The sequence below is a fragment of the Apodemus sylvaticus genome, chromosome 7, assembly GCF_947179515.1.
Source record: "Apodemus sylvaticus chromosome 7, mApoSyl1.1, whole genome shotgun sequence".
NCBI classification, from domain to species: domain Eukaryota; kingdom Metazoa; phylum Chordata; class Mammalia; order Rodentia; family Muridae; genus Apodemus; species Apodemus sylvaticus.
This window is the reverse complement of record NC_067478.1, coordinates 120,383,888-120,528,066: the sequence shown is the minus strand read 5'-3', so window position 1 is coordinate 120,528,066 and position 144,179 is coordinate 120,383,888. Positions and strand designations below refer to the sequence as shown.

The 144,179-nt window shown below is 47.2% G+C and overlaps 2 protein-coding genes across 2 annotated transcripts; both read right to left on the bottom strand.

Moving 5' to 3' along the window:
• Positions 1-9,204: 9,204 nt before the first annotated feature.
• Panx1 (pannexin 1) lies at positions 9,205-47,166 on the bottom strand. The gene is made up of 5 exons (XM_052189094.1): positions 46,513-47,166; positions 27,097-27,236; positions 14,604-14,824; positions 11,945-12,603; positions 9,205-10,811 (listed from the first exon to the last, which is right to left on the bottom strand). The coding sequence occupies exons 1-5, from the start codon at positions 46,691-46,693 to the stop codon at positions 10,732-10,734; spliced, it is 1,281 nt and encodes a 426-aa protein (XP_052045054.1). The 5' UTR covers positions 46,694-47,166; the 3' UTR covers positions 9,205-10,731.
• A 6,970-nt stretch (positions 47,167-54,136) lies between these two features.
• On the bottom strand, positions 54,137-116,512 carry Hephl1 (hephaestin like 1). Its single transcript, XM_052189730.1, has 20 exons — positions 116,346-116,512; positions 103,822-104,066; positions 94,157-94,369; positions 93,683-93,862; positions 92,592-92,846; positions 89,028-89,196; positions 87,540-87,679; positions 86,299-86,430; positions 84,083-84,294; positions 82,339-82,489; positions 77,741-77,953; positions 73,652-73,865; positions 69,671-69,810; positions 66,723-66,863; positions 61,627-61,733; positions 60,313-60,535; positions 58,958-59,097; positions 54,950-55,112; positions 54,430-54,501; positions 54,137-54,339 (listed from the first exon to the last, which is right to left on the bottom strand). The coding sequence occupies exons 1-20, from the start codon at positions 116,510-116,512 to the stop codon at positions 54,137-54,139; spliced, it is 3,480 nt and encodes a 1,159-aa protein (XP_052045690.1).
• Between the last annotated feature and the right edge of the window lie 27,667 nt (positions 116,513-144,179).

Here is a 144,179-nt window from a genome sequence, read left to right as displayed (position 1 = left end):
GCGTGTGTAGAAGGTCTGGTATAAAGCTGAATAGAGAGAGAGCAGACTTTCACTCAAATCATGGTGTAAGTAGGAGTCTGCTGAGAGTGGTGAGTCTGAGGAAGCTTATGGGACATGAAGCCTCATTTCCCTCTGCCCTTGACCATTAAAGATGGTTTAGTCACACAGCGCCGTTACTTTCCACAGTCTTTGTCATCAGCTCTTACAAAGCCGGGACAGAACTGAGTGTCCTGCGACAAATGCTGAATGTAGCATGGTCACAGCTAAAGCGTCCAGATGAAACTGTAGGATAAGCATTAGGCAGCTCTGAAGAGGCTGTGACAAGTCTCAGCAGGAAAGGCAGGGCCCTGCTTTGCCCCTGCTGCTGACCGCATGGGTGTTTGGCCACTTCCTGTGGTCATACCAGCCATAGAGGCAGCTCTTGTGCCATTAGTTTTAGAGTACACGGCCCTCGCTAGTGGTTCTATAAAGGCCCGGCACATGCTGGGGATTAAATATCCCCCAGCCTCCTCACCCATCAGAAGTACATGCAAAATGGTGAAACATGCTTTTTCCAGGGCTCACGACAGAGGAGTCCTTCCGGAATTGGAGGATGAGCCTGAGACCTTTACTTCCCAACGCTTTGGGCAAGCCGGGCAGGGATTCTCAGCAGGGCCAGTGAGCCTTTGTGTCATTTGCACTTCGCTTCCATCCTCTCCATGGAAAGTGGGGACAGGACACCGTCATGGGCAGGCGGAGGCCACCCAAGAACCGCGACTCACCGTGGTGGAGTGGGACTCACACTTGACCCTCATGGCTCCTCGCAAAGCTTCCCTGGAGCCTTCAGTGTGACCCCTTCCTAGGTCTCTAGATGCCACAGGCTGTCGGGGGCCATAGGCATCTGGCCTTCCCAGGATCGGAAGGGCGTCCTCAGTGGCACCGTTTGTGGGGCCTGTTCCCTGCGCTGGGGGGCCTTCTGTGTGAGTCTGGTGGGAGACCCTTAGGTCACTTGGGTGCTGCCCTCTAGAGGGACCAGCTACACTCGAGGGGCCTCTGTGTTGATTCTCACAAGAGTGAATTATCAGATTACAATCTGGCTTCCTGACCCGTCACGTCATCTTTTCCTTTTCCTCCCTTCCCCTTTTATTTTTTCCTTCACACCTCTTTCTTCTTCAGTCTTTGCCTTTTCCCTCCCTCCTTTCTGCCCTCTTTTATCTCCTCTCATATCACCTCAGTCCACTGGAAGAAAATGTCCTTTCATATGAATAAAGAATCCTGGCAGTCTCTCCCTTCCTAAGCAGTTCAGACTTAAGTCATTCAGAGGCAAGCAAGGCAGGTGTCTGGAGTACCCACTTAGGTCGGAGTACAGAAAACCAGGTGATCAGGAAGAGGGCGGTCACATCTTCTCTGTGCCTGAGCAGAGCAGAAGCAGCCAAGGACAGAGAGGGCTTCAGAGCTCCATTTATTTTGGTATTTTCAGAATTTCCTTTCACCTTTAAAAAAAATTTAGCTTTGCAGTGAATATGTCCTCTTTGCCTCATCCTTCTAAATTAAAAATAAAGTAAGATTATCTGGGCAGCCACCACTTGGCAAAGCCACCAGGCAGGGAAGGATGCCGGGGGCCTAGGCCTGGGTCCAGCATCATAAAGGCCAGGCACAGGGTCTCTGCATTCCGGCCAGGCAGCCCTGGGGAAGGCCTGGAGGGTGGGCGTTCCCATCCCCCCAGTCCCTCACCCTCCCATTGCAGGCTGGGGGAGGTTCATGCCCATCTGGTTTATTCTCTGGGGTTCTCTGAGTCAAGATATTCCTGGGTCGCTTTGACAATACCCACACCACCCTCACCCATCTGCCCAATCTTTGCTTGCACCTGTGCATGGCTGGGAGCTAGAGCCCTGAGTACCGCAGGACTGTAGTAAAGGTCTCTCTTAGCAACAGTCCCTTCCATGTTTTGTCCTGAAGACAGACTTCTCGCCCTTCGGATGACTTTCTTTGCATTTGCAGTTATTTCCGAGGCCAACAGGAAGCTCCTTTCTGAGGAGGCAGCTCAATATGGTTACTTGTCTAGCACGCACAATACCCTAAATCTGCTGCCGCTTAGTGTTGCATAAACCCAGAACGGTGTTCCGTGCCAGTAACCCCAGTGTAGTCCAAGGTCATTTAGCTGCACAGTAAGTTTGAAACCAGTCTGGCTGAAACCAGCCCTTTCCCTAAACAAACAAACAAACAAACAAACATGCACGCACCTTCTGTCTGATCAGCTCCCACTGAGCGTCAGCTGTAGATCTCACAGATGGAGTGATTACCAGGGCAGCTCGGTGTTAGAGAAGACCCCAAGCCAGATTTTCTAGTGTCAAAACCCAAACTGAACCATTTTCTGCCAGTTAGAAATTCTCCATTGTGTGCCCATAAGTTTGGATCTTCCAGTTGTCAAAACAAATATTTTCTACAACAGCTCCCGCGTGCTCGGTGAATGCTGGCTCTGGGCTTAATGTCTCTGTTTAATCTACTTGAATCATCAACCATACCCTTGATGCTTGTAAGATTCAGGAAGAAACTGGAGCCTGCCATAGTCAGGAGCTAAGGTCACCCAGGCAGCTACCGTGACAACACATTCCGAGGGTGCTTCACCTCGAAACAAAGGGAACATGCTTACTGCATAGCAGACTGGGAGACCTCGTATGTGGTTAAATGCCCGCACATCCGCACTCGGGAAAGGCCGCTTCCTGTCTCCCCTCTGTCCAAGGAGAAACAGGAGAGCCGTGAGCACAGACTAGTGCAGTACAGAGATTTTGTTCAAGCAGCTCACTGGGGGAAGTACTACTCGGTGTAATCACAGATGACAGCCAGGCCCCCCCCCCCCCCTTGGCCTTCTTCTTACTATGTGTGCGTGCACGTGAACGCACCACAGTTCTCAGATGTTTCGGAAGTCAGTTCTTGCCTTCCATCTTGAGGTGGGCTCTCTCCTGTTCTGTGTCTGTGCTGTCTGCTCCCAGCTGGGTGGCCAGTTCTGTCTCTCATCTTGCCCTGGGAGTACCGGGGTCACATATTCCTGCCACCAGATCTAGCTTTTCACGCAGATTCCAGGCAGTGGACTCTGGGGCCAGGCTTCCGTAGCTGAGCCACCTCCCCAGCATCCTTAACTTTCTCTGCCATTGCTCCTAGGAGACACTCCTCTACCAGAGGCTTGGTGGAAAAGAGATTTGAAAAATCTGTAAAGTGAATGTTAATCTCATCCTTGTACAGAGTTTAAAGTACTGAAGGCTTTTCCTCCCTGGGCTCTTCCGTGTCTAGGAGACACCAAGCACCCTACCTCTTCACGCCGACTCAGTCTCAGCCCCTGGGTAACTCACTGAATGACTCAGGAGCCCAGCGGAGTGCTCTGCAGATGAGCTGGGGCCGTGTAGGACATTCTCCAGCTGGCACCAACTACAGGCCCCGCAGCAGGCCGGGGGTACTACAAAGACCTAGGAGGCAATGTACGTGGGACTTCAAAAAACTTAGTATAATATAAAAGATGTAGAACTCCTCGGCATTTTTATACTGAAATGTCGTGCTGAGCTAATCTGGGTTATTAAGATGGTCAGGCTAACATTCATTTTGCCCATTTCAAGTCTGGATAAACAATTTTGGAAAATCACATACACATCTTCCATTGTATCCCCCCCCCCCCCCCGGACAAGTTGTCCAAACCTGAGTTTTGCTTGTGGCTTACTCTTTCTCTTTCTGTCTCTTTCCCCTGATTCCTCTTGCAGCAGTCAGAGTTTTGGGCAATTTCTTTTTTTCTAAAATGAAACTTCTTCTCTCAAGGAGTGGTGGTATTATAAAGTGCTCAGCCGACAGTGAGGCGCCTTGAGGGCCTCTGTACTTAGCAATATTTCCTTTGTAACAGGCACTTCTCATATTCAGAAAGAACAAATGAGATGAATGCTAAAATGTGAGGTTTCTTACCTCTGAAATTACCATCAGAATTTCCTTTTATGTTCCTCAGTTTCCATGGGAGCTTGGGCTCTGTAAGACCATCTTCACTTAGAGGTGACGCAGATTTCATTTCTGGGGCTTGGGAGTGATTTTTGACAGCACTTTAGTTCCTCTTGTTTCTCATTTCTTTTGTGTGTGTCTGAGAAAAGACACACGGAAACTTTAGAAATTGGCTCTTGAAAGGGATGCTTTGCTCGCCTTTCCGCATTTCCCTGGGTGGCCTGCCTGTCCCGTCTCTGCAATGACACAGAGGAGCACCGGATACCCTTCCTCGGCTTCACTTTCACCAAGAGCCCGCCAGAACACGGGAGCTAACGGAGGGCATGTGAAACAGAATGGGAACAATGTTTCATCCTACAGATTAGCTACTATAACGCAGTTTCATCTGGAAAACCCCAGAGCTGTGGATCCAGGTCAGCCAACTCCTTCTTTCCCTGCTAGAGGAGCATCATAATAAACCTTTCTTAGATGGGAGAACAGGTGTGCCCTTCCTTATTTGAACAGCCAGCGCTCTGCAGTGGTTGGAGGAGAGCTGGCCCCGCCCCTCAACGCTCTGCAGTGGTTGGTAGAGAGCTGTCCCCGCCCCCCCCAGCGCTCTGCAGTGGTTGGAAGAGAGCTGTCCCCGCCCCCCAGCACTATGCTGTGGTTGGAAGAGAGCTGTCCCCACCCCTCAGCGCTCTGCTGTGGTTGGAAGAGAGCTGTCCCCCCAGCGCTCTGCTGTGGTTGGAAGAGAGCTGTCCCCGCCCCCCATAGGTTTCCCACTTGTTTCCGGTCAGTGGTGGAGTTTGGGAAGAGGAGCTCTAGGGTTGCTTTGAGGCTGTACAGTCCAGCCCCATTCCCGAGATTCTGTCTCGCCCCCTGCAGAAGAACTGTAATCAGTTGGATCCCCTCTCCAGCCAGGGCACCTTCCCTGCCTGTTGCCATGACTTCACAATGGACTCCCTCCCTCTGCAAGGGTAAACCCAAGTAAACCCTTTCTTCCCATGGTGTGTTTTGTCAGGGAGTTTTTATCAGACACAGAAGACACTCGAACACTCAGCTTCACCCAACAATGTGCAATATGAAAACCTTAGACGAGAGTGAGCCTGACTGCTCGGGTCAGCAAGCACGAGTGTGAGCGGGAGACTCTGCGGCCAGGGAGAGGTACCGCGGAAAGGCTCTGGGTCAGGCTCTCCATCCCTAATGTAGGACGATAGAGGAGGGAGGGGTGGACTTGGCTGCTGGCCTAGGAAAGGCCATGTCTGACCCGTTCTCCTCTGAGCACCCGGCAAGCTCAGGATTCGCAGTAGTCAGGAAGTAACCCTTGCACTGGACTAGATGCTGGAGTACAGGGACCAGGAGCGAACCTGCTTCCTCGGCTTACCTGGATGGTGAGGGGGACAGGCGTCAGCAGAGGTTAGGGGGAAAGTGGGGGGACTTCCCGCAGGGAAGTATTAGTTAGAGACGATTGTTGAAAGGAGAAGGCAGCTCAATATCCAAGACTGGAAGGCCACCTAGGAATGGAGCACCAGGCTACTTCAGATAGGAGGGCGGGCCAGGCCGTAGGCCTGAACATGAGCAGGGGTAGAGCTGGCTGAGGCCTACTCAGCCATTTCTCCAGCTCAACCTCTTACCTGTCGCCCTCACAGACTGCACACTGTGAGATCCTGAGCAGAGAGAAGGGCTGACTAAGCCCTGTCCAAACTCCTGATACATTTAAAGCTGAGAGAAGCAATGGGCACTTTGGGCTTTTGTGTATGGTCATTTATTGTGGAGCGGTTGAAGATGAGGGCAGCACCCAGATCCCTGGGCAACAGCTGGGGGCCTGGAAGCATTTGGGGTGCTCGGTGCACGCTAGGAACGCTGCTAAGCCTTTGCATGCTATGGTTTATTAAACCCGTGAAATGCATTCGTTCTATTGTCGAAGTGTTCTCCCCTTAAGCGGAGGTGAGCAGGCTAGCTCATGCCCATCAGCACATTGTCTAGACAGACACATGGCTCCCCACCAGACAGTACACTTTACAAACACCAGCCTGTGGGCCTCTCATCAAAGCCTTCCTTCACTCACTGCCAGCTAGATATCAATTAGCAAGTCTCGTGGGAGCTCCTGAAGGTCGCCCATCTCCAGACAGGGAAGAGCCTGAAGGTCGCCATCTCCACACGGAGGAGCCTCAGGGATTTCAAGTCTCATCCTCAGGCTCCGCCGCTGTCGGTGAAGTAACTCCTGAAGACAGCAAGAAAGACAACTCTCTTTGTTACTTAGAAAACTTTTATTTAGGGAAACATCATAGCACAGAACTAAAGCACCCTTTGCTGTTGTTTGCAGACACAACAGACTCTTTAGAGGAATGTCTGTGTTTGTGGCCAAGCACCTCCATGGAAGCACCGAGTTCCAAGCACCTCCTTGGAAGCACCGAGTTCCAAGCACCTCCCATGGAAGCAATACAATAAGCTCTCATACATGTTCTTGACACCATCTTGACGTCTCTTCTGGACTTTGTGGAATGAAACTAAAGATGAACTTAAGTGTTTAAAGCTGATCTTCATTGGCTCAGTATTTTTACCAAATGATACAGCAAAAAATAAAAATGAAAAAATAAAAATAAATAAACATTAGTAATCACTAGAAATTTAACTCAGCCAAACAAATGGCACATGCCTTTAGCCCCAGCACCTAGGGATGTAGAGACAAGAAGATCTCGGAGTCTGAGGCCAGTCTGGTCTGCAGGGTGAGTTCCAGAATAGCCAGGGCTACAGAGAAACCCTGTCCCAAAACAGTAACATCAAAAACAACAGAAGAATTCTGTAGCCAGGGCTACACAAGAGAAACCCTGTCTCAAACACCACCACCACCCCATCATATATATATATGAGAGAGAGTTAATTTAACTTATATACTGAATGCTAACAAACTACAATTATGGTGTTTTTAAAAGGCCACCTTGTTAAAAAGTGGATCTGATTGTGTCCATTTTTCCAGGGAATACTTGACACACTGCAGAATCCCACAGTTTGCTCCTGTGGTTGAGCAAGGAAAAAAGTACCTCAAGACACAGGAAACTTTGTAGTTTCAGGAACCTAAGAACAATTACTGATTAAAATCTGCATGCTTCATTGACAACCAACGTCACAGCTAAAAAGAGACCCAGAAACACAATACATCTAATTTAATGCAGGCAGGAAAACCAACCCCGAATTAGCACCTATTATACTCCCCATCTGACACAATAGCATCTCTGTCACTCTTCTAGGAGAGCTTCACTGTTCTTGCAGGAAATAAGGCTAAAATGCCAATGATTGCCCCAAAGGAGCCGTTCATCTCCAGTGGCCGCAGACAAAACATTAATTGGTAATTGCACATTTTAGCCCATGGCTCCTTTAAGAGGTTTATTCTGTATTGCTGAGACCAGGACCTTACGACACCCACTTCCCTAGTCACCGCAAGAGAGCCTTGAACTTATGCTGCACTTGGAAAGTGGTCGTGACTCATCCCTCAACAAAAGCTGAGAATCGCCAGTGTTCACAGACAGGCTGTGAACCAACTCCCTTCTGCAGTCGGAGGAATGAGCCCTCCCACTGCGGAAGACCACGCACCTTTTAAATCAGATCCTAAATGCCAGCACACAGGACTCCCTGCTGGTTCTCCTGCTTGCTCACTGGACACGTGTTTACAGAGTGCCTGGGGTGTCTCGGCGCTGATTAAAGAGTTGGTGATACAGCAGCAAATCAAAGCTCTGACCTTTGTAGATCTATTTGTGCTGCTCTGACACAAACAGATTAAACCAAGCAGGTGTGTATCCTGAGAGGTGTAGTCATCCGTCCTTCACGGGAACAAAGTCACAGGGTCACGGGCTTGGGTGGGAAAGGGTATGTCATAACAGGCCTTTCCATGTGTTAAAATTTACACGCAAACCAGGTGCCCGAGTGTCTGGCCCTGACGATGGCACTGGGAAGAACAGGGATGTCCTATATGCTGTCCCCCTCCTCCCTACACTCCAGAGATGCAGAACAGGAAAGCAGACAGAGAGAGAGAAAACAGGCTCCAGAGAAAACAAGGCCAATGCTGGCTGCCTAGTCTCTGCAGGCCAGGGGCTGCCCACCTCCCTCGGACCGACTCTGCTGAGTCTGACTCTAGAAAAGATGAATAACAAGAAGGCAGCATTGTCTCAAGAAGTATGCAAACATGACCAATTAAACCAAGTCTCAGGCGGAAGGCAGGAACTTCCTCAAGGACAAAGTACACTCCGTTCAGTGTGGGGCTCACATTTCGGCAAGCACAAACTACAACAAAATATGTGTTTGTAGCTTTAAAAGTAGCCCCCACCCAGAGCTGGAGGGTCTCTATGTGTCCCTTGGTAAGCTGCAAATGTGCCAGAACCCTGCTTCCAGAATGATCTGTGCTGCTTCTGCTGCCACACCACCGAGTGGATCTGGTTTGCAAGCCTCAGTAGTCCACTAAGGAATGAAGTGAATCGCTAAGGCTGGACACAGGGTCAGTGACCCCAGGGTGGTCATTTAGGGCCTGCGTGTGTCTGTAAGAAAAGGGGGAGTGCTTACAAAGAAATCCAGTCATCACTGGAGAAGTGCTCCGAGCCACCAGGTCACCAGACGGAAGGGCTGACCTCCAGGCCAAACGCACATCAGCTTGGGCATCAGTATGCCAGCCCCACCCGCCCCACGGCTTCTCCCTACGTCCCGGAAGGGAAGCAGAGAAACCAGCTAAGCCCAGCTGCTCAAATCCATGAGCACTTTATCTAAACTTCACCTTAGAGGGCCTTTATAGCAGAAGCCGTCACTGACCTCCAGGAAAATACCAGACCCCGTAAGTCACCATCTGTGGAACTCACAGCAGGGGACCAGACAATCTGGCTCCTCCCAACACCACAGAGGGATTTCTACTTTCTGTGGTGCTCTGTCGTCGCTGAGTGCTCACCTATGTCTTTACTGCCGCTGCTACGCTCTGATGCCCGCAGAATGTGTCCTATATGCCACAGCCAGTACCAAGTGTGATGTCTGGGATGCTGTGGGTCCTCTGGGAGCTCAGGGTAAGAATGGGAGGGGCCAAATGAAACAGAGGTTGAGGACCCCGAGCGCATTCTGACCAAAGGTTGCACATGATTAGCTCAGACCGTTCCTGGTCTTCTAAAATAAAACATCATTTTTTACTGCCTCCAAGTACTGCTATAGGTATGCTACCAAAAAGACGAAGCTTTTTGAAAAGAAAAATCTATATCCTAAGAAAAAAATATTTTAAAGGTCATTTCCAAGTTAAAAAAAAAAAAAGATAAAACCACAAACACACTGTAGAGATTTGTAACGGAATGTCTCGGACATGGCAATATAAAAATACACAAAATCGGTTTCTTAGTTACCACTTCCCAGCTACGCCCTAACTCAACAGAGAGAAGCATCATGGGACAAGCCACTCGAAGTACCCAGTACACTCATGAGATCAGCTTTCCAACTTAGAAAGCATAAGCCAAACCCGCTTTTCTGTACACTCCCAGAGGCAGACAACCACTGACAGGACTTCGGACGTCACCAGAACGCAGTTAGATTAGGTAAACAATTGTCCCTAGGACTGGCCCAGAGTGAACTGGGCGGTTCCTGAGGACTTCCATTTAAACATGATAAAATGTGAACATAGAACACATTCACGCGGTCACAATGGACTCAGGCTTTAGCGAGTTCTAAGTCAGCATAGGTGTTTCTAAGGCTGGGCCCGGGGCCCACACCTGAAGCCCCGACACATGGGAGCCTGAGGGGAGAAGACGGATGAGATCCTGACAGAGGCCGGCTGAGCTATGACAGGGAGAGAACCGCGTTACAAAACAAAACTGTTCATAAAGCAATGCGCGGATCTGTTCTAACCTCCCATACGTAGAATTTATTCCAAAATGTTTATCAGTGCTGGAATGTTCTTCTCAAAAGACTTCAATTATACAAATCAATGTGCAATTTTAAAAGTTGGGCTTAAGTCTAATCAATCTGACTCTAAACAAATGGCCGAGGCCACTGTTGTATCAGTTCCATTCTCTGCTCTCGCTGGGCAGTGCCCCTTGCTGTGGTCTCCTCGTGTGCTTCAGGAAAATCTGTTCTGTCTCACACGCCTTGACACCTCTCGATAACCTCTAAACTCAGGCTTCCCATTGGGTCACACCACGGTGTGACTGTCTCCGTCACTGGGTTCAGTCAGCACTGCCTCAGCCTGTTGTCCCTGCAGAGGTCAAAGGGCAGTAAGCAATGTCAGAGGATAACAATTAGCTGAGGCTGGTAACAGAACAGCTTGCTGTACAGGAGCTGAGACTCAGGTCACAGCCAACTTAGGACACTGCCTCATGCAGGTCGCCTTCCCTGGCAGGCCAGGGAACGGTTTTCTTGTCCAACAGTCAGTAAGGGCACACAGAGGGTTTATTTATTTATTAAATTACATCCTGACAGGTTTATTATTATCTTACAAAACAAAGCATCCTCCAAAGTGCTTGCTCTCTCGAAGCTCCAGTCTGGCAGCACTGCCGGTGCACAACGGTGCTTCTCTGAGACTAGAAGGCTCTGTGCTCTGAACGGCCCTTCAGTGAGGACTTTACACAAAGCACACTTACGCATTTCCGTATTTTGTCTTGTGGGACGTTCCTAATCTATTCTTCCATGACGCTGTTGGCCATTATATCTAGTAGAGACCGGTAGGACACACACTACGTCAATACCAAAAACATCTACTGCAAACAAACTATGGATCCACCAGGGGTGCGTGAGCCACGGAAGTCACAGGCTTGAAATTCAAGAACGAAACCATTAGCAGGATAAGTTCAGAAGCCTCTGGCGAGAGTTCTTCTCCCCATTGCTTGCTGCAGCCTCGCTGCTCAGGTCCAAATCTGTCAAAATTAAAACCATTATGTATGAGGGGGACAGTAGGAAGCACTGGTATTAACCCACTCTGAGGGACTGCTCATATACATCCTTCACGCCATGGCTGCTTCTCAGGCTAAAGTCTTAAAGTCGGGTGGAGATGCCAGCCACCCCCTCTTATAATAAGAAGTCAGAGCATGACTCTAGGGGTAACCAGCCACTCTCTTGGCTATATATGAGGCCTGCTCCATAGGAGAAAATTCACACCTGTACAGTAAACATGGCCCAAAGCCCATAGGTCAAGAGATCCTATGTGCTAGAGGAGAACCTGCTACTGTTATTTTGCTAAACGGGTATGTGGTCGAATTCCCTTCTAAATATGTCCGTCCTCAGAGATTGGTGCCGCCCTCAGCCAGAGAGCCCACCTACTGCAGCGGGCAGCCGTCAACGCAGACTCAGGACCCATTCAAGTGCCGACAGCAAGTGAAATGGCCGCTGAGTGCCCAGCCTTCCATGGGACCTCGATTCCAACCCCCGGCCCTACGTCAGGGCTCAGGGCACACCCATGAAGAGGAGATGATGTCAGTGCCAGGGGCAGGTGGTAAGAGTCTGGCTTCTGAACCGAACACGGCCTGGCTCACGGACTAAACAAGTCAGACAGAGCCAACACGATCAGCCAGTGTCCCTACCGGAAGCACTAACTGAACTCCGTGGGTCAGAAAGCATAAAGACTATATGAAGGTGGGAATGGGATATATGGGGTACACGTATGTGGGGGTACACACATATGGGGGAAGCTGGATATGATCAAGATATTCTGTAAACACGTATGAAATTGTCAAAGAATAAATACAGAGAAGGACAAAGAGACCAGAGCTACAGAGAGGAAGACAAGGCAAAGAAGAGGCGTGCTAGAAACAGAGGTGAGGCATGAGACAGCAGGCACGACCCAGACAGAGCAACCAGCAGGCTGACAGGAAGACAGAGAGAGGAAACAGAGTCATCCTTCTTTGGAAGCAGGATAACACCGATTTGTTCCTGTATCCTTGCAGCCTAGGGCTCCCCCAGGATAACACTGGGGCAAGGGTTCAAGTCACAGTCAGGGTAAAGACTCCCCAGACTGCTAAACAGGCGTGTCTGCCCAGAGAGCCTGCCCTACCTTTGAGATCCACTCTCTGGCTGCCCCGGTCCTCTCCCTTGGTCTGTTGGGACATGGGAACTTTTCCATCAATGATGTCCATCTTAATCATGCCCAGGTTTGTCAGGAGCAGCATGGGGTCAATGCCCTGCCCATTGCTTTTAATGTTCTCCAGCACCTTCAGACACTTGTACGATTTGAGCTCACTTATGTTCTCCTCAAGAAAAAGGTTGTAGAGGCTCAAGTCGTTGTAGCCTTCGGACTTGAAATGTAGAACGTCGAAGGTGGGCAGGATTTCGTACACTTTGAGAACGTCTGTCTTCTGCCGGAACGGGACAAAGAATGTGTAGATGACCACGGGAACCAGCAGAGCATACACCAGGAGGTTTATGAGGCTCAGCAGCTGGAAGATGCCAACGGCGATGAGCTTGCACTGGAAGCGATCGGGAATGGTGCTGTCGTTTTTCAGGACGCCTGATTTGATGCTGCAGAGAAACTCGTCCGAGAGTGAGGAGAGGCTGAAGTAATAGCTCAAGTAGATACAAGCCAGCAGGATAACCGCAAATGTCACCAGCCGGCAGCTAATGTATTTCGTGATTAAATGGCTAGAGTTCTTCTTTGTCTTCAAGTACTGCTCCACGATTGGGTACTTGAAGTGGCTTTCAGATATCTCCCACAGACTAGAAAACAAAGCAAATAAAAATAATTCAGACCCTGGCCAGTCTCATCAGCTGTGAAAGGCCTGGGCTTATTTAACACTGTCACACTGAAAACTTCAAACACATTAACAATAACTTCATCTGAGTGCTAGGGAATAAGACCATGCTTAAAACCTCTTCTCGGTAGGCAGTGGTAGCACAGGCCTTTAATCCGAGCACTTGGGAGGCAGAGGCAGGAGGATCTCCGAGTTTGAGACCAGCCTGGTCTACAGAGTGAATTCCAGGACTGCCACAGCTACACGGAGAAACCTTGTTTCAAAAAACCAAGACAGATAAACAAACAAATCCTTTTTTTCCCCTTTAAATGTTTTAAACATTTAAAACTTTGCCTGCATGTGTGCAGAGCCCCCGGGGAGCCAGGAGAGGACATCAGATCCCCCGAAACCAACACTCCGGCCTCTGAAGAGGGGCGAGGGCCCTTAGCTGCTAAGTCATCGCCCCAAGCCACTCCCCCTGCCTTTAATATTTTAAAGACAGCCTACTTGATTAAATGTGAGTTAATACTTAATAATATTTAGGGTATGGTATCCACTGCTCAGTGTTTGTTAAATAAATTTTTCAAATCCAGAATAGCAGCTGGTGGTCTATTATTGTTTTTAAATGACAATCTCCCACTAAGCATAAAAAAGAGTAAAGAACTTTCCAACCCATGTAGAACACACGCCTACTAGGGAGGGTGGAGGTCATTCAGGGACCCAAATGACCTAGTCCGGGGCCCTGTCTCTCTCATAAGAAACTATAGACCAGTGTTTCTCTATTATCTAGATATAAAAGGGTGAAAGAACAGAAGCAAATAAACTCATTTAGTTAATAATGTTGCACTCAAACCCAGTGTCTGGACTGTGACAGCTAGTTTTATGACACCTTGACACAAGCTAGAGTCACTTCACAACAGAGAACCTCGGTTGAGAGAAGGTTCCCACCAGGCTGGTCTGTGGATAGGCCTGTGGTGCATTTTCTGGATTGATGGTTGATGTGGGAGGCCCGGCTCACTGTGCTGACTGTGGGCAGTGCCATCCCTGGACTGGCCACCGTAGGTGCCGTAAGGAAGCAGGTGGAACCACCGTTTAAGTGGCACTTCCCCAGGGCCTGGGCATCAGATGCTGCCTCCAGGTTCCCGCCCTGCTTGTCCTGTCCTATTGCTGTGATAAAGCACTATGACCAAGAGCAGCTTGAAGGGGAAGGATTTAGCTTAGCTAACAGTTCAACCTTACTGAAAGAAAACGGGGCAAGCAGATGTTGGCTTATTATTGTTTTTTAAACGACAATCCCCCATTAACATGAAAAATAAAGAAATTTTTGGCCTAACCAACTAGACCACATATGCGTCTACCTGGTAGGGTAGAGAACACTTGGCAGAGCCAACTGGCAGATTAGTGTCTCTGGCTTTCATAGTTCTTGCCCTGGCTTCTTTCAATAATGGACTGTAGTACTGAACTGTTAGCTAAAATAAATCTTTCCCCTTCGAGGAGCTTTTGGTCACGGAGTTTTATCTTAGCAACAGAAATTCTATGATGGGAATATAGCAGGTATTTCTAGAAATAAGACAACTGTTGCTGTTGTTACTACTAGCCACGACAGAACCTGAGGAAGAATGTGAGAAAGAAGGCAGCGCCTCCACCCAGGGAGTCCATCTCTCATCCTTTCTACAGGCATGGCGGCCTTAGAATCCTCTGTGCCTTTCCATTATGGGAGATCAAAGCAAGCACGCTACAGGTGAGACTTTGACCTGTCACTTCTGTGAGAACTGCTTTTCAAAGGATGAGACCAGACTGGGAAAGGTCATTGACCTGGGGAGAGTGAGGTCTGAGGAGAACAGGCCGCACCCCCAGTAGATGGTTGACACCCTACCTACCCCCTTCCCACTCTCGCTAATCAGCAGCCTGGGCCAGCATAACAGGAAAAAGGGGTGTAGGGACCTGACCCTGGGGGGGGCCACGGACAGCCTCTGGAGCCATTACCTCTGCCCCAGATTCTCCGTCACTCCTGGGGGTCCAGGCCCGTCTCTCAGGTCCAAATCTCGAGCACTCTTTGCAGCCTTGATGGCGCGGTTGTAGACTTTGTCAAGTTCCTCCATAATGAACTTCAGGTCTGAGCAGAGGTGTGGAGCCGCGGCGAAGCGCCAGAACAGCGCGGGCAGGTACAGGAGTATGGCGAACAGCAGGAGGATGTAGGGGAAGAACTGAAAGGCAAGAGCCAGCCATGGTGAGCACCCCCCTCAGAGCAGCGAGCGCTGGTGAGCACCCCCCTCAGAGCAGTGAGCTCTCGTGAGCACCTCCCTCAGAGCAGTGAGCTCTGGTGAGCACCTCCCTCAGAGCAGTGAGCGCTGGTGAGCACCCCCCTCAGAGCAGTGAGCTCTCGTGAGCACCTCCCTCAGAGCAGTGAGCTCTGGTGAGCACCTCCCTCAGAGCAGTGAGCTCTGGTGAGCACCCCCCTCAGAGCAGTGAGCTCTGGTGAGCACCCCCCTCAGAGCAGTGAGCTCTGGTGAGCACCCCCCTCAGAGCAGTGAGCTCTGGTGAGCACCCCCCTCAGAGCAGTGAGCTCTGGTGAGTACCCCCCTCAGAGCAGTGAGCTCTGGTGAGCACCTCCCTCAGAGCAGTGAGCTCTGGTGAGCACCTCCCTCAGAGCAGTGAGCTCTGGTGAGCACCTCCCTCAGAGCAGTGAGCTCTGGTGAGCACCCCCCTCAGAGCAGTGAGCTCTGGTGAGCACCCCCCTCAGAGCAGTGAGCGCTGGTGAGCACCCCCCTCAGAGCAGTGAGCTCTGGTGAGCACCCCCCTCAGAGCATGGACAGCTGGTGAGCACCCCCCTCAGAGCAGCGAGAGCTGGTGAGCACCCCCCTCAGAGCAGTGAGCTCTGGTGAGCACCCCCCTCAGAGCAGTGAGCTCTGGTGAGCACCCCCCTCAGAGCAGTGAGCTCTGGTGAGCACCCCCCTCAGAGCATGGAGAGCTGGTGAGCACCCCCCTCAGAGCAGCGAGTGCTGGTGAGCACCCCCCTCAGAGTAGTGAGCTCTGGTGAGCACCCCCCTCAGAGCAGCGCGCTCTGGTGAGCACCCCCCTCAGAGCAGCGAGCGCTGGTGAGCACCCCCCTCAGAGCATGGAGAGCTGGTGAGCACCCCCCTCAGAGCAGTGAGCTCTGGTGAGCACCCCCCTCAGAGCATGGAGAGCTGGTGAGTACCCCCCTCAGAGCAGCGAGAGCTGGTGAGCACCCCCCTCAGAGCAGCGAGAGCTGGTGAGCACCCCCCTTCAGAGCAGCCAGCACAAGCCACCGACAGCCTCCTTGGAAACGCCCCGACTCTGCCTGGAGCTGCTCTTGTCCTCATTCTGGGGACAAATGAGCATTCCCACGGCCCTCAGCGACACCAGCTTGCTGTCTGCTGATTAATGCTTGCACAGATATCTGACCCCGAGTTGACCCATTCCCATTCAATAGACATTAACAGAAGGAAGTGGTGACTACGTGGAGACAAACAGTATCTCCTTCTAATCACAGAAAAAGAAAAATAAATACACTCTCCCGTCCTACAGAATGGTTCCTCATCAGAGCCCCAATTAAGGAACAGGTAGATGTCACAGTGGCCTTCGTTGGTTTTTTTTTTTTCCCTTTCATTTGTTCTGGTTTAAAGCTCTAGTTTTTTTGTTTTGCTTTTCTCTTCTTTGAGCACTGGGAAAATGCCAAAGAAACATCATGACAAATCCTGGCTTAGGTGGTCTGGTAATTACCCTGTAGAGCAGTTGGAATAAGCACCTAAAAGCTACAGGACGCAGGGGGAGGGAGCCTTACCGCGGACGTCACTCTGCAGTTGGGTAGTGTCCTGTGCAGAAGCCTCAGCACAGTAAGTCACAGTGAGGCACTTGGTGGACACCCAACAGTCCAGAGGGGTCAGGCGGTGAAGGGCAATCTGGAACTAGTCCAACTAGAAGCTTGGGAAAACGTGGAGCCTCTGACCCTCAGTTTCCCTCTCTGAAGTGGTCGTGTGATACAGGAATCATGCAGATGAAACTGGATCGCTCAGGAAAAGAAGCTGAACATGGCCGCTGCCTGTCCTGTCCAAAGCACTGGCCATCAGAGGGCAACACCAACAATAGGGCCTCCTACGTGTGGTCCTTCTCTCTACCCATAGGCCTCTGAGGGTCACTCCTGTCTGAACAGGGGAGGGGAAGCCGGGAGTGGCTTCTGGCTCCGGATCACCAAGCTGGCAAGTGACTCAGGGAGACTATGGCCCCCAAACTGCAACGCTACACAGCGTTTCATGACACCGTTCCAGTTTTACAGTCACTGTAGTGACACCAAGGTCATTCTGACTGGACACAATATCCTCTCCTTGGACACCCAGAGGAGTGGCAGGACCCGTGCCAGCCCTGAATTCCCTACAGTAGGAGACTGAGGCTGCAAAGGCCCCGTGGGCATTCCTGGGGACCCCGCCTGCTTTCCATGGGAACACCTTACACGTGCACAGTGTGTGTACACGTGACTGACGCACTACTATGGAGTATGAAATCTCAGGCTCTGGTGTGGATCTCACTGTTTTTCACGGCCACTCTCCTTCCTGCTCTAAGGCCCCGCCCCAGGTGCCTATCACCATGCAGTCGCTATGGCTTCATGGTCTCTTGGATTTGTCCCATGACTCCTTGGGTTATACTTGGTTTTCATGGAAATAATGTTTCTTGTTTTTGTCTTTAAATGCATGAAGCAACACACACAGGCTTACAAAGGAAGTGGGTGGTGCTGACACAGTTACCAAAATATGAAAAAGTCGACTTGCACATGCTTTGCCCCCAAGTTCTGCGGCACCTCCACTTGGCGGTACTTTGGGGTTCACGCAAGACAGAGTCTTTCAAAGTTAGCGTGATCTGCAACGAGCTGACATACAATGGGGCACAGTGCAGGCTGCACATGGCTGAACTGCACTAGGGGTGGGTGAGATTACAGCTGGCTGTGTTCACTCCACCTTTGTCTGGTCTAGTCGGTGACTATCATTATATAAATAAACTAAAGCCCAAGCCATTCCAACACTGAGGCAGCCAAGCACTGGGGACCACAGGGGGCAGACATCTCAATTTCTCTCTCTCTCTCTCTCTCTCTCTCTCTCTCTCTCTCTCTCTCTCTCTCTCTCTCTCTCTCAAAAGATTTGTTTATTATGTATACAGTATTCTGCCTGCATGTACGCCTGTAGGCCAGAATAGGACACCAGATCTCATAATAGATGGTTGTGAGCCACCTGTAGTTGCTGGGATTTGAACTCAGGACCTCTGGAAGAGCAGCCAGTGCTCTTAACCACTGAGCCATCTCTCCAGCCCCATGGCAGAAAAATTTCTAGCTTAGGCTTCTGAAATATTGTTAAGAGTCTTGTTTGTGTTGAGGCTATTTGAATAACAGGACTTGCCTCAAATTTTACCCCTAAAGTAACAAGTGTACAGTTTGTTTAACACACCCAAGAAGTGTGACATTTAGCCCAGTAGGCAATAGAGCACAGTTCACTGTAATTAGAAAATGAGTGTTTGAAGGTGTTACACAGGGAGTATTCCCGGTTTCCTAAATGTTCTTGCACTCTGGATAACTCTGCAGGAATGTGTAGGAAGGCCTGGCTTGCTAGTTTTCCCCAGACTTAAATTCTCCCACCCCCATCAACAATATAAAAACTGTTCTACATGCTCCAACAAGGCAGTCAATTCAATTCAACTGAAATACAAATCCAAGAAGCATTAAATCAGAGCCTTCGCAAGCCTTTTGCCAAATTAGGGATGTGGCGAATAGCCAAGGTGTCTACATGAGGGGCAAGCTTTGCCCCTGGTGCTGCCTTCTCTATGCTGGGTCTGAGGTGCACGTCACTCAAGGCTCTGACCGCACCCCTCGGTTCAATGTCCCAGACGGCCAGCAATGTGCTCTTCCCAGACAGTGAGACCCTTCACGGAAAGACAAGCAGCCATTCCATCTGCAGCCAGTAGCCTCCGAGCTTTGGAAGGGCTTTTGGTCACACAGCCCATGTTTGAAAGGAGACAGGGGCGGCCTAGAACAACCTCCCTCTGTGGTCCAACTCTTTCCTCATCTAAGACAAAGATGCAGGCAAGCAGCTAAACGCTCTCCAAGGGATATGGAAGAGCCTTACCAGATGTGGAAGGGGACGGTGGACTTAGAAATATTCCTGGGCATCTGCTCAGTGCCAGGCAGTGCACAGGATGCCCCTGACTGCCCCGCAACACACTGCTAAATCAAAGCACATGGCACACAGACATGTATGAAGGCAAAACACAGACAAATAAACTGAAAAAAAAAAAACCAACAAAAAAAACAAGAAACTCTGAGCCTGAAACTGTTTGAAATAGGGTCTCGGCAAATACAGTTAGCCCTAATGAGGTCACATAAGGTAGGGATAGCCCAGGAACTGAGGGAGGTAAAGACAGACCACAGGAGGAGTGAGACGAAGGCGGAGACTAGAGACCTCGGACGATGATCCCCACTTCCCCTTAGCGTGAGTCTAGGGGTCAAGGAGAGAATGCATCCCTGCTGTGGAGTTTGTTCTGATCTGTGTTAGCTTTTACAGGGGCTCTGGAGAAATGTTAGCCAGCAAGGAAACTATAAAGGACCCTGACTCTTTTACACAGCAGGAAACCACAACAGAGAGCTTGATCAAACACACCTTGGCAAAACCACAAAGCGGAACAGAGGACCAGAGGACCACAGTCAGAGGCAGCTCTAAAGTGAGAGGGAGGCTGATGCCTACGCAGTGACAGGTGAGAGGAACGTGGTTCGGGTCCTGAAAGCACACAGACAGCTGTAGCCAGGAGTACTACAGCAGAGATCACCAGGAGAATGGGAGGAGCCGGAGAGTGGGAGGAGCCAGCGGATGGGCGGAGCCAGAGAAGGGAGGAGCCGGAATAATGGGAGGAGCCGGAGAATGGGAGGAGCCAGAGAATGAGAGGAGCTGGAGAATGGGAGGAGCCTGGGGGAATTCTGGCAGGGAGGGACAGGAAGTGGAAGCAGACAAATCAAAAGCATCTTGTATTGAAAGACAAAGGTATGAAGGATGTCAGTCCTGCTGTGGAATGTTCGGATCAAAACCCACTTAAGAGTTAGTTTCCAAATACGGGAAAAGAATGGCGGCAACGAGCCCCGGGCAGCTTTCAGAATGCAGACAGGAAAGATGTCGAGAAGAGCTGCTGGCATCTGAGCGGCAGGAGGGTAGCGCCTCAGAGTCCTGGAGAAGACAGCAAGCAGGAAGGGAAGGGCAGAGCCAAAACTTCAGAGTGTCATGGGAGAGGCGAAGCTCCGCCTGGGTCCAGATGTCCCCGCCTCACTCTGCCCTGTCTGAGAGTGCTTCAGGACCGTAGGCTAGACAAGGGTTTCCTGTGAAGCCCCCAGACATCGGGAGCCACGTTGTTTCCTCTGCAGCCATTCCCTTTGACCTAGGAAGAGTCTCAATGTGAGACCACACACAGAGATCGACCCAAGGGTGTGGCTGTGGGAAACTGCCCTAAGACAATGGGTGTGAGAAGCACCATTCTCCAGGTGGGGCTGGGGCGTGGTCCCAAGCTGTCCAGAGTGGAGAAATCAAGCTGGCAAAGCAGGCAATGACCCCTCTCTGCCCTTGTCCGTGGATGTGATGTGGTGGGCTGGTTCTGTTGCCTTGACTTTCCCATAGTCAGATGCACAGAAGAATAGACAGACTAGAACCTGGAGCTATTACCTGCAGCTGACATAAGCCACTTCTCCTGTAAGCTGAATTTCTCAGGGTGTTTTATCACAGAGATGAACTAAAACAGACATGGAATTGCAGGTTTGAGTAGACATCTCCACAGTAACAATGGTAAACAGGCTCACACTATCTGAGGAACAGCAGTCTAAAGTGGTGGTGCCCACTCAGGGCTCCAAGCCAGGCCGGGATCTTGAAGGATTTTGAGTACACCGCATTCCTGGCTGTAACCCCAATGTTAAAAGTTCCACTCTAGAAAGTGTAGGTGGAGTTCAGACCCGTGTTTGTACATACTCCAGGTAATGCCAGAGGCTTCCAGTGAATCCTGAGTCTCTATGACTCTGCCTTAGAGAAATATTTTGCATGCTTTGTTAAGTATTTTCTATTCTTTCCCTTTGTCTTTTAATTGCTCTCTCTGTTTCAGAGAAACCTTTGCCAATGATATACAGACGGAGGATAGAGAACAGAGTTCAAGCAGTCTTAGAGCGCCCTCTGCTGTTCTCCTGAATGCACGCACACGCCCAGCAAAAAAACACCCGCTCTTAGCACCTGTGAATGAAGCAGGGGAGGAAGTCCAGAGGAAGGGTCGAGAGAAGGTAAGCCTAGTCAATGGGGAGAATTAGCCAATTAACCACTGACAATGCGGGGGCCAAAGTGACAGTCACTTACGCGTTACCCTGAAGAATGTCTCTGAGGGGGATTTAGGTCTCCCGGTTTTAACTGGCATTGAACTGAGACTCTCTGAACTGCTCACACACCCTGTACCCCTGGTCCCCTGAGAACCATGCCTAGTGGACCCACAAGCTAGATGGCTGCCAAGAACTGAGGAATGGGAGTTTAGTGGACCCAGAGCTTTGTCAGGGAGGTCAGAGCTCAGAGGATGGGTATGCAGAGGACTGTAAGCAGAACTATAGGAATTAAGCACGATTAGTCACTGGATGCACTTACGACAGTGACCCTCTTAGAGAAAGTGACTTAAAAAGACTATTCTGAGGAAAGGGGTTTTGCAATCTGAAAATTCTCCCATTTCTTCTTCTATTTAAAACTATATAAGATCATTCCATTGCACTATCATTTAGCGTGCAAACTAGTTTTAGATTAAATCTGTATTTTCCCCCTCTTGCTCCAACCCAGCTCACTCCAGCCCATAGGTTTATTTGTTTCTCATTACAGATGGTTGTGAGCCACTATGTGGTTGCTGGGATTTGAACTCAGGACCTCCAGAAGAGCAGTCAGTGCTCTTAACCGCTGAGCCATCTCACCAGCCCCCTATATTTTATTTTTAAAAGGTAAAAAACTGAAAAACATTCAGTGTGGGAACACAGCAGCTATGATTACCTATCTGTGCCCAACTCAAAAGCCACAGCTCTAATTCTGCATGGCATAGGCTACTTCCCTAGTCAGGGAACAAGCTTGGAAAAATATATATATTAAACTTACTTTATTTTTAATTATGTCTGTGTATGTGTGAGCATACCAGATATGTGTGGGTGCTATAAAGGTCAAAAGATGGGGTCAGATCCCCTAGAGCAGGAGGGACAGGCAGGTGCGAGCTGCCCTGTGTGGATGCTTAAACTAAGAGCCCCGAGACCAAGGCCCTCTGGAGAGCAGAGCACGCTCTTACACAGTGAGCCACCTTGACTGTACGCCCTGCTCACTCCCGGGACTGTCACACTCAAATCCCACACTCTGAAAGGCCTTGGACAATGAGTCTTTTCTCTGACTGTTCTGTAGGCCAAGATGCTCCCTCCGAAGGCCTGGGGAGACCGCCTCTCACAGGTCACCTTCCCCACAAGTATGCCCACTGTCCCCGCCTCTCACAGGCCACCTTCCCTACAAGTGTGCCCACTGTCCCTGCCTCTCACAGGCCACCTTTCCTACAAGTGTGCCCACTGTCCCCACCTCTCACAGGTCACCTTCCCTACAAGTGTGCCCACTGTCCCCACCTCTCACAGGTCACCTTCCCTACAAGTGTGCCCACTGTCCCCAACTCTCACAGGTCACCTTCCCTACAAGTGTGCCCACTGTCCCTGCCTCTCACAGGCCACCTTCCCCACAAGTGTGCCCACTGTCCCCATCTCTCACAGGTCACCTTCCCCACAAGTGTGCCCACGGTCCCCTCTGTGTGTGTCCCACATTTTCTCCCTGTAAGGACGATACTAACCAACTCCAGGACCGGCCCTCATAACTCACCCACTGTTTAAATGACCTGTTCAAATGAAGTCATATTCATCCTAACAGGGTTAAGATGGTAGCATAATCTTTTGGGTGACAAAATTCAAAGAGAGCACACCCACGTCCTTCACCGGGGTCTCTTGTGGCCAGCATAGCCCTGGAAGCATTAGGCTCTTGCTACTGTGCTGAGCAGATGATGCGCACAGGACAATGTGCTCTCTGCTCCCACAGAACGGCTTTCTGTTTGCCTCTCCACGGCAGCTCTGTCTTCTGCGGGATTCTCTTGTCCCACCAACTCTCCATGCCAGTGCCCCTCAGACTCTGTCCTAATTAGCTTTGAGCAGTCACCTGGCTGGGGAGCCTCCAAAAGAACTGCCTAGCTGAGTGGCCTGGGGTCGCGGGGGGGGGGGGGGGGGGATGTCACGATAGGGGGTGTCACGATAGGGGGTGTCACAGTTACTAACTGATGCAGGAGGGACCAATCTTTTTCTGGCAACACCATTCTCTGGGCAGCTGGTGCTAGGTTGTGTGAGAAAGTGAGTTAAGTGTGAGTGTGATTGTGAGGCAGAGGACAGGCCAGCAAGCGGCTCTCCTTCACAGCTGCGCCCCCGCCCTCACTTCCTTCAGTGGCAGATCATGACCTGAACATGAACCACATACACCCTTTCCTCTCCATGCTGCTTCTCCTCAGCATTTTATGACAGCACAGGCACAGAAAGGAACTAAAGAGACACCACACCTCCTACACCCTGGGTCTTACGGCTTCCGCACACACCCTGACAGGTGCCCTGAGTTGGCACCAGAGATCAGACTCACATGTTCCTCACATAGTGTGTGTCTACACACCAGTGTGCCACTGTGGAGACCTCTATGCCGGCCTGCAATTCCGTGTCTGTCTTAGTTTCGTTTCTGTTGCTGTAATAAAATACCTTGACAAATCCAGTTTATAGGAGAAGTGGCTTATGTCAGCGCCCCAGATAGCTGGAATGGGCCCCGTATCACCAGGCATGCTACCCCAGTGGTTGGTCAGCTGCTACCACAACACAGCTAAGCACCTGCGTCCGTCTGTCTGTCCATCCGTCCTCTTCCATCCTGACCAGAGCCTTCCCCGGGCCAGGCGAGTGGTCTCTGCGCCTCTCCTCTCTGACTCACTAGGCTCTCCCACATCCCCTCTCTCTCTCTTCCCAACATAAACTCTCTTTTGTGCCTGGCTGAGGCTTTCCCTGCTCCCCTCCTATGGATCAAATCCGCCTCTGTAACTGGCGAGCCTTCCCCTGCCTCTCCTCCCACCACTAACCAACCAACAAGAGTTGGCTCTAAGGACCGACTCTTAGAACCCAACACACTCTGCTGAGGACATGCAGCGGCTCCCGCTGGTTCAACGTTTTGCCATACGCCTGTCTGGCAGCCACAGATCCTATTCTCCGTAATCCTGCGTCCATTCCAGTCGGCCATGGCCACCCTGTTTCCCAACAGGACAGAGCATCTCCAGGGAAGCGCCTCACCCCACACTCCCCCTACGCTTCTCAACCTTCCTGAGGCTGCGACCCTTTAGAACAGTTCCTCATGCCATGGTGACCTCCAACCATAGAATTATTTTGTTGCTGCTTCATAACTGTGATTATTTGGCTACTGTTATGAATCATAACATAAATATCTGATATGCTAGACATCTGATATGCGAGTCCCCCAAGGAGGGCTCCCCCCCCTTGTCGGTTCAGCATCCTCACCATCTCGTCTGCAGCCTCTCATCCACCTCAGTCTCAGGACTTACTTCACACAATCTTCCTGGACCGACCTACCGTCAAGGAAGGCACGTTTTTCTGAGAAGAACCGAGCCAGGTTTTCTGGTTTTGTTTTACAAATCACTTCTTCTATAGCTCAGTCTCCACCCACAACCTCCTGGCTGTCACTTCTCCACTAAAGCCCCTGCCACAGGAGCACCAAGGAATAACAGATCCAGTAAGCTGGGCTCCTCCACCCAGAGACCAGCGGAGGGACAGGGGAGCTCACGGCTCAGTCTCGCTTTCTAATTATTTTCTCGCATGTTCATTTCACCACAGGGACCTCTGAGAATCTGCGACGCCATCTGTGGCCCACTGCGGCCAAGCTAGCATGAGGAGGTGGACATCAGGTAAAAGGAACTCCGTGCCGCTGTCTGCAGCTCGGAAGCCTCCTTGGATCCCTCTAGCTCCCTGAGACGCCTCTGTAACTCAGTTCCCGAGTCCACTGCTATGAGAGATAGGTCTGATCAAGACCTCCCACAGGCCTGTTTCTGCTTGTGAGTTTTCCCCGGGTCTTCCTCATTTGTGGTATGTCTGGTGGATCCCAAACGCCCTGCATAAAGAGACAAAGCACAGGTGACACTCTGGATGGTGTCCCCTTCCTCCCGGGAGGACTCAGCTTTACTTCTGGCAAGCATGTAACTTAGAGGCATCCTCAATGCCCAAGTGGTCTCATTCCCCGAGCACTGAAATGGCTCGGACCAGTTCTCTAACCCCTGGGAGGGAGCCCCTTCCTCCCAGCCAAGCCTGAGTGCTAACCAGGCAGGTTTCTTCAATTTCTGTCCCCAGTCCTTGGCCAGAGCTGGGACACTCAGAACCACCACAGGAAATGAGCTCAGCGCCAGAAGGAGCCTCAGTCGCTTGTCACAGCAGGTCACCTTCGATGGGCCACCCACACTACTCCTTTGACTTGAAACTTGGGAGTCTACAGACCCGGGTTCTGTTTGTACAGCCCAGACCACTCTATGACCCCAGGGCCTTGGCTCTCAAGGCTTCCCATAGTGTTTCCTGTGAGAACCACCTGGACAGAAATCTCAGGGTATTTCTTGCTCCGGAGTCTCACTGCAGCTCGTGTCCGTGCCAACCCTTACCTTCAGCAATCCCTGCTACAATCCGAGGCTCAGCCAATGCCAACTCGGACTGGCTACAACTTGGCATTTCCACAATGACATTTTAACATGGCCTTAAACTGCAGCAGCACAGAGCGGGATTTACAAAGCTTCCTATCTTCTGCAAGTGCCCACTTGTGCGAAGGTCCTTACAAGGCAATGTGCTAACCCACAAGAACCCACCCAGCACTTGGGCTGCACATCAAAGGGAAAAGGCCAAGCCAGGCATCACGTGGTACGTCCACGCCAGATGTGCATATGCAGGTGCCTGGGGAAGGCGGGGTCAGAGCCAGCACCAGTCAGAGCACAGGGGAAGGGGTCTCGTAAGAGAAGAGCTCCGACCGGGTGACCACACGCCGGTACAGTTGCAGAGGGTCTGCAGTCAGCTCTGGCACTGCAGAAGACACACGTCTGTAGACGAGAACATCAGGTGAGACAAATGCTCTTGTTGGTTTTTTTCAAAGGGCAAAAGAACCAGTGGCTGAAGGGCAGGCTAAAGCAGAGTCCTGCCTTTGTATGCACAGAGAAAACCCAAGGTCTCAGGGAAGACCCAGAGTGTGACATCACGGCTCACCACAGGAAGACTCAGAGTGTGACATCACAGCTCACCACAGGAAGACCTGGAGTGTTGACATCATAGCTCACAGGAAGACCCGGAGTGTGACATCACAGCTCACAGGAAGACCCAGAGTGTGACATCACAGCTCACAGGAAGACCCGGAGTGTGACATCACAGCTCACAGGAAGACCCAGAGTGTGACATCACAGCTCACCACAGGAAGACCCAGAGTGTGACATCACAGCTCACAGGAAGACCCAGAGTGTGACATCACAGCTCACAGGAAGACCCAGAGTGTTGTGATAACAGCTCACAGGAAGACCCGGAGTGTGACATCACAGCTCACAGGAAGACCGAGAGTGTGACATCATGGCTCGCAGGAAGACCCAGAGTGGCGTGCTCACTCACAGAGAAGACCAGAGATGTCACATCATTGCTCACAGATGTCACATCACTACTCCCTAGTCAGACTGCAGGTGTCCAGTCATCTCTTCAGTGTTCCTCTGTGCACACTCGCTAGCTCCGGCTGCAGTTTCTTACTCTGCAGTGTCTGTATCCCCCACACCCAACCCTCCCCCGACCTGCACCTCTTCTCTCTAACCTGGACAGCCTGGCTGCTGATGCCTGTTGTGTAGTATCTCTCCTTCCCTCCAGTGCACCCACCTACCAGAAACCCACCCACCTACCAGAAACCCACCCACCTACCAGAAACCCACCCATGATGTACAGCCAGGATTCGCAGCCGGGCTCCTAGTCCTCCAGTAACACAAAGGCCAGAAGCAACCCAACTATTGTCAGTCTTTACTTTTTCTACGAGAGCCGCATATCACAAAAGGCTCTAGCCAACCTTCTGCAGGGGAAGTAAGGACTCAAAGAAGGCGAAGACAGACAAGGTGCCTCTCGTTGAAGAGCTAGAGCTCACGAGAGCATCTATTCCCTATCTGGTCCACATAGATGTGGGACACAGTCACTGCTGAGGCCCCCTCTGCATGTTTGGCTGACCACACACTCTTGCATGGCCGTGGCTGGCACAGCGTTCCCAGACCTTCACCTCTCCATCTATACGGCACCAGCGAGCACGGCAGGCAGGCAGGCAGGCAGGCAGGCAGGCAGGCAGGCGTGACAGCATCTCATTACCTTGTGCAGCCACAGGGGGAGGTTTCCGGACTCACTCTGCAAAGAGCTCTTCTGCTGTACAGCGGCCCAGCAGTACGAATCCACAAAGGCGGCCTGTCGCCAGGAGAAGGAGCTCGGGGAGAAGCAGCTTATCTGGGTACCTGGGGAGCAAAGCAGACAGTTCCGAATGAATGAAACACGCAAAGGCCTGCGTTCCTCCCCCACACGGCCCCACGGCCTCGGGGGTTCAAGTGCTGTCCGGTGGTCAAAGCTCCCCGCACTGAATTTGGACATCACACACCAGCTGAATGCAGGCATTTTAAAAATACCTTGACAGTAAAAGGTTGCTGGATATGCAATGATCAAAAATTCAAACTCAAATGTGGAACGAATCCAAGGTTTGCTGGCAGCCCCGGGTCTGAGCACGCAGAACACGCTTGGTATCACGCAACACTCTGAATACTGCCCGAAGCAACCCCGCTCACAGCCAAGACTATGATATGTTTTCGTATTCGATAGATTTTGTCAACTTGACGCAGGCTGGAGTCATGCAGGAAGAGAAAAGTCAGAGGAGAATTAGTTCTCTCTGGCCTGTGAGCAGGTCTGTGGGGCATTTCCTTAATGATATTCCTCCACAGCACCGCTCCTGCCGCCAGGTCCCTGCCATGGAGTGAAGCGTAAACCAACACTTTCCTTCAAGTTGTTTAGGGTCCTTGGTGTTTATCACAGGCATACAAGGCAAACTGGGAGAGTTACGAGTGCAGTGGCTTAACTGTGCAAAGTTTTCTACACTCATGGAAGCATAATGGAGGAAAACAAATTCACTAAATAGTATCCTAATATCACAATAACATAAGGATCAAATCGGAATATCTTTCGGATCAATTACGGCAACAAGCACGCCCACCCCATCCGTGAGTAATTTTAATAAGTGGTAAAATTATATATACACAAGAATGGTGTTAAATAAATGCATAACTATGAATAAATGCTTGATTTATATACACATATACCTGAGTTCTCATAACGGCCACGAGTGGAGAAAGTTTAAGAAGCTTGATCTAGGTCGTGGAGCACCAGGGCTGAAGAGGGGATGACGGTGAGGAAGGAACTAAGATACACCCAGCACATACTGGAACTTAGTGGAGTAAGATACACCCAGGACATACCGGAGTTTAGCACTGTGGAGTCACACCTGCTGACACTGGCCCTGACAACAGCTTGGGCTCTGCTGGGAGAACATTCTAGAAATAAGTGAAATACCATAAAAACAACAGGGGGCGAGAAAAAAATGAACAGAAATGCTGAAATACTGAGTTCAGGAGGTCAACAAAGAAGGCACCCATGGGTAGGCGGGCTACATGGTCAACTCAACACAGGTTTGTGCAGGCAGCGTCCAGAAGGCAGCCTTGAATATTCCTCCTCACGTTTGTTCATCTTCCGCCTTCTTTCTTTTTTTTAACTCTTATTTATTTTTATTTTATATGCATTGGTGTTTTCTGTGTTAGGGTGTCAGATCCCCTGGAACTGGGGTACTGACCATTGTGACCCACCATGTGGATGCTGGGAACTGAACTCAGGACCTCTGGAAGAGCAGTCAGTGCTCTTAACCCCTGAGCCATCCCTCCAGGCCCTCTCCACCTTATTTCTTGATAGAAAGCGCTTCACTAGAGCCTGGCTTTCAGAGATTGGGCTAGGCCAGGCTAGCCAGTAAGCCCCAGGCTCTTCTGGTCACAGCATCCCCAACCAGCATGTACCACGCCCCACTTATGTGGATTCTGCAGCTCAAAGTCAGATTCTCATTCATATGCAGCACTGTACCCTGTGAGCTTTCTCCACAGCCCTCAGGGAAAAGGGCTTGGTTTTTGTCCTAAGAAAGAAAAGTCTGAAGGGACATTGACCGCAGATGTCTGCTGGACAAAGAGGTAATTTTCCATTTCCTCTAAAAGAAGAAAAAGGGGGCACAAACCAAATTGTTTCCTAAATGGCTTAGATTTAGAAGGCAAATACTGAAGACTGAGCCTCCCAACAGGAGATAGGGTTGTGCAGGGACGAGACAGAAGACCTGGGTCCCACTCAGGGGTCTGTCGTAATGTGTTCTTCTGGGAAGGGACTGTGGAATGTGACCTTCTTGTGATTGATGTGTTTATCAAAAGATAAAGAAGTGTAAGAATATGTTCTAGGGGAGTGTGTTGAGGTATGGGGGAAGGGGGGGGGGGTCTCATCGGCCTGAGTTTATTCAGGGCGTGGGGAGGGGAGTTAAGAGGGTAGTAGAAGCAGAGAAAGGCTGAGAGTGGGAGAGAGGGAGTAGGGAGCAGAGGTCGGCCATGACTGTATGGAGGGGGGGAGGAAATGTGGAGAGAGGGGGAGCAAGAGAGCCGAGAGGCAAGAGAGGGGGGGGCAAGCAGCCCCTTTTAGAGTGGGCCAGGCCTACCTGGCTGTTGCCAGGTAACCGTGGGGTGGAGCTTAGACAGACTGCTAACAGTGATGGTTTGTATATGCTCCGCCCAGGGAGTGGCACTATTAAAAGGTGTGTCATTGTGGACACGAGCATTAAGACCCTCATTCTAGCTGCCTGGAAGCCAGTATTCTGCTAGCAGCCTTCAGATGAAGATGTAGAACCCTCAGCTCCTCCTGCTCCACGCCTGCCTGGATGCTGCCTTGCTCCTGCCTTGATGATAATGGACTGAACCTCTGTTCCTGTAAGTAGTCCCAATTAAATGTCGTCCTTATAAGACTTGCCTTGGTCATGGTGTCTGTTCGCAGCAGCAAAACCGTAACTAAGACACTTCTCCATGGCAAAATGGGAACGGCTTCCTCTGCACACACAGGTGTTGTGGGAGTGGCAGTCACTCTACCCATGTGGCCTCAGGGTCCAGCAGAACTGCGCCCCTTCCTTGCCTTCATCAAGTGTTTACTGGGGAGGGGACGTGTCACAGGCAGTGAGCCAGCGGTGGCGGCTCAGTTCCCACTGCCTTGCCCTGGTCCCTCCAGTCCCCCTCAGATGAGGCACGCTCTCCTCCACAGCCTACGCTCTCCTCCACAGCCCACGCAGGGTGAGGGGCCTGGTCTCTGCGGCTGTATTTAAACCTCACTCTGTCACTCGGTTGGGTGACTCATTGCTGGTAAGTCACTTAACCTTCCAAAGCCTGGGTCTCTAATGGGGATGACGTTAATATCGACACTGCTGTTGTTGGGATGGGGAGGGCGGGAGGGAGGCAGCAAAGTGGTGCTGTGGTGCCCGGGCCTCACTGGGGGCTCTGTGGGTGCCTGGGAACCATGAGCTGACTTCCCCCCCGCATTGCTTCAACGACTGAAGCACACCGCCATTGTCCCTTCTACTCTACGGAGACAGCATGGTAGACTCCCTAAGCCCTAGAGTAGAATCGGCCTCCAAGGGTCACCCTTCCCATGGAAGAGAGATCCATGCACGTGTGTGGTCTGTGTTGTCAGGACGGTGGACTTCTGAGGCTTGGGAGAGATCATCCTGACGTCACCAGCCGTTGCAAAGCATCCTGGGAGAGGGACAGTTCTTGCCATTGAGTGAGGGGGTTAAGTGTGACCTGGAATGGGTAAGACATTTCTAGGTGCTCCTGGCTCCTTTGACCCATTAAACTCAAGATGTAGCATTTCATAAAAACAGGGTGCGTGGGTCTCCTCACGCTCAGGTCCCGGCTAACATCTCCTGCCAAGGTATAAGTGTGCGGTTGCAGGGGACAAGCGGGATGAGTGTCCCCGGGTAACTGCCTATAAGCTATGTGCTTGGGACATCTGGGCAAATCCTCCTGGAAATGGACCGTGCTGTCAGGAGTCCGCCGCAGCCTGCCTGGGTCAGAACAACTCTCCTGTGCAGCATTTATACAGTCTCCCTGAAGGAAAGTGCTTCAAGAGCCGGGCTCTGGGAGGCACCAAGAGCCCAGCACTTGGGAGGCAGAGGGAGGTGGATTTCTGAGTTCCAGGCAAGCCTGGTCTACTGAGTGAGTTCCAGGACAGCCAGGGCTACACAGAAATACCCTGTCTCGAAAAAAAAAAAAAAGAAAGAAAGAAAAAGAAAGTGCTTCAAGCTCTCTTTCGGGGTTCAGGGACCTTCCTTCTGCAGTAGCAGAAACTCTTGGCAAAGAAAAACATCTCAACTATCTGTAGCAAACATCTTTCAAAAGAAAATGGAGAAAGCAGAGAGCTGGAGACTGAGGACACGCCGAGGTCCTCAGCCTCCAGTGCAGGCATCCCTAGTCTGCAGAGACAGCAGGCGACCTCGCTGGACACCACCAGTTCCCTCCTCCACCACCTACTCAAGACTCGGTCGTATGGCGGAGAAAAGGCCCACTTCCTGTAGCCTAGAGGGAACTAAAGCTCAGCCCGAAGTGGTCCCGCCACGCTCCGCCCCCTCTCCACGTGCCTCTGGACTCAGGAGAAGTCCCCACTAGGGTCTGTTAGGACAGGATGCCGCAGCGGGTGGCTCCCCCAAGTGGCCCTGAGTGGACAGCTTTCTGGCAATGGCTGAGAACATTCCGGCAAATGAAACAGATGAATACTTGGTGTTTTCTGCCTAGGAACGGGAAACTCAAAGAAGCCAAAAGCCATGCTAGGGCAGACACAGAACTAGGAAAAGAGACAGAATAAAGAGGGGGCTACTGTGAGAGCAGCCCCGAGCAGGCGCCCAGCTATCCAGCCTCAAACACACACACACACACACACACACACACACACACACACACGACAGTCTGACATCAGGGTGCTCAGCCACTGCTGTGGGCTGAGACGCCTGGTGCCTCGACACTTGACAAAAGACCCTCCAGCAAGTGTCCCAGGGTCCATGCACTGTGTCAGTGGAAGGAGGGGACAGGACTCTCCAGTGTTCTGGCCACAACTATACACAATGTGCATGTCATGATCTGAATTTCAAAATGTCCCTACAGGCTCTCGTAGGGAACTTACTTAGTCTCCAGTTGGTGGTACTGTTTTGGGAAGTTCTGGAAACTTGCGTTTGTGCGGTCTTGTGGAAAAGTAGGTCACTGGGGTATGCCTTGTACGATGTAAGTGGTTTCCTGTCCCATCCAGTCTCATGCTGTTTGCCTGCCCCATGCTCCCACAGCCCAGAGGTCCTAGACAAGCAGCCAGGGGCCGTGCTTATGCAGCTATGAGCCCAGCCACACCCTGTTTGGGTCACTACTTCTTTTGTTCAACAAATAATCACTACAGCACACACATGTTCATGTTCACGCCAAGAAGAAGAAAGACACTCTTTCAGGCTGACTGAAACATGGAGGGAGCTGTGGGCTTCACACCCATGGGGCTGACAAAATACGGTGAGATCCTGAAGAGGAAAGGTGTTTGCTGGGGCTCCCAGAGGAAGGCTCGTCAGCTAAGCGGATGACCGGAGTCACCAAGGCCTCCCTTTGCCTCGCAGGCACCTCTGCCTCAGAAGAGCAGCCCCACGGCCTCTCCCACGGCCGAGATCACATCCACTGCAGCTGCCGCACACGCTTAGGAGAAAGCAAAGCAGTGCGGCCCCAGACCAGGGCAGGGGGACACCAGGGAGCCAACCATGGCTTCTCCAGGACACCAGGGTTGTCTTTATCCTCCAGCTGAAGGAGGGGCTCTGTTCTACTTCTGCGACTGCTCCCCCTTTCTTTAGCTCATACGTGATACCGACAGGACAGGCAGGGCAGGGGAGCGAAGGCAAGATGCGAGGGAGCTGGAGTGTGTCCCGCCTCTAACTGACACACTGCTCCTCCCGGCTCCCCGAGGGAGGGACGTTTGCTAGGCTGGTGGGAAGCCGGCATCCGAGGAGCTAACGAAAAGCCTCAAAACCTCAAATTTAACAAAAATAAAACCATCAACAGAGAAATCTAGTCAGGTGACAAGGAGAACTTCAGAACTTCAAACCATGTGTGGGATTCTGGAAAGTGTCCCACTGCAGACTACAGGGGGCAGCAGAGGGCCAGGGAGGGGCGTGGTCCTTGCTGTCAGTTTCCCCCACCCTCTGCCCTCCATTCACCCATGAGCAAAGGGAGGCACTCCTGACTAGGGAGAGGTGGGTGGGAACTCAGACTCCCCATTTTTAAAAAAGAAAGAGAAAAGAGAAGGGATAGTTACTGAGTAAAACTGGGTCTGAGATGGAAGACCTGGAAAGCCTTTGTTGAGGGGAAGACACATGCTGTGACTGCTGCTCTCAGAGGCGGAAAGGAAAACAACGTAATTGTGATTATAATGTTGACTGCTATTTTCTGCACAGCTTTAAAGTCAACAAAGTGTTTTCATTTCACAAAACAAAAAATATTTATAATTTGTTTACTGTAAATTACACACACACACACACACACACCTATCTCATATAAAGGACCCAAGCAGGCCATAAAACAACCTTCAAAGCACTACACTTGAAAAGAACCAGCTACATTTAAGGATGCTGGGAAAAAAATTTGAATTAAAGTCCTGGGGACTCCTCCCACGGCCCGGCTGTGAGCACACAGCTCTGTAATGGCTGCTCTTTGCTAAGCTCAAGCGTGCTCTACAGGAGCCTCCCACACACCCCAGACACCTGAGCACCAACTGAACAAAGAGCTTCAGAAAATAATGCTGTTCCTTCCAAGTCCCACACACTGGACAAGACTCCACCAGGACAGCTTTGCCTCTACAAGGAGAAACGCAATATCCTGTCCATGCCAGCCGCAGGAACTGGGATGTGTGGCCCGCAGCCAGAGAAACAAAAAGTTGGCAAGTATGGTCAGGGAAGAGGGTGTGACAACACACCCTCACACAGGCGACCAAGGCCAGGAGTACGTCCAGGGAAAACGACAGTAAGGAACTGGGTGGTGTGTGAGGTTTCATGCCTGTGCCAGAAGTCACTTCCAGAGAAAACTTGTACATGCCTAACAGAGGCCTGACAGCCGTCCCACGACTGTAAAAGGATGGCACACGAGGTGCTCAGTGGTGCCTCAAAGATGTAAGAGAACTGAATTCTTTAAATGCTGCAGTCACCTAAGACAAACTACCTCAGACACACGGACATTAGAGATTAGTTACCAATTTGTCCCGCGGGCACTCGGGACTTTAGAGTGAAAGGGTATATTGCTCTAATTACCTCAGCCTTTTTCAAGTCAATCCTTCATTGTGATTTTTTTCTCAGACTCACAGAAAAGTTTTAAGATCATGACAGTGACAGCCCATTCCATACTTAGATTAAGCAGACCTCAGATCCTGCGTCCTCAACCTGCATCTATGAGACCTAACAGGCTTCTGTGGCCGAGCCACTGACAGCCACAGATCTCCCTTCTGTCAGTTAAGTGCTGTGTATCCTCTAAGAACCAGGGCTTTTTCTTAACCCAGTGAAGTCACCAAGTTTAAGAATAGCAACAGGAACTTCATATAATATAATGAGTCTCCCTTATCAAAACAAAACAAAACAAAAAAAACAAAAACCCCCACTTCTATCGTGTTACCTTTTAACTATCAACTGTCACAGCCTAGAGTCACCTAAGTCTCCGCTGAGATGGCCCCATCAGCTTAGCCTGTGGGCATGTCCTGGGGCTTGGTTGTCTCATTCAATGACAGAGGAGGCCCAGGCCACTGTGGGTGGTTCCACTTCCTGCTACGTGTGGTCTGCAAGCGGACCCATGAGAGCTGTTCCCACAAGGTGTCCCCCTTCAAGACAGTATGAGTTCCTGCCCTGACTTCCCTCGGTGACAACGATGCCTCTCTGTCAATCACACTCCTAACACATGCACAGCACAGGCTCTCCACCAACGCATGGTGCCCCGTGATCTGTGCCTGCCTGGGTTCCCCATGTTTTTGACGTCTGCACCTGGGGTAGAACACAGGGAAGGCCTGGGCTCTTTCCTCAGGGTGCCAGTTTGAGAAGCATAAGATGTCAGCTTCCTGTTAACTGGGGATGTCAGTCACCTGTGTTATTCTACTGGGTGATACGTAGCCCTCAGGACTGCAGAAGTGACTTCTCTGTGAAACATTAAGGGATAGGGGACACCCAGGGAAACTGTAAACACTGCTTCATGTGCACACCATACTCCCATGGAAGCCATAAACACCGCATCAGTGCACACCATACTCCTCTTCAGCTTGCTTCATCCATTACTATGAGCTGGAAACACAGACCATCCACACTGGGAGGCAGGGTCTCCACAAACCGGTGGGACTCCACATCACACTGGTATCCCCACCCCTCTCCCAGTACAGCTGTGACGGCTCGAGCCTAAAATGCTCCCACAGATTCATTTTGAATGCTTACTCCCCAACTGCAGGTGCTGTTTGGGGTGGACAACGAGCAGAAACAAGTCATGAGGGCCGGGTTTTGGGGGTCACAGCCAAGGCCTCTATTACAGGCCAGGCCACCCTGTGTTTCCTTGTCAACCACAGTGTAAGCAGCCAGAGCCACAGGCTCCCACCAGCGAGGCTCTGACAGGCTGAGGACCCTCTGAAACCAGCAGCCAAAACAAATCTTTCATCCTTCCAGGCATTTCTGTTAGGGAATTTGGTTGCAGCAATCTAAAGGAACTGATCCACATTGCATTCAGTCAAAGAAACATGTGAATTCCTGCTATTATTTATGTCTTACAAATAGACTCGGAACATTTAAATAATAGTCCAATCAACACTTAGCTAGGTTATGAGTCAAGACTGGATAATATGAGTGTATGTGTGTGTGTATATATATATAATATATATATATATTATATATATATTATGTATATATATATATAATATGTGTATATATATAATGTGTATATATACATACACACACACATACATACACACACATACACACACATACACACACATACACACACACACACACACACACACACACCATGCCTCCCAATACCACAGTATCTTAAGACTAAATGACTGGAGAGGAAAAAACCCAGACAGACCTGCGGCTGGATCACCTCTGTATAATTAGACCCCATGAAATGCAAGGTTGGCCAGTTTACATAGAACACACGAGACAGCCACAATCAACCCCCGAGAGAGCCAATGCTGAGCTGAGATGCCAGTTCACAAAAAGGCACCATTTAAGCCACTCAGCTAGGCTGGGCAGGCGGCTGAGTGGCTCAGAGTGCTCGCTGAGCAAACCTGAGGAGCGGTGTTCAAACTTCCAACGCCCACATAAAAAGCTGGGCGTGGTCACGTGGACCCGCAACCCCAGTTCCATGGGGGACAGGAGGAGTGGGAGCAGGACAGCGCCAGGGAATAAGGGAAGGGTAATAGGGCTCGCCCCGTCTCGAGGGAATAGGAAATGATAGACTGAACAGTACACACCCTTCGTGTGTGCTCAGACATGTGCATAGACACACACACTACAGAGCCACCAAGATCTGACACACACCGACCTTACCCAAGCACCTAGGTCTCTGTGTAGCGTCAGAAAGGTGGTGGGCAGTCTGCATGGAGCCCACCTGGCTGTCTGGCTATCACAACTGAAACGTGCATATGAGAGCCAGGGGTAAATCCTTTCAGCAGCGCAGACTGGCCAAGCTTCCAGTAGGGGGTTGTGTTGGCGCTGGGTTAGAGGGTAGCAGGAGAGGCTGCCACAGACCCACAGTGGGCACGAGACACTGAGCCCGTGGAATTAACTCCAGAATAATGTAAAAGGAACAGATGGGGTAAGACTGGGGACATGCCTTTAAGAGCAGGTTGTCAGAGCATTCTGGAAATCCAGGAATGTGGCCAAGGGTAAGTTAGCATACAGGGGGAATCAGGTTAGACCTTCCCTGAGGAGAGCTTCTAGGACCTCTTTGCTGTTGCTTTTCCAAAACAAAACAAACAAAAACAATCATATCCAATCGGCACTTGGTTTTCTTTAACTTCTTATCAGATTACATAACAAACTTTTTTCATTTTAGGCATGAGATGAGTTACCCATCATCTGGCTAGTCACACAGCGAGCTCAATCAATCATGAAAGGGCTTGCCTCACAGGCACAAGGACCTGAGTTTGCCCCCAAGAACACAAAGGAAAAAAATCCCAGAGATGGTGTCAATGATTGTACGTACCCCAGTGCAGGGAAGACTGGAGGAGCCCTGGGGGCTCTCAAGTCAGCCGGCTTAGTCCACTTGGCAAGTTCTAGACCAGGGACAGACAGCCCCCTATACATATACACACCCCAATCGCGCTCTCTTTCTCTCTCTCTCTCTTTCTTTCTCTCCCTCTCCCTCTCCCTCTCTCTCTCTCTCTCTCTCTCTCTCTCTCTCACACACACACACACACACACACACACACTTCTCAGCCAGCAGGGGACAGGATATTGGTTTCTTGAGTCTCATGCTATATTTTTTTAGTGTATACATGATTCCTTTCCTACTTACCACTTTTATCTTCTAAAATCCTCCAACAAATCCACTGCGATAAAGGAAGCTATTGAGGAATACAGACTTTATACTTTAAAACGCCCCGAACTGAAGCAAGATCGCCATCATTCCTCCCTCAAAGATGCGATCTAAAAGCCAGCTTTCCTAATTCCTGGTACACAGAAACCGAAAGCGTCTGTGGATAAGCCCTTTCCTTGAGCATCTCCACTCCGTCCTGACAAGGAGATTATGACTACGGTGAGTGAAAGGAACCTATGGCGACTGCCTCCATTATGAGAACAGTGTCATGAGACTCCTGCAAAGCCAAGGACACGCTACACGGATCACATGGGTTTCACAGGACAGAGTCAGACACTCAAGTGGCAAGTGCTGTTCTCACGGAGCCCCGGTATAGGAGGGGCACTCAAAAACTTCTCATCTAACATCCAAATGAGGGGGGACCCATTCCCAAGATCCTGTGCCAACTCCTCACAAGCCAGGGCCTGGGGTCCGTGCCTTTGAGGGATGCACTCTTCCTGTGTCGTCATGAGACATTCTCATAGAGCAGTCCAGGAACATGGAACAGGTTCTACCTTCTGGTTTGAAAATGACTGCCTGGAGCACACAGAGGGGAGGCTTGCCGCCCGTGGCCAGCCCTGTGAGCTCTCAGTAACCCCAGGTTAGACCAAGTGTGAAGCAGATGGAACACTTGAAGGAAAACTTTCAAAGCCACTCTAACTTCCTGATAAAGTTCCCGTAAAACAACTGACTAAATGTAGACAAAAAAAGAGGGCTCAAAAGCGAAAGTCAGTCATCCCTGCCCCACCCCACTCCCCACCCCACCCCCCACCCCAAAACGGTTAGCTTTAAAATTAGAAGTTTGCTGGGCAGTGGTGGCACACGCCCTTAATCCTAGACTCAGGAGGTTGAAGCAGGCAGATCTCTGTGAGTCTGAAGCTAGCCTGGCCATCTACAGAGCAAGTTTCAGGACAGCCAGGGCTCTGTGGAGAAACCCTGATTCAAAAGAAAAAAAAACCCAAAACCAAACTAAAGCTGAGGCAGTAATTGTCTCCCACACCTGTAATCTCAGCCCCACAGTGGTGTGGGAAAGGAGCTAGGGAGTTTGAGGCTGACCTAGGGTACATGAGGCTGTGTCCCCAAAAAGGAAGGGGGTGGAGTGGGGGGCAGAGACAGACAGACAGACAGAAGTGGGGGATCACTGATTTCCAAAGGATGGGAAAGCATTTCACAAGGCAAGGATAACAAGCCAAGAGTCTTCTGTCTCTACAGGCCGAAAAGTAACACCAGAAGGGAAGGGGGAGTCCCCAGGTGACAGCCAAGCGTGACAGCCGGAGCTCAGAATATGTCAGTGTACCAGTGTAAACAGGAACTACAAACACGGCCACGGCACTTCAATTTTACGAGCAACAAACTAAAAATGGACAGCACTGAGCCAGCGGGAAGGCTCAGAGGGCAAAAGCATTTGCTACACACACCACAGGAGGAGAAATGGATCCCCAGATTCCGTGTGGAAGAAGAGACCTGACTCCCTGCAGTGTCCACTAGTATGAAGGAGAGACGTGTGCTCCCAGACACACAAGCATGCATGCATGCATGCATGCACGCTCGCACACACGCACGCTCACACACTTTCTTAATGAAAAGTTCTAAGTCTGAGATGAAAAGGCACAGAATCAAAGAGCCCTGAGCCCGCTGACGGGCGTGGGTTGCACAGGGCTCCAGAGCGGCCGCTCTCACAGAGCAGCCTGGGGCCCTTTCCAGAAGGAGGCCGCGACGTTCATTTGCAGTCACACCACAGGGCTGTATGGCTTTCTGCTCCACTTTCTTAGGATTTATACAAATGGAAAACAATGCCATTCAAGCTTTTGAGGTTACTTTAAAAAAAAATGTATTAGATATCACATGTATAATGTGAGGCAAATGTATTAATACTATTTAAGGTAAACACTTTCTAAATTTCAAAGCTTTAATTTCTTTTAAAATGACAATAAATAAAATGAAATAAATCATAAACAATAGCTGTCTGGGAAGTGGGCGTGAGAGCAGTAGCGGCGAGCCATGGCCACGGAGAGCCACGGCCACGGAGAACGGCTTGCATGGAGGCAGCACAGCATCAGAGACTGCACTGAGCTGACGCTGTGACACAGCAGCTAAGCGACGCTGAGAAAGCTCTACACCAAGCAACAGTGAGGGCTGGGAAGGGCTCAGAGGTAAAGGCGCCTGAAGCACTAGCCTGAGACGGGAGTCGGGCAGAGGGGGATGTGGAGGTAGAGACAGGAGAGCTGCCTGGCTTCCAGGCCCAGGAGAGCCTAGAGTAGGAGAAGCCTGTCTGCACAGGGTGAGAGAGGTGTGTACATGCCTGCCTGCACACACACACACACACACACACACACCAAGTATGATCATGAAAATATCTCCAAGGAACATTAAATGGACAACTTACGATACAATGCATATATTTAAATCTTTAATATCTTTCTACTTATTTACCTTGTGTGCATTTTTGTGCGTGTGTGTGCGTGCGTGTGTGTATGCCACCGTGTGCATGTGGAGATCAGAGAACAACTTGAGGGGCTCAGTTCTCTCCTCCTACCATTGAAGGTCCAGGTGACTGAACTCTGCTGTGGCAGCAGCTTCCTTACCCACTGAGCTGCCTTTCTGGCCCTGTTTAAATTTTATAATACTGTTAAAATGTTATCAGAGTACACACACACACACACACACACACACACACACACACACACGGGAAGGGAGGGTTTAGTTTTTCCCTTTATGGCTGGAGCATTAACAAACACACCTCAGAGCACACAGACACACAGCCTTTGGCAAACTACATTTAACCTTGATGTTGTATAGTTATTTCCTCTGGACTGAACCCTTTCCTGCCAGAGGGAAATCGGGAGGCAAGGGAGAATGACAAAAATGTCGCACAGAATGCCCGCCCTGAGAGCTCTGAGCCGTGAACATCACTGGGAAGACTCTTCTCAACCCCTACAAGCTGAGCTGGCGTCTTGGCTACTGTTCTACTGCTGTGAGGAGACACCATGACCAAAGCAGCTTTTAGGAAAAAAGGCGTTAGTGGGGAGCTAGCTGGCAGTTCCCTGGGTTAGTCCGTGGTCCTCAGGGCAGGGCACAGATGACACGGGGCTGAAGCAGCAGCTGAGGGCTTCACTTCCTGAATCACAGGCAGCAGGCTGAGGAGTGACTGGGCCAGATGCCCACCCCAGTGACACACCTCCTAATCCATCCCCAACAGTCCCATCAACTGGGGACCAGGGCGCTGTTGTCACTCACACCACTACAGACCAGGAATGAAGATTCTGTCCCCAGTGCGGGGCTCAGCCCTGTTTCTGGGGGAAACTAATCTGATACCTCCCTAGGACAAGTTGGAAGTCCATCTAGAACTGCAGTGACGCAGTGGCAGGCTTGCCTGCTGGGTCTGACACTGAGGACACAGTGGGACACTGCAGCACCAGGCCACAGACTGACAACACAGGCAGAATCTGCACCGTCTGCCAGGATGGAGCCTAGGGCCTCCCCGACCCTCCCGGCCCCCAGGGCAGCCCCATCCACAATCACATCAATCATTAATTAAGAAAATGTCCTACAGCCTGGCCCACGGCCTGAGTTTATAGAGGCATCTTCTCAACCGAAGCTCCCTCCTCTCCAATGACTGTAGCCTGTGTCCAGTTGATATAAAACTATCCAGGACATCTAGGCTTCCCAGTAAGTGACAGTGGGGAAATAAATCTACAACAGTCTTGACTACAGAACAAGCGGTAAATGTGAAATAAAATCACTGAAGATGGCCAGGAAAAACTAAATGGATGGTCACCTGCTCTGAGAGAGAGCATCCTAGTAATGATGGAGCTGGAAAAAAAAAAAAAAAACAGGTTTCTTTTTGGTTGGTCGATTAGTAGGTTTTGAGATGGGGTTTCTCTGTGTAGCCTTGGCTGTCCTGAAACCAGGCTCTATAGATAGACCAGGCTGGACCCAAACTCATAGAGATGGGATTAAAGGCAAGCAGTAGCTTCTTTTTAAAAGATTCATCTGAGAGTGTGTGCGAGGGCGCTTTGCACCCTGACTCCTATGGAGGGCAGAGCACAAACACAGAAAAATGCATCAGCATGATAAACTTTCCAGGCGCGGGAGTCGAATCTGCAGGAGTCTAGCCCAGACAGGCCCCGGCGTGCTTCCTCACACTTGGCTGAAACAAACTTAGAAGTGCAAAGTCATCCTGGGAAATGAGTTCATCGTTCTGGAAAGTGATATCGTTGTCATCTTCCCCACCCCACGCCCCAGCGCGGAGAAAGGGAACATCTTCCCCAGGTTGGAAAAAGGGAACATTTGCAGAGATCATTACAAGCAAAAGGCCTGTGTCAGGGTTGAAATTTGGAAAGAATTTTAGTGTCTGTCATGGGGGACTGCTCAACTGACTTATGGCTAGGCTATACTGTAGGGTGTTGGCTACTCTGCCACTAGGACGCGGTTGAAGTGGTTCACTAGTCAAGGCACTGACTCCCCAAGCTTAACGACTCAAGTTTGAGCCCTAGAACCCAGACCCGCACGAAGGAAGGAGAGAAGCCCCTTTTGCATCAACACACATGTATTGCGGCATGTATATGTGCCATGCATGCACCACACACGTAAAATAAACAGCAACAAAACAAAGACAATACTAATACTAATACTAATAATAAAAGAGTGAGGTGACACTTGTGTCGGGATACAAAAAGTCCCAAAATTTCCCAAGTAGAGAGACCAGCTTACTCTGCTGCAGCTGGGCCTGGCTACCGTGAGGCCCACGTGTGTGTGGACTCAGAGGGCGACAAGGATGAGCTGCCCACTGCGGTCGGTCGGCTATGCACACAGCGGGAGCCCTGAGCTTACTACTGACACTTTAAAACACCAACAGGATCAGATACCTGTTGCCTCTCTGGCCCTCCACACCTGGCTGTTGGCTTGAGGGTATGCTGTTACGGAGAAGCTAACTATCAGTCCGTGCTTACTCACACACGCAGTATCAGTGTCTGCAGCAACTTGAGGGAGAGGTTGATTGCAGCTCAGTAAGATCCCTCCCAGTAGGCATGGCAAACAGGCATCTCCACAACAGTGGCAGCTACTGGCGACAGCTCTGACAATCAGAGCCAAGAGGAGAGAGGGCAGCGCAAAACCCCAAGACCCTCACTAAGACATGCCCAGCACACACTGCACAGAGGCCTGGATGCCCGACGGAGAAGGGCAAGGTGAGGGCTGGTACAGCAGCTGGCACAGACTCTCTTCTCCACCCTGGTGGCACGGACAGTTTCACCTGTCTTCCGCACAGCACAGGGGGAAGAAGTCTCAGAACTAGCCATAGCCATTGCCTCATTTTACATCAGTCCTCCCAAGCAGACTACAAAGCTCAGAGAGCAGCCCCGCCCACCCCGTACCGATGGCCACGCCCACTCCAGAGGCAGTGGCGTTGGCGGTCGTCTTGCAGCTAAGTCTCTCAACTCCAACTCAGCCTGCAGCACACACTTCAAAGTTCAACCCCAACGCCTGTGCCCTGAACCCCTCAGTGCTCCTGTGAGGGGCGGAACCCCTCCTTCTGCCTCACCCCACAGCAGCCTTTGATGCACGGCCTGGCATCACTCAGCCTATCTAATAAGATACAGTTTTAAGGGTGTTCCTTGTCCACCTGTTCGGCTGGGCCATACCTGAAAGGTGGACTCTAAATCCTGCGCGTTTCTGCACTCTGCTGCCAAACACCTGCAGACTCAGGAAACAGCTGAGCATACCCAAAAGGATCACCTTTCATTCACAGAAAAAAAAAAAGTTTGTAAAGTGGTTTTGATGGATCAATAAAAGGCTAAGCACCTAGTAGGTGAGACAGCCACATGGACGGGCTATGTGACAAGAGCATCCCAGCAACCCAGACAGCAGAGGAGTCAGTCACAGGGCTATCCTTGGAGCTGCCGGGTCCTGCCCCACCCACACACAGGGCTGTCCTCCCTGGCAGTACGCTGGCCAAACTGCTCGCTTCATTTAAATGTCTCCACTATCTTTGTCTTACTTAAGGTTTCTGTTGCTGTAACAAACACCATGACCAAAGCAAGTTGGGGAAGACAGGTTATTTCGGCCTACAGCTCTCTCGCCACACTGAGGGAGGTCAAGGCAGAAATCAAGGCAGGAACCTGGAGGCAGGAACTGAAGGAGAGGCCATGAGGGAGTGCTGCTTCCTGGCTTGCTTCTCCTGGCTTGCTCAGCCTGCTTTCTCATATACCCAGGACCACCTAGCCAGAGATAGCACTGTCCAGTGGCCTGGGTCCTCCTACACCAACTATCAATGTGATCAGGGCATCTCTTTGGTTGAGAGTCTCTCTTCCCAATGACTCTAGTTAGTGTCAAGTCTTCATAAGACTGGCCAGCACCCTGGGGTTATGACATCTCTCCCTCCCTCCCTCCCTCCCTCCTTCCCTCGCTTGCTCCTTCCCTCCCTCTCAGTTTATTTTTCCCTCAATGTCACACAATTAAACTTCACAAAATCTCTGACCTCCTAGGACTTCTGCTGCCTTCATCCCACACACCTATCTTCCCCTTGAAACTCTCGAGCCCTTCAGAAGACAGGGGCATCTGCCTGTGAGTTTACCTAAGAGTCAGCCAGGCTGGTACTCAAGAGTTCCCGCTGCTGCCTTCTCCTAGAACAGGTTCCAGAAGCCACCGGTTAGCAGACCGGATGGTATCTATCCGGTAAAGTCTCACAGGCAGAGACTCACAGTCTCACAGGTGGAGACCACGCCTCCGAATCCTTCCCGTCCCCCAGTGTAGTGGCTATTCCTGGTTGTCAACTTGACTACATCTGGAATAAACTACAATCCAGAATTAGAAGGCTCATCTGTGATCCTAATCTGGAGGCTGGGAGATACAAGTTCCTAACCTGGATCTTGGCATGGAGATCTTGAAGCATAGTGGCTATGAATCTCAAGAGACTAAGACAAGGAGATCTCTGAGTTCAAAGTCATCTGGGATTAAAGGTGCCATAGCACCCGCCTTTAATCTGGGCCACACCCTCCGCTGGAGACCTTCATAAGGACTTTGGAAGAAGGAAGACTCATTCTTTGCCTGCGTGCCTCGTGGGACTGAGCAACTGCTAGATCCTTGGACTTCCATCCACAGGTGCTGCTGACCATTGTTGGGGAGTTGGACTACAGGCTGTGAGTCATCCACAAGTTCCCTAATTGTATAGAGACTGCCCATACGTTCTGTGACTCTAGAGAACCCTGACTAACACACCCAGAGTGCACAGCAAGGCTTGCACGCAGCAGAAGCAGGGCCTTGCTGGCTCAACACACTTTCCACACCCCCCCAGGATGCCTTCCCCCCCAGGATGCCTCCCCCCACAGGATGTCTCCCCCCCCAGGATGCCTCCCCCCCAGGATGCCTCCCCCCAGGATGCCCTCCCCCCAGGATGCCCTCCCCCCCCAGGATGCCTCCCCCCCCAGGATGTCTCCCCCCCCCAAGATGCCCTCCCCCCCCAGGATGCCCTCCCCCCCAGGATGCCTCATCCACCTGGATCTGCACTTCGGGCCCCTCAGAGCCCAGCTAGAGGAAGGGTTCTGCAGACAGTGGTCAGCTCGGCCATGCTGGCTCTCTGCCTGCACCAGGTGTCCAAGACCTGCTTCATCAGCACAGGGACATTCATTCTTGGGGTCTTGATGCCTGGCACCTGGCGCAGCCCACAGCCAGAAGGCAGAAACTGTCATCGGGACCCAAACGACTTTGGTTTTCCTTTCAGCAGGACGATCCCTGCCCAAGAGCCAGGAAAACAGAAAACCCACTTTGCACTATTACTTCAGTCACTTTCCGCCACCCTGAGGGACTCAGCCATCCATGGCACAGACTCCACACGCCACGCCCTTCCCTAACCAAGTTCACCTCAACTCCAGGTCCCACCAGCTTGCTCACACAGAAGTGCTCTCTCCTCTCCACAGCCTGTTAAAATCTGGGTACCAAGCAGCTTCCAGTTGCCCCTTGTCTCTCAGAAGGATCCCCCACTTCCTCCGCTCACCCCTCTTCCACGCACAAGACCTGTCAACTGAATGTCCCAGTGCAGGGCATTCACTTACCAGGTCCACCTCTCCCCTCCTACATCCAGAAGCTCTGTGTGCCCTCGCTATTACTAACCGAATGCTGCTGTCTGCCTGTCTGTCTGCTGCTGTCCACCTGTCTGTCAGTCAGCAGCTTCCCAATCCCAGGTGAGGGAGCATGCGCCTTTCTGCAGTCATCTGACGCAGGCCCAGGTACCCTCAGATTCCCAGAGCAAGCCCTCTACTCTTGGCTGACAGGGCGCTTTGAGCTTCCTTCCCCGGAACATCTAAGTGCCATCTCAAAATCTTGGTAACAGTCTCATTTGGGGTTACCCACAGCTGGCACAGGTGCTGGGCGAGGTCCCGCCCCACTTGCAATGCCCTTGGCCCTCCTACACTACGTAGCTGCAATGCACACCCTCGCTCAGGTTATGAAAGTTAACTAAGACCACTCACTCTGCCTCACGACCTTGCCCACAACACTAGACTTTGGAATCGCACATAACTATTAGGACGAAATGAGAGCTTATATGAAGGGGACTGGGTCATTTCTTCATCTTACATTCACTGTAAGGCTTAGGCTGAGGGCCTCTCCTGCCTCCAGAGACAGTTACTCCCCAGCACACATGACCCTAAGACAGAACTCACGTATCATTTAAAGCACGACAGTGAAACCGCACCCTGTATGTGGAACGCTTGTCTTTACATCCTCCCTGGAACCACTCGGGAAATTATCGGTAAGTCTACAATTACTGGAGAGAAGAGCAGTTTCTTGGCACGTCTAGCGGCAACAGGCTGAATGTAAACTCCAAGCCACAATAACGGGGCGCGGAGACAAAGGAACTGGAAAGGGGATGCTAGGAGAGGCAACAGAGGCACCCAGGTTACAAGTAAGGCTTCACAACCAAAATCTGGTACGACCAGGGTGGCTACATTAGGAGGGGCATGCAGAAATGCCCGCTGTGTGCGATGAGATCTCTCAACAACCAACCTCAGACAATGCCATCCTAGCCCAGACTGCCCTGCGCTCCCGGCCTCACCGATGGAGATCTCCTGAGCGAAGGCCAGCGAGATGAGCAGCAGAGGTAGCCCCACGGCAATACACGTGACCATCTTGTCCACTGCCAGCTCCAGCCGCAGCCCCTTGAACTTGGGCTCGGTGGGCTCCTTCAGCAAGAAGTCCGAGAACACGTACTCCGTGGCCAAGTGGGCGATAGCCATGGTCGCGGCGCGCAGGGTGCAGCGGGACCGGCAGCCGAAGGCAGACGCGGGTGCTGCGGGCAGCTGGGGCGAGACGCCCAATCCGCGCGGTCACCGACCGGGTGCGCGGCTTCCGCTTTCCCTTCCCGGGCTCCCGGGCGGGCCCAGCATTGCACCGCCTTGCCAGTCGCTGCGCCTACCCCGCAGGGACGGCGCGGGAGCTGCTGCTGCCTGGGGCCGCCCCAGGCAACGCAGGACGCACGAGCCCCGGAGCTCTGGCGGCAGCGATCACACCCGTGCTCAGCCCCCGCGGGTCCCCGGCGCGCGCGCCACCAGGGCTCCGGCCACTCGGAGCGCGCAGGGTCAACAACGTGCCGGGAACAAAGCTCTTCGCTACAGCTACCCGCGCCTGTCCTGCGCGCTCGGCTACGGAACCGAGCTCTTCCGGAACCTACGCGGGAAAACCGGGTTCCCAGGGGCGAGCAGTTTCCGGAAGCGCGCTGACGCGGGCGGGGTGGGCGCGGCCGTACCGCGACCCTAGAACCTGGACTGGCTAAGGATAGCCCCACCCTGTTTCCCTGAGAACGGTCTCGCCCCTCCCATCCCTGTGCTGTTCATACAGGATTTTAAAAAAAATGTTTTTTCCGTGGTTTTGCACTCCTTTCTGCTGGCAACCCCCCTCCCCTGAGCACGAGCTAGCCGTTTTCTAAGCCTCGCCCACCTTTGTGTGAGCGTGTGATGCTGAAGATGAACCTATGTCTTGTGCAGCGCTGCAGGCTAGACAAGTGCTCACAACACCACACCCCATGGTGAAATCCGGCAGGTTCTGTTTAAACAACAACAGCATCAAATCATCATCAACAACAACAGCAACAAAAGCCTTCAAGAACAGCGGGTGGGAGAAAATCTAGAGTGGGCCTGCACCTTTCCAGAGTTCTGACCCGGGAGGGCAGTGTGTGACTGGTCTCGGGCCCAGCTCTTAGCCCTTCCCTCTACCTTCCTGGCCAAAGCAGTAGTCAGGGTCCCCGAGGCATACCAACTGGTGTGTGTGTGGTGTTGGTGAGCTACAGTGAACTCCTTCTTAGAGTAGACAAATTCAAGCAATGTCCCAACCTTTTGCCACAAATGGCCTTGGAAGGTGAAGGTGCCGAGCATAGAGGCCTTCTCTGGGCTGTGTACATCAGCGGGGTCTACGGAGGTAACTCCCAGGTCCACTGGACCAGTCCTCTACAGACCGTCAGAGCCCTTCACAGCCCTGCTCTAGCAACGCTCACCCTCAAGCCTTACCTCAAAGCTCAACGATTGCCTTGTACGTTTCCTCAGCCATTGCTGTCGGCTCTGGCACCCAAGGTAGAAGCCTGGTACTCCATTTTTAGAGTTCCCATCACTCCTGACACAGCCAGCGACCAGCACCCAATTTACCCAACCATCACTTAACTGCTACCGGAAGGCATCTTCCAGACCCTCCGAACCAGTCTCCAAATGGCTATGAAGTGCTGGAGATAAAAGTGGTACTGCGTGCTTTAATTAATTTTACCCAAACGGTTGATAAATGAATCTCTTTCACCTTGAGTGGTTTTTAAGTGGCCCATTTCCCACTCCTGCCTGTTCCTTGCAAGACATGTGGCATGGGATTGGGACAGGCAGTTTTGTGCGTTCGTTAAAACATCAATCAAAGATTGATGAACTTAAGAGACAACAAAGAGAAGCTGTTGTGAACTGGAAAGAGACACCTGGCACTGGTGTGAGGCCGGGCTGTCCACTCCAGTCAGTGGACGGTAAGGAGGGTATCGGGAAGTGCTGTACAGAGGTATGCTTTAAAGCAAGTGCTCTTCAACAGTGTGGAGAGGACCGGAAGGAGAGCCAAAGTGAGGAGAAGTAAAGAAAGCCTCAGACCGAGGCTGTAAACAAATGGTGCCCCAAGGCACGAGAGCAGAGGGAAACATTTTTCTTACTCAAAAAATAAATTAAATTAAAACAACTCTCTGGCCTGAGCCAACATTCCTGGGAGGAGACCTGAAGGTAAAAGCCGTGAACCTAGTGCCTAGGGTTGTTTCTTACTCGCTGTGTGAGCAGGGATGAGTCACTAAAGATTCTTAAGCCTCGATCTGTCACCCGAGCAGGGATGGTCCAATAGACTCCCCTCGGATTGTCCTTAGAGTCCAGTGGGACACCAGAGGAGTGCGGTGACACACATTTGCAGCCCCAGCACTTGAGAGATAAAGACAGGAGGGCAGAGTTCAAGGTCATCCAAGACTACACTCTGAATTCCCGGCAGCCTGGGCTACATAAGAATACCACCCAAATAAGGGGGTGGGGGGTGATATCTTTTATAACAACCTTTGCTGAACTGTACACCATTCACATTAATAATCTCAGGACTCTAACAAGTCAAATGAAAGCGTGGCCAACGTGTTTTATTTTATTTCATTTTTTTCAAAATAGACCCTAGGTTTTAATGTAAAGTTTGTCTCTGCGTGGAAAGCAGAGGTCTATGTGAGAGGGATGTTCCTCTGTCACTCCCCAGCTTATTTTACTTTTATTTTAATTTATTTTATTTTTGAGACGAGACCTCTCACTCTCCGAAGCCGGAGCTGGTCAGCTTGGTTGGCAGGACAAGCTGGTCACTGAGTGGCAGGTTCCTCTTGCCTCTGCCTCCCGGCAGGCACTGCCACCACTGCCACCACAGGCACGTGGCACTACACCCGGCTCCTTTCCTGGCTGCACGCAGGCCGGCATATTTGTGTGGTGATCATTTTGCCAAGGAGCCAACTCCCCAACTCCAGATTTCAATTTGATTTTAGTTTATTTTCAGATTTTCAGAAAATGCAGGCAAATCATTCAGAGTTCTCATATACCCGCACTCCTCTATTCAAGTTCTTCAGTGTCATCTTGCAATAGAATTGTGTGTTGGTTCCAATAAGGCACCACTACGGAAACCTTGGTGCACGCGTGGGGGGCACATTCCTCATGTCCTTTGATTTTTGATGATATTGCCTTATGATAATTATAAGGAACACTGGGGACATCAAGTCTTCCCTGCCTGATTCCTCCATGACTACAGAGTGATCCATGGTGGGTGCGCCTTACAGCCAGCCTCCCAGCTCCGTGTGCTCGGCATTTGATTACAAGACCTTTAGCAAGGAGAGCAGTCAACGCCAAAATAGTCAGGCTGGCCAGACTGCCTGCTCTGTGTGAATGTTCACGTTCTCACTGGCGTGATATTTGCTGAGCGGCCGCCGTGCACTGCATGGCCGCCCGCCCTGTAGATGCAGCAGACAGCGGTTCAGGTCAGAAGTTCTCACTTCCGGGGAACCTTCATGCCAGCCAAGACACAGACGGAACTAGAGCTAACAGACAAAACGATTCCTGCCATGATGAGCGCTACAACGGGGAACACAGCAGAGGGAGCATAACAGAAGTGGGGGTCACACTGAGAAAGGCCGTCTGAGGAGCTCATATCTAAAGCAGGAAAGCTAAGGGAGAGGAGTGGGATGCGGAAAGAGGGAAGGGAACAGACTAAAGGGCACGGAGAGGAGCATGGCCAGAGCGGGCAAGAACTCCCACGAGTTCCTGGAGCAGAGGACAACCCAAGAAGCTGGAGAGGTCGGCATGGGTCTCACCAGGCTGGGCCTCACAGACCTAGGCTAAGAGTCTGGAGCCATTCAAAGTTATGTTAATGTTCCAGCTAGTGCCCACCAGGAAGCCACCTGACCGGATTTGGAGGAGCATAGAGGCAGACAGCTTTGTGGGCAGTGGATGGAAGGGACAAGATTGGCTTTGTGTTGTTGCAATGACCCTGCCAAACAGGACCTGTGGACCTGCAATCAAAGCCAAGGCTGGAGAACACATTCTGAATTTGTTAGCTTTTTATCACTTACAGGTGACATTCAGACTGTGGGGATGGATGCAAAGAGGGCTGCCAGAGGACACAGCAAACTCAGCAACCCGGGAACTTCTGCTGCTCTGGAACTGTCAAGTTTGAAATCAATGTCAAGTGTGTGGGGGGTGGGGGTCAGACATCTCAGGAGACCCTGCAAGATGGCGCCTCTGGGACCTTTCCAGTTTCTCCGGCTATGTGCCTTCTATTTCTTGGTCCTTCCTTTACCCCAGAAGCCAGGAGAGTAGTGTCTCACTTCCATGGTCTATGTCAGGCTGGAACCCCTGGTCATCCCCTGCACAAGCTGGAAAACCACTTATACCCTCCTTCCCCAAACCTGGCCCTCCCCTGCCCACTTGGAGAAAACTTGTCCAGGCTAACACATCACCACCTCTTGTCTCTGCATTTCCCACAGCCCACCCAAGGGAACCAACTGAGGGGCTCAGCTTTTGACCACGTGTGGACACAATCCCAGCTCCTAGCTAAAGACGGCATCACGCCTCACCTAAACTCTAAATACCCCCTTGTTTTAGGCTGCGTGTGCGACTTCACTAACTCCACCTGTGAGATCTGTGAGGGCTGCCTCTTAATAAACCTGCCTTTCTCTACTTTTAATCTGGTCTAATCTGGCCCACATCTGTGTCACCAAGGGAGAGAAAATGCCTATCAGTCTTCCCTAGTCACACACACACACATACACCCCTACCTTATACTTTATTATCTTACATTTAAATTTATTTTATTTACTTTTGAAACACAGTCTCTCTGGGGTGGTCCTGGCTGTTCTGAAACTCACTATATAGACCAAGCTGCCCTCAAATTCACAAATATCCTCCCGCCTCTGTCTCTCAGGTGCTCAGATTAAAGATAAGAGCCACCACACCTGCTTTATCATTACATATTATCATTATTTATTTATCAGTCATTATTGTTGGGCTGAGGATTGAACTTGGGGTCTTGTACAGTCTAGGCAAGAGCTTTTCCACATACCCAACAATTGCTTTTCTTTTATAAGGATACTTGATTACATTTCAGGATAATCAAGATACACTGTCCATCATCAACAAAACCTTTAGCTTATCACACACCTTCAAATATACTTTCTAAGATCTCATTCAGAGCTTTGGGATGAAGGTATGGAATCTTCATGAGCCTTGCTTACTGTGAAAATAATGGAGGGTCAGTGAGAGGGCTCAGTGGTTGTGAGTCTGAAACCCTGAGTACGGCCCCTGGAAGAAGGAAAGCCGACTGGGAGTGAGGCCGCAGAGCCGGAGGACTCAGAGAGTTGTCCAGAAGACTCAAGGCTGGAATTTAAGGTAAAGGTGGGGACACCTCTGGGAAGCTATTGTGTATATCCTCATGACGACACCTGCTTGGGGCACAGGGCTCGACTTACTGACTGTCGGATGATTTCAAGCCATTGATAAAGCATAGAGAATACTGGGGGTCAGACGCTCCAGGTGTGGGCAGCTCTTCACATTCTACGCTAAAGGGAGATGCTGGTGTATTAGTTGAGGAAGACCACTCCTGCTCTCCACAGTTCATGGTGGACATGCCCCAGTGGTGGGCACGGGCTGGGAACAAGCCTGGCCCTGCCAGGACCAAGGACACCTCCTCCACGGTGAGCAAAGGAATGGTGGCTATCTCAGAAGAGTGAGACAGCATGGGAAGGACTGAGCGGGAGGCGCCATATTGTAATAGGTGTGGCAAGGTGGAATGCTGTTCCTTTAATAGATACAACTGACTTAGTCATGATGGATAAATATCTAAGATAGTTCTGTTTTAACCACCACACACACACACACACACTATAATAACAGGTAATTCTGAGTAAAATCAAATGTCTATAAATTGCCATGTGTGAAACTTTATTAAAAAGAGAAATAGCGAAACAAAACTACTTTGTGGTTTGTTTTCTTTAAAAAAAAAAAAAACTAAACGAAAAAAGGAACAAAAAAGTTTTACAACTAAACAATCTTTGACATACTAAAGATTAGTCACAGATGCTTGTCTTACTTCTTATGCAGTTGCACAGCCTACCGGGGATGAACTCCACAGAGCAGGGAGTGAAATAAAACCATGCAGTCACACTGCCAGGAGTCAGCAGGCTGGGACTCAGAATCATTTGGGTACCCTGTTTGACGACGCGGTCAAGCGATCATTTTATCTAAGACTATGGCTTCTATCAATTTCCCCTCACCAGTAATAAGAATAATTTTTAAAAAGCAGGAAAGATCCCTCCACCAGAGTGTTTGTTAGGTCCTACTCGCTCACCTGGACATTCAAGTGACCCACCGCAAAGGCAGCGGTCTAACGTCACGTGTCTGGCAACAGCATCCCAGGGCAGCCTGCCCTGAGCTAAGGTAGAATTCCCAGTCTATAATAAACAATGTTGCTTTTATCAATCTTACATCTAATATCTAGGGAGCCTAAGAGAGGCTGCATTGCGTCCTTAAGGCTTAGCTCTTTGTGTTTGTGTGTGAGTCTTGGCAGCTATATCACTAATTTCTAACACTGCTTTTATGGTTTAAAAAAAACACCAGGACTACTCTTTTCTAGCTCCCCTTCCCCTCAAGGTCATGTCTTTAACAAGCAGAGAATGCGGGATTTTAAGAGACTTTTCTCCTCCTGGTCAATCAGTTGCATTGATGAACACCCCCTGCCGCCCCTCATATGATGAAATCATAACTTTCATAGAAGATGGAGATGTGGGGAAATGCCCCTAAATGAAGGAATGAAAAGTGTGGCTCGAGGTTCTGGAAGAGACAGGGAGGAAGTCAAGCCTGCTTCTCGACTGATTCTAGCCCTCCCACAGCCTGAAATAAAAAACGCTCTATTTGAATTTTGAAAGGACAGACGTTGCCAAGGAGACACGTGGTAAAAATGGAGCATGAAGTGAATTGTAAACATTCAAGTATTCCTACAGGTCTCGGTAAAATCAGCAGCAATGAAATAAATAACCAGCTTTGGCTTGTATAACAAACAATGTACGGGCTCCCTACGTGAGAGGGGGAAAGGTCAGGAGAACGGAAAGCCTCTGGAAGCTTGAGGAGATCCCCTTCCCTCGGGACATACGGACGTGGACACTCCCACAGACTCCTCGGAAGCTCATTCACCCTGGAACGACTAAGGGCGCAATTTCATGTGACAGTGTTTAGCACCAGTGTGGCGGCTCCAGACAGACAGGTGTCCGAGGCACTCTAATGTTTTCTAGAAGCTACAGATCTAGACACCTTGGGCTAGCTGAGGCAGAATCATTTGATTTAAATCAGCGAAAACATTTCTCAGAGGGTAAGCCTGAGTGAGTTGTTCCTGAAACAGGCTGAGGGCCAGGGGCTCTCAATCCAGTGCATTCCCCTTTGTCACGTGTTTTATACCTGAGAATCATTCACAGCCAGTTTTTAAAAAATAAATAAATAAAAGCACATTGCTTTGGATGACACATTCCAGAGGCCCAGAAGCCTGATCTAGGATGCAGTGTCCAAGTTCCTTGGTGAACAATGCATCGGTCCAGTTTCCCCGTTAGCTACTGTGCATCGGGGTTGTGGAACCTGACCCGCTCCTGCTGAGGGAGGCCAGAGCATTCACAGAGCGTCTGTGGGGAGTCCGCAGGACTGGACTTCCCTGTAAGCCATCTGCCTCCTGGAAGAGCGGAGTCTGAGGCCGAGAACCACGGTGGCCACCAGAAGGAGGAGTCCCAGGATGAACAGGATGACCAAGGCCGCCTTGGCTCCTCTTGGACGCAGATTCTTGCCGAAGAAATAGAGGTCTTCCTTGCCGGGTTGTTCTGTGAGAAAGAAAAATGCAGCATCAGGTACCTGCCTCTCCCCAGGAGTCACACCTGGAGCACAACCACGGGGTGCAGAGATGTCATTACCCTGGGAGGGCACTGTGACTGCATGAGATCCTGCTCCAGAAGGGGACTTTGTAGAATACGGAATCCTGTTGTCTGCACAAAAAAAAAAGGAAAAAAAAAAAAGAGTTCACTGTTTCTAAAAGAAGACCCATCCATGGTACAATGAGAATCATCTTTCACCAGCAAGCACTTTACCCCTCCAGTTCTGTCATCTTTCTTGCATTCTTACTGAGCTATTTCATACCAGTGTCAAGTATCGTGACCCCCTCAGCTTCCCTGAGATCCCTCTTTAGATCACAACATCTTAAGCATATAACCAACCCAGACTATCACACACGCCCTCCTCCCGCTGCCTCTGGACCCCGTGCTCTGCACTCTATCTCTGTCCGTCTTTCTCCATCGTGATCATACTCCACGTATCTGTCTCTCTCACGTGACTCTGAGCCCCTCGGGGTTTGTACCTGTGCTTTTCTCATGCCTCCTGATTTCCAGGTCTACAGGAAGATTGGTGCCATGAGCTGGCATCACTGACAAACAGTACCTATGTTCCTGAGGACAGTGTATGTGGTCTCCATGCCAGCATGAATGTGGTCGGACACGTGGCAGTGAAGGAGCCACGTCCCCGGGTGATCAGCAAACAGCTCAATGGTTTGAAATGTCCCAGGAAAGAGATCATACACATCTTCTCGGTAGGATTTATCGATCTGCACAAGTCAAAAGAGGAAAAGAGCAGAGAGAAAAAGTAAAGCTGTTTTTTAAAGAGATCACCTTAATAAACTTGTAGTGACCAGTGTCTCCAATGGCCTCACACCCTCCTATCCTGATACTCATAATCTCCATGATTCCCTCCTATTGTATAAGGTTAGCCTGTGTGTGGAATAAGGTATACAGTAGAGGAGTCTTTTCTTTGGATAAGAAAGCTATAAGAGGCATACTCGATGTGTTAGTTCCTCTCTTACTCTCTTCTCTGTCAGTCAGTCTGGGTGAAATTGGCTCCCTCATCACACCCATGAGATGAGGAAATTAAGCCTTCAGTCGCAAACACCTAAATTAAGATGGATCCTGTGGTTCCAGTCAAACCATTGACAACTACAGGCCCAGATACCTTGATCAGACCTCATGAGAGACACTAACTCCAACTAGCCCATTCCTCCAGACTTTTGACCCAGAAAGATCGAGATAATGTTTATTGTTTTGGGCTACTGAGTTATAGAGTGATGTGTTATGTAGCAATAAAGCAATACTGCAAATCTTCAGACGGATTGACCAATTGGAGGGGGACGTGGGGAGGAAGAGAGAGAAACCACAGATATGGGGAAGGAAGATGAACACCACTAAGATCTTACTATGAAAAGCAAATATTGCAAACAAACATCTCTGTGTTCACAGATTACAATTTATAAACTGTAAATAATTGGAAAGGACACAACTATGAAAGACCATTTAAGAAGAAATAGGCAAGGACCTGGTTAAGGCCACCCGTTCTTGTAGAAGACCTGGACTCAAGTTCCAGCATATCTACCGTATAGTTTCAACCATTTGTAGCTCCATCCCAGAAGATCTGGTGCCCTTTCCGACCCTGGGGCCACCAGACACACTTATATGTGTACAAACATACATACAGGCAAAAGCTCATACATATATAACTAACTATCTATCTGTCTATCTATCTATCTATCTATCTATCTATCTATCTATTTGCTTTTTGAGACAGTATCTGGCCTTGAACTCACAGAAATCATCCTGCCTCTGCCTCTGGAGTGTTGGGATTAAAAGTGCACACCACCACTCCTGGAACAGAAAATAAACTTTTGACAAAGAAAAAGAAGTGGGCAGCATGAATAATATTGATTCTAAAAAATAAACACAAATCATAGTAACACTTTCCCAGAAGTCCAAATGGCTTTGTTGGCAACTTCTATGACAGCTATAAAGAAGAAATAGGAGTCCTAAACAGACTCTTCTAGAAACTAGAGGCCAAAGAATGCCTTCAAGGTCTCTTTATGAACTGACTTTACTCTGATTTAAATAAAAAATGCTTTTTAGTGGCCCATAAAGAAACAGCTCTCAGAAGTAATCCCTGAGTGCACAGGGGTTGTTTTCAGAGGCTGAAGCATAGGGAAGGCAGGACTGGAGAGAGCTGACCTGTGGATGCAGTCAGAGGCAGGAAGCTCTGCTGCTGTCTTACTTGCTGGGCTGACTGCAGATAATGAGCAGGTACTGCACACTTCAAAAGCTAGATGACAGGACTGCTGCTTGAGGAGAGCAAGATGGCTCCATTCTCATTTGCATACTATGTATGCAAATGAGTTATTTGCATATTAGTCTGTGTGAACATAAATGGGAATACCACACTGTAGCTCAGAAATATGCATAAATTAGATTTTCAAGTATCAGTTGAAAATAAGACACAGAAAGACACAAAACTTACAAACTTTGCCAAAGAATATGTAGAGCTGGCAGGTGGAAACTCAAGACAATGCTCAGTGTAAGAGATGACTAGTACAGGGTAAACTGGCCAACAGGGAAAAGGAGAAACAAAATCCCAAAGTAGAGCGCAAGAGCTCTCTGTATCTCTGTGGGGAAGGAGAGAGCGTACCACCTCATCGGCCACAGCTGAGCAGAGTCTTAAAACTGTGCATTTGCCCCGTGGCTTAGCAATTCTACACATTTTCTCAAGGAAATAAAAACAAAATCATGCAAAGATATGTGCATTTGTTTATGACTTTGACCCTCCCTGAAGCCCCTGTCATGCTTCTTATTGGAAAAATTAATAAAGTGCAGTGTCCATATGGTGAACTACAACTCAGCCCTCAAATGAAACAACCTTGTCACACGCAGGAGATGCATGCAACCGAACTCCTCTGCTGGAGGAGAGACTGCAAACTGCACAGCTTCCTTCTACACGATATGCACAGTATTGAAACTCTAGAGGTCATCATAATCTGTGAAACTTATGATGCTTTGTTTGTTTTCAGAACTTAATAGCTTATTTTGCATGTGTGTGTGTGTGTGTGTGTGTGTGTGTGTGTGCACATATGGATTCCCTGGTGCTTGTGTGGAGGTCAGAGGACAGCTCTAGGGAATTGGTTCTGCTTACACTGGGGGATCTGGAGGTCAAACTCAGGTCATCAGCCTTGCAGGGCAGGCGCCTTTGCCTGATGAGCCATTTTGCAGGTCCAGGACCAGGGATGTTTTATTTGCAGTTCGGGAGGCTAGAGGTCCAAGATGAAGGGCCTGGCCTAGAGGTGCTGCTTTGTTCCACTGTCCCATGGGTAACGGTGCAAGGATACAGTGTGGAGAGCAAGAGTTCAAATTTGTAGCCTCAGAAATATGACCGGCAGCTCTCTATTCTTGAGGACTCTATCCTGACACTGATCCCTTGCCGTTGAGCCCTCCCGCCACTGGAGATCAAGTCTCCAGCATGTGGCTTTGGGAAACACATTCAGATCACAGCAGAGACAGAAACAGAGCAGTACTCGCCAGATGTTCAGCCCGGGCCGCTGGAGTGGCCTCCGGGGGCAATGGAAAGCTGAGGCTGGGCGGGCAATGAGCCCACCCTTTGGTTGCTGGTTGAACCTCTGCTTCTGCTTACAGATACTCAGAATCTTAAAATAAGTGGGATTTTGTGCAGTGTGCATTAAATCTTCATTTTAAACATGCATAATGTGTGATGAACTTTTCATATTTTTACAATTTTATTATCTAACATTTAAAATGTGCAGTGTCAAGGCCACATTCTGAAAACTACTGCTAGCTAACAGTCGACGTGCTTTGGGACCCATGTCTCAGTGGGTTGTTATTGACCCTGTGTAATAGCGTGGACTGGTCCTGCTTCCTCTCACATCACTCTTGGCTATAGTTTCCACTTCCTTGTAAAGAGCACCAGAACCTGGGCTGACAGACTGTTTGGACTTTATCCTTGAGCATATATGAGGTGTGTTCTTTAAACAGCTCAGAAGGCGATTCCGCTCTGCAGTTGGCACCGCCCACATGGCAGAAGGTCACCTGTGGTGCATCCCAGATCTCTGGGGCAAGAGTCAAGATGGAGCTGCTCAAGTTGGAGTTCAAAAGATCTCCTTCACTAGATAGGGCTGCTTTGTTAACTAGTCAAGAACAAAAAGAAAGATATGGGAGAGCAGGGAAAGAAAGAAGAAAATAATAGGAGGAAAGGGGAGAGGAAGGGGAAGGGAAGGGGAAAGGGGTGGGGAGGAAGGGAGGGAAGTGGAAGGAGAGGGAAGGGAGGGAAGGAGCAGGGGAATCCCCAAACCCTATATGAGTTCATATAAAGTGTGAACCCACATACTCCAGGGTGGACACAATCATGACCAGACTACTGATGGCAAAACTCGCATCTGAAACTTAGAGAGGCTGGTGGGCTACACGAAATGATACAGACATTGGAGATACTCACACGAGAAGGTGTGGCCACCCTGTTCTCTTCTCTACTATGAGCCTGCTTCAGGACTTACTTCCAGCTAAGTCCTTTCCTGTCAGAGACACATTGAGTGTTCCTTCAAAGTCCTTCCGAGCCCCTTTCCATACTTACTTTGAACAGAAAGCTCTCTGCATGGTAGTGGATTGTGTGTATGTCCACTTCGCTTCCAATGCCCAGCAGGTACCAGTTAGTCATTGAGTCTTCAGTCATGATGAGGCCAGGGAGGTTCCCAAAAATCTTTCCATTAATGGCTAAGAAGATGAAGACAGAATGCCCTCCGTCAGTGGAGGACAGGTTCCGCTTATCCAGAGGTAGTAACGGTTCAAGGTCTAGAATTCTTATCTGTCAGTCACTCATGTTTGCCCATGGCCCCGCTGCTCTAAATCTAAAATTCAGATAACCAAGAAATCTTCGCATGTAGGGATCGGGGAAAGACACATCCGAATTTGTCTTTGAGAGCTCTATCTTAAGTAATGGTGTGCTTTTCAACTCTTCCTTGTGCCTCTTTGGGAAGTAGACAGTGTGCTGGTGAGAAGTCAGATGTAGATGTGTTCCATTGTATACATGAGTAGACAAAGACATGGAGCATCTAGCACATGTATGTGCGTGTAAACCATATGTAGATGTAACGGATGAATCGAATATCTACTTATGTATGGATTATGTATTTAAACATATACATACACATGCTGACTCTATTTGAGTCTGTGTCTGCTGTGTTCATAATGTTTCACTTTCTAAACATAACTGAGTCTGAGAAGAGCATGTATGAGGGCTGAACAGGCCTCATTATGACCTAAGCCAGCTGGGTTGTACGGTGGTGACCTTGCTCCTGCTTCCTGCTAATTTTACATTCTGTGCATCATGCCACAACAACCAAGATCATACTAAGAAACTTCCGAGACAGGTAAGAAAGCGCATCTGAATGAGGAGCAGGCCACCGTGTTCTTACCCACAGCAACAACTTGGTGAGCTGGATCAAGGCCATCTGTAAAAGCACCTCTTGGTGAGAGAGTGCGCTCATGTCTATGCAAACAAATCACTCTTGCTCAAGCTACAAAAGGCAAGCTATAAACGGGACCCAATTCCATAACATACACACATTAAAATGAAATTCTTGAGTGACATTCCATGTTCCAGATAATTAAACCAAACTCTTAATTTTGACCGCATAGAAGCTGTGATGGATTCACATTAAAACTTATCAGTAAGTCACAGTTTGGTCTTTAAAAAAAAAAAAAAAAAACAACAAAAAAAGACTTCTTCACAGCTTAGAGGTCTCAGCATTCATCAGTAGCTATCCCTAAACAACTGGATCAGAGGCATCGTGGCTGGGCTGGATCTGGAGGGGGCTTCTGAGGGCTTTCTCCAGACATCCCTGGGGAAGACGGGAGCTCAGAGGAGGGGCTGGGGTCCCGTCCAGGGACACCTCACCAACTGTCTCCTTAGGCGCAGACCCTGCATACCGTGCATTCTGTTGCTCTCTTCAAAGTCGTCCGTGCGCCTGAAATGCCGTGGGTCTTTATTGAGATACTTCTTGATATTGTCATCCAGATACCACGACTCATTCTCATTGAAGACCAGGAACAACAGCGCGAACTCGTAGTCAACGTCGCTTCTTCTTCCCTTTTCGTTCAGCACCCCCTCTCGGCACGTGATCAGAGGCCCCATCAAACCACTGTATGTATCCTGGACGGAAGAAGTAACCAAGCTCATGAGCGACCTATCGTGACCCCCATCCCACCTGCCACCATCCTAATGTGGACGCCCTCTTCTCTGGCCTGGCTCACTCCACAGTCAGTTGTAATTTCTTTATCACAAGAACTCAATATGTTTGAGATGCATAATTGAATGAGCAAGCTTTCCATGCTTCTCATAGACAAGTGTGCTTTTCCAAATGATCTGTGTGCTTATAAACTTTAGGACATTCATTTATAATATTTGATATACTACTAAGAAGAAGAGGAAGATAACCCCTCACTTAAAAATGACTTCATTTTGCATAGGATATGATTCTAATTTGAGCTTAGGTTTATGACGTATGATTAAACACACCTATAGTTTTGTGTCAACAGGTACATGACTCAAAGTCATCACTGAGTCTTTTCTTGTTATTTCTCATACTATTTATGATCCAGAGAGCCCGTAGTTTTAGTTAAGTTTGGGATGTGCTTCTGATCCTGAGCCCTGAGTATGAATAGATGGACCATTGAGATGAGCCGGCTCAGCCAGGAAAGGCACCTGCCACCAGGTGGCCCACGCTTATGGCTGGGACCCACATAGTAGAAGGAGAGAACTGACTTCTTTGCTGACCTCCGACCTTTACATGTGTGTTGTGGCATGCATTTGTGTTCATGCACACATACATAAATGTAATCGAAAGGAAAGGTTTTCCACCTCCCAAAATCATGAACAAATTCCATTGTGGACCACCTGTTTCCTTTTCAGACTGGCATATTCTCATGTGATTAAAATGACCCTGAAGCTTCTATCCACAGAAATTAATTTCATTTTTATATTCCTATACCGGCAGTTAGCAAACTTAAAGCAGGTATAAAGCATTGTATACACTAAGTTAGTGCTGTTCTTATTTTTTCGTGGTCATGCTGCCTCTGTTACACCCAGGGATGGTGCTGATGGATGTATGCAGCTGGGTCTGGTCAGTGGACTATAGTTTGAGAGCCCAGATCTAAGTCACATCCCTTTCACACATGCCCATCAGATTGGGGGTGGCTCCAGTAGTCACCTTGCCATGATCCTGGTTCCTCTCTCCACCTTACCTTCACAAAGTTTGCTGTTGAATAGTAAACCCACGGGATACAGTTGGGGTCAGAGGGCCCAGGGCCTGATCTCTTTGGGACATTCCATCTGTAAGTTTTTATTTCTCCTGAAATTTAAGAGAAAATTAAAATTGCTTCTTAGATTTATCTGAAGAAATACAAACAAGTCTTTCGGTGGATATGATTTCTCATGTGCCAGACACCTTCTTATACAACTTACACCTGGATTCCGAGAGATAAGAGTTTATCTCTGTGATCTCAGGCTCCAGCCTTCCCTGGGTTTGTCTGTTTTTATTGTCAATTAGCATTCAGAACCTAAAGATGAGATGTATTTCACAGTCCACTATTTAATTCTGCTTGAATTTTGCGTCTTCTTCCCAGCCCATCCTTCCACTTCGTCCTCAAGGATCTCAGTCTTATCCTCTGGTATCATAATAACTCACACTGCCAATCTGAGAGGATCTTGAATTACCCAGGAAGCCCCGCTGCCAGGCACCCCGTGAGAGATTATCTAGCTTAGGTTGACCTTTGAGCATGTCCATTGGGAATGAGCAGCTTGCTTAGGTTAACCAGGGTGGGAAGAGCCACTGTAACTTAGCGTAGCTTTATCTCATGGCCTGGGATCCTAGTCAGATGGAAAGGAATCTCATGGCCTGGGATCCTAGTCAGATGGAAAGGAATCTCATGGCCTGGGATCCTAGTCAGATGGAAAGGAGAAGGCGAGCTGAGAAGCAGCCTTCCTTTCTCTTTGCTTCCTGAACATTGATTCAAGGTCACCTGTCACCTCGTATTTCTGCTGCCATGACTTCCCAGAAATGACCTGGAACCTGGAACCGTGAACCAGAATTCACCCTTCCTTCCTTAAGTTGCTTTGCCAGAATATTTTACCAAGAAACAGGAAAAGGGAGGCCTGATGGGTAGGCAAAATGTTTTTGTGCTCGGTAAAGGTTATCCTTGTGTAATTCAAATGCTGATCTCTCTGACCCCATATCTTGTTTCAATCCAGGCATGGCATTGTAATGCTTATGTCAAGAATCCCCTGTCTCAAGTTTGTGTAAACAACGCTTATCATTTATCCTCTGCCTTGTCAATAAAACCAGATCAGCCAATTGCTGGGCAGAAGAGAACAGGATGGAACTTCCGCCAGCCAGGGGAGGGGATAAGAGAGGAGAGGAAGTAGATTGAGCCTTGAGGAGGGAGGAGAGGAGACAAGAGAGTTAAGGAGAAGCATGGAAGGCCCTAAAGGCAGGTATTGTGGGGATTCTGACTGGAGGAAGCCAGATTAAAGAGGATCTAGAAAGATCACTGAATGTGCAGGTGAGGTACATTACAGTAAAGCTGGATTAAATAAATCTCGGTCTCGCTGTTTTGTTATTGGGGAATTAGCTAGGATAAATAATAGGGCTGCTAATTAATTTACAGTATTCATTTATGTTAAAATTAACATTTACACAGATGAGGGTCTCCAGGGACCTTTGAGTACTCATTCCTCAGTCCTCCTCCCTCTTCAGTTCTCCCTACAGATCTAGGAAGTCAGAATATTGTGAGGCTGGGATTTGAACATCAGTGTTTGAAAGCTTCTCATGCCGGACTGTGCAATGCAGCTGGTACCAGAGTAAGAAAGACCTAATTCCAAATTCTCTACCCTATGAAATGGTGTGTGGGTGTGTGGGTGTGGAGTGGGTGTGGAGTGTGGGGGAGAGGTGTGGTGGGTGTGGAGGGTGTGTTGGTGTGAGGTGTGTGAGGGTGTGGGGTCTCTCTCTCTCTCTCTCTCTCTCTCTCTCTCTCTCTCTCTCTCTCCCCCCCCCCCCCCCCCCCCGGGGTTGGTCAGGGAGGAGCAGGCAGAGTCTTGCTGTATAAGCTACAGTGTCCTCAAACTCACTTTCCTCTTCCCGTTGTCTCAGCAAGCACTGACACACCTGGCTGAACTTTCTGTTTAACTGATGCTTGATAAAGTACTTAACTTCCTTGATCTATAATTCCCTTACTGATAAACTAGGTTAGCCTCAATGTTTTAGGACTTTTGTAAGGATTAATTGAGATTATATGTTTCATGGGGATGGTACTACATTCCAGGTAGTCAATAAATGTTAACTTATTGCTCACATTTTTGTTTTCTGAAGCAAAGTCTCCTTATGTAGCACTGAATAAAAGATAAACAGGACACAGAAGGGAATGAAGCCCCTCTGTTACATGGTTTGATACAAACAGAACCCACTGAATAGGCTGCCCCAGTGGAGTCAATACTCTTATTTTCTGAGAGAGAACTCAAACAAAAGTCTCAACAGCTAAAGAACCAGGCTCGAGAATGTCTTACACCCAGTGACCTTTGACTTTAGACTTATCAGTATCCCTCCATAAACCCCAAACAGCATTCCACAAATCACCTTTCGGTTTCATCTATAAAACAAAATGAGAAGTTCTTTACAACAAGACAACTAAGCAGAACATAATTTTAAACTGAATCTTTAAACTTTGCTTAACCTTTGAACCTAGTTGAAAATTACATCATTGAACATCAGAAGCTACAAAACTATAGATAGATAGATAGATAGATAGATAGATAGATAGATAGATAGATAGATAGATAGAGATGGTTAAGATACTTTGAGTATGAGTGTCTCTAGAGAAGCTCCCCATCTCCCACCCCACCCCCCATCCCACCCCACCCCCACAACTCCTTGGATGTGTTCTGTCCTCTTCTTAATGAACTCCAATTTTGCTTCATGCTGATCATGAAATTCTTTTCTATTCAAAATTCATGAGCCCTGCTATACCCACATAGAGGTTTCCGGAAAGGACTCCTTGAATGGCGTAGGTGACAGTGTCATGTAGTGGGTAAGAGGTCTGTTGACAGGGTTCATCTCCCAATGTTGCTGACAGACTACATTGGCCTCAGACTTGAACTTGCTCACCTGACCCTTCTGAGTGCTTACACTGTAGGCACACACCACCACACCCAGACGGCTTGTTTATGCTTTAATAACAAATGTACACACCCTATGAGTAGGCTCCATATCTTGCCTTGAGTCAATATATTCATATTAACTACCATGACAGGCACATTGCAGAAGACCCAACGAAAGCTTGTTTTAAGTCATTGGTTCCTTTGAACTATGCACATCCCATTCCTATCCAGTAAAAACAATAAACCTTTGCCTTAGCTTGTGTACAGAAAGCGAAACAGAAGTGATGATTTGATGTAACTTCATTTTCTTTTCTGATATAACAGTGGGTAGTAATCCAATGTTGGGTGTGATTTCTATCATGTCTTCTTGAAGTTCCTTTGCCTTGTGCGTGATGAGGCCAACAGCTAGCATTTAATGTCAGAAAGGCAAGTGGCTGCAGGTATGGTGTTATTTAAGTGGAACTAATCTGTTGTTTGCCCAGTGGTAATGTAAAGATGTGGTGAGCTGAATGGGAAGTCTCCCCCGTGCTCCTTAGTTAACACTTGGTCCTCTGTTGGTGACACTGTCTGGGGAGGTTATGGACTTCTTAGGAGATGGAGCCTTGCTGGAGAAGTACGTCACTCAGGGTGAGCTTTCAGAGTCCCTAAGTTCGTCCACTTTCAGTCTGCTCTGTCTGGCTCTGTTTGCATCTGAAGCTTTCCATTCCAACTGCTCGACGCCACGCCCCCTCCAGTCTTAAAGATCTTGTTACTCTGTGAGCAACTGTGAGCCCAAATAAACTCTTCCTTCTGGAAGTTGCCCTGGGCATAGTGTTTTATCACAGCAACAAAAGCTAATTAATACTACAATGGTTTGATTTTTTTAAAAAGAATTGATAGGGTCTGTTTACTTTTCATTTCTAAAATCTAGCTATTGTTACTGTATGTGTGTCCGCGTGCCTGATGGGGTTTAGAGTGCGGGTGGTGTGCGTCACGGTGTGTGCAGGCTCACAAGAGGATGCTCGGGAGGCAGCGCTCTCCTTCCACTTCATTAAGGCTGCTGTTTTCTTGTTTCTGCTGTGGGACAAGCGTGAGGCTAGCTAGCCTATGAACTTCTGCTGACTCTCCCGTCATTGCCTCCCACAGTACCCTATGTAATGAAAAGATGATCAATGTCATATGTCACCGGGGCACTGCAAATTAAAGTAATGCGTTGATAACACCATACAGGTACCTGTTGGAATGGCCAAAGTCTAACACAGAAAATATTGGTGACGATACGGCACAAGAAGGCCCTCAGTCAAGGTGGGAACATAAAACAGCACAGTTTTATGTCTAAAGACAGTTGCAGTTTCTTTAAAAACTCCCATATTCTCATCACACAATCCAGTGATTAGGTTCCTTAGTATGTACTCAAAGGAGTTGAATATTTATGACCATACAAAAGCCTTCACGTAAATATTTAAAACAAAAAGCCTGGTCACCATTTAGAACTTATCATATATAACCTATGTTAGCATCAAGATTGTTCATCATGTCTCCCTTCTCACCCCTCCACCCATCTTAGTCACTTCAGAGAAATATGTGATGAAGGGGTCTGGTCCTGGAGTCAAATAAACAGGGTTTCCATTGTCATTCTCCAGGGCTCTGCCTAGTCGTCTGCTACTCTGTGCCTTCATCATTTGTCGAGTGACAGAACCAGACATATTTCGTCAGCTCTAAGGTTAAAACTTTCACATTTAACACATCTGAAGTTAGGATGCATCACTAAATTTGTAGCATGTTATAGTTCAATGGATGGTGTATTTCTTTTCCTTTTTTAGTAACATAACTCAACAATGGACACTACAGTTAATGACTTCAGAACTGGGAAATAGCGTCTGCATTGTTGGATTGTTGTATGGATCGAGTAAGGGTTTTTGTTGTTTCTTTTTCATTTCAAATGTAGAACACCATTTCTGACACAGTGTGTGTCTGCCATGCCATGGGTATTTCTGAGAACACTGTGACATCTGTGACAGGGCCCTATTTCAAGAACTGGGTACTAGAAATAGATGATAGTGGGTAGATCATCTATTTCTAGATGAGGAGCTCGTACTCTGAGACTAGGCAGAGAGACACATGGGGGACAACTCTCCCAGGCCCTCAGAGACCAGAAGAGGAGATCCTGGCATCTCATCAGGATGGAACAGACTTCGGGGTGGCGTACCTGGCTTTGTGACAGGCACATCAAGGAGTTTCCCACTGTCTGAGTCTTCCACACCCTGTGCTGCAATGGAGTAGGGCCGGCTGGCTTTGTTCTTAAAGATGATGAGAATGGAGTCCCCCACCTCGGCGTGAATCATTGGTCCTAAAGACAAAATACAACCAGGTATATCACAAAGATCATGCCATGCTTAGCTGACCAGCCTGAGTTCAAATTCTCCTTCCTTCCCTTAACAGAAGGCCTTGGATGAGTCATGCAATCAGAATCTCGGTTTCCTTATCTGCAGGATGGGGTCACTAAGACTATTCCCATAGGACTATTAAATAGCACAGTGTGTGTGTGTGTGTGTGTGTGTGTGTGTGTGTGTGTGTGTGTGTGTCACAAGGTTTATTTCTGTCCAACAAAAGCCAGTATTCAGTAAATTCTTCTTACTGGTAAGCAGTAGAGCTTCAGTTATAATCTATGGTCAGTTGCACGGGAAGCGTCCCCCATAGGTCTCCAGCTGGCTAGCACTGTTTGGGAGGTGTCGATGGGTGCCTTATTGATGAAGCGTCTCAGCAGGGATGGACTTCAGGATTAAAGTCTTCATGCTGTTTTCGGCTTGCTCTCTCTGTTTTGTACTTGTCCTAAAAGATGTGAGCTCTCAGCTTCCTGCTCCGGTTGCCATGCCTACAGTCTGCTGCCACGCCTCCCTGCCCTGACAGACTCTTAGCTCTCTGGGACTATGAGGCCCGATAAACTCTTCCTTTTATAAGTTGCCTTGGCCATGGTGGGGTTTTTTTGGTTTTGTTTTGTTTTGTTTTGTTTTGTTTTTCACAGCAACAGAAAAATAACTACTGCTAATACCTGTACCAAACCTTAAGGAACCTAAAGTTGGATCTGATCTGATGAATGGATTCGTACTGATAACGAATATTATTAGTAACAATACTAAAGATGGGTGTTGATGGGTAGGTAGTGAAGGAATTTACGGTAACACCGTCATCACTAATACATATCTAGTGCTGAGTCATTACGTGGCTATCATGTTGGTTAGTTTAACTGCGACTTGACCCCCCTGAGAAGAGTCTTAATGAGAGGTTGCCTAGATCAGGCTGAGCTGAGGTCCTGTCTCAGGGGGATTGAAAGTTGCCAGGTTTGGGGCCCTGGACTGTCGGAGAGCAGAGAAAGTCAGCTGAGCATTAAGCATGCGTGCATTCCTCTCTGCTCTTGGCTGTGAATGTGGCGTGACCAAGCTGTCTCAGGCTCCGGCTGCTGTGACTTCTCCATCATAAGAGACTGTAGCCTGGAACTATGAGCCAAAATAAAGGCTTCTCCTCTGGGCTGCTTGTTGTCGGCATGGTTTTGTTCTTGTTTTTTATCTCAGCAACCAAAATGAAAGTGTGTCAGACACCTTGAGCGTTCACTTCCTGTTGAGAGCAGCTGACTTCGGTGGTGTGTCCCTGCAGGTGAGCCCCGCCCGCCCGTCTGACTGCCTGCATCGGCTGGAAGGAGTGAAGTTGTGCCAGCAATTGCCTCTTGCTTTGCTGTGCTAGGGAAACACCCTAACAAGATCAAGTGTGGGGCTCACAGTCATCTTCACGAGGCACAGCTTTGGGGTGCAGACTCCCTTTGTAGAAGCATCTCCCCTTTAATCCCTGAGGGTCCCTCTTCGGCATTTGGTGTGTTCTGCATTCATCCAGAGATAAGCCCTTGATGGTAAGGGGTGTGATGCGGCTAAAGTTGCTAATGCATTTAAATTTTGTTGAGCTGCAGTTATCTCCAGAAGTGAACAGAAGAAACCGCTATGCACTTAGGCAGCAAGCATGGACACTGGTCAGACAGTTTGCACACATTAAATCATTGCTGCTCATGACTCCACCGCACAAGCCTTGCTGTGTTGGTTTAAAAAAAAAACGATGCCTTCCGGCTGACAGTGCTATGTGCTAGGACCCGGCAGTGGCGGGCAGATGTGGACCTGTGTGCGCCCACTGAGTTTCTGGGAGTCCAGGCCACTCTAAGCTGTAGGTGACAGAAAGGGCCTCATTCTCCAGTGGAGACGCTGGGGCTGCTAACCCGCCCCGTGTAAGTCACTCATTTCTCTGTGACTGATCAAGCTGGGCTCTTGGGGAGCATGGCCACCCCCTCAGCTAGCCCAGCCCTTTCCTCTGGAGCTCTGTGCGCAGGTGCTTACGGCTCCAGGGTGTGACTCACGGATTGTTCATGTGAACTGACAAGCAAGCTGGTGAGACAACCAAACATGGCGGGTGGGGGAGGAGAGCACTAATCTCTGTGAGGCCGGTGGCACGTGCAAACCACACTCGCAAAGTAAGTCACCTGTGCTGTAGAAGGCATTTCTAAAATCCTTTAGGTTGGACGGGCGTTGTTGTTGGCCAGCCGCACAGCTGAGGTACCAGCCAGCCCACAGTCCTTGCATATCATGTGTCAGGTCTGAGGCCCAGGGGTCAGGTCAGGACCTGTCACCCTCTGCACCCACTTCACACAAGGGGGCCTCTTTTTGTTCTTACTTTTATAGTGTGTTCTGTCACTGTGCACATGTGAGCCAGGACCTTAAGGCGGTCTCACGCACACGCTGTGTCGTGTCCTGAGTCATCAATTTTTGTTTGTTTTTTTGTTTGTTTTTTTTTGAGACAGGGTTTCTCTGTATAGCCCTGGCTGTCCTGGAACTCACTCTGTAGACCAGGCTGGCCTTGAACTCAGAAATCCACCTGCCTCTGCCTTCCAAGTGCTGGGATTAAAGATGTGCCACCACCGCCCGGCTGTCATCAAACTTCTTAAAAGGAAATTTTCTCAGCTCAATAGAGAGGCAGGAAAGGGTACGAGACACCAGGTAGACAGACTATCCTGATGACAAGGATCCCGTGGTGTATGAGAGGTGGGGATGGGCTGGGGAAGGGAGACAGACAGACAGACACCCACACTTAGGGCTGACAGACTGACATCCACCATACCCAGGAGTTGAAGGTGCTCCTCTTGAGGTGGCCGGGCTTTAATCTCCACAAATTCTCCATTTGTGTATTCCCTATAAACCACCTTCCTGTACTGAGAGCCAATCCAGTTTTCAGTGTGGTTCATAAATATATCTCCATGTCTGCAAAGAAGAGGCATTAGAAATCAAGGTCGTCAGAAGGTGGGAAGACTGTGGGTGTCTGTTATCTGGGGTGATGCTCCTGCAGCTGGGGTCAGGGTCTCCCCAGGGAGTTAGTATTTGCACCACCTCTGAGAGCAGGGCTAGAAATCAGCACCTCAGAGCTCCTCCTGTCCTGACGGGAGGAACCCAGCTCAGACCCGTGGCCACCCTTGGAAACCATTACTGTCACCTGCTGCAGGGCTCTAAACTGGGCTAACCTCAGAGAATCCTAACAGAGGTTGTGCTTCTCTGGCTGACACTAGGTGAACACACACACACACACACACACACACACACACACACACTACTCATAGCTCTGAAACTCTCCAGGTTTCACTCTATATCCCTTATCGGCATCTTCCACTCTGATAACTCCCTCCTCTCCCTGTGGCTGCCACTGGCCGCCGCAAGCCTGCAGAGTGTGTACTGTGAATATAGTTGTGTACAAATGAGTAATTCTTGCTGTTATTATGTTCCAGAGACCCAACCAAACAGTGGTTGTGTGTGTAGCTGTTCAGAGACCTGCTAACAGATGTCTGTGCTGTGAAAACACTGACCTCAGTTCACAGCGCTGTCCCCAGTTGCTTGGAAGCCTAACACAGAAGGATGGCCAGTTCAAGACTCGCCTGGGCCACACAGTGAGATACTGTCTCCAAGAAAATAAAATAAGTAACTTGCATTTCTAACATAGGGTGAAGTCTAATGTCCTTCCACCTCTCCCCAATTAACTACCTGCGTTCCAATCAGAGCACAGTTCCACGTGCCTCCGCCTGCCACAATGCATCCCCTGCTGTCCACTCCACAGGCAAAGTGGTCTGCTCCAAGTCCAACCCTCTCTTCCTTGTGAAACTCTTGGTGCTTCTCTCCGCAGACCTTCTCAGTCTGCCTCAGATTCCGTGTTTTCTGGTTTTTCCTAAGTCCTGAACTCAACTGGCTGTCACTGCACCTCCTAGACACGAGGGTCACTAAGCATTTGCTTTCTGTAGCGTGGTTGGCTCTCAAGCCACCCAAGCTTTCTTTGGACATGTTCATCTATCTGTAAAGAGCTATTGTTCCTTTCTTCCACTGTCTTACACTCCACACCTCATCTCAAAGACTGGGAGCTTTCTTTAAGTGTGCCGCCCCACCACTCCCCAAGATGAGGCTGTGAGTTACCACTGAGCCCCCCCTCTGTTAAAGATGGCTTCCCTTCCGTTGGGTCCAGCAGGACAGTACCCTTGGGGCCACATATTCAGTGTGGGAAAGTCCTGCTCTGTATGGTACATAGTTTCATCAGTCTGTCCAGTGGGCATTCAATAATACGTGTGCATCTCTGACTACACGAGAAAGAGAGAGAGAGAGAGAGAGAGAGAGAGAGAGAGAGAGAGAGAGAGAAGAGAGAGAGGCTGTGTAATACATAATCTGAGGGTCTTAGCTGCGCTTGTGACCAGTACAAATGGGAGCTGTGTTGTTTGCAGTTTCCCAGCTCTCTTCCATGCAAAGGGCACACATCAATTGCTGTAAAGAACTTTATCACATGGGATGCTGGGAAAATGCTGACTGGAGGAGTCACGTGTGCTGTGGGGCCACTATGACAAGTTGATTATAAAAGTCTGAGCTGATGCCTGGAGTATAATTACTGCTCAGTACATCCTTATGGCAACCTTGGGATTGGTAAACTCTGCACAGACCGCTCTTTAAGAGTGGCAGCACCAGAACTTCATTTTTTTTTAACGGCTTGATCTACTTTTTCAGATTTACTTTGTTGTACAAATCTGATACCGACACTGTGCCAGTGGGTCCATGTGTTTCCTTTCAGGAATCTTGATGTCTTCCCAGCACACTCTAAAGAAACTCAGATATGGAGGTGGTGCAGAAGGTCTGTGCTGGTCAAGACAAGTGTCTCAGCGATGGATTTTATCAGGAAGTGGGTCAAAATTTTGCCTCTGGGCAAAATCGCATGCACAAGTTAGAGGTGCATCCTATACACCTACAAGCTTCTCCAAAGGCTAAAGCAGGGGAATCAGAAAGTGAATTCCAACCTGGGCAACTTAATGAAACCCTGTTTTCAACACGCAGCTGGTGCTATCAGTGGTAGAGTGCTTATTTAGATATAGGAGGCCTCAGTTTGATCCTCAATATTGAAAAAAAATTATGGGCAAAAAATCTTGTATAGAGAGCATGGGTCCTTCAGCTCCTATCAGTGCAGAGACTGGATGTGCACCACAGGCATGCATACACACGCCTTGTGTGGGGCTAGGGGTGATACCAGAGGACAGCTTCGGGGAGTTGGTTCTGTCCCTCTATGGTGGGTCGTGGAGACTGAACATGGGTCATCCGCCTTGAGCAGCAAGCCCCCATACCATTTTGATGTCCCAGGCTTCATATAAAGCGGACAAAGCTGTAGAATTTGGTTCACTTGCAACGTACTGCATATCCTTATCCTGCCTCACTTCTGTTGTCTTATGGTCACTAACCAGAGCAGTGGGGAATTAATTCATTTTATCCCTCTTGCCTACCAGTGCCCTCCTGTTTTTCTGGGCTGTTTAGCCGATTGTCCCAGAACTAGAAGTACGCACAGAAGTATAGATTTTTCTCCTCATTTGTCTCTAAGGTAGTGGCGTACAATAGCTCCACCTTAAAACAGTGGCTGCTAAGTAAGAGAAGGAACGGATGCATTGAACCTACTAGATGCAGTGTGCAGAAGTGTCTACACTGCAGACATGAAGGAGATGTGTGGTCAGGAGAGCTTGGCATGGAGCTAACTAAGAGCAGTGATGTGCGAGTACAAAGGGCAGTGTGGCGTGTTGGAGAGAACGTGGATTTCCTGTGGGAAGATCGGTGTTCAGCTCCTGTTCTCCCACAGACCAACTGAATACCCTCACTCTTCCCACGGAGGCCCCATAAGCCCACCAGAGCAATTATATCCCAGCAGCAGGGCGTTGTGACACAAAGGGTGTTAGCTTAGAGGAGGTCAGCAGTCTGTGCCCGAAGCCTTCCTTTGTGCCGGAAGCTTGGCTCTTAGACTCGGGAACTAGAAGAGTAGAGGAAGGACCAGGACTGACGGACTTTGTGTGGCTTGAGCACTGCTGATGCTTCAATGTGTGATCCTGGCGGGCGTCACCTCAAGGAAGTGTTAGTCCTTCAGATTTTCTGGGTAACTTGGAGCTCTGCTCTTCCCGCCCTGACTCAGGAATCTCTCTCAAGGCAAAAGCCTCAGTTCATCCTTGGATGTCCCCACCCACCAGGATCCGTGCTTGCCAGTAACCTTCCCTGCCTCACTGGCATCATTTTAATTCCCAGCCCTACTGTTGTTGTGGGGTTCCACTCTTCCTCTAAACACTTCCATCTGCATTCTCATTAAAAAGTTTGTCCATTCATCTGTCCATCTGTCCATCCATCCATCCATCCACCCACCCATCCATCCATCCACCCACCCACCCACCCATCCATCCACCCACCCACCCACCCATCCATCCATCCATCCACCCACCCACCCACCCATCCACCTACCCACTCATCCATCCATCCATCCATCCATCCATCCATCCATCCATCCATCCATCCATCTCCTCAGCCATGAAGTAGACCAGCCACAGATAGGGGACTAGAGGTACGGAAATCCACTTTGGGGCCCTCGGGATGGCCTCTGACCTACTTCCAGGTGAGGAGACAGAAGTGTCCCTAATTTTCTGTGCTCATCAGGAAAAGCCTCTGCCTGTGGAACTATGCACATAAAGCCTGCCCACTTGGTTTCCGCGGGTGCTAAGGCCCACAGAGCATGCGCATTCCCACCGAAGAGCCGTCGCTTCGCCCATGGTACCTTTCCCCTCCTGCGTCCAAGTGCTGCTTTTCGAACTCCCAGTTTTTGTTAGGGGCATAATCCCATTCTACCTCTTCAGCGGCGATGAAAAAGGTTCTTAGCATCCCGTAGGGCGGCTCAGAAGGGTCCCTGTTGCCACAACTGCTGACCTCATAGATCTGACCCATGCCTCTCGTGAAGTGGTGCAAGGTGGAACAGAACACCTTGAAAGTGCCTGAGGAGAAAAGGCTTGACATGGTGACCACGACTTGACATTTCTGGTAGTGGTGATCGTACTAAACTTACATATTTTATTCCAATGTCAGTAACAGTAAGATGGACTTTTAGAATGCCGACCTCCTGGTAGATGTAAAGCAGAGCTTATGAGGAATAAATTACTTTTTGTTTTTGACTCTAATAATTTTGGAGAAAAACACTACATAAAATTCATTTGTTGTGGGTGGGAAAATCAGAATTTTGTCACCAAGAAAGGGCTTCTGTGGATCATCCCTGTTAACACACCCCTGCTTACAATCAGCCGCTCCTGGAAAATTACTGATCCTAATGACTCTCTCAGCCCCACCCAGTTACAGGGAACTAATTACCTATGAGATGAAAGACTTAGACAACGTTCAAATTAGGCCACGGCTGGGGATTCTGCCCTGAAGGATTTCGTAAATTATAAAGCAGTAATTCGTGAGAGTCAAATCGATTATGTCACTAGAGCCTCCAGCCAGGGGAGGCTCCTGAGTATCATGATCTAGACGAAAAGAAAGAGAAAGATCCACTGCCTTTCTCCTAGAGTGCAACAACAATGTCTGACAGAAAATTATGTAAGTTAAAAACTGAATTTCTAGATGTGTTGGCATTTTTTCACCAGACAATTATGTGAGCTTAAATCCTTGAGGATATTGACTGTTAATGAGATTATTGGATCCCCATTCTCTGACAGACTGTCCCTAGAGGCAAGCGATTAACACACTTCACCAAAGCCACCCGGAGGTGCAGGGAGGGACACTTTTACTCACTTTAGCTGTTGTCTAGATATTGACATCATTTCCGGATGGGCAAAGTCAGTTAGTTCAGTATGTCCATAGAGACCACGTTGAACGGTACTACGGATGTATTATTAGTATTACAGACCTAGGAAGATCTTTGTGAAACCTCAGAGAAGATACCTGGGAAAGGCCTCTCTCTACTCTACACAAACTTGTACCACAATCAAGAGATCTCTGTAGTTCCTCAACAGTGTAGCCATTTTCTTCTCCAGGAGCCAAGGGAAGCAGTGTCTTCCTACCCACCATCTACTCTCGACATCTCTCTCCCTCTCTCCCTTTCCCTCTACCCCTCCTTCCTTCCTCCCTCCCTCTGTCTGTCTCCGTCTCTTTGTCTCTTCTCTCTCTCTCTCTCTCTCTCTCTCTCTCTCTCTCTCTCTCTCTGTGTGTGTGTGTGTGTGTGTGTGTGTGTGTGTGTGTATGCACCAAAGGATAACTTGAGATATCTTTCCTCAAGAACTCAAACATTTTCTGAGAGACAGAGTCTCTGGTCTGACACCAGCGAGGCTGGCCAGGCCATGGGCCTCAGAGACCTCCCTATACCCATAGCTACAGCACTAGGGTTACAAGTATGTGCCGGCACATACAGATTTGTTTTTAATTATCTATTAAAGTGGTTATGCAATATTTTATTTTTAAGTTGACGTATATATTTCACATAATAAATTCTGATTATAGTTTCTCCTCCCAAAGCTCCTCCCAGATCCTTTCCAACTGCCCTCCCATCCAAATCCACACCCTTTCTTTCATTAGAATACAGTCATCTAAAAACATCAGAAGGAAAATAATAACAAACAGACGAGGATAGGTGCAACAAACTAACAGAAGAGACTGGGGCAAAGAGAAAGCTTAAGAACCACACATAGATGCAGTGACATATGTATTTACAGACACAGAAGTCCCATGAAAAACTGGGAACAATGTATATACAAAAACCTTAAGGATAATAAGAAAATAAACACATGAGAAAAAAATAAGAGTACTGTCCAGACAATGCATTATGAGACAAGATGCATGTAGACTCTTCACATAGCGGCCGGGCACTGAACTCAAGTCCTAATGCTTACACAGCAAGTGCCTTACTAGCTGAGCCATCTTCCCAGCCCTCTGCCTACTTTCTAATTATTCTCTACAACTCAGTTAAGGGACAGGAATTATTGAAATAGCCAGACTTTTTTCTGCCAGTCACAGATTTATGCTCACCACCAAACACAAGACAGAAGTCGTCACTAAGATGAAGGAGCCCATGGGTCATATGAATAATGATCCAAGCCGTATACTAGCCAGCTCTGATCTGTTTAAGCTGGTCCCAGTTTCTATGGATTGGAAGAGTTTGGCTGTTCTCTGCCCCTGCTCTTTTCTGGTGTATGTTTGAAAACCTGGATTGTGCTCAATGCAGCCCTGGGTTTAGGTGATTTACAACCAATTGACTATGTTAATGCAGACAGGCAGAACACTGCAGGAGCATTCCAAGGCAATGAATACAGAGCTTTGATTTGCAGGAAGCTCTTGGGCAAAGGTTTTGAAGGATCAGTCTCAACTTCTTAACTGACCACATAGCCAAATCTAGAATGAAGTCAAGAAGTGGAAAGTTCAGGCTGGAGAGATGGCTCAGCAGTTAAGAGCACTGGGTGCTCTTCCAGAGGTCCTGAGTTCAAATCCCAGCAACCACATGGTGGCTCACAACCATCTATAATGGGATCCGATGTCCTCTTCTGGTGTGTCTGAAGACAGCTACAGTGCACTCATTTACATTAAATAGAGAAAGAAAGAAAGAAAGAAAGAAAGAAAGAAAGAAAGAAAGAAAGAAAGAAAGAAAGAAAGAAAGAAAGAAAGAAAGGGAGGAAGGGAGGAAGGGAGGAAGGGAGGAAGGGAGGAAGGAAAGAAAGAAAAAGAAAGAAAGAAAGAAAGAAAGAAAGAAAGAAAGAAAGAAAGAAAGAAAGAAAGAAAGAAAGAAAGAAAGAAGGGGAAGGGAAGGGAAGGAGGGAAGAAAGAAGGAAGGAAAGAAGGAAAGAAGGAAGGAAGGAAGGAAGGAAGGAAGGAAGGAAGGAAGGAAGGGAAGGAAGTGGAAGGCTCATTGCTCCCATGAGGTTCCATCAGGTGCCCATCTCGGAGAGCATCACCACGGGCTCTTGCTAACACTGATGAATTTGGCCGGACTGATGTCCCTGCACAGTAGTCGCCCTCACTGGTAAGTAGCATATGATACCTCATTCATAATGTGTGTCTCAGCATCCTTTCTAAAACTGTCCTAATGGTCCCTTTAATCTCTAAGGGAAGGTAGAGGTTCCAGAAACAACACGGACACTAAACCCAGGGAAGCTTGCTTCTGGGGAAACAAGGATGCTCAGCAGAATGGAAATAAGGCTGTCTTTAAATACCTCGTCCCCAGGAGAAGGGGGCCAGCCTACAGGGACAGCTACACCCACAGCTAAAGTGTCCATTAGGTTGTCCATGCCAGGTATGTTTCTGCTTAGCAAGAAGTATCTGGGTTGTTATTTTTTTAAACAGGGATTTCTCTCATTGATATGAATGAACATATTTGCCTAGTATTCATGACGATCTACCTCAGATTCCTGGGGATTCACCGGGGGTTCACATGGATTCACCGGGGGTTCACATGGATTCACCGGGGGTTCACATGGATTCACCAGGGGTTAACATGGATTCACCAGGAGTTCATCTGGGTTCACTTGGATTCACCTGAACTCCCCCTGGGTCCATGTGGGCTAACCTGAGGTTCACATGGACTCACCAAGGGTTCATGTAGATCCCTCTAGATTCATGTGAACTTGCCTAAGGTTTATGTGGCTTACCTGGGGTTTGTGAACAAAGTCACGTAAAGGATGACCAACTCTGCTTCTTGGTTAACTACCTCTTCCTTCATCTTTTACACTATACGTTTGCACTAAGATGGCCAGGAATCTGATCTGAATCAAAACCATATCTGTTTCTAGAGTCTTTGACGTGCCAAGGACTGCCAGCTTTTCTTGGAAGAGGACTGTGTGAGGACAGGTTGGAATCTGACCACCTGAGATGGCCCTGGCAGGTTTACCTGAGTGGTCTGGCTGCATGTATGCCGTTGTGGACATATGGGGAAACAGAGCCAGGGAGTCTCGATGCGTCCCTCGTAGGTGGATGGTGTTGCCTTGGAAATAAACTCCGTGCATGTCTGTGTCGGTGCCCATTCCGATCAAGTGCCAGGAGACTCTGTCCTTCTTGCACATGCTGAGTCCCGGCTGGCTGCCGTACATGTAGCCGTTAATAGCTAGGAGGAAGGAAGACGACTGTGAGTGTCCACTGTGACTCTCTGGCCAACACCATCTCAGAGCACAGTTATCAGTGTGCTTGTGGGAGAATCTCAAGCGTGTGGGCTGGACGTAAGATCCTTGTTATTAGAGAATGAATACTTCTAGAAAAATGCTACAAGATGACTAGAACTAACAACAAATCTGAAAATATACTAAAATTATAAAGCACATTAAAATTAGCAACACATTTTCTAAGACCGGAATTCCAAGAATCACTAAATCAGGTTGTTTTTTGCATTTTTTTTAAATGACAAAACATTCAACACATTGGCATGTCACAAGAGCACCATCCTTATAAGAATGCCATTTGAGGGGACTGGAGAGATGGCTCGGTGGTTAAGGGCACTGGTTCCTCTTCCAGAGGACACACACATCCGGGAACTAACCTGGCACAACCATTTGTAACTCTAGTCCCAGGAGATCCTACTCCCTCTCCTGGCTTCCATAGGCCACATGATACATGGGCAAACATCCAAACACATAATAAAATAATTAAAATAAAAATTTTTAAATGTCAATTGACTTCATTATCTTGATATAAAATGATTTTCTTTGACGTTCTTATCTTGTTATCTCCTTGTCAGGTGACTTCCTCAGTTACTGACTTGCTGAATTCAAGGCGTTAGTTTCAGACAGACTCTCATTTGCAAATGGCTTTGCATTTGCTTCTGGAAGTGATCAGGCATTCATTTGCAGAGTTCACAGATTCTGAGTAATTTGCAGACATCTCAGTAACTAGGCATTGCATTGGCAGATACAAACAGTGGAGACAGATTGGGGTTGATTAGGAAGCAGTGTGGTTGAAAGGTAAGTGTGAGTAAAGAAGCCTGCTGTGTGGATGCTCACTGTCGTAGCCCTGACACAACTGAGAGGTCTGAGGGTGATGTGAGCATGAGGACTGTGACAGCAACTTTCACTGATGACTTCACCAAACTTGGAATCACCTGGGAGACACACGTCTAGGTGTTCCTGTGAGGACATCTGCAGAGAGATTTACTGAGGGAAAATTGCTCATCCTGGACAGAATAAAAAGGAGAAAGCACCCTGATCACCAGCAAGCCAACATTCTCCCCTTCTCTCTTTCTCTTTCTCACTCCCTCTCCCTCCCTCCCTTCCTCCCTATCTCTCTCCCCCTATCTCTCTCCTCCCTATCTCTTCCTCCCTATCTCTCTCCTCCTCCCCCTTTTCTCTCCCCATCTCCCTCTTCTTCTCTCTCCCTCTCTCTCCCCCTCTCATTTTCTCCCCTTCTCCCTCCTTTTGGCTCTCTCTCCCCCTCCTTCCCTTTGCCCACCTCTCTCTATCCCTCTCCTTTTCCCTCCTCCTACCTCCCATCTCTCTGACTCTGAGTACAGTGTGAGCGGCTGCCCCTTTCTCCTGGTGCCATGGTCTTCACTCAAACTCTGAGCCAGAACAAACCCTTCCTCCCTTGAGTTGCTTTGGCCAGGCATTTGTCAGCAGGACAGAAAAGAAGAAAAGAGAAAAGAACCCAGCCAGCATCAAGACAATAGCTCCTAAAATGAGTAAGGCCCTGCTTTCAGGTAATCAGTTTTCTTTGCCTATCAATTCCAGTCCATCAGTGGCAGCTCTGGACAGTGCATCGAGAGTAATTTTGAAACATCACATCCGATTTAGTATGAATGAATGTTCTGACTGAATAGCAGTGTTTAACTGGTGAGGTCATGTAACTATGACTCACACTCAGTACCTGAGTGTGATAATGCCATAATCAGGGATGACTAGCCAACACACACACACACACACACACACGAGTGGTCTTCTGACATAATCTTCTTGCAAATAAAACTTCCTTTTATTTCTGTGTCTGTCAGACAAATCCAGGGTACCTATCAAGTGTAGTTAAATTTAGGATTTTTAATAGAAAGCCCTGAGGTATCTAATAAAACCTTATAAAGATATGGGCTTTTTAAAGATATATTACTTTAAAGATATATTGATCATCTTTAAAGATAAGAAAGAGATGTCCATGAAGAAGCCTACAGAACTCCAAATAGACTGGACCAGAAAAGAAATTCCTCCCATCACACAATAATCAAAACACCAAATGCACAAAACAAAGAAAGAATATTAAAAAGCAGTAAGGAAAAAAGGTCAAGTAACATATAAAGGCAGACCCATCAGAACTACACCAGACTTCTCACCAGAGACTATGAAAGCCAGAAGATCCTGGGCAGATGTCATACAGACCCTAAGAGAATGCAAATGTCAGCCCAGGCTACTACTATACCCAGCAAAACTCTCATTTGACATAGATGGAGAAACCAAGGCATTCCAAGACAAAAAAAATTCAAACAATATCTTTCCACAAATCCAGCCCTTCAAAGGATAATGAATGGAAAACACCAACAAAAGGAGGGAAGCTACACGCTAGAAAATGCCAAGAAAATAATCTTCTTTTAACAAACCAATAAGAAGATAGTCACATAAACATAACTCCACCTCTAATAACAAAAATAACAGGAAGCAACATCACTTTTCCTTAAAATCTCTTAATACCAATGGACTTAATTCTCCAATAAAAAGACATAGACTAACAGACTGGATACATAAGCAGGACTGAACATTTTGCTGCATACAGGAAACTCACCTCAGGGATGAAAACAGACACTTTCTCAGAGTAAAAGGATGGAAAACAATTTTCCAACCAAATGGCCCCAAGAAAAAAGCTGTGGCAGCCATTCTAATATCAAATAAAATCGACTTTTAACCTAAAATAATAAAATATTCATCAAAGGAAAAATCTACCAAGAAGAACTCTCAATTTTGAACATCTATGCTCCAAATACAAGGGTACCCACATCCATAAAAGAAACTTTACTAAAGTTCAAAGCACACATTTCACCTCACACAATAATAGTGGGAGACTTGAACACCCCACTCTCATAAACAGACAAATCATGGAAACAAACTAAACAGAGACAGTGAAACTAACAGAAGTTATGAACCAAATGGACTTAACAGATATCTATGGAACATTTTATTCTAAAACAAAAAATATATCTTCTTCTCAGCACCTCATGGTACCTTCTCCAAAACTGACCATATTCTGGGTCACAAAACAGACCTCAACAGATATAAGAAGACTGAAATAATCCCATGCACCCTATCAGATCACCATGGATTAAAGCTGGTCTTCAATAACAACAAAAACAACAGAAAGCCCACATACATATAGAAACTGAACAACATTTTCTCAACATTAACTTGGCCAAGGAAGAAATAAAGATATACTGATAATATTTATTACCAGTAAACTATAAATCTTGTCTACAGAATTTGAAAGAATATTATCACACTTGACTGAGTTTGAAGAGAATCTTTTCTGACTCTAAACATGTGTTTAATGCTTCCATTTCTAGAACTTTCATTCATTCACTCATTCATAAATACCATTTGAATACACACAGCCCATGGTAGAGCAACAGACAAAGACCTTTATCCTTAGTCTTTTGGTTTTTCTTCCTTCCTTGTCATGCAAACAAGACTGGAACTAAGACCTAGTTTAGTTACAGCAAAGCTCTCCTGAAAGCTGACACCAAAGGTCATTGTTCCCTGAATTCCACAGGTCCATGGAGGGTCTGTGTTAGACCTCAGTACTGGGAATCATGGGAGTTTGTGACCTGGTTACTGAGGGTTTTTGTAACCTTGGACTTTGGGAACTTCCTGAAGTAGGGAGGGATTTGGGAGCCTATTTATGCATTCTTCTGTATTGTTTTAAGGGTAATAAGCAAATATTTTGCTTGGGACTGAATTGAGAGGCCTCATAGCCTCACATGCGTCCACTGAAATGTTCCAGTATGTCAGCTGGCTGGGCAGCTACTTGCTCCTTGCTTTCTGGTGTTTGGCCTCTAGCTTGCTCCCTCGTTACATTAGGCAACATGGCTGAAACCAATAAACTCCCGTGCTAGTCACAGGCAATCACTGGGTGGCTTGCCATTATGCCATTAATTCCAAATTAAGATGACGTGGGAACCACTTGTGTTTGGCAAATTAATCCTTGCAGCAGGTGCACATTGTAATTGCTTAGGTATACTTAGGTGTGTGAGTGATCATTCTCCATGATCTCCAGTTATCAGACTGGATATGGGACTTTGTCAGTCATTTTCTATACTTTGGATCTTCTGCGTTCTTTGCCTCTTTAAATTCTGTCTAGCTTTGTGTACAGATGGCATGATGTGTTAGAAGTGTCAGGTTCACAGTATCTCTGGGAGCTCATGGATCTGAAGGTAGGAAAGGATTCACCTCCTGACCAGGAGCAATAACAAAGTCACCAAAATGAGGCAGGCTCAGGTGCATTTCCCAACTGCAGCCCGGCCTCTCGTACCATGCATCCGGTTGGATTTCACAAACTCCTTGTCTTCTTTGTCAACACTGAAGGGATGCCAAGCAAACTTCTGGATGTTTTCATCAAGATAGCTGCTGAAATTCTCATCAAAGACGGTGAACAGGAGGTAAAATTCCTTGTCTATTCCTTTCTAAAGAAAATGAAGAAACAAAGGCATACAACATACAGCTCGAATTAGTTCTAAAATTCATCAGAATGGATCATCAATGTTATGATCATTTCATAAATCAGGATGCTGAGTGTGGCCTGTCCCCTATCCACATGTCTCTCGCATGCCTGCTATCCATGCCACCCTCTGTGTACTCTCTCTCTCTCTCTCTCTCTCTCTCTCTCTCTCTCTCCCTCTCTCTCTCTCCCTCTCTCTCTCTTTCTCTCTCTCTCTCTCTCTCTCTCTCTCTCTCTCTCTCTCTCTCTCTCTCTCTCTGCTGTTACTTGACTCACAGGGCTCTTTAGCAATGTTCTCCTATTGCCTCTCTCAATGATATGATGTAGGCTCAGTGGCCCCGCCCTACCCACCTGCTCTTCCTGTATTCTACACATTTCTGTCATTGTGTGTTGAGAAAAAGAGAAAGAGAGAGTGAGAGGGAGTGAGAGGGAGTGAGAAGAGGAAGAAGGAAGAAGTGGAGGAAGGGAAAAGGGAAAAAGAGGGAAGAAGAGATGGAAGGCGGAATTTGGGAGTTTAATGGTTATGTGTAGGCAACAATGGTCAGAAATCAACCTTATGTCACCTGATTATACCCTATGACACCCCTTCACCTCTGGGAGAGACAGTGACAACTGACTGGAAAGAAAACCTCTTCTCTAAGCCTCTCCTTCTCTCCACCTTCCCAGAAGGACCCTGAGCAGGTTTCAGTCTACAGAAAGACTGACATACACTCTAAGGCACATTTTACACTAGTGGCTTTATCTGAGGGCAAATGTTTATTGTCTGTCTATTAACTATCAGATACTTAGCTGTGGATTTTTGCTTGTTTGAGGTTTCCTGTCTATTTTCATGAATTTTGACTAAGTAGTCTCCCTATGAACAGTATTCAGCTTAGCAACGTCTTCTGCAAACTCTAATTTTTTATTGAGTTTTTCATTTCTAATTTTCCACTCAGTTTTCATTGAGCAGATACAACATGAAAAATGAAAATGAGAAAAATAGTTCTGGGCCCTTGGCCTTTTTGGCTCAGGTTTTGCCAACACAGTGAGGAGCAGGTAGGTTAGTGTACTGGGGAGAGGAAGGCCTAGATTCCAAGTCCTATGTCCTGGTGGCCTTCAAACTTACTAGGAATAGTTCCTTGAGTCTCACTCAGTGGCTCTGAGTCTCGGTTTCTCCACCTTTAAAATGCAAAGCGCGTGCTGACTGCCTTCTCTTGCTGTCGAGGCACAGGGCGCGTGCTCACTGCATTACACATGCAGATGCTGAAAGCGTTCATGGATGTGCCCAAGTCTGAGAAACCTCACTCAGCAAAAAAGATCCAATCACATACCCAGACAGGAAACTTTCAAGTTTCCAGAATCAAGGCAACATACAGGTGAGAAAGCCAACCGCATACCAATGACACCACAAGCAGAAATGGTAAGATATAGGTCAGAATCTTAGAAAGAGCCATAGAAGTCAGTTGCAGAAGAAAGAGACACTGTTTTGTTAGTGGCTGTCGCTGCTTAATCTCCAGCCACACTGCTGGGCCCTCCAACCTACAACCCTGGAAAGAGTGTGGTGACAATGGTGGCCTACCTGTGTCCCGTCAGCGTTGAGCGTGCCCCTTTTGCAGACCAACAGAGGTCCCACAAGCCCAGCACTAGTGTCCTTGATTGGCTGGACCGCTGAGAAGTAAAGATAGGTCAGGCACGGGGGGTCTTCATCTGTCGGACTGACGCTTTCCGGCACCGTCCACCTGTAGGTGAAGGTTTCGCCTGGCTTGACGTGAGCCCCTGGCTTCAGAAATCCTGAGGATATAAATGAAACGGTTTCACATGACCGAGAACATGAAGCTAGCCAGGCCAGGCCCAGCCCCTGCAGCTCTTTCTGATGAGACATTTCACAAAACAAATGCTGTTTTCCTTACAAATTCTATCCTGAGATGCCCTGGACCTCAGATGGTATTTTATGAGATAGAAGTTAAAACTGAAGTGTTTTCTTCCTTGCAAATTATATCCTATATTGTATTCATGCCATGTTTAGCTGATACTAAGAGAATTACAGTATTCCATTCACACGATTAAATACAAATCTGTAAGATACCACCAAATGTCTTCTATGTGAAATATATCATACTCAGTCCTGCAGAAGACACCTCGAAAAGTTAAGCAAGAATCCTATCCTTGGGGGCTGGAAAGAGGAGTCAGCAGCATTAGGCATTAGGCTCTTGCAGAGGACCTGAGGTCAATTCCCAACACCTGTGTCAGGTGGCTCCCAACTGCCCATAACTCCAGCTGCAGGAGGTTCGAAGCCCTCCTCTGTTCTCAGTAGGGATGCATGTACTGCACACATAATGCACAAACACACATGAGTAAGAATTTAAAAATAAATTGTTAAAACAGAGCCCTTTCTTTAACAAGCTTAAAATATGCAGGGGCAGTATGCAAGTTTAGCAATTAAACCAAATGACAAAAACAAGAGCGTGTGCGCAAGGGTCTCAGGATCTGCGAACAGGCAGCTCTGACCTCTCTGGCTTGGCAGAGGCTCTGCATCTGACTTACGCTCTTCAAAAAGTTTCCCAGTGAGTTTCCGGACTAGCAAAGTGGAAAATGTAAAGATCCTTATCGTCTCTCTGTCTCTGGTGTTAGCTGTGAGCTGCCCCTCCTAGCCCAGGACTCTGAGCATCTTGAGCTGGGGTTGAGGAAGGCAGGCAGGGATGCAATGAGCACAGGAGACAGGCTGGGTCCGGGAGCATCTCCCTCCTCTGTTCTGCTCCAACCTGCAGCATCACTATAAAGCTCTCGCTCACCGGGCCTGCCCCATTCTTGATCCCGTGGCCGCCATGTCCAGTGCAGACGTGGGGCATGTGCCGCTCACACACATGCACAAACACACATGGAGTCGCCTATGAGCAGCATCACCAAATGGAAGGCTCTTCCGGCCGCCTCGTGTGTGTGTGTGTGTGTGTGTGTGTGTGTGTGTGTGCAGAGAGGCTGTGCTACCCGCTCTGTGAGGGGCAGAGGCTGTAGATACAAGCTCACAATACTGACTTTCAATAAATATCTGCTGGTGGATACAGGCAGAGGACACATGTGACATGTTTTTATCAACTAAATAGTGAGTTCAGATTTTAGCCTCAGGTCTCGTCTCACCAGCAGAATCCTGTGCCACATTGAGGCGGACACGCTCTCCATGTCGGAGAATTGGACGAGATTGTGGAATCAGTCTTTCTGTCACCGAGGGAAAGGCAAGAAACTAACATTTCCTAAGAGATGACTGTCGGCTTACAGACTGAGCCTGGATGCTTTCAGCTCAGTCCTGCGCACAGCCCTGTGAGGGTGTCGTTATAACCTGTAATCGACGGGCAGGAAGAACCACAGTCATATAATTTAAAATTGGGAAGAGACTTGAACCAAACTTACTCCTTCTTGTGTGTATGGTGAATATATTTGCTCATATGTGGGATACACGTGTGGGCGCATTCATTGAGAGGTCAGAAGTCAACTTTGGACATCTTTCTCGATTATTCTCCACCCTATTTTTTGAGACTGGGTCACTGAACATGTAGTTCACTGATTTATACACTGGCCACCCAATGAGCTTCAGGTATCTTCCTTTCACACACACCCCTACACACACACACACACACACACACACACACACTTTCACATGGGCACTGGGGGTCCAACCGTAGGCCCTCATGCTTGCACAGCAAGCATCTACCCACTGAGACATCATCCTGGTACCTCTGTCTCTTTGTTAATCCTTTCCTCTCTCGCATTATTTCCTTAGGAACCTGGGTTGAGGCTTACCATCTACATTTGGACCTGCATCCGATGCCTTGTCATAGAACACGCCATGGGGTAAAATGCTGTAGACCTTGTCAGCTTTGTTGGCAAAGGTCACTAGCAGGGTGTCACCCACCTCTGCCTTGATGACTGGACCTGGGGAGCAAGAGAAGAGGAAGAGAGGAGATGAAGAAGTAAATCAGAGGGAGCAGGAGAGTCACCCCTGCAGAGCGAGCAGGAGAGTCACCCCTGCAGAGCAAACAGGAGAGTCACCCCTGCAGAGCAAACAGGAGAGTCACCCCTGCAGAGTGAGCAGGAGAGTCACCCCTGCAGAGTGAGCAGGAGAGTCACCCCTGCAGAGTGAGCAGGAGAGTCACCCCTGCAGAGTGAGCAGGAGAGTCACCCCTGCAGAGCGAGCAGGAGAGTCACCCAGCAGAGCTGCAGAGCGAGCAGGAGAGTCACCGTGCAGAGCAAGCAGGAGAGTCACCATGCAGAGCGAACAGGAGAGTCACCCCTGCAGAGCGAACAGGAGAGTCACCATGCAGAGCGAACAGGAGAGTCACCATGCAGAGCGAGCAGGAGAGTCATCTAGCAGAGCAAACAGGAGAGTCACCCTGCAGAGCGAACAGAAGAGTCACCATGCAGAGCTAACAGGAGAGTCACCCCTGCAGAGTGAGCAGGAGAGTCACCCCTGCAGAGTGAGCAGGAGAGTCACCCCTGCAGAGCGAGCAGGAGAGTCACCCAGCAGAGTGAACAGGAGAGTCACCCCTGCAGAGCGAGCAGGAGAGTCACCCTGCAGAGCGAACAGGAGAGTCACCCCTGCAGAGCGAGCAGGAGAGTCACCCCTGCAGAGTGAGCAGGAGAGTCACCCCTGCAGAGTGAGCAGGAGAGTCACCCCTGCAGAGCGAGCAGGAGAGTCACCCCTGCAGAGTGAGCAGGAGAGTCACCCCTGCAGAGTGAGCAGGAGAGTCACCCCTGCAGAGTGAGCAGGAGAGTCACCCCTGCAGAGCGAACAGGAGAGTCACCCCTGCAGAGTGAGCAGGAGAGTCACCCCTGCAGAGCGAGCAGGAGAGTCACCCCTGCAGAGTGAGCAGGAGAGTCACCCCTGCAGAGCGAGCAGGAGAGTCACCCTGCAGAGCAAACAGGAGAGTCACCATGCAGAGCAAACAGGAGAGTCACCATGCAGAGCGAACAGGAGAGTCACCATGCAGAGATGTCTGGTCCCAGCTGACCACGCCCCCTTCAAAACATCAGGATGCATGTACCGAGGATTCCAAGATGGGCTTCTGAATCAGAGGGCATCTTTCTTCTACTGAAAGTGGCATCAACATACTCCGTGTACCGAGCCTTCCAATATTTTCCTCCTATTCTGTTGTCAGCTTGTGTGAAGTACACTGCAGAGTCACTGTGGAAAGACGTGGGAATCTGAGAAGACATCCAAACTCATCTCCCAGATGCAGTCCTCACGGACTGCACTCTATATCTGTCCCAATCACCACCCCCTCCCCAGCAAAGCCTGCACAGGCCCCAGCACAACACCGAGGGATCACCGACAGCACAGCCTAGGGATCACCGCAGCCTAGAGCTGGTTCTCAAGCCCATTTCCCTCTTCACCTTTGCACCTCATTCCCCAGGAGCCCCTCAACCAAAGAAGTCACAGGAAAATCCTCATTTACCAACAACGTGGTTCCAGAGCAGTGTCCTATAAAGCAATAGAGCCATCTGGTTTCTCTGTAGAGCAAACATCCCTGTGGCTCTCGCTGAAGCCAGTGACTAGACTTTGCATATAATAAACTCTTTTATACCTGACATGAATAAGAAATGGAGATTGAGGCATGATGTCTAATTAATCAAATGGTTTAAGCCATGGACAGTTGTCTATAAACTATATGCCTAATCTCAGAATTGCGAAGTACAACAATACTGCTTCTGATTCATGAGCGCTCTGTGCTCTTAGTGTAGGCAAGATGTCACACCCACAACTCTGTAAGTCACAAGTTCATAGCCACTTTTAAAAAAAAAATCAATTTGAGAAGTGGTTAGAAGTACTGTCTGCTCTCCCAGAGGACTCAGGTTTGGTTCCCACCACCCACATGGTGACTCTCAACTATCTGCAACTCCAGTTCCAGGGGATCTGACACCATCTTCGGGCCTCCACAGGCACCAGGCTTGTAGAGGCAAACTACATATATATATATATGTATGTATATATATATGTATGTATATGTATATGTATATATATGTATATATATATATGAATGTATATATATATGCTTATCTCCATACAGAGTGCTGCTTTGTTCCCTCTCTGATGCTGTCCCACATGGGCAGTCTATACTCAGTGCTTCAGATGGCCCTCACCACCATTCGCACACAGGAGGTGCTAAGGAAATGTATGATCAAAAACAAAACAAAAATACAACCAAGGGAATGAATGAGTGAGTTAGTGAATGAGTGAATGATTATGAATAAGTTAGTGGATCCATGAATGAATGGGAGTGAGGAAGTGAGTCGGATGAAAGACTAATGAATGGATTAGTGAATCAGTGAATGAATGAATCTGTCAGTGAATGCATACATTAACTGAATGAGTGGTGACTGAGTGAGTGAATGAATGTTCTCAGCTGTCTCTACAGTAAGAATTGTAGCAACTCGGACATCATGATGTCGGCCATCTGGGACCCAGTGAGATCACAGGGAAAAGCTGCACACTGCTCTGGAGATGGACTTAAAAACACCAGAAGAGTTCTTACCTGCCCGATGTATTCAGGGAAAATCCAGTGAACTTATTGTAACCTTGGGGACCGTAATCCCAGAGGACTTTTTCAGCCGCTATGAAGTAGCGCCTCTGTTGACCCCGCACCTTTGGGTGAGGAGCATTACCCCTACAGTTGCCCACGTTGTACTGTCCCAGCATTCCGGCTGCAGAGGGAAAAGACACAAAGCCAAGGCATGGATAAAATACCCAGGAGAAATGGGGCAGGTTTGACCTCATCAGCATTTGAAACTTAGGTAGAAAAATGGATGATAAACAAATTTAGCAAGAAAGGGTAAATAGGAGAGAGTTAATATATTTACATGCAATAACTATTTTAAAATTTAAAGTTAATAATTGTAAACATTAAAAAAATCCCCAATAGAAAATGGGTAGGGTACAGAAATGGGTTGTTGAGAAAAGAAATGGCACCAGCCAGTAAACAAATGGAAAAGTTCTCTCTTAATTGCAATTATGCGGGGTCATTGTTCACCGGCAGCAGAGAAACAATTTAAGAGTCCCAGGGTTGTCAGGCAGATGGAAGGCAGACGTCTCCGCTATGGGCGGAGAAGTAACAATGCTGGTAGGAAATCAAGCAATGTGGGTCTGAAGCTTAAAAAACAACCCAAGTCTGATACAGGAATTCCAAGTCAGGAGAAGACACATCTGTAAATTGTTATAACAAACTGGAGAGCAAGCAGAAGTGCTAAGCAGTACAGGGGCATCAGTGGTCATCTTGCTGTGACGTTGGAGGCACCAACACCGATAAAGTCTCTCTACTCACTCACAAGGAAACACCGCTGATATACTTTAGTGAGTAGAAAAATGAGACTAGTATCATCTCAGAAAGCATAGCAATATCTCTAGATGGGACTGTTGGTTTTAAAAAAAATCAAATTACAGAGTTGGAGACATGGCTTAGTGATTAAGAGCACTTGCTGCTATTACAATAGACCTAGGTTTGGTTCCAGACCCACCTGGTAGCTCACAACTGTCTGTAACGCCAGTTGTGAGGGATCCAACTCCCTCTTCTGACTGCCATGAGTATTTTACACACATGATTTATAGACATACATGCGGGCAACTACTCATACACATAAAATATGAATAAACCTTTTTGAAAAATAAAATTGTACACATGTATAGTTTTATAATAATTTATAGCTTTATAATATAAAGAGTATGGGCAATTCGATATTTTTATATTGGTCAATGTATAAATATCCACTTATGTCTACAACTACTAGCCAAACCAAGTTGCCATATTTGCTTCAAAAGCTGCTGTTGTCTTGATTTAAATCTGGACTTTGGATTCCTACATCAGAAAGTTTATTCCCAAATTTAAGAGTGTGTGCTACATTTAGAATAGGACCCTGGGGACGGGAGAGATGTCTCCACAGTTAAGAGTACTAGCTGTTCTTGCAAAGGAGTCAGCTTCAATTCTCACCACCATGGAGGTTCACAACCATATACAACTCTGATTCCAGAGGATATGGTCACCCCTTCTGATCTCTGTGGGCACAAGACACACATACATTGCATAGATATACATGCAGGCAAACACTCATGTACATGAAAATAAAGTAAATAAATCTAAAAAGAATTTGGTCTTTCCATACTAGTGTCCAAAATGCATTAACTGGGCTGAGTTTAGTTGGAATAACCCAGCTGACTGACAAAAGGGTTAACTGCAGAAGGGTAATAGGAACAAAGAAATGTTATCAATGTGCCCTGACTACCAGGACTCCCACCTGTTGGCATCTGTGTTTAGTAGTAGTGTCCACATTTAAGCAGACATTATCCTTCTGGGTCTCTACCACTGGCGTCTTTTTTCTCTTCCTGTTTTTACCATCTAAGAGCAGACTTCGGTGTACAGTACAGCTCTGCTGCTGCTCCTCAGCTGGTGCACGGGTCCCAGCGTCCCCACCGGGTACATTCTGCGTATGCATGTGTATGTTGATCATCTCAGGCCACTGCACTGACCACGGTACAGCAGAAGTGTGCCTGAGGTGCCGAGACCGCACCTGCCTGCAGATGCCCTTCACCTTCTCAGCCCAGCCATTTAAATCCCTTCCGGCAAGGTCCATCTACCTTCCCACTCTCCCCCATCACCCTTCCTTCACCAATCTCATGTCAAGTGAAGAGTTATTTGGGGTTGTCCCAGATAACCAAGACCAAGAGATCCAGCAGGCGCATAAGGCAGCTGTTGTTTCTTTGCAAAGCCCACCTCTGCTGAGCAAAGAGTACGCTAACAGACTTTTGTCTCGGTATAAAGAATGTTCCAACAGAGAAGTGGTGGCGCTGAGCTAAACTGGCCCAAGAACTAAAAGATGAATGAAGGGAAATTCAAGGCTCGGGTGAGGAATTGACTCCTGTCCTTAGCAAAGACTTTTCCAGTGTCAAATGAGAATTGTTTCTTTTCAAGTCAGTTTGTGTGGCCTTTCGTCCCTTCTTCCATCCAGTTCCTTGCCACATATCTAGGCTCATGTTACTGCTCACTCCTCAGGAGCCCTGCAGACTTCTCTGCAGTAGTGAGTAGCACACCCATGGGGAATGTATGTCACACACTTTGTGCACTTTGTAAATGTCTAAGTACTAGTTTCTAAGTTCTTTTAAGGCTTCAAATTAATCTTAAGAACATCATAATATCCACTTATCAGTGACTGCATTCCATGTGTGTTCTTTTGTGATTGGGTTACCTCACTTAGGATGATATTTTCCAGTTCCAACCACTTGCCTAAGAATTTCATGAATTCATTGTTTTTAATTGCTGAGTAGTATTCCATTGTGTAAATATACCACATTTTCTGTATCCATTCCTCCATTGAGGGACATCTGGGTTCTTTCCAGCTTCTGGCTATTGTAAATAAGGCTGCTATGAACATAATGGAGCATGTGTCCTTTTTGCATGCTGGGGAATCCTCTGGGTATATGCCCAGGAGTGGTATAGCAGGGTCCTCCAGAAGTGTCATGCCCAGTTTTTTTAGGAACCGCCAGGCTTATTTCCAGAGTGGTTGTACCAGCTTATAATCCCACCAGCAGTGGAGGAGTGTTCCTCTTTCTCCACATCCTCGCCAATACCTGCTGTCTCCTGAGTTTTTAATCTTAGCTATTCTGACTGGTGTGCAAGACACAACTCACATATCAAATCATTCCCAAGAAGAAGGAAGGAGAGGGCCCTGGTCCTGGAAAGGCTTGATGCAGCATTGTAGGGGATTGCCAGGACAGAGAAGTGGGAGGGGGTTGATTGGGGAATGGGCAGAGGGAAGAGGGCTTATGGGACTTATGGGGAGGGGGGAACCGGGAAAGGGAAAATCATTTGGAATGTAAACAAAGAATATAGAAAATAATAAAAAAAAGGGAAAAAAGAACATCATAATAAACATATATAGAGGATGCTAAACACACACTGTGTTTTGCAGATGCTAAATAGTTAAGTCAATGCGATGCATATGGGAATCTACTTAAGAGGCCCTGTGACCGTGGTAGAACCAACCCTTGAGTTGGCAGTCCAGCATGGTGCCATCTCAGGCCCCTCCACATCACCCTCCATCCAGTTTACCTTGCAGGTGGTCACTGACTTGGCAGGTTATCATCCATTTCCCAGGATTCTCTACTATCATTTCTGTTGTGAGGAAGGTGGCTGGAAACAGGTTGACAACATCTGCCCGGTGCCCTCTGGTGATGAAGGTGTTACCATAAAAATAGATGGAATGGATGTCTATCTCATTCCCCATCCCAAACAGGTGCCAGGACACGGATTCACCAACACACATCTCAGGCTCGGGCAAGTTTCCAAAAAGGAATCCATTGAGGGCTGCAAACACAAACACACCAGTGGAAGATACATCCCTGCAGATGGGAACCGGACTGAAGCTGGGCAGTCCGTGTGTGGGTCATTGCTATAATGTTTTCCTGCAGCAATCCCCAATCTAAAAAAAGATCCCCACTGTGTAAAGTGATGAGAATAAGGGATGCTGAGGGCTGAGTCCCAAGTGGGACATCTTTACCAGCCATCCCCTGGAAAGGCTCAGAGAGCACTGAGTGATGGAGTGAGTGGACAGGGGGCACTGTGGAATGCTGTCTTCTGCATGGGGCGTGGCAGAGGCACTCATGAGCGTCCAGCATCCATGGTACTTGTACAGGACTTGAACTTCCCTGCACAGATAAGGATAGGCAGCCAGGAGTGTCGTGTGTGTGTCTGGCAGTTGGTGGATAGCAAGGGAAGGAGAGCCCCTTTGCTCGGGGAGTGCGGTCACTGGTAGGTTGCCCATGGCCCAGTAGGAAGCTTTAATTGAACTCGGTATGTTAGAAATAGACAAAGTTGAAAAGGAAGGTATGATGTTGGGACAGAAGTATGATGGAGCTCCTTGGAGAAGCAGAGTGGATATGTCCAAGATACACTATACACGCTGTGTTTCCCTTCTACTTCCTATAGCACGGTCTTGTCCGTCCTCCTCAATGTAGATTGCGAATCTGGCCTCTCCTTTCTTTCTCAGATCATTGCCATTCAAGGTGTGTTGTGTCTTATACCAAATCACTGTCATCCAAGCCCACACATCTTGCAGAATAAGGTCTCGGGTTTCCATGCGTCTTGCTTCCCTGAAGTACTCGTCGTGCAGAAGCCTGTTACGTACCACGGTGCACACTCACCGTGCATCTTGTTGCTCCTCTGGAAAACAGCATCACTCTTGTCAACGGAATTTGGATTAGTGCAGAATTGCCTTATGTTGTCATCCAGGTACCAGCTCTGGTTCTCATCCACAAGAGTGAACATGATAACAAACTCTCGGTCCACATCAGTCCTCGTCCCTGAGTATCTGTTCAGGACACCTTTAAGGAACATCAAGAGTGTAAAGAAAAGGCAGTTGGAGGTAAACTAAACCTTAGGGGTAGTCCCCTCTCCTGCCAGCAGTGCTCAGTAAACGTGACAGAGATAATCAAGGGTAACCCGCATCCTACAACATGCAAGCGGAAGCCAGCTCTGGTGCAAATGGCAGGGCTGTACAAAGGTCACGAAGATGAAGTCTGGATCACTGAGAACACAGAGGGCTGGCTACAGGGCTGGCTACTTCCTAAGAATCAGCACACCTAGAAAGAGTCTTTTGGGGGGTGGGGACTGCCTACCTTCCTTACACACCAGCAGGGGTCCAATCAGCCCAGAGCAGATATCCTTAGGGGCGTCAATGTGCGAGTGGTACACCCAGGTCAGGCAGTTGGCATCTGCTGGAGCAGGGGCATATTCTTCTCTCACAGGCCAGACATAGGTGTAGTTGTTGCCAGGTGGGACCATGTCATCGTCCTTGTTCCTTCCAGACGTCCCATCTGGGTATAAGGCTCCTTTTAGAGCAAAGGAGAGGAAAGATGACATTAAACCCAGAGATTTTATGTTACAGTAGAGAGAGCAAAGCTTTGAAATCAAACAGAAATGAATTTAAATGTATTTGCTGTCGAGGTTGAGGTGAAGCCCACTGAGTTCTTAGTAACCTGGCTTTCACTGGTAAAGCTAGAAGGCTGAGATCTACCCTGCAAAGACAGGAGAGCTCAGTGAGAAAATGCAGAGTCCTCCCAGTAAAGATGCTGGCGGTCCTGCTGGGCTGGTCAAATCCCAACACAATTCTTCACAGAGTTAGAAAGAGCAATTATCAAATTCATCTGGAACAACAAAAAACCCAGGATAGCTAAAACTATTCTCAGCAACAAAAGAGTTCTCTTTCTCATCTCAACTCCAGTGCTATTCCCTGCTCCGTCATCCCACAATCTTTCCTAAATACAGAGGTGAAGCTCAAATGTGTTCTGTATGGATTTCCACAATCAGCACGAGCTATCGCAAGCAATCCAGAACCCCCTGAACTAAGTCAGTTCTCCAAGTGCATTCAAAGCAAGGATAGCAAAGCCACTGAGATTAGATTCTCTAGATCATGTCATAGCTAGACAGCCTGGCAATCTCCTTTAAGAATAATTTACAAAAAGAATTTCAGACTGTAAAGTATGAAAATGATAATATTTACTACATAAAGTCATGGGGGCTTATGTGACATCTAAAGGGGCCTGTCACTGTGCCTGGCAAATGGTAACTATTCACAAAAACATTGCATACTGCTTACTCATGACAATGCTCACATTTAAGATATATGTATAAAAGGCAGACAGTGTATGCATGTAAGCACTTGATTTATCTATAGCTTTTATGTTAGACTGTAACAGCCACAGACTAGGGTTTATTATTACTCATTGTACCCATAGCATCTATACCAGTGCCTGCTGTGAGGGCTGCTCTATACATGTCTGTTGAAGAAAGAATGACTCCATGTTATTGCCTTACGGTATCTTTATGCAGAGCCCTGTAAGTATGATGTATGGGGGTTTACACATGGTCAGACGCGGGAGGCAGATGCGAGGGGCGTCGATCCATAGGCGTGGGACTTGTCTTGAAGCTTCAACTGGGATCCCTGTTCTTCCTTTGGTTATGAAACACATATGGGTATGAATCACAATTCTTTGATTTGAAATTCACTCTATGAACTTTGTTCTGATGGGGAACTTCTAGTGGCTGCCACTGAAATGGAGGGCCCAGATCCCCACAGACAGGCTTGGTGCTAGTTTTCAAGATGAAGAAAATCATCTGAGATCCAATATTAAGTGTGAATAAAAAGTAGGAAAGTGATGCTTGTCCCATGCACTGGTCAGCTTCCAAGCTAGAAAAATGTCTAGGAGGTACTGACTGTGTGGTCACTCATTGCTGACCTACTATGCACCCAGCAGTGTCTGGTTCACAGTAAATACTAAGTGTCGTTAAGCAAAGACCTCAAGGCTACAGAGTTGGTTCCTAGAACCAAGATAGGAACTGATCAAAGGAGGATGAGGAGGTCAGCAAATCCAGATGGAGCTGCTGGGATGCTTAGCGTCAAGTGCAGGGTCTTGCTCATTCACAGGATGGGGATAGAGTTGGGAGGTTGGAGGCACCTACAAGGTGGGACACAGCAGTTCGAGGAAAAGGTAAAACGTGTTTCAGTTGTCTGGAAACTGAATAAGGCTCCTAGCACCGCTGGTGTGCGTGACTGCTGCAGACTGGGCAAGAGCAGGGCACTGCAGCCTCCCTAACTCGGGCTGCTCTGGTCTCACGTCTCATCCACCCTCAGAAGCACAGAGAGGTAATGTGAAGGTTTGTATACGCCCCTCCCAGGGAGTGGCACTATTAGAGGGTGTGGCCTTGTTGGAGCAAGTGTGTCACTGTGCGGATGAGCTTGGAGATCTTCCTCCTAGATACCTAAGCATGCCCAGTCTGTTCCTGGCTTCCTTTGGATAAAGATGTAGAGCCCTCAGCTCCTCCTGCACCATGCCTGCCTGGATGCTGCCATGCTTCTGCCTTGATGACAATGGACTGAACCTCTGAACCTGTAAGCCAACCCCAATTAAATGTTGTCTTTTATATAACTTGCATTGGTCATGGTGTCTAGTCACAGCATTAAAACCCTGACTAAGACAGGTAGTTTGAACCAAATGGTCACAAATGAGGTCCAGCTATTGCAGCCATGGTAAATGGAGAATTTTTTTTGGTCTTTAATGGTGGGCACTGCTACATGTCTTAGGGTTTTACTGCTGTGAACAGACACCATGACCAAGGCAAGTCTCATAAAGGAAAATATTTAACTGGGGCTGGCTTACAGGTTCAGAGGTTCAGTCCAGTATCATCAAGGCAGGAACATGGAGGCATCCAGGCAGGCATGGTGCAGGAGGAACTGAGAGTTCTATACCTTCATCTGAAGGCTTCTAGCAGAATACTGGCTTCCAGGTAGCTAGGGTGAGGGTCTTAATCCCATGCCCACAGGGACACACCTACTCCAACAAGGCTACATCTCCTAATAGTGCCACTCCCTGGGCCAAGCATATACAAACTACCACATTACATAAATTTCAATGTTATTTAGAATGAATGATCTGGGGAGCAAGAGGAAAGTATAATGATTTGTCTGTCCTAGCCTGAAGTCGGAGCAGTGCTTGGAGAAAACAGGTTCCTGACTGACAGTGAAACTGTCTATATACAAAGAGAAAACACAAGGAAGGGTGGCTCAATGGTTAAGAGCACTTGCTACTTTTGCAGAGGATCCATGTTTTGTCTCCATCAACCACATCGGGTAGCTCACAATTAAGCAACTCCAGCTCCAGAGGGTCTGGTACCTTCTTTCGGCTGACTTGAGCGTACACACACACACACACACACACACACATTTAAAAATAAAACAAATAGGCCAGGTAGTGGTGGTGCACACCTGTAATCCCAGCACTCTGAGAAGCAGAGGCAGGTGGATTTCTGAGTCCAAGGCCAGCCTGGTCTACAGAGTGAGTTCCAGGACAGCCAGGGCTATACAGAGAAACCCTGTCTCAAATAAAAAAAAAAAAAAACAAATCCAAAAAAAAAAAACCAAAAAAATAAATATATGTGTTTTAAGAGGAACAGTAAAAAGAGAAAGACAAAGAGCCTACCAGGAAGTGAAAGTGGGGGCAGCTGAAAACATCTGGAGGGCATTGTCCGACCCTCTGACTGCACAGGACCCCCTGCCTCAAGATGCCAAAGCACAGCCTCTGTGCAGTGACTTGCTGGCCACTAAGCTGCTCAGATCTAGTCTAGTCTAGTCTAGTCTTTAAAGTAAAACCCCAAACTGAATGAAGCATAATGATCGTACTTTACCGCAGACTTGGCCTGGCACCTCGCTAAACAAGAGAAGATAAAAGCAAACAACAACATAGAAAAGATCACAATCCACACCTGTTAATGTTTTTTGTACTGTCCAGTTTCCAGTAGAGACATGTCAAATGGCTTACAACAACACACACCCCTCTGTAGCACAGCACAGGATTGGTCACAGTATTTCAGGCCTGGCAATAGAACTGCAGAGGGGACCTGCAGGGGCTCCTGGGTAGAACTGCTCTTGGGACTCCATTTCAAATCCTAATGGCAGCATTGAGGAAATCCTGCTGGAAACCAGTATGAAGCTGGAGGGAATAGCTCCCAGAGTTCTCACTGTGACAGCCCGCCTGGCTCCTACACCACAGGATATTAGCAGGGACCCTGCACAGCTGCACTTGCTGTTTAAATGTTCTGTATACAGAGTTCTAAACTTAGTAAGATGAGAAATCAACACTGGAATGGCGAGCAATAATACTTATGCCATCATTTAGTCGGCATCTCAGACTGATATGATTTTCTTTGTATATTAGCTATAAATAGGACAAGTGTTAATTAATATCCAAGTGATGGTATATGTAGTATTTTAAAGTTATTTGTAAGCTTAATTCAGTTGAAACACTGTATGTCAAAGGAATAAATAACACTGGTATTAAAACCTCTACACGGAAGCTGGAGACATGGCTCAGCAGTTAAGAGAACTGGCTGTTCCTCCCAAGCACCTGGGTTCAGTTCTCAGCTCTGACGTGGCGGCTTACAACTGCCCCTAACTCCAGTTCCGAGGAATCTAATGCCCTCTTCTGGCCTTTGCTAATACCAGGTCAGTATATGGTACACAGATATATATGCTGGCAAAACATCCATATACCAAAAAAAAAGGTAATACATACAGTTCTAAAATGCACTACATTAAGGGATTTGTCCAAAAGGAGTATTATGTACTTATAGTCAACATTACATTTGAGAAAGTATTACTACATGTTTAACTTAAATGCGCTCAGGGTGTCTTCAAAGACCTTTCAACCATGTGAAGTGTTGAATGATAAATAGAAAGCAAGACCCCTACAAACTCCACTCTACAGCTCTTGCATTTTGTTGTAGATCTCAACTCTGTGTCCCCTGATCGTCACCACTTCTAGATGGTGGGTTTAATATCAGCACTTGTGATTGGTCTGGCGGTGCCCTTAAAATCTGCCTTAATGAAGGCAAATCAACTTCACTGGACTAGAAACAGAAGAACTTAGCATTTTGCCAAATCCTTCTGAAAGCACTGAGCCAGAAACAAAGTGCTGAGAGCATTCAGAGCATCTGTGCCGATGTCTTTCACTCCCAGCATCTTCTTATATTTCTACCCTCTAGCATCTGTCCTTATCCTTCCTATAACATCATTTAGTTTTTAATGAGGCATAGTTGTAGTCTATTACAACTTTAAGCCCAGATTTAGGTATTGGAGAATAGTTCACAGCCAAGCACTCAAGAGAAAGGATAAAAGTGTGTAGCCGTGTGCTTTGCCAGGGTAACGATTCTGAAGGCTGCCTCCCAGAAGCTGTACATATCAGTCCATGATGACATCACAAGAAAACAAAACATTCTATATGCATGTAGACATGAAAATTGTTAGCAAAGTATTAGCAGATCAAACACATCAATATTTTGACATTTAATACATTTAGTATTTCACAGCTAAATAAGATTTACCCTCATGATATCAAAGTTGCAAATTAATTAATGCAACATATAAATGGATTCAGGGGCAAATGTCATAGTCACCTCAAAAGAAGCAGAAATGTATCTAATGTCATCCAGGACTCCCATGAGAAACTCTCAGCCATCTATGAATAGAAGACTCTTTCTTGTCGGGCGGTGGTGGTGCACGCCTTTAATCCCAGCACTTGAGAGGCAGAGGCAGGCAGATTTCTGAGTTTGAAGCCAGCCTGGTCTACAAAGTGAGTTCCAGGACAGCCAGGGCTACACAGAGAAACCCTGTCTCAAAAAAAAAAAAACAAAAAGAAAAAAGAAAAAAAAAGGACTCTTCTTTAATTCAATAAAAGTCCACTAAGGTGAACATCATGTGTAATTAAAAGAAAAACTAACTAACTGCTTTCTTTCAAAAACAGAGAACAAGACAAGAATGTCTACTCTTGCCACTACTATTATTAACTATCATCCTGAACTTTTGCCAGCTTAATAAATAAAATAAGAGTTAAATCATCTTTATTCATGATGATGCTACGTTTTCAATCACAGCTAACCTACTGTTTACTAATGAGCACATTCACCCAGGCAGGAAGACACAAAACCAATGCACAACATCAGCTCTGGCTTACACACTACCAACAAACCATGCAAGAGAAACCAAGAAAGCTGCTTTCCTCAAGGAATAAGATGTTTGGGGTTTAACAAGAGAAACTCACAGTTGGACACAAAGTTGAAGATCCCATTGGAAGTTGATGAGGCTCCAAACTCCTGCATCTACCATCGAGATGTCAGGATTTCATTTCATATGGCTCTTTTTACTTACGAATTTATTTATTTTTAAATTGGCACACAATGTCATGGGATCCACTGTGACATTTACATATGCGCATTGTTCTTATTGGCCCCCTCTCACTCCCCCACCCCCACCCCTTCCCCTACTCATCTCTTCCTCCTTCCAATATGCTCCCCTCTGCCTTTGTGCCACACAGAGTCCATCAGTCTCTCTTTCTTTCTCCTCTCCTTTAAGATCTCTTCTTCTCTCTCCTCTCATGTTCCCCTTTCTAGGTTTACAGCCTACACCCCTACACCCACAGAGACACACAGATACATATACACACAGGACAAATCTCGCTTGATCATGGGATGTTCACTATTTTCAATATTGCTGGATTTAAATTGTTGACCATTGCCATGCCTAGGATCTGCATATGAGGAAAACATGCAGTATCTGCCTTTCAGAATCTGGCTTGTCTTGTTTAGCACGATAGTGTCCAGATGCATCTGTTTTCCTGAAAATATTCATTTTTCTCTACAGCTGAGAATGAGCTCATTAGTTAATATTACATTTTCCTTATCTATTCCACTGTTGTTGGGAATCTTGGCTGCTTCCATGTTTTAACTTTGGGGTAATGTTTTTAAAGGGAAGATGGTGATTTCTCCTTCATCGATCAATAAGATTATGTCACCTTCATAAAAATTTATCTCAGCTGTCTTATTTAGATGAAGAGGATATACAATAATCAAAAACTTTTAAAGAAGAATAAAGTGGAAGGGGTTATAATATTATTCAATTTAAAGTTTTTACTATGAATGCCTAATAATCTAGAAAGTGTAGCGCTGGTGCAGAGATAGACATAGATCAATAGCGCTTACTGAGGCCTTCACGAACTCTTCCACTGAAGGTCATTGATGCTCGAAAGTAGTCTGTGACTCATTGACCTCTGCTTCCCGGACCTACTGGGTACCTGGTCAGACATCTTTGAATAAACTGTGTGCTGTCGTGAGCAACACTGAACTGAACCTGGTAGGAAGACTGTGTATTCTTATAATCCCCACACTTGGAAAACTGACTCAAGAGGATCACAAGTTCAAGGCTGACCTGGGCTACAAAGCAACACTCTTTCTAAAAAGAAACAAAAGAAGTCAATCAAGGTCCTATAATGGCACAGAGTGAGGACCAGGCCTGGCCATTGTACTGAATTTTAACAAGAACCCAGCAGGGTTAAGGGTCAAGGAAGGGCAAAGCAAAAGACCGGTGGAGGGATGGGGGTGGGGCAGCGATAAATCAGGATGTAAAATGAGTAAATTAACTAATGGGGAAAAGGGAACGCTATATGTAAATAGAAGATCTTGTAGCTTGAGTTAAAATAAAATAAAGCTGTAGAGGATATAAAACATAAAATAAAATTAAAAAAGCAGCCAGTGTACAGTGATAAGAGAGACCAGGTGACAGGCATCTGCATCAAATACACCTGATGTCACCAGCTGTACCAGCTGTAAGAACACCGTCCACACACTTTTCCTGTGGATCCTGTTTTCTTATTTATATAATGTTGATACTGAGCTATCTGGGGGAAGTGCTTGAAGTTTTGAGAGTCCTGGGTTAGGATTTGAGGACGGTGCCCCGAACAGTGCTGATTGGTCTCTCCTGCCTATGTTCTAAGGTACAGGCAGGTACAACAGTAGTGAAAACAAAATGGTCTTTTTTACTGTACCAGCTTAGCATCTACTATGGAATACGCCAATGAGCCCCAACGTAGGCGACACACATATAATACAGGGCCCAGAGAATGCTTCCTGAAGACGGGACTTAGGGATGCTTCGTTGGTTCCAGTAATCCCCTGAACTGAGTTCAAACAAATCTATGTTCTGAGGCAGGGGTTCATGATCCTCACAGATGCTCTAAAGGGTTAGTGGTATAAATATACACATATTTTATTATATATTATATAATATATAATATATATATAATATATATAATATAATATATATAATATTATATTATATATATATAATAAAATATGTGTATATTTATACACATATATATATTATATACTCTATATATAGTATATAATATATATATTATATATGATATATATATATATATATATATATATATATATATATATATAGAGAGAGAGAGAGAGAGAGAGAGAGAGAGAGAGAGAGCTCATGTAGCCTTAGCTAACTCAGATTCACCACATATCTAAGGATGGTCCTCCTGCCTCCACCTCCAAGGTGCTAGGATTGCAGGTGTACACCATCTTTACGAGATGCTAGAAATCAAATAGTTCTGAGTGTGTGCTAGGCAAGCTTCTGTCAATTGAGCTGTGTCCCTGGTCATGGGGTATGGTATATGTGATGGCCAGTGTTCATTGTCAACTTGTTAGCATTTAGAGAGATATGGTTGTGGAAATCCCTATGAGAAGCTGTCTTAACTGTGACAGAGGTACTTGAAAGTAGGTGGGCCTGGAATGCCTCCTAATGTCAAAGGCGTGTTCTCCTGAGGAAAGGCAATGTTCCTCTGCTGAAGCTAAGCTGTAGAACCTAAAGGAAGGTCTTCAAGTCTCTGAGGGGACAGTGAACCGAACTCTTTCCTCCAGGAAAAGTCCCCTTTACCCTCTCACACATGAAGCAAGTGGTTTTACCAGGCCATGTGGTCTATAGGATAAGCAGCCTCCCTATGGGCCCGGCAGCTATAGACCCAATAGAGATAATTGAGCCTCCCAAACCAGGAGCCAAAAGAAATCTTTTCTTCCTTTTTAGGGGTTGGTTCATCTTATGTATTTGTTACCATGATGAAAACCTAAGACAGCTACAAAAATACATACTTGTCAGAAAATCTTCATATCAAAAGTTTAGCACAAAACTGCTTCACTATTTAAATTAACAAACAATGAAGAAACTCTTGAGGGCCGAAAAGAGAGAAATGTGCACAAGAGAAGCCCTGGAAACAGCCGTGGAGACAGGCAGCAGTGAGGGAGCCATGCCTTGGGCCAGGCTGGTCTGTAGACAGGAGCAAGGCCTACAGCCAGTGTTTGCCTGCCACTCCTGAAGGGCGTGTGGGGAAGCAGGTCAGCGTGAGGGCGTGTGGTTCAGAACACCACTCACTGTAAGCGTAGGGAGAAGAAGGACGCTGGGGGTAGCTCAGCTGGCAGAGTCCTCCTCAGGCGTGGGCGAGGCCTCGCGTTCAGGCCACAGCACCACACATAACCAGGGGTGATGCTGCACATCTATAATCCCTGTACTTGGGAAAGGAGGCAGCAGGACCGGAAGTCCGAGGTCAGCCTCAGCTACATAAGAGCCTGTGAAAGAAAGAAAGAAAGAAAGAAAGAAAGAAAGAAAGAAAGAAAGAAAGAAAGAAAGAAAGAAAGAAAGAAAGAAAGAAAGAAAGAAAGAAAGAAAGGGAAAGGAAAGGAAAGGAAAAAGAAAAGAAAAGAAACGAAAAGAAGAGAAAAGGAAAGAAAAGAGGGAAATAAGGAAGAGAAGAAGGAGGAGGAGTGGGGTAGGGGCAGAGGGAGACAGTGAGAGAGAATTCGGACCAGTGTTCTCTCTAACCCTGACAATGTCACTATCTGTGTGACCAAACAGAAAGAAGAGTCAGGGACAGAGAAGGGAGAATCACCTTCTGAATCCTTGTTGTAGAAAACACCGTGAGGGTGCAAAGAGAAAGGTCTGGAAGCAAAGTTCTTCAGGTGGATAACGATCACGTCGCCTACTTCTGCCCTCAGGATGGGACCCAGGAACCCCAGCCAGGGGGGCTTGGGGATCTCCGTGGAGTAGCTTCCGTCTGTGAAGTGTCTGTAAACCGCCTTCTTGTAGATACCGCCTATCCTGTTGGGCCCTCGCTCCAGAAATAAGGTTGCGAGTCTGGAAGCAAGAAGGAAAACATTTTTAGATGCAATTCAGGGAAAAGCCTGCACAGCGTGTCCTTAAAGGGTCATCAAATGCTTGTCACCATAATTGGTGGCCTCCCCAAAATTACTTTTAATTTGCGAATGTGGAAAGGACAAGACAACAGACATGAACAGAACTCATAGCCAAACTGTAAGAAGCACAAAGCACTCTGAAGTCACACTGACCACTGACCCCTTACAGGCCACAGGGTTCCCATCCAGTTTGTGAATGTGTGTGCATGCATGTGTGCGTGTGGTGTGTGTGTGAGTGTGTGCGTGCACATGTATGTGGTGTGTGTGTGTGCATGTGCGTGTGTGTGCATGTGTGTGTGCATATGTGCGTGGTATGTGTGCATGTGTGTGTGCATGTGTGTAGTGTGTGTGCATGTGTGTGCATGTGTGTGCATGCATGTGTGTGCATGTGTGGGGGGTATGCATGTGGTGTGTGTGTGCACATGTGTTGTGTGCATGCATGTGTGTGTGCATGCATGTGTGTATGGTTTGCGTGTGTGTGCATGTATGTGTATATGCATGTGCGTGCATGTGTGTGCATGTGTGTGTATGTGTGTGTGGTTCATGTGTGTATGTGTACTAGTCTATGTACACATTCATGCACATTGGTGTGGAGGTCATAGTCAAATTTCAGGTAGCTTCCTCAGTCACTATGATCTTTGTCTTTTGAGACAAGACCTCTTGCTTTAACCTAAACGTGGTGATTCGGTAGGTTGCCCGGCAGTGAGCCCTGACGACTTGCCAGTCTCCACACCTGGCACTAGAATTACAAGCACAGCCCACCAGTGTGATAAGGACTTAGTACCTGAGTCATCTCCCCAGTCCCCTCAGCTTTCATTCAACTCACACTTACTGTGCCCTCGATGTCTCCCCAATGCTGTGTAGGTCCAAAAGGACTCAAATCGAGGAAAAATCAAGTACTGGACAAAGCCATGGGAGGCCCAGTGTTAACTCAGGGGCTGATAAAACAAGCACAGGCAAATCTTTTCTTTTCTTATATAGTATCTTTATTGATTTGTTGGGAATTTCATGTTGTTTCTTTTTCATCGTATTTTGATCATATTCTCCCACACACTCCTAACTCCTCTCTGATCCAGACCTAACCATGAGTCCACTTCCCAAATTCATGTCCTCTTTAAGAAAAAAAATGTTATAATTGCCAAGTATGTGTTGTGCTCCTCTATACTCCTGGGTGTGGGAACATCCACTGGAGCATGACTGACTACCAGAAGTCACAACCCTTAAAGAAAAACCCCCTCTCAGTCCCGCAGCAGCTAACAGTGCGCTCGCTTCAGCTGCAGGTGGGAGCTCATGAGCGCTTCTCACTTTGTGCTAGAGTGGTGCCTGGCTTGACTGTGTGCACATCTTATACAGACAACTCTGTGTGTGTGTGTGTGTGTGTGTGTGTGTGTGTGTGTGTGTGTGTGCATGCGTGTGAGTGTGTGTGTGTGTATGTGTGCATGTGTGTGAATGTGTGTGTGTGTGTGTGTGTGTGTGTGTGTGTGTGTGTGTGTGTAGGGGGTGAGACAGATGTCCTGTTTCTGACTGAGTATTCCACAGACACTTTCTCTCTGCATTTTGAACTCTTGTGATTTTCTCCGTTAGCCACCAGCACTGCACAATGAAGCTTTTTTTATGAGGTCTGACAGCTCAGGCAAAACTTTTCTAGAAATGTGGATAGTTCAAAGATGGTGCATGCATATGAAGAAAGAAAGGAAACACAGGAAGATACCCACAAGTTGTGGCAGAGCAAACAATGAGAGGGAGAGGCAGCGACAGAGAGGAAGCAGGCTCCCTGCTGGGGGCAGGATGGACAGTCTGAGTCCTCGTGGCTAAGTTGTGCTTTTGGCTGGTCAGTGATGAGAACGTCAGTTCCAGTTTGAAGAACTTCCAGTTTCCCTGGGAAGCACTGGCAATGCATGGGGTTTGCACGGCACTCCTGACACGGCAATCAGGTTCTAAGGACTCTTCTTGTGACTGTGGTATGGAAATGTTAGAAGATGCAAACAAAGGAAAGAATGAGGTCATGGAGAGGCTGAAAGGAGAAAGGAAGGAGGAAAAAGAGATACCAAAATTCTAGCACTAGATTCAACAGGAACCCTCGGGGTTATTACATGTTAGCACAGCACCGACAAGCTGCAAGCTCTAGAAGTCTTGACTCTACACAATAGGTTTGCCCACCTTACAGCTGTCTCAGAGTGATGACACTATAGGTCAACATGTTTAGTAGCCAGGAACTCATCCTCTGGTGAGCAGAAGACGGAACCTTCTAGAAAGCAGAAGCATTTAGGCAGACAGAGGAGGAGAAGACATAGGAGCAAAGCCAAAGACCCAGGCTCAGTCTGGGCGGCCAAAGTTCCCTTACAGGAAGCCAGCCCTCATATCTTTCCCTGCCTGGTTTCCTCTGCTCCAAGTTCTCATCGTCTCCATGTTCTTGGCACATAGCACATCTGTCTGTGTGGGGAACTTCCCCCAAGGCTCCTGTGCCTGGACATTCAGTCCCCAGCGGTGCTGCTTGGAGACAGATGAACCTCTTGGGGGTGGGGCTTATCTAGCAATCATTGGAACTTGGGGACCAGGGTTGTTTTCTGCTTCAGAAAGATGTAACAAGTCACTGCCAGGTCCTGCCTTTATCTCATCCTGTAGGAATAGATAGTATCCCTTAGATGGTTAATGGAAATAATTCATCCCTCTCTACTCTGTTTTTTGATGGTTTGTTTATTTAGTTGGTTGGTTGGTTGGTTGGTTGGTTGGTTGGTGGTTGGTTGGTTGGTTGGTTGGTGGTTGGTTGGTTGGTGGTTGGTTGGTGGTTGGTTGGTAGTTGGTTGGTGTTTGGTTGGTGGTTGGTTGGTGGTTGGTTGGTTGGTTGGTTGATTGGTGGTTGATTGGTTGGTTGGTTGGTTGGTATGTTGGTTTGCTTTGTTTTTCTGTATCTAATTTCCAAGTATCTTTCAAAATAAGTTCAAATGCTTCCTTTTAAATTAAAAAATTAGATGTATGATGTATATATATTTTATTTTCTGTGAGATTTTTTTTGCCTGCATGTATGTATGTAGACTACATGCATGCTTGGTGCCACAGAGGTCAGAAGAGGGCATTGGATATGCACAACTGGAGTTAGGGATGATTGTGAACCACTATGTGGGTGCTGGGAATCCAACCCAGGTCCTCCGCAGGAGCAACAAGTGCTCTTAGCCACTGAGCCATCACGCCAGCCCCAGATTCTTCCTCTCCCCCTTTCTCTGTATTCTCAGTGCTCTGTGCAAATACCAGCAACAGCGCTTTCCAAAACATGCTCTGTCTGTCCTTGGCGGGTATGCCTATCAAAGTCAAACAACTTTCTCTTCCTAACTCCCACTAACTTCCTAAAGCCTAATTTTCTACTGCAAATTCCATGAACGCTTTGCTGCCTACCTTGCCACCTAAAATAAACAAACTAGCAAGCAAAGCCCCTCTGAATCTGCCCATATAGTGGCAAGTTACAGGTGGGAGAGTCGCAGCAGAGCTTGGGCTGCCATGTCTGAGCTTAAATATCGTCCAGATATTTAAGAATGGCAGGCATACTTTTTCATCTTTTGTTTCATCTCTGGTAGCAACTACCTAGAAAGGGAACCACAGCTGAGGTGTATCCCGTGGGGAAATGAGGGGATCGCACCGCTGTCTTCTGCGGAGCTGGTCTTCACCTGGGCTCCAGCCACAAAGTCTTCTGCTTCAGGATCTTGCAGGGCCTGTCTACACATGGATGAGGCAATGCCTGGCACACAGTTGAGTTGTTCTGGAATGCTATGTCTAGGGAAGACTCCTTCCTTGCTCATTTACTAAGTGTCCCTGCTAATCAAATGACACAGACATCATCCCATGATGCTCAGATCCAGGGTACAGCGTGTGGCCATCATATCTCAGAAATCCAACACATGCCATTATTGGCTTTAGCTTTCTGGGGCTGCCTATTAATGCCTGCTGGCCTCTTACAAACGCCTTGCCTTTCTTTCAGTTACAGACAGTAGCAAGTTAAAAATAAAAGCATCTAAGCAGATATAACATGACACCAAAGGCAAGCTAAAACAAGGAAGGCAGTAAGACAGCAAGACAAGGTGGCACCAAGCCTGAAGACTAGGGCTTGGTCCCTAGAAGCCACATGGTAGAAATGCAGAACCAATTCCCACAAGTTGTCCTCTGGCCTTCAGATGAAAACTGTCACAAGCATATGCCACATGTACACATGAAGATAACATTTGGATGTGAGTTTGAAGGAAGAGGGAATTCCAACTTGCAAAACTTCTCTGGGCTAAGGATTGTCCAGGACTGAGGAAAAGGCTTTGGTTAGTTTCCTAGGATGGAGTTAGGGAGAGGTCAGGGGGACCCTGAGGATTGTGATCTTATAATAACAGGTGGCCACTAAAACTGACTTCATGGAGGACTGGTCTGTGGACCTCAGAGTAAGCTTCATTGGCTCAGTCAAAGGGAAGCTGAGAGTTTCCACTGCCTCACTGCCTTCTCTGCTCAGTGGTCAGCCTCTCCTTCAAGTAAGAGTTAAAAACAGAGCTTTGTAGATATCGGTTGAGCTCCACATCACTCACCTGCTCAGGCGCTGGTTCTTCCCTGGACACTAGGACGTGCCAACCCTGCCCACCATTGATACTAACTACAATAGGCAGGAAAGCTGCCATGATGGCAGAGCGATGGCCTCAGGACCTTCAGAAGGGAGTGGAGCCTGCCCAGAGAAGAGAAAGTATCCCAGCAGCCACAGAGCCAGAACCCCAGAGGGGAAACCTGGGTCTAGCTTCCAATGTACACAACAGGACCAACAAGGCAGCCATCTTGTTTGAGACTTAGAGAATGGCTGTAATAAAGTCTAGAAGACAGACATGTTTCTCAGCAGGTGCTATGTAAGTAAGAGGGTGACAAACCCATATCACATGGGGGGGTCAGTACCATATTGTCACCAAAATACCAACACTGCACACCAGAATATGAAGTAAAACCCACCTACTTGAATGTTTTAATGATATACATGTGAGAGCATGCAAAGAAAGCATCTAAAAGCCACTGGATGCCTGAGAAAGACCACAGGCAGGAGTGGGGGATGGGATTGCTTATCCATTATACTATGGGGGAATTTATTTTGTACATATGGACTCACTTTCACTGTTAAAAATACAATACCATAAAATGTATAAACACTCTATTTAGAATAGAGGGTCTAGGCTGTATGGCTACACCCCGGGGTTGCTACAGCTTAAACCAAAAGGAGCCATGGATCCCCATGGCCAAACTTTAGGTTTGTGTACACAAAATGTAAATGTATTTAAAACATTGTTTTTGAGGTGGGTTGATTCGTTTTCTTGGGGGGTGGGGAGAACTCTCGGTAGAGTCCCTAACTGAACAGGCTTAGAGGCAAGACTGAGTCACCAACGAGCTACCAGGCGGCACCAGCGTGGGCAGAGTTACCTGATAACAACTGACAGACACTGGGCCACCAGCAGGGCAGTGACAACCGCGCTTCTGAGCCTCTGAGCTCAGACTGATGGGTAGGAGGTTGTGCAACGGTCGTGGCCACTCAGGCAGGCTTTAGTGGAGGATGCTCCACACTGCTCCACCCTGTCTCCTGGCACACACGGAGATCACATGAGCTGAGCAGGCACGCTCACACACTACTAGAAGGTCCTGACCCAAACTCCAAAGCCCAAACCCTTCCAGAGTCTTCTGCATCAGCCTCTGGATCACCAGTGTTACCACGACTGGCCTTGAAAACCCATCAAACAAGAGAGGGGACAGAGCACGAGGGGGAGGAAAGCGTGGCTTACTTCCCACGGCAAGGCATCATGTCACATAGCTCATCCCTGAGTGACACAGCAACTTGTTTTGCAAGTGTTTAGACAGCTGTCAGGCCTGTCCCTCAGTGTCTGACCATGGTTGGGGTTTCTGTAGCAGTTGTTCTCTGATGTCTCCAAGCACTGTCTCCTAGAATCACTAGGGACATTTGTCCCATTTCAGGGCCACCGAATCAGAGTTCGCGGCAAAGCAATGGCTTCCACATTTTGCCCACTCTTACCAAATCATTCTTTGGGTGGAACTTTCCTGAGCTTGCCGGCCTGCCTGTTGGTGGAAAGGTCTTGTTCCTGCACTAAGCTGGCACACTAGGCTCCCGGCACACACGGTGTCTGTGCAAGTGGTACAAAGCATCTGGGTCAGGGTGTGTGTCACCGCAAGATCCTCGGCTCCTCTGCTGACAGGAGGGCTTCTTTGCTCAAGACAAAAGCAGCCGGGACTTCCAGGTTCCGGGACAAAGGCTGTCCCTGGCCTTGTACCCTGGCTGATGGCAGATGTGTGGTTCTGGTGTGTAGCCAGTTACGAGTCATTCCTGTTGTCATCCTTGGAATACGACAAATTCTATAGTGACCTGGGTGTTTTGTTTTGTTTTGTTTTGTTTGGGTTATTTGTTTTTTTGAGACAAGGTCTCACTATGTAGCCCTGGCTGTCCTGGAACTCTGTGTACCAGGCTGGTCTACAGATCCACCTGCCTCTGCTTCTGAGTGTTGCCTGGCTGGTAGTGAACTACTTGGCTGAAAAATACTGAAAGTAAAAAAAAAAAAACAAATGAGACTGTGTCAAAAACCAAGAATAAATTTTAAAATAGTATTTTTAAAAAAAAGACATTCAAAATGTTGGGGGAGGGAAAAGATGAAATAAAGGAAACCAAAGTGCTGGAAGCCAGAGTTTCCTTGAGCATCTACACAGCGAACGCCTGTGAGAATCCACTGTGTGCAGAAATCGTAGGGCAGAAGCCCTACTGCTGTGAATCTTAGAAGATAATCCTTCCCAGGAAGCAGAGGCTCACGGGAGCGGAGCACAGGAACAGCTGCTGACTCAGAGAGAGGTATCTGGTTCTCCTGTGAAGGAGTCCACTGTGGGCCAGAAGTTCCCCTGCTAGCAGCTGTCTGAAACCCAAGGTGGGGAATTCAACTGCCATTGCCAAGGCTGAAAGGCCACACTGTGATGAAAACAGTGACTCCAGTAAGATGGGCAGTGGTCAGAAGAAGCCCTCCAGCCATGCTGAGGTGGGCTTCCAGGCTAAGGTCTGAGGAGTCTGTGGCTCACAAACTGTGTGCACCCCACCAGAGATTCATCGTCTACGCATTTGCGGTTCATTTTCCTATCACTTATCATGAAGCAGCTGAGGTTTAGAACTCTAAACGGAGGCCAAGGTATTTCACTCTCAGTCCCTGTACTCGAGAGCATTTACACTTGAGTGGGAGACCTACACACTGGTAAGAGGCTCGTAGAGTCACAAAAAGGAAAACAGGACCATCTTGGGACAACCAACACTGGGCAAGAAGGGCAGAGGCAGATTCCACCTTAGAACTCCGAAGCCACGCCTTCCCTAATTAGATGGGTAATTGTTAAAAGCCATCTATAATTCCTTCATTACGAGTCCTGTAGCTCTGCTTGAAGCTTGGGTCCTACTTTGTCTCATTTGATTTTCACGGAAGCCCCTCAGCGTTCACAGAACTTGTGTTTTAAACAATTCCTCAAAGCTTTGTGACCAAGTGTGTCTAGTACAACAGAGCTCGCGAGGTGCTTGCTTTGACCGTTTCTGGTACAGCTTTCTTAGACTAAAAGAGATACATAGCCACTTCAGTCTTTCTCTTTCCAAAGTCCTTGAGATAAGAGTGGTGACAATTCCTTATGAAAATGGAGGTCTAGATTACAGAGACTTGGTCTTAACTAAGGAACACTAGAACACTAGACACCTTCAAAAGCCCAAGAGATGAGGAACACTGTCCCTTAGGACCTACACAGAGCGTGGTTTTTATTTCATACTTATAACCTCCAAAACTGGGAGAAAATAAATAGCTGGTTGTTCTTGTTATTGCTGTTGTGGTGGTGGTGGTGTGTTTATGTATGTGTGGGATGGACAGACAGACAGTGTACATACGAAGGGCAGTCATCTTGAACTTCCATTTCATTTGAGATTTCTCCCTGTCTCTGCTTGCCGTCTCACAGTAGGCGTGCTGGGATTTCAGATGCACACTATCATAATTATATCTGGCTCTATGTGACTTCTGGGGATCTAACCTCAGGTCTTCATGCTTACACATCAAGTATTCTCCCCACAGAACCATTTCTCCTGTCCATGTTCACAACTGATGTTGATAAGAAAGAAACTTGAAAGTTGCTGTTCTTCCAAGATCAAGCACAAATGAAAGGAAGCCCCTCCCTTTGCTCTATGGGATCCTCTCTGCCACCTTCCTGTTTCCTCTATCAGCCTTTCTTTTGGACAGATGAACATCGTAGGCCCTCCACCTAGAGACTATCCAAACGCTGCCCTACCAGCGGGCTGCTGTGGTGACAGACAGTAAGGCAAGCTTCTCTAGTATCCCCTCCAATGCTGAGGCTTGTCAGAGACCAGCCAGCATCATGGTCCAGTGCAGCTCACAGCCACAGGCAGCCCTGCATTCCACAGGAAAGAAGCTACACACCGCAGTGCTTGCCTATCGAGGTCTGTGGTAAAAACTCTGCCTTTAACTGAGATGACCCACTCAGCTCCATTAAAGACCAGGCTTTACCACGGAAGCACAGTCACACCTTAATTAAGTTCTTTATGAGGCCCAGCAGGCCTGGCATAGATGGATCAAAATGCTGACAGTGATGCCAGGCAAATCAAAGGAGTCGGTGTCCCTGTCCCACCCAGTGAGGACGGAGAGGAGCACACCGAGACAACGCTTCTAAAGAAAACATGCTTCTGAAATCCTTTACATTCCTGGAAGCATTAGTGATCGACACTTCAAGCTATATTTTTGAACACTGTGACCAAGAAGAGGCTTGGCTTTGGGGTTCCAAATGTCTTTGCATTGCTGAAACCTTGACACTCACTCCCTTTTCTCCTACTCTATCTTCCTTTCCAATGTTTTTTTTATCCAAAGGGAGAGCATCCTGGGGAACTACATAGATAGAGCAACTCATTGAACTCCAGAGACTTGGGGTGTCTGGCTTTTGGCCTGCCACATATGGTGTGACCACCAATGCACAGCTCTATGTAGTGAGAAGGTTTATGAGTTGACTGTTCCCCACTGTCCTCCTTTGGCTTTAGAGGTAAGGGGTGAGAGGGAGGAAGAACAGCCCGTGTGTATGAGGAGGAGCCCAGTCTGTTAGAAAGGAAACACTAGATCCACACAGGGCTGTAGGACAGAACTTTATAAACAAGGACTTGGCAACTGCAAAATATGGAGGGGAGCTTGAGAAATGGATCAGCAGTTAAGAGCATGTATTGCTTTTGCAGAGGATCTGAGATCTGTTCCAAACACCCATGTGAGTGGATCACCACAGCCTGTAACTCCAAGGAATCCAGTGCCCATGGCCTCTGACGGTGCCTGTACGTGCACATGCCCACTGTACATGCATATAACCACTCACAGTCACACACTTTTTTAAATCTATTTTTGAAAATACAGGGGGAGGGTGCAAATAAAATAAAATACAGAACCCTCCCAAAACAATCTCGTAGACACTCACTCTCATTCCCAGGTCTTCTAAGCATTCGATTTCAAGGCTGGTAGAACCTCTCCAGAACTGGAAACCCAGGTAGAATTTTTTTTTCATTTGGTTTCAAAAATAAAATCTGATGCTCAAGCAATGGTAGGGATTCATTTAAGTTCCATCCTTAGCCATATTTTAAAAAACAATACATAGTGTGGCATGATCAACATCACACGGCAAGCTGGGGCAGCAATCTAGAAGTCGAGTCTAGATTGTTTTTCAAGATTGTTTCACTGTGTTGGAACACTAGGCACACGGCTCCCTGAGTCTTCAGACTGCTGAACATGTGTCTGAGTACCCCAAACAATGGCCTGCCAAGATGGAGTCTGCCCATCCTGATAAAGGGACTTGTTTTTGCTTTAAAGACACATTGAGATACTGGCACTGAAATGGTTCTGTGTAAAGAAAGGATATTCAATATATGTGAGCTGGTGTTCTCCTCTGTTGCCATGGTGCTTGAGTAAGGCCAGATGTGAATGATGGCCTCATATATGTTCCCCCCACCATGGCCCAGGTGTGTCCTGAAGACTACAGTCAAGTCTGCCAACTACAAAGACACTCCTTAGTGACTGTCCCTGAGCCACCTGCCGTGGCTCTCTTTGGCAAGCACCATGGATGAATCTGCATTTCCCTTTCATGAGATTGCTATAAGTCTTCACAAAGATGTCCCTCTACAAAAGGAAACGCCTTGAAACCAACTATCATCAATGTGACATCACTATGTACCAGCTGCTTCCAAAGCCAGGCACCCACTTCTATAGAGCTAAAACTGATGTGAGGCTGCCCGACTCAGATCTGGTCCACGGAAATGGCTTCCATGTGTCTAGTTTCTTTTTCACCTCAGAATTCTTATTTATGGCATTGCCCTTCATTAAAAGTTCCTTCTTCTAATTGAAGAGATTCACAGAGAGAGAACCCGATTTTCTTCTTGTACACAGTTTTATGGCAATTTAGTTGAACATTTAAGTTATTTGGAGGTTTTAAACAAGTGCAGGAAGTCAGTGTGGCCACTGACCGTTGTGTGGGAAGTCGGTTTGGCCACTAACCATTCAGGACCATTTTCAACTTTTCTCTGAGCAGGCAGCAGGTGTGATGAAATGCACTCTTGAAGACTTTTCTAGAAAGTTCATGCCACTCACATCTCTCCCTTCCTTTAAAACTGGGTCTAGCTCAGGAAGAAATGGTCAACATTTCCAAGAAGTAGGTTGCATGGAAAAAAAGACGCCTGGGCCCTGGGACCCAAGCCAGGCATTTGGCGAAGCCAATTACCTACTAAGCCACAGCCAGTAGTCAACCTCAGCGCCTCTGTCCTGGTTGAAATAATGGGAATAACAATATCCATGGGCAGATGTGGATTCAAGAGTCCCTGATACAAGTCCTGGGACAAGAACCACAACTCTACTGGCCATATCACATTCTAGGTAGATTCTGAACAGTCTAATGCCCTACAGCTGTTCACTCTGGCCACTTCCCAGGGACTTCTCTCTCTGGAAGCGAAGCTCTAATTTCAGAGATAGGGAACTTTTTAATGTCTTTTCCATGTGTTAAAGACCACTCAAAGATGGACAGAAATTAGAGGACAAGAGTATATCAAATACTTTCTTTGGCAATAATCCAACAAAAAACTTTCAATACAAAGCTCAAGGTAGGGAAAAACCCTCTTTGTCCACCAAATTGGTAGAATCCTCTTTTTTTTTTTTTTTAAGAAGACAGGGCACTGCCACCATTGTGTTAGAATGGTGGGAAGTTGAATATCAAAGCCAACTGGATCTTAGGTCTTTCCTCTAGACAAAGAGAGCTGGCTCTAGAAGACTTACTGGCAGACCCCATGCCATTCCTGAATTTAAGCAAATAAGCTCATCTTTAGGAAACAGAAAGTAGATGTTGAATATAATGGGCTCTGGATATCAAGGGAGGAGTATAAATTCAGTTGCCAGATCTAAAACACCAAGAATCACGAAGTCAAAAGCACCCTGGCACAGTTTCCAGAGCCAGCAGATGACTTTAGAAAGAGACCACGGAACAAGTAAGATGTTGGAGACACTGACCCTGGAGGGGAGGGGTGCTCTCTGCTAAACTTAAAAGCCAGAGATGCTCCAGCATCATCTTAACCAAATGTGTCCTTGAGTTCCGGCATTGACCTTTAGGATGAAGGGACCAAACGGATCAGTGAATCAAATGGCTCAACAGAGGAAGCCTCATTTCTAAGTAGACTCCCAGGGAACTCTTCAATCATGACCGTTTCTGTTATAACTACCCTCGTTTTACATCTCACATCACAAAAGGGAAGCAAGGCTGCATACAGCCTGGTAAATACACCACATTCCCCAAAACACCACTAAGAAACCAGCTCTGACACCTAGTCCTTGAATTCTCACAGTTTGCCTTTGTTTTTCTTTTTTAACAGAGTCCCAAAATCCTCTAGAAGCTGCCAAGGAGCAGTTGCTATTCAAAGCACCTGGCTGTGAATGTCTCTTCAGAGTCAAAAACAGCAGGTGGCTCAGTAAGACTATAGGAGAGATGGGGATTTCGCTCACAAGTTACAGACCTAGGTTAGGAATCCTCAGGCAGAAGTGAAACCTGCCTTTCCACCTAGGTTAGTTCATCTCCATCATAGCCACCTAACAAACACAACCTCCCTGACCCAGAGTTGCAAAGAAGTCAAACCAGGGAGTCTGTGTGGACCCGGGATTTCACTCACTTGTCTTCTGAAAAACTCTTCCCAGTAATAACATCCTTCCCTTGAGGTACATAGTTCCAGTATTCTTCCACAATCCCAATGTAGTATGTTCTGGTGACTGCACCAACCAGTCCAAGCAGACTCAGGAACTCGAGAAAGATGCAGCCACCCGGCTGCTTCAGAAACATTTGTGAATGTAACTCCAGCAGGCAGCCTGTAAGTGAGTCAACCTGGTGATCCCTCCCCCTCACTCAGAGCGAGTTATAAATAAGGAATGGACTGGCGTGGCCCCTCCTCCTCAGGTAGCTTGGGGTTGGGACATGGGCTGACAACTTGTGCAAGCAGACCTCCCTCAATGGGAGAGTTGCTATGACAACAAACTTGCCAGTCACCCAAGAGATGCAGGACTGGCTTATTCATTCACTTCCAGGCTACATGGGCCTGTTTCCGAGAGTTTTGGATACTCTGTTCTGTATGAGTCATTAGTCTTTCCTAGGAACATCAGGGAAAACACCTGAGAGATGAGTTCTCCCCCACCTTCCTCCTTTTCTACACACCTATTTCAGAACTTTGTACAATTGGAAAAGTGGGCTGGCCAGAATGGGCCATCAGGAAGTAGTCCAAGTATGGGAAAAGGTCTGATCTGTCTTGGGATGGCAGAAAGGATGATGTAATCTCTTCTGGCTTGTTTTATGAGGCTACAGAAAACACTCGTGAACGCATAAAGCTCTAACAGCACCATAAACCCCACTACTTGACCCATCAACTTTCTCATCTCCCCAAAATACTCTCAGACCCCACCAGCAAAGTCGAGGGGCTTGGCTGCCCTCGTCAGCCAAGAGCTTAGACTTTGACACCCCTAAATCAGTCATCTTTCCTCGGCATGAAAGAGGAGGAGGCCCCGTCCAGACCACGAAGATAAATGTCAGTAGCAGATCTTTGAATAAAAAGGTAATGAGAGTGCTTCCCCACACGCCTTGAGCAGTGACCTAGAATCTCAGTGTTGAGAGAGACCTTGTCCAGCCTTGGAAAAGAGGCAGTCAGGTGACGCACAGAGCTGCGCCTGAGCCAGCAGCCTCGTGTAAAGCGAACAGCCTCCAGGGCTCTGAAGCCGGAGAGGCTTGAGCTTGGGTTTGAACCCGAGCTCCACTGCCAGCCAACTCGGGAACCAACTGATTGCTCCAAGGTTCTGTCTGTGAAACAAGACAGAGGAAGTCTCCAGACGATTTAAGAGGACAAAGTCTGTGAAGTGCCCGCCTCCATCCCCAGCCCAGCAGAAGGTGCTCCCTACCACTGAAGTCCTCATTCTCACACCACTGAGAAACCACACAAACTGTCCTAGATCTTACTTTACTTTTGTTTCTCCCAAAATTCTTTTCTTTCTACTTTTCTTGACAAGGTTCTACATACCATGTCTTCTGTAAAAAGAAGCATGTAACATAGAGCTTCCACAGCATGGGTTCTACATATTATTTCTCCCAATAAAATGTTCACTGCTTATACTGTTTCACAGCAAAGTGCTTCACAGCTTGCATTTACTAACACACCCCTCTCCCAGTGGACTAATTCCCACAGCATATTTTTTTTCACTCAAATCTACTTCTGGCCTTATGATTCTGGAAGCCTCCGTGGAGTCAGGACAGTTACAGCCACTCTAGAGAACCCCAGGGTAGCTGTGAGTACCACCTTGACAAAGAAGTAGAAGCTTTTGGGACATGGAAATGTCCCGGCCAAACAAATTCTTATTTATAATCCAGGAGATCAGGCTGCTCTGACGCTACCACAAACTTTCCCCCAAATAAATCCCATTGGCATAAATTCTTCCAAACAACAGAAACAAGAAATATGAATGATGGGGGCTGGAGAGATGGCTCAGCGGTTAAGAGCACTGACTGCTCTTCCAAAGATCCTGAGTTCAATTCCCAGCTACCACATGGAGGCTCACAACCATCTGTAGGGGAATCTGATGCCCTCTTCTGGTGTGTCTGAAGACAGCTACAGTGCACTCATATAAATAAAATAAATCTTAAAAAAGAAAGAAAGAAAGAAAGAAAAAAAGAAAGAAAGAAAGAAAGAAAGAAAGAAAGAAAGAAAGAAAGAAAGAAAGAAAGAAAGAAAAGAAAAGAAAAGAAAAGAAAAGAAAAGAAAAGAAAAGAAATATGAATGATGCTTCAAAGAGAGAAGAGTTAACTTTCTGCCTTAGAGTTCCACGCTCAGTGAGCTGCTGTGATGCTGTCTTTGATTCAAAGCCACGTCTACAGAATGGATCATGTCCCATGACCCAATCCTAGCATCCAAGAGGCAAAAGGGCCCAGAGTTCAAGGCTGGCTGCTCTGGCTTCATTCAAGGCCAAGTCAGCCTCCATTAAAAAAGAGGGTGGGGGTGGGGATGGTATGCAAGAACCAGAGTGGCTACAGCAGATACAATCAACATATTGAACCCCTTTATAGAACAGAACATAGTCACTGAAGGACAAATGACAAGGAAAGAGTCTGTTTCAAATGACAAAACAGGATTCTTGGAAAACAGTTTGAAGACGTTCCACCCCAAGGCAATAAATGTTCTGTTCAAAAGGCATCTTTATGTCCCAAAGAAAGGAACCTGGCCTCAAACGATTCCCTACTACCACAGCACAGACAAAGCACATAATGTGGTTGACAAGATTCTTGACGAATGTCAAGAATCTGATTAGAAAGCCTGTGAAAAACATTCACTTTCAGATCGGCTGGACAGAAACATAGTGTGAAACTTGCCATTTATCCTCAAATGGATGAATATGCCTCTGTTCTCCTCAACAAACTCACTGGGGTGGGTCTACGGAGACGAGTCGCCACACATCTCTCTGAAACATAACATGGGTATTTTATCTATTTATTGACACTTTACACGGGTACAAATGGATGTAGATCCTATTGGTCCCCTTGCCCCCTTGCTATCCCCAGTCCTACTTGAGCTTTTCTTTCCAGCAAGCCCACCTCCTCCTTTTGAGTCTGGGTGTGAATTTAGTTAGGGTTACCGACAGGAGCATGAATGGGAGGTGATTTGCTGGAAGGCAGGCAACTAACCAGTGGCCACACCGCTGAAGAAAATGACTTCCCCTCCTCCAGTAGCCATTAAGAATGGGTGGAGCCTCCCCTTCCCCCACCCATGATTAAAACTTGACTGACAGGTATGATTCTAAAACTCGGGGTGTTTAAATAACATGTTTGGCTCAAGAACAGCCAAATCAGACCAGTCATGCTCTAGGTAACGTTGACCAAGGTGTCCTTTTTACATTGACTGATTGACTGGTTGATTAATTGATTGACTGATTGATTGAGAAAAGTGGGGAGAGCTTCATATAGCCTTGGGTAGCCTGGAACTTGCTGTGTAGACCAGACTGGCTTCTAACTCACAGAGAGCCATCTGCTTTTGCCCATCACATGCCCTGTCTGAGGTATCATTTTAAAATAGTAATTATAGTAACCTGTCTTAATACTACCTGCATTTTTAAAAGAAATAGATTAATTCTCCTTCAGAGATTCCTGCCATCCCAGATTCTGACCATGACTGTCCATCAGCCCAGTCTTCTCACTACTATAGCAGACAGTGTTGATCCAGCCTCATCAGGACCTGACTTACTTAGTAGAGCCTCCTTATCTCTCATGTGGAGCCCCAAATTCCTAGCTTCCCTTACCGGTGCCAGAGTCAACTTCCCAGTGCGGACAGAACCAGGTATCTCCACTGTTTGAGCATTTTCAGTGGCTTCTGTGGCCTTCAGGACAAGGGCTAAAGGCCTTGACTTGAGTCTGCAGCTGAAACCCTAGACGTGGTTTCCAGGGGCAGGGGGATTTCTCTCATTCTTGCTCCACTCTGATGGCAACCACTGTTCCCTTCATCTGTGCTCCAATCACTGCAGAGGCTACCGGGCATGCATGTGTTCCAGGGCACAGTGACCGCTATAATCTGTTCATCTGCCTCCCCACACACGTAGCACAGACTTCTTATGGGCAAGACAGAGAGAGCATTGTCCACTCCTGTGTCTCTGGAGTCTGACCTTGTAGACACTGGTAATGCATATATGAACAAACACTAGGTACTTACAGACATGCAACTGCATGCTATATAGCATTTTATAGGAGTCAGCCTAGACAACAAACAAAAACACTCAGAATGGGGTGTTTACAGAGAACAAACAGCCTGGGATCTGCAAGTCTGTGCTGTCACATCAGGTCACATACAGGTCACATCAGCTCCTGCATGAGGCTGAAGTTGAAGCTAAATCAAAGGGACACTCACCCTTCCTCCCTCCTTTTCTCTTCTTCCCCCCTTCCTACTTATTCCTGGTAGTGCCAGGGATTGAACCCAGAGCCTTACACATTCTAAGCATGTGTTCTCTAGGTACCTAGGAGGATCCCTTTAAACAATAAAAACAAAGGAGACTTGCAAAAAAAATTTTTTTTAACCACAAACAAAAATTCATCCCAAGGTATGTGAAATGGAGTTACCTGTGTCCTGTATCAACCTTAGAAAAATAAGGAAAATCTGGAGACTCTGAGGGGCTGGCACATGCATGTTTGCTTGATGATAAGAACAGATGACAGGATACTGCCGGGACCACACCCTAGCCCAGAAGAGTACTTCTGCAGGGATATCTGCCTCGCTGGGCTCTAGTCTCCCTGTGCTTGGTACCACCTCCCCTCTTGTGTGATGTTACTGTTTCCTCCCATGATGGGATGGCTTGGGCCTGGCCTTGGCCTTCTGCTCAGCCCAGTTCTTCTATGATGCTCTGAGTGGGGTGATCCGGGGTATGGGCTCAGATCTGAATACTGACTCAGCTGTTTCCTGCATATATGATCTTCCTGAAGGCTCACGTTAACGAGTTATTCACCTCCCTCCAATTGAGTGTGTGGCATCTCCCTCATAGGGCATTAAATTTGCAGTGTCTTAGTTACTTTTCTACTGATGTGAAAGCACACCATGACCAACTTATAAAAGAAAGCATGGAATTCGGGGCTTAGACTTCCAGAGGGTTAAATTCCAGGACCATGGTGGTAAGGGAAAAACAGCCACAGGAACAAGAACAAGGAGCAGCTGAAAGCTTACATCTGATTCACAGTCACAAAGTGGGGAGGAAGGGAGGAAGGGAGGGAGGGAGGGAGGGAGAGGGGGAGAGAGAGAGCTTGCGTGTACTAATTGGGACTGCTGTGGACCTTTGACACCTCAAAGCCCCCCTCCAGTGACATACCTCTTCCAACAAAACCACACTTCCTAATGCTTCCCAAACAGTTCCATCCTCTGGGGACCAAATAGTCAAACATGAGCCTATGGCACCTTCTCATTCAAGCGGCCACAGACAGGATAAGAGACAGTAAGTCAAGCAGAATGCCTTAGCGCATGCCCTTTGCTGGGAGGAAACGCTGGCATCCCGAAAGAAGTGGCTTCAGTCCAAAGTAGACTAGGCCACGGCTGAGCTGATGTCCCAGCAGAAGTACGTGTCACGCTGGGTCAGGGTTCTTGTGTTACACCAGGGCCTCACTTCACAGCCCCCAGGCTTCGTTCTCTAGAGTGATGGAAGTAACTAAATTCTAAGTCTGGCAACATTCACCCCTGTCCTCTCATAGCTTATTATACTAACCTTAAGGTGTAAACCATTGTTGTCTTTGTCTGACAGGCGGGGATGCTAAGGCTTAGAATGCTCAGGTGATTTTCTCACTGAGTAGCCCACACCCAAAAATGATAGAATCCCTTTCACCTCCAAAGCCAGCCTTCCTACATAGGTGTCCAGTAAAGAGAAGAACAGGGTGACAGAGGTACCCATGGGTGCCTGATTCAGACCATTGAAGGAAATCCACCCTCTATAAAGAAAAATGGGCCCGGGCTATTCACACCTATCCACTGTAGAAGAATGCCAAAATGGCCTCTGGGTGCAGCCATCCACTCCAGTCCAGATAACACCCTAAGGGTGACCGCAAGCCACAAACTCTCCACAAACATGCCAATCTGCCCCACTCCTCCATTTTACTCCCAGCCTCCTCCTACCCCACCCTCCACTCCCAGGAAATTCCTTCCCAGTTCCTCCAGTCCTCCGGGGTGCTTCCTCAAGTTCCTGCCACGCCCAGCACCCCAGCCTCCGCCCCCAGTCTAGTCACTCCTTCCTCTGACTTCCTCTGCAGTGGGCAGGGTAGCTTGTTTGCCTGGTCTGTCCCCTTATGGCTTAAGTACCACTCTCCCTTGCACACTGGCGTCTCCTTGGAAACAGCATCTCCCCGGTCCTCCAGCATCCGCCTTCCTAAGCCAGAGGTCTCAGTTTAATTCAAATGCAGATTCAGCTCCTGGACCACCCAGCCTCCACCTGCCAGCTCTGCTCACATACCCAGGTCTATAGACTCTTACTCTTAACTGAGTGTCATTCATTCCCGCCCCCCTTACACCGCCCCGCCCCCCTTACGCCGTCCCGCCTCCCCTGGGGGGTGGGGGTCGGTGGGAGGAGCTAATTTCCTCATCCTGAAACCCTGTTGCCATCTCTCATGCACCTCTTCCCCAGGCTGGGGTTGAAGAGCCAGCTTTGCCACATCCTCACACACACACCCCAAGCTGGTACTATCTTACCAGGTTGAGGAGATTAAGCACCCATCTCTGAATGCCAGTGACTAGCGCAGAGCCAGGCCTGCAGCGAACCCTAAGGAAATCGCATTATGGACGGAGCAGCACTTTTAATGAGTGAGGCAGTGTGTTAACTTTCTCATGCCTTATATCTGTTATCCTCTGAAAACGTGAGGGAGACATGACACATCGAACCCCAGGGAGGTCTCACACATAGCTGAGTCAGGATTCAACCGCAGACCCCAGCCCTGTCCATTGTTTGGTACGTTTATCCTGCAAGCCAAGCCCAGGCTGCCCTCTCATGGAAGGAAACAGTAAAATTATGTGAGATCGCCAACATAAGCAAGAACCATGCTGTGTAAAGCACATGAGCAAAGTGCCCACCAGCTGACGTCCTACCAGGGAGACAGCGAGCTCCGTCTTCTGTTCAGCGAGGATGAGGTCCACACAGGCCCTGTCCTCAGAGACTATAAATGCACAGTTAAGTGAGTTCAAGTGGATCCCAAAGTGCGCGTGTATGAAGAGAACCTCGGGCAGTGACTGAAGAGTGCTGGGAGCTCCGGGTGGCGGCCCAGAAGCTCGCGCTGAAGCACGCTTGTATTTTTAGGGTGGAATAAAACATGTAGAAGTCTCTCTCCTAGAAACCCTAACCTATTACCATCACTTGAAAACAAAAAAAACAAAAAACAACGCCTTTAATCAGCTCATGGGAGGCTGAGGCAAGAGGCTCTCTGTGAGTCGAGGCCAGCCAGGGCTACAGAAATACCCTGTTCAAACAAACACACAAACCCCAAAAGATACACAAATGGGACGTAACTGTAGAGAGAAAAAGATGAAAGTAAATCAACCTCAGGCGAAGTCATGGGTCCTGGAGGTCACGGGACATCAGACACCACACACACACACACACACACACACACACACAGACACACACACACACACACACACACACACCCTCAACCCACACACCCTCAACCCACACACCCTCACCCCCCACACCCACACACCCTCACACCCTCATCTACCACCCCACCCCCACTTACTCAGTACTGAGAAGAGGGGAAGGGTCATGCTTTTAGGATTTTAGAACTGGTCTCCAAACTTGCTGCTTTTGCAGAAGACCTGGATTTGCTCTTCAGCGCCCACACTGGGCAGCCCCCAGCCCACCCACGGGCACCTCCAGTTCCAGGGAAAACCAATGTCCTAAGTCGCTGCCACTCACGTAGTACAAATGCAGCAGGCAGACTCACAGGTACACTCAAAATACAATAAATACATCTTTGAAGAAAACAACTGTTCTCTGTGTGGACAGATACACAAAGTGAAATTAAATAAATCTTTAATAAAACAAAAAGCAGTTGTTCCTATATTCACAGATACACAGAAAATGCATCTTTTAAACAACAACAACAATTGTTCTCTATATTCAATCATACAGTTTGTCCTTCCGGGCTCACACCGGACTTTGCAAACTAAACTGACTCAATACCAATAATCAGAGTCTCTCCAGAGCTTGTATTATGAAGTAAGGGTCCCTTACACTGGGGAAGGACCTGGAGATGCCTCACATCCTATAAGCCTGAGGCAAACCACCCTGCAAGAGACTAAAGAACACCATCTTCCAGAGGGAAAGAGCAGAGAACTGGCCCTTCAATCTCTGCAGCTCCTCTTCCCACAAGAAGCTTTGCAGCCTGCGGAAAACTCCAGGCCCCAGCCCTCTGTGATGTGTGATCATGAGGAATTTGGGTAGAGCTACCCTTGGGTGTGGGTCAGGGCAGCCTTGTATAAGCCATGGCACACCAGCACACTTTGCAGTTACTGTTCTAGTAATCCAATGTCACAGTGGCACAAAAGAATTGAGACCCCCTTCTGGAGCTAGAGTCGGAGCAAGCCACAGTGTCGTGGAACAAGCCTACGACACTAGTCCCCGAGTACCTGATGATCTACCAGTCCTGGGGCACAAGTATTCCAGAGAGGAACACGGGAACAGAGACCAGATCACAGTAAGTTCCTGCCTGGGCTCAGATGGCACAGCCAGGTCCAGAAAGCCAACGGAAGCCATCTTTGAAGAAAGTACTCAGGATGAGGAACTCCCAGGACCTCAGTTTAGCATAGGCCCTCTTCATCTGTATCTAAGGACAATACAAGGATCCATCCTTCAACTCCCCTCTTAAGCCAGAGTTTAGGTTTGTTTTCTTATTGAAGAAAGAGAAGCAGAGACAGGAAGACTCCTGGGTTTGATGGCCAGCCAGTCGAGCCAAATGTATGAGCTTTATGTAGCTGTTGTTCAGTTTCTGGCCTACATGTATACATTCACATACGTGCCTACAAATGAACACATGCACACATACACACATGCATAAACACTGAAAATATTCTTTAAAAGTGAGGGCTCTAGCAGCAAGTGGGAGCTGTCTGAGCTGAGGTCTCACAGGGACACAGATTCCCAGGAGAGGCACCAGCTGCTCTGGAGAGAAGAGTTTTATGATAGGGAGTCATCTCCCAGCTCCGGAGCATGGGCAGGTAGACACACGTAGCACAGATTCTGGAACACAGCCAAGACTCTGCCCGGCCTCATCACTGAGGCTTAAATTCCACCATCAGAGAACTCTTTCTTTGCAATAACATGAACCTTGTAAAAAATTTTAAGGGTCTCGCGGTATTGATCTCACTGGTGTGGCTGCCTCGAATGGATGAGTTTATTAGATCTTTTCCCATGAATAGGATTAGATTGAGAGGAGGAGCTGAGGGAGGGTGACACACATCAAGGCAGTTTCAAACCAGAGGGAACCGAAGAATACATCTAGGTCAGAAGACATACCATCAGCTCACAGGCTGACTCCAAAATATTCTATTGGTCTAAAATAGTACCCAATAAAGAATCTGAGCTTGCTTTCCTTCGAGGACACGGCTCTTCTAGCTCATCACAGATCTTACAGTCTGTGATCTTATTAGTCTGCATCACTAGTTCATGTGAGTCCTGATTTCCAATTGTTTCACCAACACCACCCTCTGCTTACCCATTCATTCTCTCATACAGCTATCACGCAGTGCATACTGAGACTCTGGCCAGAGGAGGCAGGCTCACTGCAGTTCTTCACCTTTTGCCTTCTCCTCCAAATACAATGTTCTAATCTCACCCCCAGCTCTGTAGCAGACTACCTGCTGCAGCCTCCCCTCCTTCCTCCAACCCCACCTCCATCTCCAGTGAATAACACAGACTTTGCTCTGTAAACTTTCTCCCTGCCTGTAGTCAAAACTTTATCCCAGCCTCCAACACCAGCAGGGAACCCACAGGCCACTGCAGCCAGGGATCCAGGGAAGCAAGTAGCCAAACTATTGACTATGGATCGATTTATTAACTTATTGATTTATTGATTTTTGTTTTTAGAAATGAGGTTTCTTTGTGTAACTCTGGCCATCCTGTAACTTGCTCTGTAGACAAGGCTGGCCTAAAACTCAGATAGCCACCTGGTGGGAGTTTGATTTGTGCATGCATGGGAATTTTTAGGTCCCTAAACTTTGCAGGTTTTTTGGTGGGTCAATAAAGAGCTGGGCCAATGGCTGGGCAGGGTGAAGGAGGCAGGACCTTTAGAATTCCCTGGCAAGAAACCAAGGGGAAGAAAGGAGGGGATTCCACCAAGAGAGAGGCTCAAGACAGAGCAGAAGGGTGAGACAGGGGAAAGTGGCCCCATGGGAGGGCTGCCCAGAAGGAAACAGGGCAACAAAGATAAAGTATATGTTTAGAAAGGGTTAACTCAGTAATATCAGAGGGAAGTGTTTGCTAGCTGTGGGGAGGTTTGGAAGTGCCCAACCGTTGAGCAAGTAAGGCATATTAAAAATAACACATGTCTTTCATTCTTGAATCCAGAGCTCTTGGGCTAGTGCAGAACCATTCTCACACCCATCGGGAATTTAGGACCTTTAAATATTTTCCAGTACATCCACCTGCCTCTGCCTTCCAAGTGTAGGGATTAAAGGCATGCATCACCTAACCTAACTATGAATCTTAACCCTCCCTCCTCTCCTCCATACAGTCTCATCCCCAGCTCTGTAGCAGACTACCTGTTCTGACCTCTCAGATTCTGGTGAAATATCCTGCCTTTCTCCCTCCTGTGGATCTTCCCAGGTACTCCCCAACATGCGCGCGCGCACGCACACACACACACACACCTACACCAATCCCATTTCTAAATGTCAGCCCCTAATACCTAGAAAAACATTTTACCCAGAACCTCCAGTGGTCAAACCTAGCAGCATCCCAGAAGTTTCTATCAGGCAACAGCTACCTCACCCTCCTAAGAACCAAAGAAGGTGACAGAAACTAGGGAACAAAACAGTCACCCAACAAAGACAAGATCAGAAATCAGTACCCAGAATTATAATCTTCCCTACCCAGATGCCTAGATACTAAAGTAAAGACATAATCAATAATGGCCAGGACCATATGTATCTTCTAGAACAACCCAACTGCATCAGGCCCTGAGAAACTTAATTCACCTGAAGCACAAGACAAAAACCTTAAGATAATCTTTATAGAGGTCTTTAAGAGGGAATGAATAAATCCCCTAAAGAAATGTATGAAACACAAACAGTGGAAGGAATGCATAAAAGAATTCAAGACTTGAAAGAGGAATAAAGTAAAGAAAAACTGTACTGAGAGAAATCTGGAACTGAAATTTAGGAACTCAAACAGGAACCTCAGAGGCAAGACTCACCAACAGGTAAAGGAGAAAGAAAAAAGAATGCCAATCCTGAAGACACAATAGAAGGAAATGTTGAATCTAGACCGCTCCTAACACGAGACATCCAGGAAACGAGACTCTATGAAAAGACCAAACCAAAGAATAATATGAAGAGAGGAAGAAGAACGCAAGATCAAAGGCACAGAAAACATTTTCAACAAAATCATAGAAGAAAAGTTCTATAACCTAGCAAAGGTGATGCCCATCAAGGTACAAGAAGCATATAGGACACCAAATAAACTGGACTAGAAAATAAATGTTCTTGGCATATAATAAGCAAAACGTTAAATGTATAAAACAAAGAAAGAATATTAAAGGCTGCAAGGGGGAAAGGCTGAATAACATATAAAGGTGGACCTACTAGAATAACACCTGACTTCTTAGTGGAGACTCTGAAAGCCAGAAGGGCGTGGACATATGTGCTATAGACTCTAAGACACCACAGATGCCAGCCCAGACTACTATATCCAGCAAAACTTTCTATTATAGATGAAGAAAGCAAGATGTTTCATGATAAAACTAAATTTAAGCAATATCTATCTAAAAATCTAGCCATACTGAAGACACCAGAAGGAAAATTCCAACCTAAAGAGGTTAATTACACCAAGAACACACAGTAATAAATACTCTCAAGCCAGCAAATCAAAAGAGGGCAGACACATACATATGTACATTCATACTTGCCTGTACACACACACACACACACACACAGGCGCACAAATGCACACTCACACAATAATAAAATAATAGAATCGACAAATGCTACTCATTAATATCTCTCAACATCATGGTCTCAATTCCCCAGGAAGAAGATACACACTAGCAGAATGGATGGGAAAAAGAATCCATTCTTCTGTATCCAAGAAATGCTCAACACCAAGGACAAAGAGCATTTCAGAGTTAAAGGATGGAAAAAGATGTTCTAAGCAAATAGACTTAAGAAGCAAGCTCATATAGCATATTAATATCTGATAAAATAGACTTTAAAATAAAACTAATCAGAAGAAATGGGGAAGGACACCATATTCATCAAAGGAAAAGTACTTTTCCTTTGCACCATTCTTAACATTGCAATTCTTAACATATATGCACCAAACACAAGGGCACCCAAATTAATTTAAAAAAAAAAAATCACTACTGCATCTTAAATCACATATTGACCCTCACACACTAATAATGGGAGATTTTGATAACCCACTCTATCCAATAGACAGGTCATCCAGACAAAAACTAAACAGAAATGCTGAACTAACTGATTAAATAAACCAAATGGACCTAACAGACATCTACAGAACATTCTACCCAAACCCAAAAAAATATACCATCTTCTCGGCACCTCATAGAATTTTCCCCTGATCTGACCATATACTCAGACACAAAGCAAGTCTCAATAGATATAAGAAAATTGAAATAACATCCTGTATCCTATTTGATTGCTATGGATTAAAGTTGGATATCAATACAACAGAAACAACCCAAAGCTTCCAAACTCATGGAAACTGAATAACTCATTAATGAATGAAAGATGGGCCAAGGCAGAAATTAAAAGAAACATTAAAGGCTTTCTAGAATTGAAAGAAAAGAGAAACATAACATAATCAAACCTATGGGATACAATGAAGACAGATCTACGAGGCAAGTTCATAGCACTAAGTGCCTATTTAAAAAAATGAAGAGAGTTCTTACTAGTAACTTAACAGCACGCTTAAAAGATCTAGAACAGCTGGGCGCTGGTGGCGCACACCTTTAATCCCAGCACTTGAGAGGCAGAGGCAGGCGGATTTCTGAGTTCAAGGTCTACAGAGTGAGTTCCAGGACAGCCAGGGCTACACAGAGAAACCCTATCTTGAAAAAAAAAACAAAAACAAAAACAAAAACAAAAAAACAAAAAAAACAAAAAAAAATCTAGAACAAATAAATGCATAAATAAATACACAAATAGATAGATAGATAGATAGATAGATAGATAGATAGATAGATAGATAGATAGATCATACCTGAGAGAAGAAGATAAGAAATAATCAAATTTGGGGATCAAATGAAACTAACAAACATCAATACAAAGAATCAATGAAACAAAAAATTGGTTCCTTGAGAAAATTAAAAATATTGACAAACCCTTAGCCAAATTAAAAAGTAGAAAGAGAATATCTAAATTACAATTAGAGATTAAAAGAGGAGCATAAACAACAGACACAGAGGAAGTACAAAGAATAGTAAGGACATACTTTAAAAACCTGTATTCCACCGACTGGAAAATCTAAAAGAAAAAAATAATTTTCTGACTACATACCACTTGCCAAAGTTAAATTAAGATCAGATAAGCAATTTAAACAGACCTACAACCCCTAGGGAAGTAAAACCAGTCATTATATATCTATAAATCTCAGAGTCAGATGGTTTTTAGCTTAGAATTCTACCAGACTTTCAAAGAAGAGTTAATGCAAATACTCAAATTATTCCACAAAATAGAAACAGAAAGAACAATGTCTAACTCATTTTATGAGGTCACAGTTATCCTGATACCCAAACCACATAAAACCCAACAAAGAGAACTGAAGGCCAATTTTCCTTATGAACATAGATGCAAAAATTCTCTTTAAAATACTTGCAAACCAAATCTAAGAACACATCAAAAAAAAAATCATCCACAACAATCAAGTAGGGCTTTATCCCAGCATTCAAGGATGGTTCAACATGTGTAAATCTATAAATGTAAAACAAATTTAATAAATAATAAACAAACTGAAAGAAAAAAACACAAGATCTCATACGATACAGAAAAGACCTTTGACAAATCTGACACCCATCATGATAAAAGTCCTGGAAAGATTAGAAATACAAGGAATATACCTCAGTGGGATAATGGTAGTTTACAGCAAACCTATAGCCAACATCAAATTAATTGAAGAAAAATTCAAAGCAATTCTACTAAAATTAGGAACAAGACAAGGCCATCTACTCTCCCCATACCTATTTAATATAGTACTTGAATAGTAGGACATTTAAGATGGTGATTTGTAGAGGTTTGCATTTATGAAGTTGAAGTCTTAACTAGAACAATAAGACAACTAAAGGAGATCAAGGGGATACAAACTGGAAAGGATGAATTCAAAGTATATTTATTTGAAGATGGTATGATAGTATACATAAGTGACCCTAAAAATTCCACTGAGAAACACCTACAGCTGATACTTTTAGTAAAATAGCAGAATATAAAATTAACTCATAAAAATCAGTAGCCTTTTTATGTCAAATGACAAATGGACATAGAAAGAAATTGGGGAAACAACACCTTTCATAATACTCTCAAATAATATAAAATATCTTGAGGTTACTCTAACCAAGAAAGTGAAAGACTTGTATGATAAGAACATTAAGATATTAAAGAAGATATCAGAATATAGGAAGATCTCCCATGCTGATGAACCAGTAGGATTAACATAGAAAAATGGCCATCCTATCAAAAGCATTCTACAGATACATCACAATCTCTATGAAAATTACAACACAATTCTTTACAGATCTTGAAAGGACAGTTTTCACTATCATATGGAAACACAAAACTCAGAATGGCTAAAGCAATCTTGAATAATAAAAGAATTTCTGGATGTGTCATCATCCCTGACCTCGGATTGCACTACAAAGCTATAGCAGTAAAATGGCATGGCATTGCCACAAAAGCAGACATATTGATCAATGAAATTGAACTGATCATTGAAACACAAATCCACATACTTGTGGACACCTGATTTTGGATAAAGAAACCAGAAATACATATTGGAAAAAGGACAGCACCTTCAACAAATGGTACAGGTCAAACTGGGTGGCTGCTTGTAGAAGAATGCAAATAGATCCTAACTTATAACCTTGCATAAAATTCAAGTCCAAATGGACCAAAGACCTCATCATAAAGCTAGATACACTGAAGCCGATAGAAGGAAAAGTATGGAATAGCCTTAAACTCATTGGCACAGGAGATGACTTACTGAACCAAGCACCAAGAGCACAGGCACTATAATCAGCAATTACAATAAATGGGACCTCATGAAACTGATGAGCTTCTGTACTCCAAAGGATGGCATCATTTGCAAATCAAATCAAAACTACTGTGAGATTCCATTTTGCACCTGTCAGAATGGCTAAGATCAAAACACAAGTGACAGCTCATACTGATAATGATGTAGAATAAGAGGAACTTGTGGGAGTGCAAACTTGTACAACCACCATGGAGATCAGTGTGGATGCTCCTCAGAAAGATGGGAATTGATCTACCTCAAGATCCAGCTATACCACTATTAGGCACATACCCAAAAGATACTTCATCCTGCCACAAAGATACTCGCTCAGCCAAGTTCAGTGATGCTCCACTCACAAATTCCAGAAACTGGAAACAACCTGAATGTCCTCAACAGACCAATGGATAAAGACAATGTGGTACTTCTACACAACTGAGTATTACTCAGCTGCTTAAAAAATGACATCATTAAATTTGTAGGCAAATAGATGGAACTAGGAAAAAAATCATCCTGAGTGAGGTAACCTAGATCCAGAAAGACAAGTACAGTATGTATTTGCTTATGTATGGATATTAGCTATTAAGCAGATGAAAACCTAGCTACAATCTATAGACCCAGAGAGGTTAAATAAAGAAGAGACTAAAGGGGGAACACCTTGATCTTCCTGGAAAGAGGAACTAAAGTAGATTTATGGGTGAACTAGGAGAGGGGCCAAGAATGGGAGAAGCAAGGGGGGAGCCATGGGTTGAGGGAGCAGATATGGAAGAGTAACTATAACTGAGGTGCATTTGTTGGGTGGTATGGAAGCAGTAGAAACCTCCTAAGGTATGTGAAGGTGCTCCTAATGAAGTCTTCAAATAGTAGGGGAGACAGAATCATAACTGCCCATATCTTGTCACCAAATGAAGCTTCTAGTGAAGGACTAGATTGTATTCGATGGAATTGTTGGCCAGGGGATTCCCATGGAAATCCTCAATCAGCCCAGGCTGTTGCCAAGACAACAGGTTGCTCTCCACAAACTGTCAGCAAGGACTCATCGCTGGAGACAACACCCTCACAATTCACTGCAGATGAGGAAGGTGTATACATGGGACCTCTGCTCCTGTGTTCTAGTGTCTTTGGTACAGAAATGAACTCTTTGGGCTACCAAAAGAGAAGCATAAACAACCCAGCCACAAACCCTTGACCTACAATGTTGCCCTGTCAGCAAAATGTGCTAGGGCAATGGTGGTGTTCAGCTTGTGGGAGGAACCAACCAACACCTAATTTGACTTAAAGCTCATTCCAGGAGATGGAACCCATAGCCAACCCTGCTTGGGTGACCAAGAACAAATGACTAGATAGCCCAGAGACCTAGGGTTAAAACAAATATGACTGGTCTTTAAAAAAAAAAAAAGTAACAATAAAATCCTGATGCTCATCTGCTACACTCACAGATTAGTGCCTTATTCATCCCTCATAGAGAAGTTTCCTCCTACAGCAGACAGGACCCAATATAGAGACCCATAGCCATTTATGCAGAGAGAGAGAGAGAGAGAGAGAGAAAGAGAGAGAGAGACAGAGAGAGAGAGAGAGAGAGAGAGAGAGAGAGAGAGAGAGAGAGAGAGAGAGAGAGAGAACTTTGCAATAGACAGCTCTATCAAATATCTCCCCTCGGAGCTCAGCAAACCTATTGGAAAGGAGGCAGAAAGAGTGTAAGAGCCAGAGGGGGCGGCGGACAACAGGCAAACAAAGCTCTCTAAATCAACTAAGCAAAGCTCATGGGAACTCAGCCTGAAGAAGCAAGCACCGGATCTGCACCAGGTCCTCTGTGTATATATTAGAGCTCTCAGCTTAATATTGCTGTGGGAATCCCAAGTGTATGAATGATGAGTCTCTGATTCTTGTGCCTTCCCTTTAGCTCCTTTCATTCTGTTGGCTTGTCTGTTCAACCCCGAGGTAATGGTTCTTGTTTTGTCTTATTATATTCTGTTCTGTTGTGTGGTTGTCGCTTAGAAGCCTGTTCTTGGGCTGGAGAGATGGCTCAGTGGTTAAGAGCACTGACTGCTCTTCCAGAGGTCCTGAGTTCAATTCCCAGCAACCACATGGTGGCTCACAACCATCTCTAATGGGATCCGTTGCCCTCTTCTGTTGTGTCTGAAGACAGCTACAGTGTACTCATATACAATAAATAAATAAATAAATAAATAAATAAATAAATAAGATTTTTTTAAAAACAAAAAAAGCAGCCTGTTCTTTTCGAATGAGAGTTAGAGAGGTCGTGTGTCCGGATGTGAGGCAAAGTGGTGGCGGAGGGAGACACCTGGAGGAGATAGGGGAGGGAAACTGTAAAAACGAATGTCAAAAATATATATGAGGACAAGAAGTAGTGGCTAACGGTACATTTTAAACGTGAGGATCTTGAGGACTGTGACACTATCTCAGTCAAGTTGTTAAGTATCTCATTAGTTGTAGGGGACACACGGTCCTTATGCTCACAGATGGGCACTAGAGAAAGCAGAAATGTCAAACACGGAGGTTTGTCTCCTCAGTGGAGGAGATGCACAGCTGTTTTTCTCCCAGAAAGCTGGGGGTGGACGGAGTTAATAGCTGGTGATCTGCACTGTCTTTAAGCCAGGCCACAGCTGAGTCCTTGGAGTGTTATGTTTGTCCCTGACTCTTCCTCCCTGGCCCTGTATTGTTAGCTCTGTATCTTCAGTTAATAGAGCCCATCTTTATGGAAGAGGCCACATGCGGTTTGTTCTGAGTAGCACGATTAAACCTCGCACCACCCTGATGTTCCCTTCATCTTGAGAACCCAAAACAGATCAGCTGCTCACCTGCTAGTCTGCACATCAGAACGCAATGGTAGCAAGTACTTGTATCTAGTAATCACAGTAGCCACAGTTCTGGAGGACACCACTTCCATCAGTAATCTCACAGTGTCACATGGAAGGGTGAACTCAACATAGTATGATGATGAGGTATCTCTTTTATGTGTGTATGACTTTGTATGTCTGGCTAGCCTGGTATTTGATATGTGGACCAGCCTGAAACTCACAGAGATTCACCTGTCTCTGCCTCCTGAGTGCTGGGAATAACTTGAGAGACCACATTCCCATGGCTTTTATTACAGTATGTTCTCTTTTTGTTGGTTATTGCTAATTTCCTTTTATATCTAACCTATAATTTACATGTACATGTGAACAGAAAAAGAACATAGTTGAAGTATAGTTCTTGCTTTGGGGTATTCTCTAGGACTCCCAGAAGATATCCCCTGTGAATAAGAGGAAAAGTCTTTAAGTGTATATGTTCTAATAATTACAATTGTCTGAAAGCGGAATGGATAGTTTAATAACATCAGTGGTGTGTGTGTCCAGGAAGGAGTGAAGACACAGCTACACATCTGCAAACGACATCAGTGAGTGAGCAAATGCACCACACACGTAGGTTGGAATGGTAGCCAGCCACACAAAGGGACTAAAACTCTGATACCTGCCTCAATGTAGGCAAAACAGTAGATATGACCTTAATGCTGCCACATCACTAATACAGGGGAAATCTATAGATTTCCTGAGGGGACTCAGGCGATGGGGAGAGAGGAGATATTTTTAAGGGACATGCAGTTTCTGTCTGATATGACAAAAGAGATCTTGAAATAGTGCTCAGAGTTGTGCAATAATACACTTACTGTCACTGAATTGTGCATCAGAACGTTATTAAAACAGTCGCTTTTCAGACCAGTGTGATGGCTCAATGGGAAAAAGCACTCGCTGCCAAGTGTGACCCTCTGAGCCCTGGAAGATGCTCTCTGACGTCCACATCCACCCTGGCTCACACACATTCGTGAATAAATATAATTTATTTCTCAGTAAATAAATAAAATAGAAATTGTTATGTTACATGTATTTTACCACATTGAATACATTTAAAAGGAGACTAGTAGGAAGGAGCTCAAGGGAGTCAAAAATATGTAATGTGAGACAATCCAACTATACCTTAAATTCAGGTAAATATGACCCATGTGATATTTGGGATGCTTGTACAAGGAGAAGTTCATTTGTTTTTATGAAACTGAAATATTACATGGGTGTCTTTGTCATCAGTCCTGAGAAGAGACACCCTCAGAGCCTTGGCCTAAGAACAGCAGAGACATGGGCAGGATCCCGCAAACATTGTAGGGTCAGAATTAATAGCAATTACATTGAAAATACAGGACTGGGGGAAGAGGAAGCAAGAATCCTGCTGTGCTAACAATTCATTGTCCATTCGCCTCCCTTGTGGCTTCTCCGGGTACTGCAGGGGCTGAGATCTCGGCAGGGGCTGAGATCTCCACAAGTCTATGACAGGGAGAGCATGGCTGTCCAGGAGACAGCAGGTAGGAAGCAAGGCCCCAGAGCGGTATGCATCTGTGATAGAATGTTATCCCAATCCCTCACATCTGACAAGGCTCTGCAACTGGGGAGCAACCGCAACTGAGAGCTACTGGGAAACAGCCCGAGATAGACTGGGCTTTCTCAGCCGGGGTCTGCAGTAGCCCCTCAGCCTGTGAAGAATCCTATCGTGTCCTTGCCAGTGAGGCCCAATGCCCGCCCAACGAGGGGCGTCAGGGTTCCCAGGAACCTGTCTGTGATCAGCAATCTCAGGTGCAGACTTGACAACTGGAATGACTGCTATCTCTCTCCCCTGAGAACTTCCTTCACAAGGACAAAAGGCATTTTTAGGCTGTGGTGGCGCACGCCTTTAATCCCAGCACTTGGGAGGCAGAGGCAGGCGGATTTCTGAGTTCGAGGCCAGCCTGGTCTACAGAGTGAGTTCCAGGACAGCCAGGGCTAGACAGAGACACCCTGTCTCGAGGGCGGGGGGGGGGGGGGGAGGCATTTTTAGGGTCCTTCCTGACCACAGAGAGCCCAGAGCCCAGGGTGCTGGGACAAGACTAGGAACCGGCAGCTTCTAAATTAGATGACGTCTCGGCTTGCTTCTGGGTTCACCAAACTGGGCTCCTTGTTGCCTCATACACCCAGTGCATCCATAAATTATCACTTCATTAGACACACAGTCACACCAGTAAAATTATACCCGCAAAATGCTCCATTAAAGGATGCTGGCTCATCCAGGAGGATGAGTCACACACATTAAAGAAAAGCCACTTTGAAACCCTGGCATTTCCTGAGAAATCCCCTAGGGCAGCGCAGTCAGGCACTCACCTGCTCGGTTTGTGGCCTGGATTCCCTGTAACTCTGGACCTAGAGGCTCGGCCCCTTTCCCCAGGGCAGGCAGGATAGATTTCAAGTATGGTGGAGATTTAGGGGAGTCTGGGTGATAGATTGGCCAGAGGTGGGGCATGGTAACCTAAATTCCACCCCCATTTTGTCTATAGCCTAGTGAACGTGATTTCACTTCAGTGCTGCTTGGGCTTAGGGGGAAGGAGTGGAGCCCAGAGCAGCAGGATATGCCTGTGATAGCTCCTTAGGGGGAAGGAGTGGAGCCCAGAGCAGCAGGATATGCCTGTGATAGCTCCTTAGGGGGCAGTAGTAGAGCCCAGAGCAGCAGGATATGCCTGTGATAGCTCCTTAGGGGGAAGGAGTGGAGCCCAGAGCAGCAGGATATGCCTGTGATAGCTCCTTAAGGGGAAGGAGTGGAGCCCAGAGCAGCAGGATATGCCTGTGATAGCTCCTTAGGGGGAAGGAGTGGAGCCCAGAGCAGCAGGATATGCCTGTGATAGCTCCTTAGGGGGCAGTAGTAGAGCCCAGAGCAGCAGGATATGCCTGTGATAGCTCCTTAAGGGGAAGGAGTGGAGCCCAGAGCAGCAGGATATGCCTGTGATAGCTCCTTAAGGGGAAGGAGTGGAGCCCAGAGCAGCAGGATATGCCTGTGATAGCTCCTTAAGGGGAAGGAGTGGAGCCCAGAGCAGCAGGATATGCCTGTGATAGCTCCTTAAGGGGAAGGAGTGGAGCCCAGAGCAGCAGGATATGCCTGTGATAGCTCCTTAAGGGGAAGGAGTGGAGCCCAGAGCAGCAGGATATGCCTGTGATAGCTCCTTAGGGGGAAGGAGTGGAGCCCAGAGCAGCAGGATATGCCTGTGATAGCTCCTTAGGGGGCAGTAGTAGAGCCCAGAGCAGCAGGATATGCCTGTGATAGCTCTTTAGGAGGCAGGAATGCAGCCCAGAGCAGCAGGATATGCCTGTGATAGCACCCAGAGAAACCCACAGCAGAGCTGCCACCCTGCCCAGCTGCCCCATTCCTGGCTGTGGGTCCAGCAGGAACATAGCCTGCACTGGAACAGATGTTTGCACACCCATGTTAACTCTGGCTCTATTCACAGCACCCAAGATGGAGTCAACTAGTGGCCTATCAACAGATGAGTGGATAAAGAAAGGAGGTGCACACACAACATGGAGTTTTACTAATCCACAAGTGACAACGTTGTGTGATTTGCAGGAAATTGAGTAAGACTGAAGACTATCACATTAAGAAAAATAACCAAAGAGTCGGGCGCTGCTGGCGCACGCCTGTAATCCCAGTACTCTGGGAGGCAGAGGCAGGTGAATTTCTGAGTTCGAGGCCAGCCTGGTCTACACAGTGAGTTCCAGGACAGCCAGGGCTACACAGAGAAACCCTGTCTCAAAAAAAAAAAAAATCCAAAAAAACAAAAAGAAAAAAGAAAGAAAGAAAGATAGAAGAGAGAGAGAGAGAGAGAGAGAGAGAGAGAGAGAGAGAGAGAAAGAAAGAAAGAAAGAAAGAAAGAAAGAAAGAAAGAAAGAAAGAAAGAAAGAAAGAACCAAGATTCTGAAGGGTAAGCGGCAATCGGTGTTCTCTAGGAAGCAGAATCTAGACTTAGGATGTCTATGTAAACATGACATGGAAGTGAGACTATCTGGAAGAGGAGAGGGCTCCTTGGGAGAGAAGAGAGAACAAGAGAGGGGGATACACACTAAAGTACAGTGCTGCACATACATGAAATTGTCATGACATTATTGTTGTATGACATTATTTTGTATGACAACTTAAAAGTTAAATGAACTCAAAATCTGTGGTGATGCCTGACAGGGAATCAGTCTTTGGGCCCCATGAGTGGTGGGGGCACTGTGCATGTAGGACAAAAACACGGGAATCCCACTGTGACCCCTGGCCTTGAGTGAGCTTCTGACCTACACTGACTTATCCATTGCAATAAAGGCACCACACAATTCAAGGCGGCAAAAAGATCACTCAACTTCCCAGTAGGCAGCGCTCACTAGACTTATTCATATGCATGTAAACTCATGCATCTTGCACACATGCATGCATGCAGCCATGCACAACACAAAGGTGGGAGGGCATTTGGGAGGTCTTGAGAGGTTTGGGCAGAAGACAGACAAGGAAATGGGAGGTGGATATGATCAAAATACGTTGTAAACATGCATGCAGTTGTCAACGAATAAGTCTAAGATCTTCTTTATTTTAAAAATGTGACAATGTGAGCAGTTTGGCTCTCCCTGCGCATCTACTGACTACCCACCTTATGTTTAATTAAAAAATAAAAGGGGAAGAGAGTCAGAGTCTTCCTAGGGTGAATTAGGGAAGAACCCAGGCATGTAAGAGTGGAACAAATTCGTAAGTTCCTGATGTGAAGCAAGGAGGACTGGTTCCTGACCTCTGGGTGTGTGGAGCAGTTGCCTTCTCTTAGCTAGCTGGATGAGAGATAAAAGACTGAAGCATAAAAGGAACTGACTGTGTCATTTTAACCCAGCATACGAGTGGGTCAGATAAAATGAGGAATATTCTCATGACTGAAAAAGTCATGGGTCTTTCTACCCCAGCCTCTAAGACTTAGCTGAGTTTGTACACACACACACACACACACACACACACACACACACACACACACACGCACCAATGCATAAATGTGTATGAACACACACACAGATGTTCTCTGCTTCCCCAGGGTTGAGAGCAGAAGGGAGTCCAGAGCACTCACAGCCCAGAGGCCATGGGAGACATTCTTCCCTTCATGGGTGGAGTTCCCAAAAGGGTGGCTTAGGAATCACCTATCCATTACTGGCTGCTTCCTGGTACCAATTCTCTGACCTTAGGAGACATTTTCTGGCCACCCTGGTTGATTCAGAAAATATTCCTGTATACATCATCCCTCCCTCCCACTGCCAGAAAGCAGGTACCACCTTGTACTACTAGATTTCAATTAGTATCTTTTAATTGAGCTGTGTACAAACAAGGCAAGGTAAGAAAGACACATGGGACAGATAGATGAGGTGGGATTTACACAAACAGCCAACTCCATCATGTCCTTGGGTTTCTTATTGATGTAGACACTATAGGATGATTGACGATTGACTTGTGATGTTTGAGAGAGACCCAAGCCACCACCAATTTGATTTTGTATGTAGCAAAAACTGGTCCACAGAGACTATGGTAGTTTAAATATTCTTGTCCTGGGGAGTGGCTCTACTATAAGGTGTGGCCTCATTGGAGAAGGTGTGTCCTTTTTGGAGGAAAAGTGTCATTGTGGGAGTGGGCTTTGAGACCCTCCTCCCAGCTGCCTGAAGACAGTCTTCTGACTGCCTTCCAATCAAGATGCAAAACTCTCAACTCCTCCTGTGACTTTCTCTGAAGAAAATGCTGGACATTAGACAACAATGATATTCCTCAAGGCCCACCAACAGTTTCCTCTAAATCTATAACTAGAATCAAGGCAAAGCAGGCCCCTAGAGGAATGGTGGATAGTAGTCCATACGGAAATGAGCTACACTACTAAGGAGCTTGACGAGTTTACTAATTCATCCAAACAGAAGTCTGGGGAAGATGTGTGGTATGGATTTTAAGGTGTGGGATAATGGTGGAAGGAACATAAAACTAAATCAGGCTGAGTTTATTGACATGGGCCCTCTGAGTGGAGATTCTAGGTTTAATTTGGAAGGTTGCACAGTTGAAAAAGTTGACAGAAGTTTATTTGAATGGTTGGCTAAAGTGTTTCTCAAAAGATGGCCTGCCGGGTGGTGGTGGCACACACCTTTAATCCCAGCACTTGGGAGGCAGAGGCAGGTGGATTTCTGAGTTTGAGGCCAACCTGGTCTACAGAGTGAGTTCCAGGGCAGCCAGGGCTACACAGAGAAACCCTGTCTCAAAAAAAAAAAAAAAAAAAAAAAAAGATGGCCTACTGAAAAGGCATTGGAAATGCCTGATATCCCTTGGCTTAGTGTTGATAAAGAGATTTTAAAGCTCAGAGAAATTGAAATGCTAGAGTGGCTAAGACATGTAAAACTTAATCTCCACAATGAGAAGGCTCAGAAGACATGCCCTTCATGAATCCTAAAAGAGGCAAATTGGTAAGAGGGCACCAGCAAATTTGAAGAGTTTTGTTCTTGCCCTTTTCCTTGTGCCAAACCTTAGGGTTGGAGCTGTTGCTGCTCAGCTGGATGAATTAAATGCAATGGGTTTAATTGGGTCTCGAGGTAGGAGGGACCGAGTGGTGGCACTGAATCCCCAGAGTGACTGTAGTTATTATGAAAGTCATCCTAGGCAAAACAAAATTCATAACGACCTAGCTCATAATGGTCAGCACAGACAAGGTGCATTTTAAAATGGTATGACTTGATGACTTGTATGAATCTTTGGTATTGGCTAATCAATCATGGTGTTTCCAGACATGAAATAGATAAGAAGCCTACTGCATTTCTATTTGATCTCTATAAGCAGAAATTCTCAAACAAATGAAAGGCTACATTGGATTGTAGCAAAAGGTAATCTCAGCCAGTGAATCAATTTCCAGACTTGAGCCAATTTTCAGACCCTGAACCCCTTGAATGAAGGGATGGCCAGGTTCTCCTGAGGAAGGACCTTGATAAGACAGCTAAGAGTTTTGCTGTTAGTCTTTCTGCAGTTCTTCCCAAAGGGGACCTATGGCCTTTTACAAGGGTAACTGTACACTGAGGGAAAGGAAATAATCAGACTTTCCAGGGTCTATTAGATACTGGTTCTGAACTGACATTGATTCTGGGAGATCCCAAGAAATATTGTGGCCCTCCAGTTAAAGTAGTGGTTTATGAAGACTAGGCAACTAATGGGGTTTTGGCTGATGTCTGACTCATGGTAGGTTCAATAGGTCCTCAAACTCAACCTGTGGTTATTTCCCAGTTCCAGAATGTATAATTGGGACAGATAAAAGTTGGCAGAATCCTCACTTTTGTTCCCTTATCTGTGAAGTGAGGGCTATTATGGTTGGAGGGCTAAATGGAAGCTTTTAGAGTTGCCTCTAACAAAGAAAATAGTGAATAAAAACCAGTATCACATTCCTGGAGGAACTGCAGGAATTCCTGGCCCCATCGATGACTTGAAAGATGCAAGTGTGGAGGCTCCCACCACATCTCCCTTTATCTCTCCCATCTGGCTAGTGCAGAAGACAGATGGATCATGGAGAAGGACAGCTGACTATCAAAAACTAAATCAAGTAGTAACTCTGATTGCAGCTGCTGTGCCAGATGAAGTTTCCTTCCTTGAACAAATTAACATATCTCCTGGTGCCTGGTATACACCCACTGATGTAGCAAAGGCCTTCTTCTCAGTACCTGTTGATAAGGACCACCAGTAGCAATTTGCTTTCAGTTGACAAGAACAGCAGTTTATCTTTACAGTTTTGCCTCAAGGATATATTAACTCTCCTGCCCTGTGTCATAATTTGGTTAGAAGGGATCTTGACCCTCTCTCTCTTCCACAAAATATCACATCAGTGCACTATATTGATGACATATGCTGATTGGACCAAGTGATCAGGAGACAGCAACCACTCTGGACTCATTGGTAACACATATTTGTAGCAGCTAAAAGAGGCTGGTAAATAAATCTAACCAAAACTCAAGGACCATCTACCTCAGTGAAACTCTTAGAGGCCAGTGGTATAGAGTATGCAGAGATATTCCTTCTAAGGAGAAAAATAAGTTATTGCACCTGGCCCCTCCCACCACCAAGAAGAAAAGCACATTTACTGGGACTGTTTGGATTCTGGACACAGAACATTCCTTACTTGGGTGTGCTACTCAGGCCCATTTACCAAGTGACTAGGAAAGCAGTTAGCTTTGTGTGGAGCCTGGAACAGGAGAAGTCTCTTCAACAGGTCCAGACTGCTCTACCACTTGGACCTTATGATCCAGCAGACCAGATGATACTTGAGCTGTGAGCAGCAGATAGAGATGCGGTATGAAGCCTTTAGTAAGCCCCTATATGTGAATATACAGAAGAGACCTTTGGGATTTTGGAGCAAAGCTCTATCATCATCTGCAAACAACTATTCTCCCTTTGAAAAACAGCTCTTGGCCTGCTATTGGGCCTTAGTGAAAAAATGAAAGTTTGACAATAGTATACCAAGTTGCCATACATCCAGAAATGCCCATCATGAGCTGTGTACTATTGGACCCACCAAGTCATAAGGTAGGATGTGTATAATGGCTAACTGTGTATTATCAAATGGAAGTGCTATAGACACAATCTGGCCTGAGCAGGTCATGAAGGCATAAGCAAGTTACATGAAGGAGTTGCCCAAATGCCTATGGTTTCTACTCCTGTAACAATGCCATCTTCTGCCAATCATGCATCTGAATCTTCATGGAATGTTCCCTATAAGTGGATGACTGAAGAAGAGAGGACTAGGACCTGGTTTACTAATGGTTCTGCAGGTTATACAGACACTACCCAGAAATAGCTACAGCCTTACACCCCGACTCCTGGTACCACCTTCTGTCTTTGGGTTTTACTGCTGTGAAGAGACACCATGACCAAGACAACTCCTATAAAGGACATTTTATTGGGGCTTACAGGTTCTGAGGTTCAGCCCATTATCATCAAGGCAGAAAGCTTGGCAGTATCCAGGCAGACATGGCACTAGAAGAGCTGAGAGTTTTACATCTTTATCAGAAGGCAGCCAGAAGAAGACTGCCTCCAGGCCTCTAGGAGGAGGGTCTCAAAGTGTACCCCCGCAATGACACTCTTCCTCCAACAAGGCCACACCTACTCCAAAATAATGCCACTCCCTGAGCCAAGCATATTGAACCCACCACAGAAACCATAGCCTCCAGCAATCAGGAATGACATCCTGCATTTCTCCTGCCCCAGGGCATCCCTACCTAAGCAGAACTTCTCTCATGAGAGTCTCTCTGGACTCATCAGAACCCAAAGGCCTCAGGTGTCAGTCCCTGAATATGCCTACGATCCCCACAGTACCCACATTTAGTTTGATCAAGTTGGCAGCTTTCTCTCTGCAGAGGAAATAGAGGATGTGAAGCCACCCTGGGTTATAAATGGTGCAAGAGAGGCAGACAGTGGAAGAGACAAAGGGCTTTTGGTCCAGACAGGCACTGAAAGCCTATGGGCTCAAGAGCGAGTATTTGAAGGACTCGGCTTGTATCTCTGTGGCCTGAATGTATGAGGCCCTAGGTTCAGTCCCCATTACTGTGTCTCACCAAAAGAGTTCGCATTTGAGCCAAATAGGAATCTGTATGTAGGCAAAGAAATGAGAAGCAATTAAAATCAGAATT

Excerpts from the sequence above, each read along its gene's own strand:
- Panx1 (XM_052189094.1), bottom strand. The coding sequence starts at position 46,693 with ATGGCTATCGCCCACTTGGCCACGGAGTACGTGTTCTCGGACTTCTTG. Across the intron at positions 14,825-27,096 it reads TCCCCCTGTGGCTGCACAAG|TTCTTCCCCTACATCCTCCT; the intron begins GTAATGAGATGC and ends CTTGCCTTTCAG. Across the intron at positions 12,604-14,603 it reads ACGGAGAATCTGGGGCAGAG|TCTGTGGGAGATATCTGAAA; the intron begins GTAATGGCTCCA and ends TTTGTTTTCTAG.
- Hephl1 (XM_052189730.1), bottom strand. The coding sequence starts at position 116,512 with ATGTTTCTGAAGCAGCCGGGTGGCTGCATCTTTCTCGAGTTCCTGAGT. Across the intron at positions 89,197-92,591 it reads AGTCAGTGACCACCTGCAAG|CCGGAATGCTGGGACAGTAC; the intron begins GTAAACTGGATG and ends TTCCCTCTGCAG. Across the intron at positions 54,340-54,429 it reads AGTCACAGTGCCCTCCCAGG|AACAACCCGGCAAGGAAGAC; the intron begins GTAATGACATCT and ends TCTTTCTCACAG.